The sequence below is a fragment of the Taudactylus pleione genome, unplaced genomic scaffold (assembly GCF_031769625.1).
Source record: "Taudactylus pleione unplaced genomic scaffold, aTauple2 ptg000619l, whole genome shotgun sequence".
Classification (NCBI taxonomy): Eukaryota; Metazoa; Chordata; class Amphibia; order Anura; family Myobatrachidae; genus Taudactylus; species Taudactylus pleione.
Window position 1 is genome coordinate 1,394,968 of NW_028285021.1, and position 144,179 is coordinate 1,539,146.

Below are 144,179 nucleotides of genomic sequence, written 5' to 3' on the forward strand. Positions count from 1 at the left end.
TAATAAAACTACCAAAAAAGCAGCTAGAGAAGTTGAAGGTGGAGATGAAACTAAAATTCCACTAAGTATGTTGAACTTGTAGATCAAGTTCTTTAATTGCTTCACCAGCATTGAAGGGTTTACAACATCTTGAAATTAGATTAATACATTTGGCAACTGTACATTATCCTAAGTGTAAGTCCTATGTAATGTCTTTCTTTCCAACTGACACAGATTTTAAGAGAAGCAATGAGTTCCTTTCTAAGCTCAAGTGGCACATGACACATCTCCTGCTTCAGTGTCTCCTGAAAATGCTACTGCCACTGGTGATGATGATGAGTAAACTATCACACCAGAGTGAAACATTATGACATCTGGTCAGGCTAAAATGAAATTACAACAATTATTGCAACCTCTACTGTAACTCAATCTGATACAATTTGATAAGCATCAACAGAATGGATGAGGACATCTTCAACTTCAACTAAGGATGATTAACACTGTTAGCCCATTGGTAGCTTGGTATAACTAAACCGCCAAAGTGTTTTCTTTGTGAGTGCCCAATCAAACCAAGCACTTCAGCCACAAATGTTGCAGTCCCTGTAGCTGAAGTGATTGATCTGTTAAATTGTCCATGTCCTTTTTAATACACAACATAAGGATAAGTGGTAGGGGCCTACTATTAACCTGTTACTCCATCTCCACTTACCTGTACTGGCATGTGGCCAGTGATTTGCTCTTTGGAGAAGTTTATTATTATTTTTTCTACTAGGTTGTTACTCTGGCTTGATCAGCTGTATCGGCATTAGGCCTGTGATTTGCTGTTTGGATTCAGTTTTTATATGAAAATTCACATTTGTAATCTTGGTTTTTAATAATTTGTTCTATGTTTCAGATTTACTTTTTCTTATAGTAACAAATGCTTCATCGTCCTCTAAATAATTCACCTCCAATCAAATGTACTGGCCTATGGCTTGCTGTTTAGAGTAAGTTTGATTGTGATCTAGTTTTCTACTAAGACCTCTGATTTGCTGTTTGGATTTAGTCATAATTGCACTGCCTTCAACTGAATACTCCACCTCCAATCACCTGTACTGGCCTTGCGCCTGTGATTTGCAATTTGGAGAAGTGTATTGGTAATATATTATATTTTCTACTAGGCTTTTACTTTTAGGCTATTAGTTCTTGATTAATTAAAACATTTTATAGGGTTATCTAGTTTATTAAACTGTCATCATGTCTGCTACTGCTGTGCCACTATGTTTCATAGATGTGCTGTATTCTTTTAAACTCTTGCTGCAGCCAGGAGCCAATATTGGTGAAAACAATATTGTGATCTGTGAGGGGGTCAGAATTGACTGGAAATTAATGCTATTGATGTTAATACTGTAGGAACGAAAACATTCAAATGACATTATTTTAGCTGTTTTTATCAATTTTTAAAGAAATGCAAAACCAAAACAATTGAGGGTGATTTTGCCAAAACCAGAACACAACAAAGACCTCGAACCAAAACCAAAACACAGAGGACTGCACTTATCTCTATTAATTTGTGATGTTTCTCCCAATTTAAGAGGAGACAATCAATATATAATGAAATGTCAACCTCAAAGCATAAAAGATTTGCAATTAACATACTGTATAACTACTGCTTGGTACTTTATCTCTCTCCACGTTATCACTCTTCAAGGCTTAGTACATCTCCCCCACAATGAGCTATATTATAAAGTAGAAATTACCAAAAGAGAGTACTTTTTTAATTAATTAATAGCATCACAAAAATATACAACTACTGTCCTGGATTGAAAAAATTACATAATGTTTTTCTCTAGTGCAGACAATAATTGAAAAATGTACAAAGAATTATTTAAAATAAAATCGAAAAGCAAATAAATGTAAAACAGTATTGCATGATAAAATAGGACAAAATAATTAATATACCTACAAATAAAGCATACAATAAAAGTAAAAAAATATCACTTAAGTTGTGATGCGTTTCATGGCATCCAACTGCTTCCTCGGGCACATGAACTGTGAATGAACGTTAAATACAGGCAAGCCTTCATAGTCTGTAAAATAAATGGTCCAGTATAGCAATCACTGATTCTCCTGTTGAAGGTGCAAGGGAGGCATAGCACTGATAGAAGAGTACAGGCCATTTTCACAGTAGGTGTGGTAGAACGGAGATCAAACAGCAGTTCAAGGCATGCACTTATGACACATGCGAAAAGTGGAGCCAGGGGAGATGAAAACAGCATGATATGAAGTTACCAATGGAGAAATTACAAACCCTATATATGCTGTTTAAATGGAGAAATCTACGACTATTTCAGGACCTCATTCAGCAGTGCACGCAAGTGATTGACAGTCTGCTGCTGCTTGTGGATGGAGAGGGGGCAGCGACGGCCTCCGTTTCCCAAAACTGAGGCGTTTTGCTGCTATTGGGGGGAGGGTAGAGGCCAGGATCTCCTGGCCTCTTTCCCTCATCTGTGACGGCTGGCTTGCCTGACCCTATGGTCACTCAGCCGGTCAAGGATTACGCTGATGATCTGATGCTGCATCCAAGGATGCAGCTCGGATCATTAATGCATGCAGGAGGCATGATGCCTCCTCCGGCATTAACATAATAGCAATGACAGAATTGCAAAGCTGCTTGTGTGGGGGTTTGCAATTCCATCCTTTGCTGAATCAGGCCCACAGTGAAGTCTGTTTTTCTCATGCATTCATTACACTGCGGATGTGTGTGTGTACTTGGTACTTTATATCTCTCCTCAGTACATCTCCCCTACACTGTGAACAAATTCATTTATTGTGTTATTCAGAACATGCACACACATAATTAGTTCTATTTCCTAACTGGAACAAAATGTACAAGATAGACTGTGACACAGTAACCAACTAAAGAGTGTAACAAATAAAATTACTCATTGTATCAGTGTAATTCAAATTTAATATCTTTGGCCCTCATTCAGAGCCGTACGCTCTGAGCAGAGCGCACGCTCTGAATGAGGGCCGGGCTCCATTTTCATGGAGCGTCCTCCTGGACGCTCGTATAGCTGTGGGTCACCACCCACAGGCTATACGAGCGTGCATTTTGATTGCCGCGATGGTCGTGACCATCGCGACCATCGAAATTGCGAGCCGGAGCCTGCGGTTGAGGTTTTCAACCGCAAACTCCGGAGTGATTTTGGCTCTATCAGAGCCAAAATCACTCCCACTGACATCACTAGTGATGTCAGTGGGCCGGCTTCTGACGGGAGGCGTTCCCGTGGGAACGCCCCCGTCAGGGAGGCACGCCCCCGGCACGCCCACCAAAGGGGGCGAGCTGTCAATCAACATTGACAGCACGCCCCCTTTGATCGGACACAACGAGCGAAGGAAAGTCCTTCGCTCGTCGTGTCTGGCGCATGCGCACGACGGAGCTCCCTCCGTCGTGCGCATGCTCAGTGCAGACCACAGCCGCTCGCGAGTGGGTCTGAATCAGGCCCTTTGTTTCATAATAAAGAGGGAGACACAGACTGATGTTCCTAGGAGATTAAATGCCAAGACCTTAGGCATCTTAATTACATGAAGACATGCATTGTCTTGCTGCTGTAGAGGTAGGAGAGAACGATCTACTGCTAAGGGCTATATTCAATTTGAGGTGAAAAATCTGTTATCGGCGATAATTTATCACCGATGACATCATTTTCGCCCGTTTCACTTATCCCAATATTCAATTTCAAAGACTTTTCGAAGGTGCGAAAAGTCTTTGTTAAAAAACGGGGATAAGTGTTCACCATGTAATACATGCGAAAAAAAGCACAGAATTGGGGTTTTGGGGTGCAGACTTAAAAAAAATAGCCTGCACCCCTGGGAGTGTCCCCTAAAAGTATTCTGTGTCAAAAATGTTTTAAAAAAGTCCTCAGGACACCCCAAAAAATTTACTTTTATTTGGGGGGTAAAAAAATTATTGGGGAACAAAGTTTTAAACTAGCGAAATTGATTCAGGGGGGGTCCCCATGTATGTGCAGGTGTTTTCTAGAATACGGCTGGTAGCGGCAGGTGCATTTTTGAAGAATTTAAGAAAATTACTTTAGGGACTTAAAAATATTCTTGCACCCATTTTCATGTACCCCAAATTTGATGGAAATAGTTATTTTTCCCCCCCAAAAAATGCTATTCTTCACTACTTCTTCACAGGCGCATTTATGCACCTGCCGCGGCTATTTGAAAACCCGACTTACCTTCTGCGGGCCAAATCGGGGGTACCCATAGTGATCCTCCATGTCAGACCATCTTTAGGGGGGTGGCAGGATGATTTCCCAAAAATTTACAGGACTTTTCCATACTTACCTTTCCGCCGGGACCCGTTTTCATCGGATCCAAATTAAATACGGGGATAAGTGGGCACGCGCCCGATACTTTATCCCTGCAGAAACCTCCGATGATGGCGAAAAGTCAGAGCTCTAATTGAATATGGCCCTAAATGTGTGTTATGACATACAGAGCAAGAAAGCAGCATACTATATATGTATGTAAGCCTGTAAAAATACTTTGCAGTATAATCCACTGATGCAGTGGTATTTCCTAAAGGAACAGCAGTAATAATAAAAGTAATAATATATCTAGGTAATAATACCAGATAATCTGTGTGAATATTGATACACCCTGTTCAATGTTAAATGAAATAATTATGGTGATATAGGATGACGGGGTCAATACATTAATACAAGCACTGGAAGTCACTCATAAGGGAATATTGGATTTAAATAAGGTCAGTAAAACCCATCTTTAAACTGATACTAGCAGATTTTTGTTACTTATCAATTACTTCACATTTGGTTTTATAATTTGCTTTTTAACATGAATTGAATAAAGGTTATGGTTTATATATCATCACTACAGAATGGATGTGCCTTGCAATAGAACACTTATCTCCTTTCTTCTAATGATCTGTTTATTTGTTTGTAAAGAGCACCTCTAAGGGATCATTGGGCCTGATTCAGACCCACTCGCGAGCGGCTGTCCGCTCGCAAGTGGGTCGATGTTATGGACTGAGCATGCGCACGACGGAGGGAGCTCCGTCGTGCGCATGCGCCAGACGCGACGAGCGAAGGAAAGTCCTTCGCTCGTTGTGTCCGATCAAAGGGGGTGTGTTGTCAATGTTGATTGACAGCACGCCCCCTTTGGTGGGCGTGCCAGGGACGTGCCTCCCTGACGGGGGCGTTCCCACGGGAACGCCTCCCGTCAGAAGCCGGCCCACTGACATCACTAGTGATGTCAGTGGGAGTGATTTTGGCTCTGATAGAGCCAAAATCACTCCGGAGCTTGCGGTTGAAAACCTCAACCGCAGGCTCCGGCTCGCAGTTTCGATGGTCGCGATGATCATGACCATCGCGGCCATCAAAATGCACGCTCGTATAACCTGTGGGTGGTGACCCACAGCTATACGAGCGTCCAGGAGGACGCTCCATTTTCATGGAGACCGGCCCTCATTCAGAGCGTGCGCTCTGCTCAGAGCGTACGGCTCTGAATGAGGGCCATTGTTACAATGCATGTTGCTAGATTGTTTTGGATGTGGAATAGCAGTGACTCATTTATAAAAATAAATGTGTACTCTTGTGCGGCTTCTTTCTTTTTGTTCCTATAGAATATGCAAGTGGCAAGACACAAGCCATTCTGAAAAGGAATGGAATCATGGGCCCGATTCAGGTTGGATCACAATGCTGCGTTCGCACGCGGCCAGCCGATGCTTGCATTCTGTGCATGCGTATAAGATGCAGTGCGCGAGCGCGAACCCGGCACTGTGATCAGGAATGCGATCGCAGGCAGTATGCAGACCCAGTGCCGTTTGTGGGTGGTGATGGGGGGTGGTCATGCGAACGCAGGCGTGTCAATGCGTTTGAACGCCATTGCAGGGGCGTGCATAAATTATCCACAGCGAACTCATACGCAGCCTGAGTATTCACTGCATGCAGGAAGTTTAGCAATTCCTGCGGGAGGGTCAGGTCAACCACTATTATGCGTCTGGGTCCGATGGTTCTCGATTATACCGATGTTTTTGCAATCTTGCACATTATAGCAGATGTGAGTGAAGGTAAGGGGCTGTCTTTATGAAGCGCTGGGCGTCTTCACAATATGGTGCAGTGGCAGTGCGTATACATTCATTAGCATATTTTCGCAGCTTGCGGGTGCGTGCGAACGCCGCCTTGCGATCCAACCTGAATCAGGCCCTATGTGCTCTATGCACTAAGCATTGGAGAGAGATAAAGTGAACAGAGATAAAGTATCAACTAAGTTAGCTCCTAGCTGTCACTTTACAGGCTGTGTTTAAAAAATAGGAGCTGATTGGTAGGTATTTTATGTCTCTCCAAAGCTTAGTACATAGACCCTATTGTTCCAGAGAACAGAACCACCTAATCCAGAAGCAAAGTGGTGTCACTGAGAGGAAGAATCAGACACTCTGTGAAAGTGGGAAGGAGCATGCTCTTGGATGTAGATGTGCCAGCAATGTACTGGGGAGAAGCAATCACAACAGCCTGCTATCTTCAAACAATTGAAAAGACTCCATACACAGGATGTACTATTGCAGTTTTTGCGGTCAAATCTCTGAAAATTAAGTTTTTGGAGATTTGGCCACTTACCGCATATGCACCAAACTCCAGAAAGCGATACATTCTAGGGCTTGGATGTGGTGGGCAATGCCAATCCAATCAGATCCCTCCCAGCACTCCTATTGGCGTGTGCATCACTCGACGCATGCGCAGAAGGATTTCTGGGTCATAGACCTGGACATCCTTCTGTCACAAAGGACAGCTCTTACCGGGAGAGCTGTCCTTTGTGATTTTTTTTAATGCATACCGGTATTATTTACGCTGGTATGCATGTCATATGTGACGGAATGCAACACATGCAAATTGCGATGATTGATGCATCCCGTCCTATATGAGCTGTGAAATGGAAAGAAGCCTAACCTACAACATGTCAAATATTTGGAAGTAAAGCATTTGTACATGTTCCAAAGGAAAAATGCTCATTGGGATGCTCGTGCAAAGGAAGGAGCGTCTGTAGGCCACAGTTAATCACAAAAGGGTTAAAGAATTCTGCATAAAGAGACCAACCAGGTGACAATAAGCAGAAGAGTTGTTATTGATGAAAACTCAGTCCATCAATCCTTGCATGAAACTACACAAGCAAAACAGGTTCAGGTTAAAATTCAAAAACCACCAGAGGAAAAGGAAAATGAAATTGATGTTACTATGTATGACACAGTTATTGTTGAAGAGGGAAGATCACCTTTGCCTTCGGTCGGGAAATATACTAGGCAGAACAAGAGTATACCACCCTAGCGGTTAGTCTTATTTTTGTCGGACAGGAACCTGAGCCAGAATCCCAGGAAGAGATTCAGAAATTGCCTACCCATGAAAAGCAAAAATGTATTACAGCTGCTGATGAAGAGTTTGAATCTCACAAACAGCTCCAAGCATGAGATCTTACAGACTAATGCTGGGTACACACTGACAGATACATTGGCAGATCAATTGATTGGCCAATATATCTGCTGCCTGTCGGCCAGTGTGTACCCGCGATATGTCAGTGAACGTCAACCGACATATCGCATTGCCTGTGCTGCACAGCTAATGGACAGATATGTCTGCAGACATATCTGTCCATCGGCAAGTGTGTACAGGCGGTCTGCAGACCGCCCTTACACACACAGCGGCAGCCGCTACCCGCCCACCGGCCGCCACCCGAGGCCGCAAGCAGATGATGGCCATTCAGTGGGTATGAATGACCATCATCTGCAGATATATCTGCAGATCACTTGATCTTCAGATATATCTGTCAGGTGTGTACCCACCTTTAGCTCCAGGAAAACATGCTATTTGATGTAATTGGGTTTTTAAGACAAAATATGACTCTGAAGGTAACGTCTACTAATTTAAAGCAAGATTAGTGGCAGAGAGCTGTTCTTATAAAATATGGTGAACGATAGTGATGATGACACTTTTGTACCAGTTGTTAAACAGAGTATTTTCAGAACCTTGATCACCATAGCTGCCTTAGGAAAAATGCAAGTGAGACATTATGACATCAAAACTGCTTTTGTTAATGGTGATATAGAAGAAGAATTGTACATGATATAGCCTGAAGTTTATGTCAAAAAGGGCCAAGAACAGGGCCGTAGCTAGGGTAGTGCGGACGGTGCCATCGCACCCCAGCATCTCCTGGCCTCTGCTATCTCTTCCCTGGCCCTTCCCCATGAGGTCATTCCCCTTTTTTGAGTGCATTATGTCCCTTTGAAAAATGAGGGGGGCGCCAATGCTTTTTCTGGCACAGGGCACCAAAAAGTCTTGTTATGGCTCTGGCCAAGAACATCTTGTTTGAAAATTACTAAAAAACACTCTATGGTCTTAAGCAATCGGCAAGAGCATGGAAGAATAAACTTACGTTTTATTGGATCAATGGTTTATAAGAAGTAAATCTAATCCATATCTATACTCAAAGTTTGAAAAAGGGAAATTAATGTATCTGCTCCTATATGTGCATGATTTGATTATTGCCCATGAAGAAGAAGAAGAGATCACAAAACTTAAGTGAATTTCTAGACTCACATTTTGATAGTAAAGACCTGGGTAGAGGCAAAATACTTGGAAAGGGGGGCCCTAGACTGCACACCCTGAAAATATACGTAATGGGAGGTGCTACCTGTGGAGACTATTGTTGCAAACATACAAAAAAAGATTTACAGATGCACAACTCCAACATTACTCATTATGTATAATACATTTTGCAATAGCATTTTGCAAATAATAAGAGGTTTTGGCATAATCATGGCCATGGTTATGGGCCCACCCACCGCACCCAGGTAAACTCTGAGGGTGGGTCCCTAACCTACTGGGGTTGAAATCCAGAGCGCAGGACACCCCCCCCCCCCCCACAGATCCCTGCTTAAAACCAATTAGGGACAGGTGGTTTTAAGCAGGGATCTGGCATTTTGACTGCACTTTAACAAGAGGCACAATCTAGGTAAGTCCTAAAAATGTTTATACTGCAGTGCAGCTAAGGGTTGATTTTTGGGGCGTGGGTCCCCTGGATTGATTTGGTTGGGCTGCTTCAGGGCATCGCATTATATACACATTTCTCCTTTCTTTCACTTTTAGCACTTTCATTGTTTGTTTGATATATATGTATTATTTTCACATCTTTATTTCTCACCTCCCTACATGCAGCAGCTGCTGCTCTTATCTATCCTACTTTTTACACTTCACCTTTCCTTATTGGAGTGATGCCCTGGGGTGGCTCAGCTGGGCTGGTTTGGGGGTGTCCTGCACTCTGGATTTCAACCCCAGTAGGTTAGGGACCCACCCTCAGAGGTTACCTGGGCGCGGTGGGTGGGCCCATAACCATGGCCATGATTATGCCAAAACCTCTTATTATTTGCAAAATGCTATTGCAAAATGTATTATACATAATGAGTAATGTTGGAGTTGTGCATCTGTAAATCTTTTTTTGTATGTTTGCAACAATAGTCTCCACAGGTAGCACCTCCCAATACGTATATTTTCAGGGTGTGCAGTCTAGGGCCCCCCTTTCCACATATTCTATTTAGTGTGTTTTTATGCACACTTGAAGGTATGAGACGCCTTCAATCTAGGCTAGCACCCCTTCCCACCTGTCCCTAATTGGTTTTAAGCAGGGATCTGGCATTTTGACTGTACTTTAACAAGAGGCACAATCTAGGTAAGTCCTAAAAATGTTTATACTGCAGTGCAGCTAAGGGTTGATTTTTGGGGCGTGGGTCCCCTGGATTGATTTGGTTGGGCTGCTTCAGGGCATCGCATTATATACACATTTTTCCTTTCTTGCACTTTCATTGTTTGTTTGATATATATGTATTATTTTCACATCTTTATTTCTCACCTCCCTACATGCAGCAGCTGCTGCTCTTATCTATCCTACTTTTTTACACTTCACCTTTCCTTATTGGAGTGATGCCCTGGGGTGGCTCAGCTGGGGTGGTTTGGGGGTGTCCTGCGCTCTGGATTTCAACCCCAGTAGGTTAGGGACCCACCCTCAGAGGTTACCTGGGCGCGGTGGGTGGGCCCATAACCATGGCCATGATTATGCCAAAACCTCTTATTATTTGCAAAATGCTATTGCAAAATGTATTATACATAATGAGTAATGTTGGAGTTGTGCATCTGTAAATCTTTTTTTGTATGTTTGCAACAATACTCTCCACAGGTAGCACCTCCCAATACGTATATTTTCAGGGTGTGCAGTCTAGGGCCCCCTTTCCACATATTCTATTTAGTGTGTATTTATGCACACTTGAAGGTATGAGACGCCTTCCATCTAGGCTAGCACCCCTTCCCACCTGTCCCTAATTGGTTTTAAGCAGGGATCTGGCATTTTGACTGTACTTTAACAAGAGGCACAATCTAGGTAAGTCCTAAAAATGTTTATACTGCAGTGCAGCTAAGGGTTGATTTTTGAGGCATGGGTCCCCTGGATTGATTTGGTTGGGCTGCTTCAGGGCATCGCATTATATACACATTTTTCCTTTCTTTCACTTTTAGCACTTTCATTGTTTGTTTGATATATATGTATTTTCACATCTTTATTTCTCTCCTCCTTACATGCAGCAGCTGCTGCTCTTATCTATCCTACTTTTTTACACTTCACCTTTCCTTATTGGAGTGATGTCCTGGGGTGGCTCAGCTGGGCTGGTTTGGGGGTGTCCTGCGCTCTGGATTTCAACCCCAGTAGGTTAGGGACCCACCCTCAGAGGTTACCTGGGCGCGGTGGGTGGGCCCATAACCATGGCCATGATTATGCCAAAACCTCTTATTATTTGCAAAATGCTATTGCAAAATGTATTATACATAATGAGTAATGTTGGAGTTGTGCATCTGTAAATCTTTTTTTGTATGTTTGCAACAATAGTCTCCACAGGTAGCACCTCCCATTATGTATATTTTTAGGGTGTGCAGTCTAGGGCCCCCCTTTCCACATATTCTATTTAGTGTGTTTCTATTAGGGGTGTGCACCGGCCACTTTTCGTGTTTTGTGTTTTGGTTTTGGATCTGGATCTTTCTTCGTGTTTTGGATCTGGATTGGTTTTGCCAAAACCACCCTTCCGTGTTTTGGGTTCTGGGTTTTGTGTTTTGGATCTGTATTTTTTTTTAAAAAAGCATAAAAACAGCTAAAATCACAGAATTTGCAGGTTTTTCTGCTCCTATGCTATTATTAACCTCAATAACCTTAATTTCCACTCATTTCCAGTCTATTCTGAACACCTCACACCTCACAATAGTGTTTTTATGTCCAAAAGGTTGCACCGAGGTAGCTGGATGACTATGCTAAGCGACACGAGTGGGCGGCACAAACACGTGACCCATCTAGGCATGATACTGCAGTGGCAGACAGGATGGCAGTTTGAAAAACTAGGCCCCAAACTGTACATAATGCAAAGAAAAAAAAGAGGTGCAAGATGGAATTGTCCTTGGGCCCTCCCACCCACCCTTATGTTGTATAAACAGGACATGCACACTTTAACAAACCAATCATTTCAGCGCCAGGGTCTGCCACACAACTGTGGCTGAAATGATTGGTTCGTTTGGGCCCCCACAAAACAAGCTGGCAATTAATCTGTCCCTGCACAAACTGGCTCTACGGAGGCAAGATGTCATCCTCATCCTCCTCATCCACCGATTCCTCACCCTCTTCAGTGTGTACATCCTCATCCTCACAAAGTATTAACTCGTCCCCACTTGAATCCACCACCACAGGTCCCTCTGTACGTTCTGGAGGCTGGTCTCCCTGGAAGAGCTGATAATTAATTTTGATGAACATCATCTTCTCCACATTCTGAGGAAGCAACCTCCTACGCCTTTCGCTGACAAGGTTCCCGGCTGCACTAAACACTCTTTCGGAGTACACACTGGAGGGGGGGCAACTCAGGTAAAATAGAGCCAGTTTGTACAGTGGCCTCCAAATTGCCTCTTTTTCCTGCCAGTACAGGTATGGACTGTCTGACATGCCTACTTGGATGCTGTCACCGATGTAATCCTCCACCATTCTGTCAATGGTGACAGTATCATATGCAGTGACAGTAGACATGTCAGAAATTGTTGCCAGGTCCTTCAGTCCGGACCAGATGTCCAAACTTGGTCCTGCCTGCCCTGCATCACCACCAGCGGGTTGCTTAGGATACCTAAGTTTTTTCCTGGCAGCCCCAGTTGCGGGAGAAAATGAAGAAGGAGCTGTTGACGTGTCACGTTCCGCTTCAGCTGACAGTGTGTTCACCAGCAGGTCTTTGCACCTCTGCAGGCTTGTGTCAGCCGGAAAGAGAGACACCACATAGGCTTTAAACCTAGGATCGAGCACGGTGGCCAAAATTTAGTTGTCTGATTTCAACAGATTGACCACCCTGGAATCCTGGCAAAGCGAATGAAGGGCTTCATCCACAAGTCCCACATGCCGAGCGGAATCGCTCCGTCTTAGCTCCTCCTTCACTTTCTCCAGCTGCTTCTGCAAAAGCCTGATGAGGGGAATGACCTGACTCAAGCTGGCAGTGTCTGAACTGACTTCACGTGTGGCAAGTTCGAAGGGCTGGAGAACCTTGCACAACACGGAAATCATTCTCCACTGCGCTTGAGTTAGGTGCATACCCCCTCCTTTGCCTATGTCATAGGTTGATGTATAGGCTTGTATGGCCTTTTGCTGCTCCTCCATCCTCTGAAGCATATAGAGGGTTGAGTTCCACCGCGTCACAACCTCTTGCTTCAGGTGATGGCGGGGCAGGTTCAAGAGTGTTTGCTGGCGCTCCAGTCTTCGGCACGCAGTCGCTGAATGGCGAAAGTGGCCAGAAATTTTTTTGGGCCACCCAAAGCGTCTCCTGCACGCCCCTGTCGCTTTTCAGAAAATTCTGCACCACCAAGTTTATTGTGTGAGCAAAACATGGGACATGCTGGAATTTGCCCAGATGTAATGCCTGCACAATATTGGTGTCGTTGTCAGATATCACAAATCCCCAGGAGAGACTAAGTGGGGTAAGCCACTGGGCGATGATTTCCCTCAGTTTCTCTAAGAGGTTGTCGGCGGTGTGCCTCTTACTGAAACCGGTGATACACAGCGTAGCCTGCCTTGGAACGAGCTGGCGTTTCTGAGATGCTGCTACTGGTGATGCTGCTGCTGTTGCTGCGTAAGGTGATACATCTACCCAGTGGGCTGTCACAGTCATATAGTCCTTAGTCTGCCCTGTTCCACTTGTCCACATGTCAGTGGTTAAGTGGACATTGGGTACAACGGCATTTTTCAGGACACTGAGGACACTTTTTCTGACGTTTCTGTACAGTCTCGGTATCGCCTGCCTAGTGAAGTGGAATCTAGACGGGATTTGGAACCGGGGACACACTACCTCCATCAATTGTCTAAATCCCACTGCACTAATGGCGGATACCGGATGCACGTCTAACACCAACATAGCAGTCAAGGCCTCAGTTATACGTTTTGCTTCAGGATGACTGCTGTCGTACTTCATCCTCCTTGCTAAGGACTGTTGGAGGGTCAATTGTTTAGTAAAAGTAGTGGTGTTCCTACTTCCTCTCTGGGATGATGAACGACTCCCAGCAGCAGCAACAGCAGCAGCGGCAGCAGTAGGCGTAGCAATGCAGGATCCTCCGGAGGAATCCCGGATAGGAGAGTCAGTCATGCCAGTGACATGGCCTGCAGGACTACTTCCGATCCTGACTAAGGAGGAAATTGACGAGGAGGGAGTTGACGGTGTGGTTTGCAGGCACTTGGATACAACAGGACAACGGGATTTAGGTGTCCCTGGACTGCTTACGGTCTTAGCCAAAGTTTCTGAACTTGACAGTAACTTTTTATGAACACGCTGCAGGTGCCGTATGAGGATGTTCCTAGGTGGTTGACGTCCCTACCCCTACTTATTTCACCTTTACATATGGTACATATGGCAAGACAGTTGTTGTCCGGATTTGGATAGAAATATTGCCAGACCAAAGAGGTGGAATGTTTGGTCTTCTGCCCAGGCATGACCGTGATGGGCTTTTTCATCCCACGGACAACAACTGTCTCCCCCGGAGCCTGATTTAAACAAACCACATCACCATCAGAATCCTCCTCGCCAACTTCCTCCTCAGCGCCAGCTACACCAGTATCCTCATCCTGTTGTACTTCAACAGTGACATCTTCAATTTGCATATCAGCAAGTGGACTGTGGGTGCTCTTTTCAGCACTTGCAGGGGGCGTGCAAATGGTGGAAAGAGCCACCTCTTCCCGTCCAGTGCTGGGAAGGTCAGGCATCGCAACCACCACCACACTTGGACTCTCCTTGGGGATTTGTGATATCTTCTTAGAAAGCACAGTTCTTCGCTGTGCTTTTGCCAGCTTAACTCTTTTGATTTTTTTAGTGGGAGGAGGGCTTCCATCATCATGTGAAGCTGAACCACTAGTTATGAACATACTAGGGATCGACCATAGCCGTTCCTTGCCACTCCGTGTCGTAAATGGCATATTGGCAAGTTTACATTTCTCTTCAGCTGATTTAAATGTTTTTTTCAAGGTCATTTTCCTGAACTTTGTCATTTGGGATTGTATGTGCCCTCTATTATGACATTGGGCATCGGCCTTGGCAGACGACGTTGATGGCATGTTATCGTCTATGTCATGACTAGTGGCAGCAGCTTCAGCACTAGGAGGAAGTGGTTCTTGATCTTTCTCTATTTTATTTTTATCGGAGAAAGTTTGGTCCTCCATTTATGTTATATCGATTTGATATATACGTGCGCTAAACACAGAAAATATTTTTTTATTTTTGCTGGAGAGTAGTGCACTTTGTGGGTTACACCAGCCTTTAAGAAATGAGCCAGCCGGCTCTTTACTTATGGGACACAGGCGCACGCTTGGCGCTGCTCCTTTGTTGATGCACGTGCGGCTACTGCGCACACAATTCACAAACACAGAAAATATTTTTTTTTTTGGTTTGGACTGGAGTGTACTTTGGGGGTTACAGCACCCTTTAACGGTCAAGCCAGCCGGCCCTTTACTTATGACACAGGCGCACGCTTGGCACTACTTTGTTGATGCACGTGCGGCTACTGCGCACACAATTCACAAACACAGAAAATAATTTTTTTTTTGGTTTGGACTGGAGTGTACTTTGGGGGTTACAGCACCCTTTAACGGTCAAGCCAGCCGGCCCTTTACTTATGACACAGGCGCACGCTTGGCACTACTTTGTTGATGCACGTGCGGCTACTGCGCACACAATTCACAAACACAGAAAATATATATTTTTTTGGTTTGGACTGGAGTGTACTTTGGGGGTTACAGCACCCTTTAACGGTCAAGCCAGCCGGCCCTTTACTTATGACACAGGCGCACGCTTGGCACTACTTTGTTGATGCACGTGTGGCTACTGCGCACACAATTCACAAACACAGAAAATATTTTTTTTTTTGGTTTGGACTGGAGTGTACTTTGGGGGTTACAGCACCCTTTAACGGTCAAGCCAGCCGGCCCTTTACTTATGACACAGGCGCACGCTTGGCACTACTTTGTTGATGCACGTGCGGCTACTGCGCACACAATTCACAAACACAGAAAATAATTTTTTTTTGGGTTTGGACTGGAGTGTACTTTGGGGGTTACAGCACCCTTTAACGGTCAAGCCAGCCGGCCCTTTACTTATGACACAGGCGCACGCTTGGCACTACTTTGTTGATGCACGTGCGGCTACTGCGCACACAATTCACAAACACAGAAAATATATTATTTTTTTAGCACTTGGGGGGAGCACCCCTGATGGACAGAGCACCCCCTGGACAACACTACAGCACCCCTTTAGGACTGGGACACTGCACAGGACTTTGGAGTGGACACAGCCCCTATGGAGAACTGACTGCACAACACAGTCCAGCCAGCCCCTATGGACTTTGAAGTAGTGGACACAGCACCTATTAACAACAGCAGCACAGCACAACACAGCCAGCCCCTATGGACTTTGAAGTAGTGGACAACAGCAGCACAGCGCAGCACAGCACAGCACAGCACAACACTACTCTGCACTACACTACACTACACTACACAGCCCAGCCAGCCCTAACTCCCACCCTCCCTCTTCACTGTCCACAGCCGAGTGAGAAAATGGCGCCGACGCGGGTACCTTATATAGGATCCAAAACCCGCGAGACCCGGAAGGCGGGATGATTACGTTTTGCCTCGATTTCAGATCCGAGTCAGGCGGGAAAAGTCGAGCCTGACTCGGATCGGCCTCGGATCGGGGGGGCTCGGGGGGGTTCGGATTTCAGAAATCCGAACCCGCTCACCCCTAGTTTCTATGCACACTTGAAGGTATGAGACGCCTTCAATCTAGGCTAGCACCCCTTCTCACCTGTCCCTAATTGGTTTTAAGCAGGGATCTGGCATTTTGACTGCACTTTAACAAGAGGCACAATCTAGGTAAGTCCTAAAAATGTTTATACTGCAGTGCAGCTAAGGGTTGATTTTTGAGGCATGGGTCCCCTGGATTGATTTGGTTGGGCTGCTTCAGGGCATCGCATTATATACACATTTTTCCTTTCTTTCACTTTTAGCACTTTCATTGTTTGTTTGATATATATGTATTATTTTCACATCTTTATTTCTCACCTCCCTACATGCAGCAGCTGCTGCTCTTATCTATCCTACTTTTTTACACTTCACCTTTCCTTATTGGAGTGATGCCCTGGGGTGGCTCAGCTGGGGTGGTTTGGGGGTGTCCTGCGCTCTGGATTTCAACCCCAGTAGGTTAGGGACCCACCCTCAGAGGTTACCTGGGCGCGGTGGGTGGGCCCATAACCATGGCCATGATTATGCCAAAACCTCTTATTATTTGCAAAATGCTACTGCAAAATGTATTGCACAACTCCAACATTACTCATTATGTATATCTGTAAATCTTTTTTTGTATGTTTAGAGGCAAAATACTACCTGGGAATCCACATACAGAAAGAAGACGATGGAAGTTTTCTACCAGTCTGCTAAAATTGGTACAATTCTCACTCAGCTTGGAATGTCAGAAGGAAAAGGTGTGACAACACCAATGGACGCATTATATCTGAAACTAGAAGGAGAAGATTATTTTTTAGCAAATAATGAACAGTGCCAACAAGTAGTGGGGACACTACTACATGGCCTGATATTTCAGTATCTAGGTCTCATCTTTGTATGTAGATGTGTGAGTAAACCTGACCAAAGAGATTGGAATGCAGCGCCCCCTTGCTGCAGATGATACATGGAACTTATCATTTACATCTACACATAAACCGTGAATGATGAGTCACAATTGACATCCGCATGAAGGAGTCCCGCTGCCACAAAAACATTACCTTTCCCACAGGTTAGGATGACTGTCTCCTAGCTGGGGAGCAGGGTACCAGTATTGACGTCAGTATTGTTAAAAAAAAATAAAAAAGAGAATCAATGAATGTGTGGGGGGAGTGACTTTAAGTCCCTCTATCTCCCTAACCCTGGCACCTACAAAGATGGAAGACCCATTGTTTGAAAGGGAGGAGTCCCCTCTTTCAAAATAGGTTATCCCATAAAAGTCACTGTCCGGTTATCAGTGTAATCTCCAAGCACATTCACTAAATTGAAGGAAAATTATGGAGTTCATGGATGGAGGTCACCCCACACCAACTTGGCATCCAAAAAAATCAAGGGAATTCACATTTTTAAAATGGATATACTCCATAGTTACTGCAATGACATGGCTCTGTTGCTCCACCCCCCATACCCCCAGCTCCCATGCTGAAACTCTGCACTTGGACAATCCATCCTCTGCTTGTTGAGAGGTCAGTCTCACCATGTGAATATCTTACTTACAGTAAATCCATCTTTTTAATACCATTGATTTGAAGAAATGCAACTTTTGTATGAGATGAAACTGTTTTTCCCAAAGTTAATTTCAGCTATCTGGAATCAGAACTGATGTGTTTTTGGCTTTGGTTTTTCTACTGACAAGCACTGTAGTGACCTGTGCACCATTGGCAAAAAGTGTTACACCTATATTCCTAACTAGCTGGGATACCTGGCAGGGTTGAAGACTGGACCCTGAATTACACCTTAAGCCTTATGTCCTCCCTATAACCTGGATAATTATGCAAATTAGTAGTAAATGACCGTGCAGGTAGGCGTATTCTCATACTGTTTGGATTGGGGTATATCAGGAGTAGACTTGCTTACAGAAAATAAATCAGTATAGCTTCTAAAATCACTTGAGTTTCAGAAATCACTGCAGAACAGAGGGGGTGATTCAGCTGCGGACAGATATGTTATCGCAGCTGCTAGGTACAAAACAAGTCGCATCAGATCATCTGCAATCCCTTTGGCCGACTGAGTGACCATGGGGTCAGGCAAGCCAGCCATCACAAATGAGCAAAAAAGGCAAGGAAATCTCTGGCTTCTGCACTCCCCCACCCCCTCCAACGGAGACGACATGCATCCGTTTTGGCAAATGGAGGTCATCGCCGCCCCCTCCCAGAAATGACAGCAGACTGTCCATCACTAACAGTCTGCTGCCGGACTGCGTGCAGGATCGCAGACCTGTATTGCACTTGCACAGTATGGGTCAGGCACCTGCACAGATTCCCAGTAATCAGAAATCTGTATGATCCCTGTCACTGTGTCCACAGCTTAATCACAACCTGAAATCACTCTGCAGACCAACATTGAAGACCATATCTAGCAGGGCTGCCATCAGGATGGGAATGCCAGGACTGGAGTCCCATTCCCCGACAGGAAAGGGTCCACCCACATTGGTACTGTGTGGCTGTGATCACTCTCCCCTGCTGTTTGTAATCTCCATATACTAAGCTTTGCCAGGATCAAAGATTGTGGATTGATTATGCTGTCTGCCACAGTCTGAATGTATCCAGTGCCAGATTAAGGCCCTCTTGGGCCTGGAGCTGAAATTTATGAAGGGCCTATTGTGTGCTGCTGCAGGGGGTGTGATTACTGATATGGGGGTGTGGCCAGTGATGTGGGGGTGTGGTCTATGACATGGGGTGTGGCTAGCACCATGAAGCATAGCTACCCGCCTACATTCAACATCTCAATCTCCCTCCCCTCTTTGATTATATGAAGCATACACCACCTGTTCTTAAAAAAAAAAAATACAAACTATGGTTTATTAATAAAATGTAACAAATGTTATTAATAAAGTGCTGCAACAGAAACATACCTGAAAATTGCGTTTTTCAAGATTTACCATTGAACAAAGTAAAAGATGCAGAACATGAAAACATGAATAAACTAAATAAATATTAAATATAGCTAAAATATGTGATCTGAATATTAATATATATTAAATTAAATATGTTAACTGTGACTGCAACAAATGGCTCCATAAGACTGGGGCCAAACTGTAAAAAGGTACGCTCTTTGGAATTTGGTACATAGGGGTCAGACCGTAGTCCCCTTTGGGGACTGCAGTCTCATAGATAGATAGATACAGTTACAAGATCCAAGTTTTCAGTAGGATGCATACAGACATAATACTTAATACCCACACCGGACCTACCATGGTGCTACTTCATCGCGCATTGATGACGTCAAAGGTCTCACGAGATTCAGGCGACACAGAGCATCCACACTACAAATGAACTGTAAACAAAGAGTATGATTGGGATCCTGCTGCACAATTGTTGGCCCTGTGTCAGTGTTTCAACTGCCAAACCAGGGGCATTTCTATAGAGGAGGGGGCCCGTGTACAGTCTACGACACGGTGGCCGGCAGCGCACTGAGCTATGCGCGGCCAGCGCCGGAGTTATAGACTCTGGGCACTAGACTGTGCCCAGAGTCTATAGTGTATGCACAGGTCACCGGGAAAATGGCCGCGGCGGCCATTTTCACTGTACTGCGCATGCGCAAACAACGGCTGCCGCAGCCATTTTCCAGTCATTTTACAGCGCCGGACCCCCCCCCGCGCTGACGTGGGACTTCAGAGAGGTAAGTAATATTAAGGGTGCAGCTTGTGCGGTGTGGGGCCCCCTGGACCCAGGGGCCAGTGTTCTCCGCTCCCATTATAGATACCCCCCTGAGTCAAACCACTGCGATCACAATGCAAACTCAGCACTACATAAGGACGCCCACTTTACCATACGCACATCTGTAATACTTAGCAGAATAGCGAATCCAATCGGTACAACTGAGTACCATCACAGCCTCACACAGTTGCACAAGCCCTAACCTTACTCATAAATTGCTAACAGCCATGCACGCTATGAGACTTCACACTGTGGTGTGTGAACGCGTCGGCACGCAAGCGTTTCCCCGACCACCCCCCCGCGCCACCACCCACAAATGGCACTTCCTGTCAATCACTCTGCGATGGATCTGCAAAGCCTCTGAGATCGCAGTCCTGATCGCAGTGGCCACTTTGCGCACTGTGATGCGTACACATGCGCAGAACGCAACAATTGCCCTATTGCGTAGTTGTGATCGATAATGAATCAGGCCCTATGTTTGTATGCAACCTGACAAAATGTTAATCTTGCACCTACCCCTTTGTATCTCAGTCAAATATTGCAGTTTTATTTTCCATTGTTTCACACATGCAAAAATCAAACATGCTCTCTATATATTTATAATATATACACACATATATTATATATATTTATAAATACATAACACATTTTTATTATATATATATATATAGATATGTATGTATATATATACAGTATATATATACATACAAATATATATATACACATACATACACACACACAATATATTTATATATACATACACAGCCTATATATACATACATATATATGTGCACAATATTTATATACAGTGTTTATATATATATATATATATATATATATATAGACACACACATACAGCTTATATACATACATAAAATATAAATGTGTGTGTGTATATATTTTAAATATTTGGACTATACTCAAAATATGTATTTATATATAATTAAGCTTTATAACAAACTCTCACCCTGCATTATGTATAAATGTATACTACTATACACAGCAGTAGCCAGGCAGCAGGCCCGACATGCAGCTGCTGAGTCTGCTCGTGCTTGTGCCTGGTGGACATTGGACATACTCATAGACAGAGCCGGGCTGCTTCAGGCTGTCGGTGCGGTGGTGGCGGGTGGCGTCTATGTGACGTCACATGCAGTGCGTCACGTGGCGCGGAGGCGCCAAGTGACTGTGAGCTAGTGGCACTTGGAGGGCAACTGAAGCCCTCCATGCGCCGCAATCATGTTTTTACTTTCGGCTTTCGAGCCATCGGTGCCGCGGGTGGGGGAAAAGGGGGGTGTGGTGCGCGGCTGGGGGGCGGGGCCTCGGACAGCCACTGGCAGGCTGTGCAAGGGGAAAAAAGATCCTGGCTAGTGCACACAGCACAAATCTTTCTGTGTGGGCCTATTCTGATCGTGGGCCTGGAGCTGTAGCTCCATCAGCCCCAATTATTAATCCGGCCCTGAATGTATCGAGTGGAATGTATCGAGTGCTGAGCTGCTTATGAGTCTGCCAGAGTGTGACATTGTGTGGACTGTATGAAGCCAGCCCCTCAGACCCAGAACCTGTGTAATTTAAGAGTGTCACAGTTTTATGGGATTGTGTGACAATGTGTGGCCCTGACGAAGTTCAAACCTAGGCAAAAACCTAATCCTGGTCAAACTACACCACAATGCCAAATTTGGTGGAGCTAGGTCCAAAACTCTGTCCATGCATAAAGGACAAACAGACACACACCCACACTTTCCTACTTATTATATAGATAATTCCAAGTACATTTTAGCTAATAATCAGCATATATAAAAGTGACTTGCAGTGGGACCCGAAACACCATGTGGCTCATGTAGAGTTAGAAATGTGCACCTTCTTTCAACTACAAATATGCACTTTCTTTTCATGCATGCTCTCCAAACATTTTTATACATCCATGACCTTGCCATAGCACAGCGGCATTTTGTGCTTATGACCCCAGATGGGATGGGGATTGCAAACAATTTTAAGTACAATAAGATTACGCTCAAGTGAAATGCATCCCATGCTGACCAGACACATATGCACCTTATATGGCAGTGGATCACTTGCAAGTGCCTGACTCCTGGTGAAAAATACCAATTGATGGTGATGATTGGCAGACACTTGTGATTGCCTGAATGCAGTGGTGGAATTAGTGTATGGTGGGCCCAGGTGCAACAATATGCATCACCCCTCCCTGCAATTAAGGGACTATCTGCGCACAGTGAAGATGGGTCTCGTGGGGAAGTGTTGTGGCTTCATAACACATAGGTATCAGTAGCACCATATAATGCAGAGAGTGTTGCAGTGGATGCCATATAATGCAGAAAGTATCACAGTGACCACCATATAATACAGAGAGTGTCACAGTGACCACCATATAATGCAGAGAGTGTCACAGTGACCACCATATAATACAGCGAGTGTTACAGTGACCACCATATAATGCAGAGTGTCACAGTGACCACCATATAATGCAGAGTGTCACAGTGACCACTATATAATAGAGTGTCACAGTGACCACCATATAATGCAGAGTGTCACAGTGACCACTATATAATACAGAGAATATCATTGACCACCATATAATACAGATAGTGTCACAGTGACCACCATATAATACAGAGAGTGTTACAGTGACCACCATATAATGCAGAGTGTCACAGTGACCACCATATAATACAGAGAGTGTCACAGTGACCACCATATAATGCAGAGTGTCACAGTGACCACCATATAATAGAGAGTATCACAGTGACCACCATATAATACAGAGAGTGTCACAGTGACCACCATATAATGCAGAGAGTGTCACAGTGACCACCATATAATGCAGAGAACATCACATGGACTGCCTAGTAATTCAGATAGTGCCCTAGTGAGCATGATATAATGCATAGAGCATTGCAGTGAGTGTTATAAAATGCAGAGTGTGTCACAGTGACCACCATATAATACAGAGAACATCACAGGGACTGCCTAGTAATTCAGAGAGTGCCCTAGTGAGCGCCATATAATGCATAGAGCATTGCAGTGAGTGCTATAAAATGCAGAGAGTGTCACAGTGAGCACAACGCCATTTTTCGAATGGCAACGAGATGCCATTTTGTGAATGGCCACACAACACCATTTTAGCGAATCCCACAATATCAGTACATACGGCAATGCTATTATTTAGCGTTGTGCGATTCCCACGCAATAAAACAATGTTAAAAGTCCTCATTATATAAATACAGTTACTAAAACATATAATATGAACAACCCTGCAAAACACGTACCACAGTGTACTCCACAAACACGCAGATGCACAACGCTAACTAGTGTCTTTTCTTAATATCCTTATACTTACACATTGCACACTTACATAGAAAGGTTCCCCAGCATTAAGGTTAATATCCAAGGTTATATTCATTATAATCTAATAAAGCAACTGTATTTGTGATCTCAGGTTTAGTACATGATAAACAGACCGTGTTTGGTGCCATTCTGAACCACTGTTTATTTGCAGATTTCCGGTTCCATCGGCAAGGAAATTGTAACATGCGTCTGGGAATTATGGATCATAGAGAGATAGGCATTGAAATGTACTCTGTTCATGTAATGTAAATAGCCAGTTTAAACTTGTTCTTTGGCGGGAAAACGGACACAAAGAAGCTGTTGGAGGCTGAACTATTACAATATAAGCTAACCTATGAACTGCATCATAATAGGAGAACCAGGAAGAAGAACCAATGGGATTATGCCAACTTGTTCTATTGTATTGCCTATCTCTGCAAGGGTTTATATGCAAGCACCCTGAATCTGCTAGTCATTCATCTTTTCTTTGCTGTTGACGGAGGTTTCATAGTTGATGCCGGGAATCTGGATTCAGAGCGCATGCGTATGTTCGACTGTACCCAGTGATTGTATAATCTGTTTGCTCTAATTGTATTTAGATCACAGCGTGTAACTATCTGCTTTTTGGTGAATAATATCTTTTTGTGCTTTGGAACCACAATCAAAGTCTGGAAAGCAATTATTTCTTGTGTGACTTATAATGCTAAATAGCAACATTTAGGGTGTATAGATAGGTAGGAATTCATAAACCCCACCACAGACAGTATAATTACACACTCCAACCCCACCCACCCCAGTAAAAAAACAAATACATTCCTCCCCATTGCATATATATGGCACCTCCTAGATGAAACTGGCACTTAACTGTCCAGGAAGAGGATCTGCATGGTCCCTGCTAGGCTTCAAGGCACAGGAAAGGACTAAAGGAGAGACACAGAGCTAGACTGGAGTGGAAGGAGTGGGGACTCAGGGTTAGGGGGCAGGGTCTCTGACAGGGATAGAAGGTTTGCTGTAGAATAGACAGCTGCGTCTTGGGCAGTCTAGTGACAGGTAGTGCGAAGATAAGAATGGGAGAGGCCCCCTCCCCACCTCCGGCTGGACTGCCTTCTCCTTCATTACCGCCCACGGTCGGCCATAGAGTATCGTAATAATGAGCCAGTTTGACTCATTATTAGAGCTGCCCGGCTGTGGGCCCCCTCATTGTGGCGGGTCCTGGTGCAACATAACTGCTGCACCACAGATAGTTCCGCCCCTAGCTGAATGCATCTGAACCACTCCAACTTTAGCTAAAACTATAGTACCATTACTGCTGCAATCTATTCTCATTATTACAGAGATACCTGCAATTGGCCCACAGTAATAAAGCACATTTCCATTTCATATTTTAAAGGGGAAGGCAACGTATGTGTGCAATGATTTAAATGGAACAAAAACATTTAGATTGTATTTGCATGGTGAATTCAACTTTCTTAGTTACATTTTTCCTCTTCTCTCTGTTACACTCTGTTATGCCCATTCTCCCACCAATGAGTATAGAATAAAACGCTTGATGATGTGCCAGCCACATCAGCCTCCTGATATGGCCATGTCTGGTGGCCCCATTCTCTGCTAGGCTCTCCCTGGAAGACAACTCCCATTTCTAGGACTCTTATGTACTCCTTTTTGGGAACAAGAGAGCTGTTGCCTCCATGACCTTTCTTTGCAGTCTCCTCCTTGAGTAACCATAATGTCCCACCACACTGTTTCCATCATCCTGGTTTTGCTCCTCTTCATGTTCTCTTCTGGACAGCAGACAAGGGTGAAGGATTATTATGCTCAGTAGCTTTGAGCTTTGGAGGGATCCAGCCGGTGTTGACTGGATCTTGTCTGAATATCAAGCTTCAACTCTGTATAGCCTGTAATTTCATCTACACACCGTGACATGTAGTCTGAAATTAGACTACATGTGAAAGCCGCATTGCCACATACAGATGTGTTCTCATACACCTAACGTTAATACGCCATACTCTGCAAGACACCTGGCGCATCTGAGCCACTCTGAGGGTTGTAGTGGACTTGTCTTTTTCTTAAAATTTTACACATGCCTAGAAGCCGTGAATTTCTTGCATTTCTGCACACAGAGAGAACACATTTGCAAAGTGAGTGACAGGTATTCAGCGTTTGGTGGAGGTAACAGGAAGGTGGTAAAAAATGCAGGTGTTTCTGACTGTTTTAACGCTGTTCCATGGGCGTGCATAAATTAGCCACTGCGATTACATATGCAACACGCGAGCCCTCTGTTTGTCAGGAGAGCTGCAGTGTTTGCGGCTGGTCAGACCTGCCGCAAAAGCAAGATGGCTGTTCAATGTGCATCGATGCTCTGGTAAGCTTTGGAACTATTGGCATAATTTTGCAGTTGCGTTCCGTGTAAAGCTGCGATTGCATTAGCCTCCATCTCTGAATCAGGCCGGCTGTGCGGCCGAGTTACCCGGGACCTAGCTCCCCAAGAAAGGCTGTTTGGTACAACCGAAACCACAGTGTACGAGGACACGTGTGTAGTCACACGCAATCAGCCACACGTGGAGGGGCAACTGATATGCAAGAATCACTCATAGATGGGTAACCCAGGTTTTTGCAGGTGAGTGCGCAGCAACCCGGGTTATTGTGCTGCGTGAAAAGGCAGGGTCGAAAATTTAATAAACCGGGTCAAGTGACCCAGCATTTCAATCATGGTCACGAGAAAGGTTGAAAGCGTGTTCTACCCTGCTCGTGGTGCAGTGTGAACGGGTAACCCGGGTCGCTGTGACCTGGGTCCCATTCTTTACATAGGAAGAGTCGGCGCTTGGAGATGAAGTCATCTCCAAGTGCCGGCTCATCACATGACGCCAATGGAATCATCGACCCGGCATTAGTGCCGGGTCTGGCCGCTTGTCTGACAGGAGTCTCAGCCAGGTCGTGCCCGGGATGGGCGCGTGAACATAATCCCGGGTGCGACCCGGGATTATGTTCTGTCTTTACGCTATATGCTATGTTATGTTACTTTAAGACTTTTACCATAATAACACGTTTTCACTACTTTTCCACTACTTTCAAACTATTTTGAGATTCCTATTAAAATCTAAAAAATAATTCCAATACATTGTACAGTAATTTGTTTCTGAAGCAGGCTTGTTGAAATCTACAGTACTTGATGTAGTGAAATACAAAGATGATTATGTTCTTTTATTTTGAAATGAGCCATATGTTTTGGAGAGATTATTTTCACACAAATTACTAACAACAACTCTGTTACAAGATAGGTGCAGCCTATCCCCGCCCTAGGTAAACTCTAATAATGCTGTTCCAAAACTCTCTCAGTCTATCACCTGTACCATTTATGCACAAGGTGCACACTGCCGGAGCTCCCATTGGAGGTAAGATTGCTATTATTGTTGCCTTTAATTTACGTATTCCCTGCAACCTCTGTTCTCAGAAGTCAAATATTACTAGCATTATTTTTATATATCACTTTTTATATTTTATATAGATACTAAAATACTGTATCTTACTTCTTATCAATCATATTAAAATATCCAGTGTTACTAATCATTTAATATTTTTGGCTTATACAGTCTGCTGTTTTAGAAGTGTGTTCTGCTCAGGTGAAAATAAAAATGAAATATTGTTCCAGTCAATAGTGTCCTACTCATAGAGGGGTATTCAATATGAAACGTTAACTTCACTGTCGAAGTTAACGTTTCATATTAGAGTTTTTACCTGCGTTAAAGTATCGGGCGCGCTCCCGCTTATACCCGTATTCAATATAAAATTAACGAAAACGGAACACTCCGAAGTTGGATTAGCGTAAAGTTACGAATTTTTCCTTAAAAAAATTGTAAGACCCCCCCTAAAGTAGTAAAAACATGGGGGATCACTATGGGTACCCCCGTTTTAGCCTTTAATTGAAAGTCGGGGATTTAAATAGCCGCAGCAGGTGGTTTTTTTCCGACATTGAAGAAGTGATGCAGAAGAGCACTTAGGTTATTTTTTTGTTTTTTTTAAGTGGTCCCATCAAATTTGGGGTACATGAAAATGGGTACTAGCATATTTTTATGTCCCTAAAGTAAGTTTTTAAAAATTCTGCATTTGTGCACCTGCCGCTATAATTCTATTCTAGAAAACACCTGCCGCATACTTGCAGAATAGCCCTGAACCTATTTCCTACTGTAAAACAATTTTTTCCCATTTTTTTTTTCACCCCAATTTTTAAATAAATTTTTTGGGGTGTCCCTATTTTTTTTTTTTTTTTTGACACAGTTCTTTTTTAAATGTCAGTCCCAGGGGTGCAGGCTATTTTTTTTAAGCCTGCACCCCTAAACTCCAATTCTGCACTTTTTTTTGACACCTATTCAATGGTGAAAAGTTATCCCCGTTTTTTATCAAAGACTTTTCAAAACTGCGATGAGTCTTTGAAATTGAATACGGTGTAAAAGTAAAACCTGCGATAATGATGTCATACCTCCGATATTAACGCAAAAATGATGTTATCGCACCCATATTGAATACCCCTGATAGTCTTTTGCTATCTTGTGAAAAAAAAGCCATGTGTGCTGAGTGTACATGCCTTGGCAGTCAACAGACATTATGCAAATTAAGAGTGAGGTGGAAAAGTAAACAGAAGTGCACTGTGAAAAGAGTCAAAATCCTATTAAAATCTAATTTTTTTATTTTTTTAAATTTGCAGACTTTAAAGCTCTGTTTGAACAACTATATACAGACAACTTGTTCCCCTTTTTTGTGTTGTTTTTTTTTAAGCCATTTCCTTTTGATGTTTTTATACTGTATTATTTTATTCCCATTATATTTTTTACTATGTCAATTAATCGGATGTGGATTTAAACCGTTTTTTCGGACTGCATATAGTCTTCATCCTTTTTTTGGATTTGATACTCTATGGGAGAAATTTAAGATATAGAGACCTGGGGGCCCATTTATTAATGATCGCATTTTGCAATGCGATCAGGGCATCCAGTACCGCCCATGATCACATTGCAAAATGCGATCATACCGGCTGAATGTACTATCCGGCACATGCAGGGAGACGGGCTCCTGCGATGTGGCCGGAGTGCATGCGGGACTGCTGCGCATGCGCAGTCCCGCGGACTGCACATGAGCGGCGCCCATTGCCGGCGGAGGGATCTGGGGGATCCCTCCGCCGGCTGAAATGCGGTAAATCCCCATAGACTACAACGCTATCTTCAGATAGCGTTAGCTGCTGGGGCCAATATCGGGAATGCTTCGCATTCCCGATATTGATACATTTGGCAGCATCGCATCCCCCATAGAAACCTATGGGGGAGGCGGCTGCGGGCGGCAATGGAGGTATCGCAGCAGGTATAGGAGATACCTGCTGCGGTCCCTCTTTCATACATCCGGGGGATACTTAATATTTGAGGTAAACCCCTGAAAACAGGTGTTTTCGGGGAATTTACCTCAAATTAACTTTGATAAATGGGCTCTAAAGTATCATTTGGACACTTATAAAGAAACCTTTATACATTTGAAATCATCTACATCAGTGGTTCTCAAACTCTGGGCATGATTCAGACCCGCTCGCGAGCGCTGTGCGCTCGCAAGCAGGTCGATGGTGGCACAGTGCGCATGCGCACGATGGAGCCGGCTCTGTTGTGCGCATGCGCGAGACCCGGATAGCGACGGGCAAGCCGTTGCTCCGGGTCTCGTACCAAAGGGGGCATGCTGTCGATTATGAGTGACAGCACGCCCCCTTTGGTGGGCGGGCCGGGGGCGTGGCTGCCAGACGGAGGCGTTCCCATGGGAATGCCTGCCGTCTGGGGCCGGCCCCACTGACATCACGTGATGTCAGTGGGAGTGCTTTCGGCTCTGGTAGAGCCGAAAGCACTCTAGGGCTTGCGGCAATGAGACCCTACCACAAGGGTCTCGTCGCAAGCCCGATGGTCGTGATGGTCTTGACCATTGTGACCATCATCATGGCCGCTCGCTATAGCTGTGGGTGGTCACCCACAGCTATGCGAGCGGCCAGGAGGCCGCTCTAAAAAAACCAGACTGCCGGCCCTGATTCAGAGCGAGCGCTCTGTCAGAGCGTCCGGCTCTGAATCAGGGCCTCAGTCCTCAGGACCCCACATAGTTCACGTTTTCCAGGTCACCCAGCAGGTACACAGGTGTAGTCATTACTCACGGACACATTTTGAAATATCCACAGGTGGAGATAATTTTTTCACTTGTGATTATGGGGGATATGTATCAATAGTTTTTTGCGTTAAAAAAAGTCATAAAAATGGTTTTCAAGTATTTATCACTAGAGATATGTTTCGAGGAAATGTATCAATGTTTTTCACATATTTTTTAGATTTTTTTTCGGCAAAGTATGGTTTTCATTTTTTTATTATATCGCTATTTTTGTTGTAATTGAAATCAATGAGAGCCTTATGTATCATCATTTTATCGTTTTTTTTTTAAGTGAAAATTATCGTTTTTTTTGCAACATACTTTGGCTGGCGATAATTGTATTCCAGCACCACTGATGTTAAAATAAGCTATGTTAGTTATTGCTATTTAGATGAAACTTTTGAAATTTAAATAATCAGTATTACTTGTAATCTATATTTATATTTATATATATATATATATATATATATATATATATATATATTATTTATTTATTTATTTTTTTTCAATTTAAAAAAAAATATAAAGGATAACTCTTATAAATAAATAGTTCTATTTTTTTATTATTAAAATTACCATTTGCTATAAATGGGTCCACAAATAAGGTTCAAATAATCTAACAAGTACTACACATACCTGTCTTATAGAAGAATGGAGTTTATTTTATTATGGTGAGCTACAGTATGTGAGATATATATACACACAAACACACGAACACAATATATATATATATATATATATCTATATCACAGACACACATACACAGTATATGACCCATAGAAGAAAAGTAGAAGTTTTTGTAGGGAAAATCAGGAGAAACTAAAGGGGAGGGGAAATCTAGTATCAAGGGATTCCTTTATTTTGATGAACCACTAGAATTTCGCTTGTCACTCACGCAGAACGCCACCTACCGTTCACTGCGCATGTCCAAAATTGAAATAGAGCATGCGCAGTTGTTATTTTTTTGTATCGGAACATGAAAAAATCATTTATGCAGTTGTTTTCCCATTATCTAATTAGAAAACAAAAATGCGAAAATTATCACACTTCAGGGGATTTATCACTTTTCCATTTTTGGCGAAAAAACATGATAAATATGACGATAAAAAAGCGAAAAGATACACGATGTCTGGCGAAAAGAAACATGATCTTTTCACATTTTTTGATACATAGTATGTGAGGAGACTTGGAAAACATGCACTGTTTGGGGTCCTGAGGACCGAGTTTGAGAACCTGTGATCTACACTAACCGTGAGTGGGGTACGCCCTTTTCTATCCATGAAGCTTCTCTAAAGAAACCTTGATGTGCTTAGAAATTATAGTTTAATAGTGAGTGGGGTACGCCATCCTATTTCTCTTGGTGGAATATTCTCTCGTATGGGCTATATACGTTTCTAAACACAGTGGTGGAAAAAGAAACCTTGATATGTGTTAATCTGCACTATCCAGTGTGAGTCGGAGTATGCCTGCTGCTTTTGAATGAACTTGCCACACTTGAAAGATTTTATTATTTTTTTATTTTAAATTTTTATTTAGTTGTCCTTGCTGGGGTGATAAACTTTATTACACATATACTTTTTTCTATTTTATGGTATCACGTGTATATTGGAAGAATTAGACAAGAAAGATACTTCAGACCTCTCATCGTGGCCACCAATTTTCTTCTACACAGGAACGTAATATTGTTAATATAATTTTTATTTCTTTCAATCGCCTATTGTTTTGAGTCACACTATTATTATGTTTATTGAGATATAAGGTGCTATTGAGGGTGCTATTGAGAGTCCAACCACTATTACAGTCCACTGAAGCAGGTGATCTCTTTATTATAAAATGGCAAAGATTCCAATGGTTGTGGTAAACTGAGACCAAATGGAAAACCTCTTATAGGTGTAATTTGAGGCAAAACCAATTAGTGGCCAAAAGAAAAAGGGGATATATGTTAGCCCTTTTATCCTGAACCCTCTCTTTTTAATATATGCATTCAGTGCCTTCACATTTAGCTCTAGTTTGAATGACACATTTGACCTGTATGAGAAATGTATCATGCAGACTTTGGAGGCCATGACTGCCAAATCTATTTTCCCCTACTCCTAAGCCATAGATAAGACTTTGTCTAACAAGGGGCTGCAACTCTTGAGCATATTTTAGAAAGAAGAGTAAATGAGGATACTCTGACTGCTTGAAAGTATTTTTAGGAGCCATCTGACTGAGCATGACCTGTGGACCTTGAATGTGACCCCTGACCTCACCTAAGAAATCTGGCCAAAGAGGTCCGCATCTAACAGAATGGGCATGTCAAGTGGCCTCGGAACTAAAACCTGCTAGCCTATCACCAATAATGAGGGTGGCTCTACTAATTGCCTTTAGTAAGATATACTTAAAGGCTACAAGAGACTCTATTGTGCAGAAAAAGCCTACAACTCCTGGTTTTCCATCCAGAGCACTGCAGGGCTCACACTGCTTAGGTATGGCAGATTCAGTCTTTCTGAACAGAACGTAAAGGACCAGCAGCACCAATTATTTTAAAACTGAATTTGCCTTAACATTTGGTGCATTGGGTCGCTTTAAGACCTATCACCCCTATGTGAACATAAAGAGGAGTCAACTTCAGGGCAAATAGTGCTAGTGCATCTGGGAGCCCTGTATAACTCCTTAAACCCCATTTATAATTTTTGACTAAGGTTGCTCTGCAGCAGGGGTGGGAAATAACCGTCTCCTCAGCTGCTGCTGAACCACACCCACGCCACAGTCTTAGCATGCCCTGATTGCAAAACTTAGGCAGGGCATGCTGGTATGCACAATCCCACAGCAACTGGAGAGCAGCCTACAGCTCCTGTACCAGCCAGCTGGGCAAACTTGTATACCTCATACCAGTGTAAGGCAGTGGCGTCCCTCGCCGCAGTGACATCCAATGCAGGGAGGGATGCCACGCGCGTGATGCTGCAGTGCGCCGCCGAAAAGGGGGAGCTGCCTCAGGAAGGGATGTGACCTAGGGGAGGGGACGTGGACTTGCAGACCAAACCCCGGCCCATGGTGGTTATCAATGGGGTGGTGGGGGGTGGTGGGGGGTGCCGGAAATGCGGGCAGTGCCGGCTCCTTCACTGTGACAGGAGCTGAGTGCTGCACTTAATGCTACAGTGCAGCACCCCAGCTCCTGTCACCAGGGCTGCTGACAGCTGCGCTGGTCCCAGGTGACAGGGGGCGTGGCCTAATCGCGGCAGGCATTACCACGCCCCCTTACAAAAAATTTATTTTCAGCCCAGCGCACAGCCAATGGGGGGCACGATCAGCGTGATCGCTCCCCCCATAGGAATAGGAGACTGCTCCAGCTGCTGCTTTAGCAGCTGCAAGCAGTCTCCCAGTGCAGCCCAGCACACAGCAGCATATGCTGGGCTGCTGTAACATAAGAGCCCCGGGCACCTGCCGGGCCCTTCCAGCAAGCCTGGGTAATTAGTACCCGCTGCCCCCCCTCTCGATGCCCCTGCCTGTTGCTGAGGGGGAGCCTGCACCTTGGTGTCACACCTCAGCAGGTGACACCCAGGTGCGGCTCCCAGACAACCCCGCACCCCCCCTTGTAATGCCATGGGTGTGAGGTATATAATTTGGTGGGAGGTTTTACCTGCTAGTGTAATGCTGGCCATCTGTATATTGCTACACTTCCATCTTTGAAGAGGCTGAGGACCTAGTCATCTCTTCTGACCAGTGGCGGATCTAGACTTTACTTTTAGGGTGGGCGGCTTAAGAATTAATAACGATACCTCCACTCTCTATTCATTACAAAGGCTCGCCCCAGCCCATCATGTGCACCAGACACTCGCCCCCAATCCCACTGATATACTCCACAAACACAGACTGACAGTACTCTTCTGAAAAAGTGACAGGCAGGACTAGACCTCCCCCCCCCAATAACAAATTGTTGCACAAAGGCTCCCCCCAGCCCCACATATGCACCAGACCCCCCCAAACTCCACTGATATGCTCCACAAAGATATACTCACAGCACTCTTTTGAAAACGTGACAGGCAGAAGACTCAACCATATTGTCAGCCTACACAGCCCAGTATCATCAAAATGGCGCCCGCGTCGCCGGATTCCCAGTGTCCCCACTGCGCATGTCAAAAATCAAATCTCTGACCTTGCGCATGGAAGGAGGACAGGGGGGTCCAGCCGCGGAAGATGTTATTACCTCAGCCGGAAACACCCACCCTCGCCGCAATGTGTACGGGGGTCGATCACCCTGATTGCCCCCCCTCCCTGGACCTGCCAATGCTTCTGACTCACAGTCAACTGAAGGAGGGACATGGTGGACATACATACCCAGAAAAGTTTAATAGTGGAACATTGGGTAGGGACCACTTTTGTCTTAAATGGTAGTCCTAATGGTGCCAGCTTCAGGCAGAGGTACTGTGCCAGCTATAGGCAGGAGAAATGTGTCTGGTGCGGACACTGGTGCTTTGCCACCTCCTGGAAATTTTAGGGAAGGACCCATTTTTGCTTGAACAGGCATCTCTGTGTGAATTTATCTCCACATTCACTTTTGAACCTTATGTTTTGCCACCTTTGGGCAATTTCAGGGGTTGCTGCAATTCTGACTGAACAGGCATCTCTGAGTAGTCTCTGGAGGGAGAGGTGTCTTTTGGCAGTGATTTGTACCTCCGACTCTGAGGTAGAAAAAAAACAGCTAAATGAGAAAGAATCACTGCTGGCAGGAAGAGGCCACTTTTTTTCTATCTCTTAAACAAAGGAGAGGTTATGTTTGGCAGTGACTTTACCTCAGACTCTGAGGTAGAAAAACAAACAAACATTACACTCACCTGATTTTTTGAATAACAGTGTAAGATAAATAATCACTGCCAGCACTGTTAGTGGCTCTCCTATAACATTACGGCAAGACAAGGGAGGATAGCTGTATTCTGTCAGGTCTGCGCTAAAGGAAAATCTACCTGAGGGCGGGCTCAAGCAGTCACATGACCATTAGGTCAGAGAGCAGTCGCTCGGCCCCGCTCTCCTGTGTAGGAACAAGCTAGTAACTTTTTTCACTTTACCTTGTTCCAGTGGTATTCGGGAGGCTTGCTCATTCACCCACCAGCTGCTGCTAGGTGGCAATCCTCCCGATGAACAAAAAAACTTTTGAGCAGGGATGGACTGGGGCTGCTCAGCAGCCCTGGCAGTCCCCCTAATGTGCGTTCCCACAAAAGGGGAGTGGCCTTGCTCAAAGGGGATGTGGCCACGAGTCACAGGGGCATTTTGCAAGTCACAGGGGCATGGCCTCACTGCATGCCCCTGTCTTTCAGTGTCCCGGCTGAACAGAGCAGCGGGAAGCGGAGCTGCTCAGCTGGGGTTTGCTGCCAGACAGGCCCATCTGGCCATCGACACTTCTGGCATTTGCCAGAAGTGCCAGATGGGCATCCGGCCCTGCTTTTGAGCAAAGAAAACATAGAAAATTAAATCAGGCAATTCAGTGCTTAACTACAGTAACAAACAAAACTATTAAAATTAAAATTTGAAGTTGGGCTAAGTTTAAAGTTCTGAAATTAATAATATATCTAGTAATCCAGCTTTATTCCTTTGATAAAGTGTTGTCTGTTGTTTAGAGCAGTGGTGGCATTGTGGTCCATGACACTCAGTGCAGCCAATAAATCCCTGTGCTCGCCCAGAAAGGGGATGTGGTAAAGGGTAAAGGGTGTAACCTTGTGGAACACCCTTGTTTCATTACCCATGCAGTGTACCCAGCACTACTATAGATGCCGGGCTGCTCCCAGAGAGTGACAACTCAGGGATCTATGTACTAAGCCTTGGAGAGAGATAATATGGATGGAGATAAAGTACCAAACAATCAGCTCCTAACTGTCACTTTACAGGCTGTGCTTGAAAAATGACAATTAGGTGCAGACTGGTTGGTACTTTGGGGAGAAGCATTAAGCCTTGGAGAAAAATAAAGAGAGATAAAGTACCAACCAATCAGCTCCAAACTGACAATTTACCGTCTGTGTTTGAAAAGTGACAGTTAGAAGCTGATCGGTTGCTACTTTATCTCTGTCCACTTTATCTCTCTCCAAGGCTTAGCATATATCCGCCTATATCTCTTCCCAGTATATCTCTTCCAAGGCTTAGTACATAGACCCCACAGTCTCTGTCTGCACTGCCTACTCCTCCTCAGTGAAACGGAGCCGGGCGCTGCACTGTGTTGTTAGTATGCAGCGCTCGGCTACCTGTCACAATAGAAGCCAACATTTTGGTGTCACAACGGTGATACCCGGCGTGGTCTGCACCCCCCACATCCACCTAGTGACGCCACTGGTTTCGACTTTACTGCTTTTTGCTAGAGATGAGTGTTCCAGATTTCAAGGAATCCGAACCGCTCCGAATAGCGGGAATCTGAGCCGCGGCTTCGGTCTTCTCGTCAGACTCGGAGTCCCAGCCGAGGCTGAACGTCATCTTCCCGGAGTAGGATTCTCGCAGGACTTGGATTCGATATAACTTTTCACTGCATGCTGCTGTATGCTGCACGTACTCTGCTGTGTTTGCGGCTGTGTTCAGGCCTAACCCTAAGTCCCCCCCGGGAGCCCCTAACCTAACCCCCACGGCTGTCCGCGCCCGGCGCCCAGCTCAACCTTTGAACGGTAAGCCGGGTGTTCGGCTCCTGGCTTACTGTTTGTGGCACTGGCTCTGCATATTTAATAATATATATATATTAATTTAACAACTGCTGTGTCCAGAGTCTCACAAGGGGCTGTGCTGTAGCCAGTGTTTATAGGGGGCACGCTGCTGTTATATATATTAATATAATAACTGTGCTGTATCCCCCACTGTGTATACAAGAACTGTCTCCTTGGGTTGTAGCCCACTGTGTGTTCATAGCACATAAATACTGTGAAAAGTTAATGCAAGAAAAGTTAAAAAAAAAAATTAAAAAGTTTTTAAAAAAAACTGTTTTTGTGCTGTACTCCATTGTTTACTGTATACAAGTACTGTGACTCTGCTGGCCGTACCCCACTATGTATACAATTACTGTGACTCCTTGGGCCATAGCCCACTGTGTGTTAATAGCACACAAGTACTGTGACAAGATAATGCAAGAAAAGTTTAAAAAAATAAAAAAAATGTATTAGTTTTTTGTGCTATACCTCACTGTGTACTGTAAACAAGTACTGTGACTCTCCAGAACGTTGCCCACTGTATATTAAGGCACTGTGACTCCTTGGGTTGCAGCTCACTGTGTATACAATTACTGTGACTTTGCTGGCCATACTCCACTGTGTGTCTATAAGACACAAGTACTGTGACTCTGCAGTGAGTGGTGATTAGTAAATACATAATACTAGTAAGTAGTTTTTGTACAACTTGAGTGTTTTCATCAATATGGATCACGACAACCAAACGAGAGAAGAGCAGAAGCAGCAAGCAAATGCTAGCACTACAGCTGCTGCAACCAGTCATGAGGACAATACTAGTCCTTCACTATCATCTAAAGGTGATGCTCAAGGGAGTAGAGGCTTTCAAAAATCAGGGTATCTGAAATTAAAAAAAATAGATTTTACAGGGGTAAAGACAAAAACACCTCTAAAGGTTAGTGTAGAAAAACAGAAAATTTACAACATACCATTCACACTGGCAAGGAAAGGCACAGGATGTTGAGGATGAGGATGTTGTTTGTGTAAGTCAGACACTAGTGGAAGCAACTCTTGGCCATCATAAGAAGAAAGCCATTGTCATGCCTGGGCGTAGAACCAACATATCCACCTCTTATGTGTGGAATAATTTTTACCCAAATCCTGACAACATTTGTCAAGCCATCTATAACCTTTGTAGAACCACAGTAAGTAGAGGTAAGGATGTTAAGCATCTAGGAATCTCCATGCTATTACATCATCTGCAGCGAGCTCATGACAAGTATTTGATGACATCAGAAACTGGTGCTAAAAAAATAACAACAAGCAGTCCAGCATCAGCTAGCTCCCTTCTCTCTACTAGATCCCAGCACCTGCAATCTCCACCACCAACACCTTGACCCTCAATATCATCAGTAATGATCAGAGGTAGTCTGGCATTCAATTTGTTATTGCTAGGTGACTCCTCCCCTTTCCAGGACTCCTCAGAAGAATCCTGCTGCTACTGGGGGTGGATGTTCATCCCAGAAGTGGACCAAGAAGACTACTAATAGTAGAACAGTTGACTGTTAAACAATCCTTTGCAAGAGGAAGCATGTATGAAAGCTATCACCCAGTCGCACAGTGGATCACTGACGCCATGATAGCTATGCTAGTATTAGATATGTGTCCAATATCTGCAACTAATGCAGTGTGTTTTACACAGTTAATTGAGGTCCTGTGTCCCCAGTACCAAATTACATCTCTGTTTCATTTTAGCCAAAGAGCCATTCCTCGGCTGTACCAGGACGTTAAAAAAAAACTAATTATTGGCCTATAAAATGCCATTGTACCCACTGTCCACTTAACCACAGATATGTGGATAGTGGTAGTGGGCAAACTAAAGATTACATGACTGTGACCACTGGGTGAGTGAATCGCCTTCAGCAGCAGCGAAAGCAGTATCTAACAAACAACGCCAGCTCATTCAGAGGCAGGTTACTCAGTGTATCACCTGATTCAATAAGAGGCATACCACTGACAACCTCTTAGAAAAACTAAGATGTCATAGAAACATGGCTTACCCCATTTGGACTCTCCTCAGGATTTGTGATTTCTGATAATGCCACAAATATTGTGAAAGCATTACAACTGGGTGAATTTCAGCACATCCCCTGTTTTGCTCACACAATCGACTTAGTGGTGCAGGATTTTTTTTTTTAAATGACAGGGGCGTGCAGGAGATGCTGTCTGTGGCCCAAAAAATTTTGGGGCGGCATTCAGCAACAGAATGCAGGAGATTGCAGCACCTGCATGATCAGTTTAATTTGCCTGCCATCAACCGAAGCAAGAGGTGGTAACAAGGTGGAACTCCACCCTTTATATGCTTGAGTGGATGGAGGAACAGCAAAATGCCATCCATAGCTAAACAACAAGCCATGACATTGGGAGAGGAGGGGGAATGTACCTTAGCCCAGCACAGTGGAGAGTACTTTCTGTCTTGTGCAAGGTGCCCAAACCATTTGAAGTAGCCACATGTGAAGTGAGTGCTGACACTGCTAGCTTGAGGAAGGTGATTCCTCTGGAAAAATTGAAGAAGGAAATTAAAGCAAATCTGCAGAGTATGCTGGACTTGTAGATCAAGTCCTTTATTCACTTTGCCAGGATCCACGGTTGGCCAATTTCTTGAAATCTGATCACTACATTTTAGCAACCATGCTTGATCCTAGGATTAAGTCATATGCTGTGTCTTTCTTGATCCTAGGTTTAAGTCGTATGCTGTGTCTTTCTTTCCAACTGACCAAGATCTTAAAAGATGCAAAGAGCTCCTGGTGAGCAAGTTGGCAGCTCAAGTGACAGATGTCACTATGACATCTCCTCATTCAGTTTCTTCAGCAGCAGCCAGAAAAAAATTCAGCTTTCCCGAAAGACCCAGTGTTGATGCAGATAAGTCAACCCAACATTTTGACATCTGGTCGGGTCTAAAAGAATTACTCAACATTAGTGACACCTCTACCATAACTCCATCTGATACAAACACCATCCAAAGAATGGTGGAGGATTATGTTTTCATAACAACATACAAATAGACATGTCACAGAGTCCCTTCGAGTACTGGAAGGAAAAAAAGGCAATTTGGAGGCCCTTTTACAAACTGGCTTTGCATTACTGTACTTAAGCTGCCCACCCTCGAGTATGTACTCAGAGAGAGTTTTCAGCACAGCCGGGTACCTTGTGAGGGTAAGGTGTAGGAGGCTACTTCCTCAAAATGTGGAAAAGATTATGTTCATCAAAATGAACTGGAAATTCCATGAGGAAGACCTTTAACGGCAATTATGTCAGAGTACAGAGACCTCTGTAATGGTGGATGCCAGCGGGGATGAATTAATATTGTGTGAGGATGATGTACACACTGATGAGGGTGAGGATGGCAATGATGGTGACATCTTGCCACTGTAGAGCTGTTGACTTAACCTGATTAGTAGCTTGTTTTGTAAGGGCCCAAACAAACCAAGCACTTCAGCCACAAAACTGTCAGTCCCTGTTGCTGAAGTGCTTGGTTTGTTAAAGTGTGCATGTCCTTTTTAATATCCAACATGTGGGTGGGAGGGCCCAAAGACAATTCCATCTTGCACTACCTTTCATTTCTGGCACTGCTGTGTGGCAATGTTTCATAGATGTGCTTTAAACTACTGTGTCTGTGCTGCTGCTCTGTCACTTAGTAACCAGCCAGCTCACTGCAGCCTTTGGTCAATAATGGTGAAAACAATATTGTGAGCTTTGAGGTGGTCTAAATTGACTTTAAATGACTGGAAATTAATGTTAATAATACTCAATTAATACAAATTATGTGATTTTAGCTTTTTTGTAAATTTTTGTAAAAAATCCAAATCCAAAACAAGGCACGGCGGTTTGGTAAATCCAAATCCAAAGCCGGATGACGAATCAGAGCCAAATCCAAATCCAGCAAAAATGGTCTGGCGCACATCTCAACTTTTTACAGAATTGATCTGTGAATTAGGATAGAGGTTAGAATCATATCAATCAATAACATTAGGATCTTATACATTTACTTTACAGAGGAATATACTTATCCCATGGAATCACACTGCAACGTATTGATATTCAATCACATTAGTGATCAGTAAATGTATCCAATAACATAAACACAGAGGCTGATTCTCATTTGAATTGACACCTGGGTATATATACTGAAGTGCGAGTTTTTAGAAGTGGAGATGTTGCCCATAGCAACCAATCAGATTCTAGATATCTTCTAGAACAGGCATGTCACACTCAAAATATCAACTGGGCCGAATATTCAAAGTCTAAGAGCGTGTGGGCCACAACAAAAAAAAAAGTCTTATATGCAATTTTGAAAGGTTTATTATTAATAAACAACAAGGCAGTGTCCCTTATGCAATTCCCCCCTGAATTAGAGCCCCTTTTACAATACCCCGTGAATTTGGGCCCATTATGAAATGCCCCTTATACAGTGCTCTAGTAGTGCCCATTATGCAGTGCCCCAGTAATGCACCTTATGTTGTGCCCCCAGTAATGCCCCTTATGTTGTACCCCCACTAATTCCCCTTATGCAGAGCCCACAGTAATGCCCCTTTATGCAGAGCCCCCAGTAATGTACTTAGTAATGCCCCTTATGCAGAGCCCCCAGTAATGCCCCTTTCTGCAGAGCCCCCAGTAATGTCCCTTATGTTGTGACCCCAGTAATGCCTTATGTTGTGCTCCCAGTAATGCTCTTTATGCAGAGCCCCCAGTAATGCCCCTTTCTGCAGAGCCCCCAGTAATGTCCTTAGCAGTACCCCTTATGCAGAGCCCCCAGTAGTGGCCCTTATGCAGAGCCCCTGTAATGCCCCTTATGTGTGCTCCCAGTAATGCCCCTTATGTTGTGCCCCCAGTAATGCCCCTTATGTTGTGCTCCCAGTAATGCCCCTTATGCAGAGAACCCAGTAATGCCCATTTCTGCAGAGCCCCCAGTAATGTCCTTAGTAGTGCCGCTTATGCAGAGCCCCCAGTAGTGCCCCTTATGCAGAGCCCCCAGTAGTTCCCCTTATGCAGAGCCCCTATTAATGCCCCTTATGCAGAGCCCCCAGTAATGCCCCTTATGTTGTGCCCCCAGTAATGCCCCTTATGCAGAGCCCCCAGTAATGCCCCTTTATGCAGAGCCCCCAGTAGTCCTTAGTAGTGCCCCTTATGCAGAGCCCTCAGTAATGCTCCTTTATGCAAAGCCCCCAGTAATGTCCTTAGTAGTGACCCTTATGCAGAGTCCCCAGTAATGCCCATTTATGCAGAGCCCCCAGTAATGTACTTAGTAGTGTCCCTTATGCAGAGCCCCCAGTAATGCCCCTTTCTGCAGAGCCCCCAGTAATGTCTCTTATGTTGTGCCCCCGGTAATGACTTATGTTTTGCTCCCAGTAATGCCCCTTATGCAGAGCCCCCAGTAATGCCCCTTTCTGCAGAGCCCCTAGTAATGTCCTTAGTAGTGCCCCTTATGCAGAGCCCCTGTAATGCCCCTTATGTTGTGCCCCCAGTAATGCCCCTTATATTGTGACCCCAGTAATGCCCCTTATGTTGTGCCCAAAGTAATGCCCCTTTATGCAGAGCCCCCAGTAATACCCCTTATGCAGAGCCCCCAGTAATGCCCCTTATGGTGTGCCCCCAGTAGTGCCCCTTATGCAGAGCCCCAAGTAATGCGCCTTTATGCAGAGCCCCCAGTAATGCCTCTTATGCAGAGCCCCCAGTAATGTCCTTAGAAGTGTCCCTTATGCAGAGCCCCAAATAAGGCCCCTTATGCATAGCCCCCAGTAATGCCCCTTATGTTGTGCCCCCAGTAATGCCCCTTTATGCAGAGCCCCCAGTAATGTCCTTAGTAGTGCCCCTTATGCAGAGTCCCCAGTAATGCCACTTTATGCAGAGTCCCCAGTAATGTCCTTAGTAGTGTCCCTTATGCAGAGCCCCCAGTAGTGCCTCTTATGTTGTTCCCTCAGTAACGCCCCTTATGCAGAACCCCAGTAAAGCCCCTTATGCAGAGCCCCTTATGCCGTGCCCCCTCCCAGTATAGAAAAGGCCCCACTTACCTGTCTGTGTAGTACATACCTTTCTTCATGATGACTGCTGGGCTCGGCTCCAATCCACTCCGTCCAGTGAGGATGCTGCCACTGACTGGATCAAATTAGATCCAGAGCGGCAGCTGCAGGCTCTGCTCATTGTGGGGGGGACGCAAGCCCCCAGTAATGCCCCTTTATGCAGAGCCCTCAGTAATGCCCCTTTATGCAGAGCCCCCAGTAATATCCTTAGTAGTGCCCCTTATGCAGAGTCCCAGTAATGTCCCTTTATGGAGAGTCCCCAGTAATGCCCCTTTATGCAGAGCCCCCAGTAATGTCCTTAGTAGTGCCCATTAAGCAGAGCCCCCAGTAATTCCCCCTATGTTGTTCCCCAGTAAAGCCCCTCATGCAGAGCCCCCAGTAAAGCACCTTATGCAGAGCCCCCAGTAATGTCCTTAGTAGTGCCCCTTATGCAGAGCCTCTGTAATGCCCCTTATGCAGTGCCCCTGTAATGCCCTTTATGTTGTGCCCCCAGTAATGCCCCTTTATGCAGAGCCCCCAGTAATGCTCCTTATGCAGAGCCCCAGTAAAGCCCCTTTATGCAGAGCCCCAGTAATGCCCCTTATGCAGAGCCCCCAGTAATGTCCTTAGTAGTGTCCCTTATGCAGAGCCCCAAATAATGTCCCTTATGCAGAGCCCCCAGTAATGCCCCTTATGTTGTGCCCTCAAAAATGCCACTTTATGCAGAGCCCTCAGTAATGCCCCTTTATGCAGAACCCCCAGTAATGTCCTTAGATGTGCCCTTTATGCAGAGTCCCCAGTAATACCCCTTTATGCAGAGTCCCCAGTAATGTCCTTAGTAGTATCCCTTATGCAGAGCCCCCAGTAATGCTCCTTTCTGCAGAGCACCCAGTAATGTCCTTAGTAGTGCCCCTTATGCAGAGCCCCCAGTAGTGCCCCTTATGCAGAGCCCCCAGTAATGCCCCTTTATGCACAGCCCCCAGTAATGTCCTTGGTAGTGTCCCTTATGCAGAGCCCCCAATAGTGCCCCTTTCTGCAGAGACCCCAGTAATGTCCTTAGTAGTGCCCCTTATGCAGAGCTCCCAGTAGTGCCCCTTATGCAGAGCCCCAGTAATGTCCTTAGTAGTGCCCCTTATACAGAGCCCTCAGTAATGCCCCTTTATGCAGAGCCCCCAGTAATGTCCTTAGTACTGTCCCTTATGCAGAGCCCCCAGTAATGTCCCTTTCTGCAGAGCCCCCAGTAATGTTCCTTATGTTGTGCCCCCGGTAATGCCTTATGTTGTGCTCCCAGTAATGCCCCTTATGCAGAGCCCCCAGTAATGCCCTTTTCTGAAGAGCCCCCAGTAATGTCCTTAGTAGTGCCCCTTATGCAGAGCCCCCAGTAGTGACCCTTTTGCAGAGCCCCTGTAATGCCCCTTACGTTGTGCACCCAGTAATGCCCCTTATGTTGTGCCCCTGTAATGCCCCTTATGTTGTGCCCCCAGTAATGCCCCTTTATGCAGAGCCCCCAGTAATACCCCTTATGCAGAGACCCCAGTAATGCCCCTTTTGTTGTGCCCCCAGTAATGCCCCTTATGCACAGCCCCAATAATGCCCCTTTATGCAGAGCCCCCAGTAATGCCCCTTATGCAGATCCCCCAGTCATGTCCTTAGTAGTGTCCCTTATGCAGAGCCCCAAATAATGCCCCTTATGCAGAGCCCCCAGTAGTGACCCTTTTGCAGAGCCCCTGTAATGCCCCTTACGTTGTGCACCCAGTAATGCCCCTTATGTTGTGCCCCTGTAATGCCCCTTATGTTGTGCCCCCAGTAATGCCCCTTTATGCAGAGCCCCCAGTAATACCCCTTATGCAGAGCCCCCAGTAATGCCCCTTTTGTTGTGCCCCCAGTAATGCCCCTTATGCACAGCCCCAATAATGCCCCTTTATGCAGAGCCCCCAGTAATGCCCCTTATGCAGAGCCCCCAGTCATGTCCTTAGTAGTGTCCCTTATGCAGAGCCCCAAATAATGCCCCTTATGCAGAGCCCCCAGTAATGCCCCATATGTTGTGCCCCCAGTAATGCCCCTTTATGCAGAGCCCTCAGTAATGCCACTTTATGCAGAGCCCCCAGTAATGTCCTTAATAGTGCCCCTTATGCAGAACCCCCCGTAATGCCCCTTTCTGCAGAGCCCCTAGTAATGTCCTTAGTAGTGCCCCTTATGCAGAGCCCCCAGTAGTGCCCCTTATGTTGTTCCCCCAGTAAAGCCCCTTATGCAGAGCCCTCAGTAAAGCCCCTTATGCAGAGCCCCTTATGCCGTGCCCCCTCCCAGTATAGAAAAGGCCCCACTTACCTGTCTGTGCAGTATGTACCTTTCTTCATGATCACTGCTGGGCTCCGCTCCACTCCGTCCCGTGAGGATGCTGCCACTGACTGGATCGAATTAGATCCAGAGCGGCAGGCGCAGGCTCTGCTCATTGTGCCCCCTCCCAGTATAGAAAAGGCCCCACTTACCTGTCTGTGTAGTACATACCTTTCTTCATGATGACTGCTGGGCTCCGCTCCAATCCACGCCGTCCCGTGAGGATGCTGCCACTGACTGGATCAAATTAGATCAAGAGCGGCAGGCGCAGGCTCTGTTCATTGTGCCCCCTCCCAGTATAGAAAAGGCCCCACTTACCTCCGCTCCACTCCGTCCCGTGAGGATGCTGCCACTGACTGGATCGAATTAGATCCAGAGCGGCAGGCGCAGGCTCTGCTCATTGTGGGGGGGACGCAAGCCCCCAGTAATGCCCCTTTATGCAGAGCCCTCAGTAATGCCCCTTTATGCAGAGCCCCCAGTAATGTCCTTAGTAGTGCCCATTATGCAGAGCCCCCAGTAATGCCCCCTATGTTGTTCCCCAGTAAAGCCCCTTATGCAGAGCCCTCAGTAGTAATGCCCTTTATATAGTAATGCCCTTTATGTTGTGCCCCCAGTAATGCCCTTTATGTTGTGCCCCCAGTAATGCCCCTTTATGCAGAGCCCCCAGTAATGTCCTCAGTAGTGCCCCTTATGCAGAGCCCCCAGTAGTGCCCCTTATGTTGTGCCCCCAGTAATGCCCCTTATGTTGTTCCCCCAGTAATGCTCCTTTATGCAGAGCCCACAGTAATGCCCCGTATGCAGAGCCCCCAGTAATGCCACTTATGCAGAGCCCCCATTAATGCCTTTATGCAGAGCCCCCAGTAATGTCCTTAGTAGTGTCCCTTATGCAGAGCCCCAAATAATGCCCCTTATACAGAACCCCCAGTAATGCCCCTTATATTGTGCCCCCAAAAATGCCACTTTATGCAGAGCCCTCAGTAATGCCCCTGAATGCAGAGCCCCCAGTAATGTCCTTAGTAGTGCCCCTTATGCAGAGCCCCCAGTAATGCCCCTCATGCAGAGCACCCAGTAATGCCCCTTTCTGTAGAGCCCCCAGTAATGTCCTTAGTAGTGCCCCTTATGCAGAGCCCCCAGTAGTGCCCATTATGCAGAGACGGCAGTAATGCCCCTTTCTGTAGAGCCCCCAGTAATGTCCTTAGTAGTGTCCCTTATGCAGAGCCCCCTATAATGCCCCTTTCTGCAGAGCCCCAGTAATGTCCTTAGTAGTGCCCCTTATGCAGAGCTCCCAGTAGTGCCCCTTATGCAGAGCCCCCCGTAGTGCCCCTTAAGCAGAGCCCCCAGTAATGCTCCTTATGCAGAGCCCCCATTAATGCCCCTTATGTTGTACCCCCAGTAATTCCCCTTATGTTGTGCCCCAGTAATGCTCCTTATGCAGAGCCCCTGGTAATGCCCCTTTATGCAGAACCCCCAGTAATGTCCCTTTATGCAGAGCCCCCAGTAATGCCCCTTTATGCAGACCCCCCAGTAATGTCCCTTTATGCAGTGTCCCCCAGTAATGCCCCTTATGTTGTGCCCCCCAAAATGCCCCTTTATGCAGAGCCCTCAGTAATGCCCCTTTCTGCAGAGCCCCCAGTAATGTCCTTAGTAGTGCCCCTTATGCAGAGCCCCCAGTAATGCCCCTTAAGTTGTGCCCTCAGTAATGCCCCTTATGCAGTGCCCCAGTAATGCCCCTTTATATAGAACCCCCAGTAATGCCCCTTATGCAGAACCCCCAGTAATGCCCCTTTATATTATGCCCCCAGTAATGCCCCTCATGTTGTGCCCCCAGTAATGCCCCTTATGCAGAGCCCCCTGTGATGCCCCTTTATGCAGAGCGCCCAGTAATGCCCCTTATGCAGAGCCCCCAGTAATGTCCTTAGCAGTGTTCCTTATGCAGAGCCCCCAGTAATACCCCTTATGCAGAGCCCCCAGTAATGCCACCTATGTTGTGCCCCCAGTAATGCCCCTTTATGCAGAGACCCCAGTAATGTCCTTAGAAGTGTCCCTTATGCAGAGTTTCCCGTAATGCCACTTTATGCAGAGCCCCCAGTAATGTCCTTAGTAGTGCCCCTTATGTAGAGCCCCCAGTAATGCCCCTTAAGTTGTGCCCTCAGTAATGCCCCTTATGCAGTGCCCCCAGTAATGCCCCTTTATGTAGAACCCCCAGTAATGCCCCTTATGCAGAACCCCCAGTAATGCCCCTTTATATTGTGCCCCCAGTAATGCCCCTTTATGTTGTACCCCCAGTAATGCCCCTCATGTTGTGCCCCCAGTAATGCCCCTTATGCAGAGCCCCCTGTGATGCCCCTTTATGCAGAGCGCCCAATAATGCCCCTTATGCAGAGCCCCCAGTAATGTCCTTAGCAGTATTCCTTATGCAGAGCCCCCAGTAATACCCCTTATGCAGAGCCCCCAGTAATGCCCCTCATGTTGTGCTCCCAGTAATGCCCCTTATGCAGAGCCCCCTGTGATGCCCCTTTATGCAGAGCACCCAGTAATGCCCCTTATGCAGAGCCCCCAGTAATGCCCTTAGCAGTGTTCCTTATGCAGAGCCCCCAGTAATACCCCTTATGCAGAGCCCCCAGTAATGCCACCTATGTTGTGCCCCCAGTAATGCCCCTTTATGCAGAGACCCCAGTAATGTCCTTAGTAGTGTCCCTTATGCAGAGTCCCCCGTAATGCCCCTTTATGCAGAGCCCCCAGTAATGTTCTTAGTAGTGCCCCTTATGTAGAGCCCCCATTCATGCCCCTTATGTTGTTCCCCCAATAAAGCCCCTTATGCAGAGCCCCCAGTAAAGCCCCTTATGCAGAGCCCCTTATGCTGTGCCTCCTCCCAGTATAGAAAAGGCCCCACTCACCTGTCTGTGCAGTACGTACCTTTCTTCACGATGGCTGCTGGGCTCCGCTCCAGTCCACTCCGTCCCGCGAGGACGCTGCCACTGACTGGATCGAATTAGATCCAGAGTGGCAGGTGCAGGCTCCACTCATCACGGGGGGATGCAAGCCCCCAGTAATGCCCCTTATGCAGAGCCCTCAGTAGTGCCCCTTTATGCAGAGCCCCCAGTAATGTCCTTAGTAGTGCCCCTTATGCAGAGTCCCAGTAAAGCCCCTTTATGCAGAGTCCCAGTAATGTCCCTTTATGCAGAGTCCCCAGTAATGACCCTTTATGCAGAGCCCTCAGTAATGTCCTTAGTAGTGCCCATTATGCAGAGCCCCCAGTAATGCCCCTATGTTGTTAACAAGTAAGCCCCTTATGCAGAGTCCCCAGTAAAGCCCCTTATGCAGAGCCCCCAGTAATGTCCTTAGCAGTATTCCTTATGCAGAGCCCCCAGTAATACCGCTTATGCAGAGCCCCCAGTAATGCCCCTCATGTTGTGCTCCCAGTAATGCCCCTTATGCAGAGCCCCCTGTGATGCCCCTTTATGCAGAGCACCCAGTAATGCCCCTTATGCAGAGCCCCCAGTAATGCCCTTAGCAGTGTTCCTTATGCAGAGCCCCCAGTAATACCCCTTATGCAAAGCCCCCAGTAATGCCACCTATGTTGTGCCCCCAGTAATGCCCCTTTATGCAGAGACCCCAGTAATGTCCTTAGTAGTGTCCCTTATGCAGAGTCCCCCGTAATGCCCCTTTATGCAGAGCCCCCAGTAATGTTCTTAGTAGTGCCCCTTATGTAGAGCCCCCATTCATGCCCCTTATGTTGTTCCCCCAATAAAGCCCCTTATGCAGAGCCCCCAGTAAAGCCCCTTATGCAGAGCCCCTTATGCTGTGCCTCCTCCCAGTATAGAAAAGGCCCCACTCACCTGTCTGTGCAGTACGTACCTTTCTTCACGATGGCTGCTGGGCTCCGCTCCAGTCCACTCCGTCCCGCGAGGACGCTGCCACTGACTGGATCGAATTAGATCCAGAGTGGCAGGTGCAGGCTCCACTCATCACGGGGGGATGCAAGCCCCCAGTAATGCCCCTTTATGCAGAGCCCTCAGTAGTGCCCCTTTATGCAGAGCCCCCAGTAATGTCCTTAGTAGTGCCCCTTATGCAGAGTCCCAGTAAAGCCCCTTTATGCAGAGTCCCAGTAATGTCCCTTTATGCAGAGTCCCCAGTAATGACCCTTTATGCAGAGCCCTCAGTAATGTCCTTAGTAGTGCCCATTATGCAGAGCCCCCAGTAATGCCCCTATGTTGTTAACAAGTAAGCCCCTTATGCAGAGTCCCCAGTAAAGCCCCTTATGCAGAGCCCCCAGTAATGTCCTTAGTAGTGCCCCTTATGCAGAGCCCCCAGTAATGCCCCTTATGTTGTTCCCCCAGTAAAGCCCCTTATGCAGAGCCCCCAGTAAAGCCCCTTATGCAGAGCCCCCAGTAATGTCCTTAGTAGTGCCCCTTATGCAGAGCCCCCAGTAATGCCCCTTATGTTGTTCCCCCAGTAAAGCCATGTATGCAGAGCCCCCAGTTATGCTGTGCCCCCTCCCAGCAGGGCTGTAGCTAGGGTAGTGCGGCCGGTGCCATCGCACAGGGCACCACAGGTCAGGGGGCGCTGTTTGGGCCTGTACAATTTCTATTTATTATCATTCTTGCTTGTAGCTTCCTCTTATTTCATCCCCAGCATCTCCTGGCTCTCCTATCTCTTCCCTGGCCCTTCCTCATGAATCCATGGCCCTTTTTTGGGTGCATTATGTCCCTTTGAAAAATGAGAGGGGCGCCAATGCTCTTTCTGGCATAGGGCACCAAAAAGTCTAGTTACAGCCCTGCCTCCCAGTATAGAAAAGGCCCCACTCACCTGTCTGTGCAGTACTTACCTTTCTTCATGATGGCCGCTGGGCACTGCTCCAGTCAACGCCGTCCCGTGTAGACGTTACCACTGACTAGATCAATTAGATCCAGAGTGGCAGGCGCAGGCTCCACTCTTCGCAGGCAACGCAGGTGATGTCATGACGTCACCCGCGCACTGCATCACTGGGAACGCTTACCTCTGAAGCAATCAGAGGCTTCTGATCGCTTCAGAGACTACCGTTGCCAGCTTGTAAACTAAACACTGCCCGATCGGAACTGAGCTCCGATCGTGGCAGGGGTGTGGGTTGCATATTATATAAATGTAGGCCGCATACTCTTCGGCCGCATAAAATGCTTATTCGGGCTGCATGCGGCCCCGGGCTGCATGTTTGACATGCCTATTCTAGAAGGTGCTAGATAAATGTTAAGTAGAATCTGAATGGTTGCTATGGGTAAAATCTCCACTTCTAAAAACCTGCACTTTAGTATAAGTATATATGCCCTCAGTTTGCATAGCATATGCCTGAAGTGCTCTATTTTTCCATGCAAAAATGACTCTTAATTTCCATAGAATTTGCATGCATCCCGGCATCAGGCCCCAAAATGACACAGTATCTTAAGGTTTTAGGACTGACATAACTTTCTTGCTATGGAGCCTAAAATCTATAAATGTTTTAACCCTTGCAGGGTTCTTCAACTTCTTTGTCAGTAGTTGGTGTGAGAGACAATCTGCCTCACCTATTTCTTACAATTTTTATTTTTATTTTCCTCCATTCATACTTCATTCACTTCAGACATTGCTTATTTACATGATGTTACTTGTGCACATGAGCAGTAATTTTGCTATACCCCTAGCCATAGGCACTGGATCGGGGAAGGGGGGGCCAAGTGGTGGCTTACCCCACAAATATCAGAGGTGCCAGTCTGACATTGAACGGTGCCAATGGCGCATCGTCCACGGACGGTCAGTGCTGTGCATTATAGCAATAGGCTGCATGGAGAAGGAGGAGGTGTAATATGAGGCCTTTTAAGTTAAAATACTGCATATTACATCTCTTCCTCCGTGCAGTGCAGGGGCCGTGCAGCCTATTGTTATAATGCACAGCCCCCGCCTCCTGCTCCACTGTGAAGCAGCCTACTCCTCCCTGGTGGCCCTGCCCTCCTCTTCTTCCGTGGTGCCAACCTCCTCCTCCCCCATGGTGCCTCCACCAAGCAACAGGTAAGTTTGAAAAGGGGGGGTGCCAAATTTAAATTATATCTTGCACCCCTCCCCCCAAAAAAAACATAAAAATCCACCCTGGCAGTCCTAAACTTCATAAATATCCCAACCTTCATGATTGCTTCAGACCATGTACTGGCGGAGGCAGAAAATGGTCACTATCAAACTACCCTTTCTTGCAGCACCAGCTGATAATCAGCACTATAATGAATGAGGCCCCAAAATTCTATTTGTGCTGATTTGCTAGAACTCTGGTGTGAATCACATTTTGTACTGGCTGATAGTCTAGCTCCAATTTGTCTGTTAAATCTGCCTTGCCGAGATGTTTCCCAAGCACAATCCAAAACCAAAAAGTGTCAATGGTGCTGTAAGCACTTTTTATAAAAAATTATTATTATTATTATTATTATTATTATTATTATTAACTTTTATTTTTAATGTGCCACAAGGTGTCCTGAGTGGTACAATGAAACCAAAATTACGTACATATAGCAAAATACAAGGGATAACCAAAGTACAAATAAGCGAACAATAGTTGGGGAAGAGAGAAGGAGATGGAGACTCACTCAGGCTTGAAGCAAGCAGTAATATCGCACACAAAGGGCGGAATTCAATTGATTCCTGTCCCCCTCGCGCCCGATGGAGCTATTCAATTCTTGATCCTGTTGGGCACGATCAGCTGCAGCGCTACATTTCAGCTCGCAGCCCCAGGGGTGTGAGAGCTGAAATGTGCGAAAAGTGACATATTTGGGCGCCCAAACATCACTTTTCGCTATCGCGCCCAGCACATTGGTCGGGTTTAGCTGCTTTACGCGGCTAAACCAGACCACTTTGGGCGCGATCAGCACGAAAATCTGGAACAATTGCATAGCGGCCCATGATCTCTTGTCACTTTAGACGGGAGATGCGGGCCACGAAAACAATTGAATTCCGCCCAAAGGGGAGCAGGGACAAAACAGCAATCAATGAGCCTGTACCCACAAGCTGTCAGACTGAGGACAGACAGACAGGATCAGAAGTGATGGCAGGCATAGTGCAGAGTGGAGAACGAGGGAAGAGGGCCCTACCCAGAGGGCCCGGATGGTCAGGGGTACTGAGGAGACAGTTATGATTGCTGATAGGCTTCAGGGCCAGACTAAACAATGGGAAGGATGGAGCTACAGTTCCAAGCCTCCAAATAAAAGTAGGCCCATCATCAGCAGGACGTTTCTATAATGGGTGCAAGGTGTGCAGGGCACACGGGCCCCAGTGACCTGCTCATGTGCTGTAGGCTCTGGGCACACTCAGCTCAGTGCACTGCCATCGGCCATAGAGAGAGGAGGGGGCCCCGGACAGAGACTGCACACGGGCCCCCTCCTCTCTTGAAACGCCCCTGCATAGTCAGCCATAAATTCTAAGTATTAAAATTGATTTTCTTGCTTTTTCACAAACTAATAATTTTTTTTCTATTGTTGCAATATTGCATTTAGGTAGAGAGAGGGGCTAATAGTGTAGGGGGTGTACACATGCACTTGGCACCGGTCACACCTACACAGCACTGGTTATAGCTTCTTCCCTTCTCAGTATAGGCCCTTGAACATTTTCAGGCCCGGGCCCATGTGGCCCTTAATTCAGCCCTGATAGGCTTGTATGAAGTAGTGAGTCTTGAGGGCTCATTTACTGGTGTGGAGGCTGTCAAAAGTCTGATTGAGGGAGGAAAGGAGTTCCAGAGCAGTGGGGCAGCACAGGAGAAATCTTTAATATGGCAGTGAGAGGGGGATATCAGAATGGAGGTAAAGTGGCGAAGCAGAGAGGACAGGAGGGAGGAAAATACGGCATTTGTTGATGATTACTGTATTGCTCCTTTATGTTCCAACTATGGCAAGTGGCTGGATTTTCTAGCAGATGTAAATTAATTTGATAAATTCTAATTACCATAATCAGTAACTGCAAGTTACAATTGTTGGATGAGGGGCACTCTGGTGCTGCCTCCATCCATGCTGCAGGCAGGTAACTGAGCCAGCAGTCTCTAGGGCCTGCCGGAGCTTAGCAAGAGGTACATCCTCTGACATACGCATGTGCTGGGTCTCCATGCTTCTTTCTCCCTGGCATTCCTCATGGATAAACACAACCCTGAGACTCTTCATCTGTTTGCTTTGTGCAGAGCCTGTAAAGTTTTTGCAAGTATACTACACCATCACGCTATAGTGATGGGGAATATTGCCAGCCTGCCAGCCCCCCAGTGAGTATCCCCAGTGGCTACAGAGGAGCATCCACCAGTAAAATCCAGCCAGCCAGCCCCCCACTGTGTTTACCTAGCGGCTACAGAGGATCAGCCACCGGGGAAAGCCAGCCTGCCTGCAATGTGCAATGGGTTTGGTAGAAAAGACAGGAATTAGATAGACAACATCTAGATAGACAACAGATGTTAGACAGGCAATAGATTGACAGGGACAAAAGGTGAACAGTGATAAAGGTTCAGCACAGTAAAGGTTGACATGGGTGAAGGTCGAAAGGTACAAAAGGTCAACACAAAAATGGTCAATGCATTTTTTTTTGTTTTCTAACCCGAATCTACACCCTAACCTTCCCCTTGGTGCCTAATCCTAACCCTCCCTCCTGGTGCCTAACCCTAACCATTTGGGTAAGTGCCTAACCCTAACAGTCCCTTCTAGTGTCTAACCCTAACCCTCGGGTAAGTGCCTAACCCTAACAGTCCCTTCTAGTGCCTAACCTTAACCCTCCGGTAAGTACCTAACCCTAACAGTCCCTTCTAGTGCCTAACCCTAACCCTCTGGTAAGTGCCTAACCCTAACAGTCCCTTCTAGTGCCTAACCCTAACCCTCCGGTAAGTGCCTAACCCTAACAGTCCCTTCTAGTGCCTAACCCTCCGGTAAGTGCCTAAGCCTAACAGTCCCTTACACTAAAAAAATAAATCCAACCATTTTTGTGTTGACCTTTTGTACCCATTGACCTTCAAATTATCGCTACTTTTCAACACCAGCAGAGCCTTGTAGACGTCATCTGATTCTTTGACCATCTCTTCCGTAAAACCTTCAAAGCCATCTGAATCATCATTGCCATCATCTTAACTATCTCCACCAGGAAAGGTGACTTGTTTGAATGCTGCTTTCGGGCCATGTTCCCAGAACTTTTCAATATTGGATGTCATTATATTGTTCCAAGTGGTTTCCTTCCATTTGAACACATCATGGAGACTAAACTTCTTGACCATTTTGGACACAGTAGCTTTGTCTTCCACAACCTTATTCACCAGGGCCTTTTGGTAATTCATCTTGAAAGTGGAAATGATTTCTTGGTCCTCTGGTTGTATTTTGGAGGTGGTGTCCTTGGGTAGATAACTTTCATTTTTCTATTTATACTGGTAAGCGTTTCAATGAGAGGATGCACAGTGCAGTAGTCAAGAAGGAGGGCTGCCTTTGGCTCAATAAAAAGCTGCTTCATATAAGCCCAAAAAGATGGCACACAATACTTATGTTATCATTCTTGAAATCTGTCTGATGTCATCCAAGCATTTTTCTTGTTGTTGTACACGAAGGCTAGAGTATTCATATTTTTGTGGTGAAAGCAGGGACTGTCACCTCCAAATTCAGAGTGGTTTCAGTTTGTGCAAACTTGTGTCACATGGTGTCATGTGATCATTCATCTGCCTGAATCCCTCGGCCTTTGGCTCCTCATTTTTGCAGGTAATTGTTTTGTCTGGGAGTATTCCGTAACAGAGACCCATTGATCGCCATTATAGATTTTCTCTGGAGAATATCCGCTTTCCTCTTTTAAGAGGCATAGTTTATCTGGATAGCCATGAGGAGCAGTTGTGTCCGCTGAATTAATTTCTCCTCAAATGGCAACTTGCTAAATCATGTGGTAACGTTTGAACACAATAGACATCCATAGCTTCTTTTGAGTTCTCTTGAATATCTTGTCAAGGTTTTGTCACTCTGCCTTATGCCATATAATACCCTAAATTAGGCGTAACGACTTCCCTTTGCTGTGTGAACTATTTGAACACGAATCCATATCGTCTTCCATTGCAGGTCTTTCACTCTTGTCGAAATCCAAGTTATACTGTATTCCATCAACTTTGAGTTATCCTTTATCCACCCACAGATAACCAACTCCCCTACACCAAGGGCTTGATTCAGACCCGCTCACAAGCGCATAGCGCTCGCAACCGGTTCACTCGCTCCAGGGCTCTCTACAAACGGGGCGGCTGTCGATGTTCATCGACAGCTCGCCCTGTTCTGTGGGGGGGAGGGTGGCTGGACAAACGGAGGCGTTCCAGAAGGAACGCCTGCCGTTTGTGGGCGGCCCTACTGACATCACCACTGATGTCAGTAGGGAGCTTCCGGCTCTATTAGAGCCGGAAGCTCACTAGGGCTTGTGGCAGACGAGACCCTACCACAAGGGTCTCGTCGCAAGCCAGACGGTCGCGATGGTCACGACCATCGCGACCATCACCTGGCCGCTCGCAAAGGCTGTGGGTGGTCACCCACAGCTTTAAAAAAAAAGCGGACGCCCTGATTCAGAGCGAGCGCTCGCTTTTTGCGAGCAGCTCTGAATCAGGACCCAAGTTCCCAAGACTTTTGCTTGGCGAAGGCATGACTTTAGTAATTTCATTGCATTTATTATTTTCTTTTATCTTCCATTTCTTTTGTTTAACTTTAGGAGACATGTGTTAGTGCTATGCACAATGGTTTAGCAAATTGTACAATGCTCCTAATGAGTACCTGAATGGGGTCTTAAAGCTGTCTGAGTTGCATGTGGTTCCATGGCCTATGGAAGCACGTTGTATCGAGTCACCAGTGTTTGTACTTAATAATTTCCGTAATGATGTACTGTTATTTTTTTTATAAGCTATGTAGATTATAGAGCACATATTCTTTTTATGAATTAAGTCACATGAGAGCTATAACAAAATGTAAACTGGCATCTAATTAAACAGCACCTATTTTATTGTATTTATCTACCAAATTGGGGTGTGCAGTCATTATATCTCCATTCTGTATGTGGACATTCGCAATGTCCCCAGCAGCAGGCTGACATACAGTAGTTGAAATGTTCACATTATTAATGCAAAATGACGACAATGATAGAATGTTGACCTCGGAAATGCGACACTGTCTTGATGTAGACATTTCCAGTAGGGTTAGCTGTAGGGTTAGAGTTGCCGTTATTGTTGCTGTTAGGGTTACCATTACGATTAGGGGTGCTGCAAGGGTTAGGGTAACCATTAGGGTTAGAGACAGAGGGCCTGATTCAGCAAGAAACCCAGTTGCTTATATGCACGCAATCAGTCAATTGTTGCGTACTGCTCATGCATATGCATTGCAGCGTTCAAACTAGCAATTGTGTTCAGAACTGCAATTGAAGAGGATACGCAGACCCATGGCAGAGTGATGGACAGGAAGTGCCATTTGTGGGTGGTGACGGGGGTAGTCGGACAAATGCTGGCGTGCCCGTGCTTTGCAACGCCGTTGCAGGGGCGTGCATAAATAATCCACTGCATGGCCATAAGCGGCCATAGCACTGATAGCATGCGTGGCTATTAGCAATTTCTGTGTAAGGTCAGGGCTTGTGCAAGTGTGTTTATGGGTCCGATGTTACCGATTGTTTCGATATGTTGCCCTAGTATACAGATGTGAGTAAGGGGAAGTGGGCGTCCTTATGTCTGGTCTGCCTGTGATCGCAATGTGAATGCAAACATTTAAATAGCACCGCTGAACAGTGGCGGAACTCCTGGAGACAATGGAGTCATCTGCCGCCGGGTGCCAGCCCTGAAGGGGGCACATGGCTCCATTGTCACCCGGGCAATTCCGGGGCCACCTCCGGAGCATCTGAGAGCCGATCAGCAGCGGCGTTCCTTCTTCATGACATGCTGCAGTGCTGCTGCTCCCAGAGTGGTGCTCTATGGTCGCGGACGTCACATAGCAAGTGACCGCAGCGACCCGCCTAAGCCTACCCGACTGAGGAGCCGGCCCGGGACTCGGAGACACCCTAGCACTTACCCTGCAGAGGGGCGGCTCAAAGATTTCCTCTCACCAGCTGATAGTAGGCACTTCCAGGCAGATGCTGCCTCCATCGTGCAGTGCTGATGCTGTTAGCTACTGCGGTTACATTGGTGAGGGAATAAACACTGACCTGGTGTCACCCACTGCATGGCTCTGTATCTGTTGCCCCCGCTCCCAGGGTACAGGCTCAGGACACCCGCAGTCCCTGGTCACCTGCCTCCTCTCAGACTGTGCTGCCCATCAGTGACCATTAGCTCGCACTCTGCCATGGCATCTCTCGGGATATATGGGACCAGCTCCAGGCGGGCAGCTCCGAGGTGGACTGGTGCGAGGACAACTACAAAATTGTCCCCTCTATAACATAGTCCTACAATACGGTCAGTAGCAGTCGTGCTGCACTCCTTGCCCTAACCTTTCCCTTACTATTATCACAGATACTGCAGTGCCAGCCCATGGCACAACTGTCGTGGGTATTAAGGTATTTTTAGTACTAAAAGTTTTGAGTTTTTTTGTATTAAGAGTATTTTAGTACAGACCTACATTTAGCCAACAGCTGTCTCTGCTCTTCTGTATATAAGAATTGCTTTTAGTGCCACAAAAAGTCACATCTCTGTTGTGGTATGTGCTGGATATAGGATTACAGCATACATGCCTACCCTCCCGGTTTTCGCGGGAGGCTCCCGATTTTTCGGGTAACCCCCCGCACCCCCGGAAGGGTAGGCATTTCTCCCGCATTCTGCCCACTTCCTAGTGAAGTGGGCAGAATTAGGAGAATACCCGCGGCAATCGCGGGTCTCCGTGAAGGGGGCGGGGCTTAAGCTGTGATTCTGCATGAATCACAGCATTTGGCCCCGCCCCCTAAGTAAATTGTGCCCAATCGCGGCAATTTTACCGCGAGGGGGCGGGGCTTAATGACGCGATTCGTCAAGCCCCGCCCCCGTCGGCCCCCTGCTGCTTCTCCTACCCGGGCTTCTCCCTGGAAGAGAATATTAAAGGTAGGCAACCCTGTATTACAGCAATACCTTACCTGGAGAGTACTTAGGCACACACCACACGATGTGTGTACCCAGCCACGGTACAATACATTGCGCCTTCCCCGTAATTGTTAGCCGATGCAGTGGATGACGGCACGATGTGTAGTTCAATGCTGCATTTTGCAGTGTGGTGTTGTTCATCGCATCTTCCCTAATGCTGTGCTGCCCCACAGAAGATGGGACGATGCGATGAACGATCCCTGGGCATGCACGATTGGGTGTACACAATATGCCATCCGCACGATATATCGTTCTGATCTATGTCACAACGATATATCGTGCAATGGATTGCATAGTGTTTACTTAAGGGGCAGAACTATGGTAGATATTTATATACCCTTTATTTAGGGTGGGGGGGGCACCAAATTAGAACTTGCCTCCGGGCGTCTGGGATGAACTTACGCCACTGCCGCTGATATTAGCAACTGCAGTGCGTGCGTATAAGCAGAATTGCGATCCATAGTGAATCAGGCCCAGAATCACCAGGTGCACAATGTTAATATCGACATTATGACCATGTTTTGTGTATTTATTTCATCATGCACAGGTGAGTCAACCTGTTGTGCTGGGTAATTATCCCACCTGCTTCCACAGACAGAAATCCTGAAAACATGACCTGTTGGGAAAACCTGAGAGTTGACATTGAGAACTGCTGTTCTATTCTATACATGTGGGTGATTTTATACTGTATGTCAGTCAATTTATCATTATTTTTTTGTGTTTCCTTTTTCTTTTTCTATTCCATAATATAGTATAGCTCCTTTATTCAGGGTTTGAATTAAAAAATATATATATTAATTATACAACCCTTTTCTATATTATTTATTTAAAATATAAGATGGACCCTTACTCAAGAGGTTTAAAATCTACATTGATTTCTCTGTAATACCTTAATAGAATAAATACTATAAAAGCATCCAAAATATATCTACTAGATCAGTGTTTCTCAAACTCGGTCCTCATGGAATCCTAATGCTGCATACACACGGTCAGATTTCTTATCAGATATGAACGCTAACAATTGTAAAAATCGTTCAATCGTTCATATCTTTGACATGTAGGGCATGCATCAACCAACGATGAGCGTGCCCGCATGTCAGATAACGATATCTGACATCGACTGTGTTTGCAGTCAGATATGGATGATTTCATACATGTAAATGCTGTCAGAAATCGTTCATCGTTCATGAAATCGTTGGTAAAATCATTAGTTCATCGTTCAAATCGTTCATCGTTCATCTAGCAAGTCTGACCGTGTGTATGCACCATAACAATCCATGTTTTCAAGGTATTATCAAAAATTATTAGTAACATCTGTAGATCTATTTTCTTACTCAATTAACATGTCTATGCTCCTGCTAGATGATCTAGAAAACATGCGCTGTTAGGGTTCCATGAGGTCTGGGATTGAGGAATACTGTGCTAGTTACAAAAAAAAACAACTTTATTTTCTATTGAAAAAAAGACAAAAAACTAGGGGTGAGCGGGTTCGGATTTCTGAAATCCGAACCCCCCCGAACCCTCCCGATCCGAGTCCGATCCGAATCAGGCTCGACTTTTCCCGCCTGACTCGGATCTGAAATCGAGGCAAAACGTCATCATCCCGCCTTCCGAGTCTCGCGGGTTTTGGATCCTATATAAGGTACCCTCGTCGGCGCCATTTTCTCACTCGGCTGTGGACAGTGAAGAGGGAGGGTGGGAGTTAGGGCTGTGTAGTGTAGTGTAGTGTAGTGCTGCTGTTGTCCACTACTTCAAAGTAGGGGTGTGCACCGGCCACTTTTCGTGTTTTGTGTTTTGGTTTTGGATCTGGATCTTTCTTCGTGTTTTGGATCTGGATTGGTTTTGCCAAAACCACCCTTCCGTGTTTTGGGTTCTGGGTTTTGTGTTTTGGATCTGTATTTTTTTGAAAAAAAGCATAAAAACAGCTAAAATCACAGAATTTGTAGGTTTTTCTGCTCCTATGCTATTATTAACCTCAATAACCTTAATTTCCACTCATTTCCAGTCTATTCTGAATACCTCACACCTCACAATAGTGTTTTTATGTCCAAAAGGTTGCACCGAGGTAGCTGGATGACTATGCTAAGCGACACGAGTGGGCGGCACAAACACGTGACCCATCTAGGCGTGAAACTGCAGTGGCAGACAGGATGGCAGTTTGAAAAACTAGGCCCCAAACTGTACATAATGCAAAGAAAAAAAAGAGGTGCAAGATGGAATTGTCCTTGGGCCCTCCCACCCACCCTTATGTTGTATAAACAGGACATGCATACTTTAACAAACCAATCATTTCAGCGCCAGGGTCTGCCACACAACTGTGGCTGAAATGATTGGTTCGTTTGGGCCCCCACAAAACAAGCTGGCAATTAATCTGTCCCTGCACAAACTGGCTCTACGGAGGCAAGAAGTCGTCCTCATCCTCCTCATCCACAGATTCCTCACCCTCTTCAGTGTTATGTACATCCTCATCCTCACAGAGTATTAATTCGTCCCTGCTGGAACCACAGGTCCCTCTGTACGTTCTGGAGGCTGGTCTCCCTGGAAGAGTTGATCATTCATTTTATGAACATCATCTTCTCCACATTTTGTGGAAGCAGCCTCCTACGCCTTTCGCTAACAAGGTTCCCGGCTGCACTAAACACTCTTTCGGAGTACACACTGGAGGGGGGGCAACTCAGGTAAAATAGAGCCAGTTTGTACAGGGACCTCCAAATTGCTTCTTTTTCCTGCCAGTACAGGTACGGACTGTCTGACATGCCTACTTGGATGCTGTCACCGATGTAATCCTTTAACAGACAGATGCACGCTTGTCGCTGCTGCTTTGAGGATTCAAGTGCGGCTACAGCCCACACAATTCACAAAGACAGAAAAAAAAAAAGAATATTTTTATTGTTTGTGGAGCACACTTTGAGGGTTACACCACCCTCTAACAGACAGACGCACGCTTGTCGCTGCTGCTTTGAGGATGCAAGTGCGGCTACAGCCCACACAATTCACAAAGACAGAAAAAAAAAGAACAATATTTTAATTGTTTGTGTAGCACACTTTGAGGGTGTCACCACCCTTTAACAGACAGACGCACGCTTGTCGCTGCTGCTTTGAGGATGCAGGTGGAATCTAGACGGGATTTGGAACCGAGGACACACTACCTCCATCCATTGTCTAAATCCCACTGCACTAATGTCGGATACCGGACGCACGTCTAACACCAACATAGCAGTCAAGGCCTCAGTTATACGTTTTGCTTCAGGATGACTGCTGTCGTACTTCATCCTCATCGCTAGGGACTGTTGGAGGGTCAATTGTTTAGTAAAAGTAGTGATGTTCCTACTTCCTCTCTGGGATGATGAACAACTCCCAGCAGCAGCAACAGCACTAGTAGGAAGTGGTTCTTGATCTTTCCCTATTTTATTTTTATCAGAGAAAGTTTGGTCCTCCATTTATGTTATATTGATATATATACGTGCGGCTAAAGCGCACACAAACACAGAAAATATTTTTTTATTTTTGCTGGAGAGTAGTGCACTTTGTGGGTTACACCACCCTTTAAGAAATGAGCCAGCCGGCTCTTTACTTATGGGACACAGGCGCACGCTTGGCGCTGCTCCTTTGTTGATGCACGTGCAGCCACAGTGCACACAAGTCACAAACACAGAAAATATATATTTTTTTGGATTGGAGTGTACTTTGGGGGTTACAGAACCCTTTAACGGTCAAGCCAGCCGGCCCTTTACTTATGACACAGGCGCACGCTTGGCACTACTTTGTTGATGCACGTGCGGCTACTGCGCACACAATTCACAAACACAGAAAATAATTTTTTTTTTGGTTTGGACTGGAGTGTACTTTCGGGGGTTACAGCACCCTTTAACGGTCAAGCCAGCCGGCCCTTTACTTATGACACAGGCGCACGCTTGGCACTACTTTGTTGATGCACGTGCGGCTACTGCGCACACAATTCACAAACACAGAAAATAATTTTTTTTCGGTTTGGACTGGAGTGTACTTTGGGGGTTACAGCACCCTTTAACGGTCAAGCCAGCCGGCCCTTTACTTATGACACAGGCGCACGCTTGGCACTACTTTGTTGATGCACGTGCGGCTACTGCGCACACAATTCACAAACACAGAAAATAATTTTTTTTTTGGTTTGGACTGGAGTGTACTTTCGGGGGTTACAGCACCCTTTAACGGTCAAGCCAGCCGGCCCTTTACTTATGACACAGGCGCACGCTTGGCACTACTTTGTTGATGCACGTGCGGCTACTGCGCACACAATTCACAAACACAGAAAATAAATTTTTTTTTGGTTTGGACTGGAGTGTACTTTGGGGGTTACAGCACCCTTTAACGGTCAAGCCAGCTGGCCCTTTACTTATGACACAGGCGCACGCTTGGCACTACTTTGTTGATGCACATGCGGCTACTGTGCACACAATTCACAAACACAGAAAATAATTTTTTTTTTGGTTTGGACTGGAGTGTACTTTGGGGGTTACAGCACCCTTTAACGGTCAAGCCAGCCGGCCCTTTACTTATGACACAGGCGCACGCTTGGCACTACTTTGTTGATGCACGTGCGGCTACTGCGCACACAATTCACAAACACAGAAAATAATTTTTTTTTTGGTTTGGACTGGAGTGTACTTTCGGGGGTTACAGCACCCTTAACGGTCAAGCCAGCCAGCCCTTTACTTATGACACAGGCGCACGCTTGGCACTACTTTGTTGATGCACGTGCGGCTACTGCGCACACAATTCACAAACACAGAAAATAAAAATTTTTTTGGTTTGGACTGGAGTGTACTTTGGGGGTTACAGCACCCTTTAACGGTCAAGCCAGCTGGACCTTTACTTATGAAACAGGCGCACGCTTGGCACTACTTTGTTGATGCACATGCGGCTACTGCACACACAATTCACAAACACAGAAAAAAATTTTATTTTTGGTTTGGACTGGAGTGTACTTTGGGGGTTACAGCACCCTTTAACGGTCAAGCCAGCCGGCCCTTTACTTATGACACAGGCGCATGCTTGGCACTACTTTGTTGATGCACGTGCGGCTACTGCGCACACAATTCACAAACACAGAAAATATTTTTTTTTTTGGTTTGGACTGGAGTGTACTTTCGGGGGTTACAGCACCCTTAACGGTCAAGCCAGCCGGCCCTTTACTTATGACACAGGCGCACGCTTGGCACTACTTTGTTGATGCACGTGCGGCTACTGCGCACACAATTCACAAACACAGAAAATAATTTTTTTTTTGGTTTGGACTGGAGTGTACTTTCGGGGGTTACAGCACCCTTAACGGTCAAGCCAGCCGGCCCTTTACTTATGACACAGGCGCACGCTTGGCACTACTTTGTTGATGCACGTGCGGCTACTGCGCACACAATTCACAAACACAGAAAATAATTTTTTTTTTGGTTTGGACTGGAGTGTACTTTCGGGGGTTACAGCACCCTTAACGGTCAAGCCAGCCGGCCCTTTACTTATGACACAGGCGCACGCTTGGCACTACTTTGTTGATGCACGTGCGGCTACTGCGCACACAATTCACAAACACAGAAAATAATTTTTTTTTGGTTTGGACTGGAGTGTACTTTCGGGGGTTACAGCACCCTTTAACGGTCAAGCCAGCCGGCCCTTTACTTATGACACAGGCGCACGCTTGGCACTACTTTGTTGATGCACGTGCGGCTACTGCGCACACAATTCACAAACACAGAAAATATATTATTTTTTTAGCACTTGGGGGGAGCACCCCTGATGGACAGAGCACCCCCTGGACAACACTACAGCACCTCTTTAGGACTGGGACACTGCACAGGACTTTGGAGTGGACACAGCCCCTATGGAGAACTGACTGCACAACACAGTCCAGCCAGGCCCTATGGACTTTGAAGTAGTGGACACAGCCCCTATTAACAACAGCAGCACAGCACAACACAGCCAGGGGTGCTCCCCCCAGGTGCTAAAAAAATAATATATTTTCTGTGTTTGTGAATTGTGTGCGCAGTAGCCGCACGTGCATCAACAAAGTAGTGCCAAGCGTGCGCCTGTGTCATAAGTAAAGGGCCGGCTGGCTTGACCGTTAAAGGGTGCTGTAACCCCCGAAAGTACACTCCAGTCCAAACCAAAAAAAAATTATTTTCTGTGTTTGTGAATTGTGTGCGCAGTAGCCGCACGTGCATCAACAAAGTAGTGCCAAGCGTGCGCCTGTGTCATAAGTAAAGGGCCGGCTGGCTTGACCGTTAAGGGTGCTGTAACCCCCGAAAGTACACTCCAGTCCAAACCAAAAAAAAAATTATTTTCTGTGTTTGTGAATTGTGTGCGCAGTAGCCGCACGTGCATCAACAAAGTAGTGCCAAGCGTGCGCCTGTGTCATAAGTAAAGGGCAAGCTGGCTTGACCGTTAAGGGTTCTGTAACCCCCGAAAGTACACTCCAGTCCAAACCAAAAAAAAAATTATTTTCTGTGTTTGTGAATTGTGTGCGCAGTAGCCGCACGTGCATCAACAAAGTAGTGCCAAGCGTGCGCCTGTGTCATAAGTAAAGGGCCGGCTGGCTTTACCGTTAAAGGGTGCTGTAACCCCCAAAGTACACTCCAGTCCAAACCAAAAAAAAAATTATTTTCTGTGTTTGTGAATTGTGTGCGCAGTAGCCGCACGTGCATCAACAAAGTAGTGCCAAGCGTGCGCCTGTGTCATAAGTAAAGGGCCGGCTGGCTTGACCGTTAAAGGGTGCTGTAACCCCCGAAAGTACACTCCAGTCCAAACCAAAAAAAAATTATTTTCTGTGTTTGTGAATTGTGTGCGCAGTAGCCGCACGTGCATCAACAAAGTAGTGCCAAGCGTGCGCCTGTGTCATAAGTAAAGGGCCGGCTGGCTTGACCGTTAAGGGTGCTGTAACCCCCGAAAGTACACTCCAGTCCAAACCAAAAAAAAAATTATTTTCTGTGTTTGTGAATTGTGTGCGCAGTAGCCGCACGTGCATCAACAAAGTAGTGCCAAGCGTGCGCCTGTGTCATAAGTAAAGGGCCGGCTGGCTTGACCATTAAGGGTGCTGTAACCCCCGAATGTACACTCCAGTCCAAACCAAAAAAAAAATTATTTTCTGTGTTTGTGAATTGTGTGCGCAGTAGCCGCACGTGCATCAACAAAGTAGTGCCAAGCGTGCGCCTGTGTCATAAGTAAAGGGCCGGCTGGCTTCACCGTTAAAGGGTGCTGTAACCCCCAAAGTACACTCCAGTCCAAACCAAAAAAAAAATTATTTTCTGTGTTTGTGAATTGTGTGCGCAGTAGCCGCACGTGCATCAACAAAGTAGTGCCAAGCGTGCGCCTGTGTCATAAGTAAAGGGCCGGCTGGCTTGACCGTTAAGGGTGCTGTAACCCCCGAAAGTACACTCCAGTCCAAACCAAAAAAAAAATTATTTTCTGTGTTTGTGAATTGTGTGCGCAGTAGCCGCACGTGCATCAACAAAGTAGTGCCAAGCGTGCGCCTGTGTCATAAGTAAAGGGCCGGCTGGCTTGACCGTTAAGGGTGCTGTAACCCCCGAAAGTACACTCCAGTCCAAACCAAAAAAAAATTTATTTTCTGTGTTTGTGAATTATTTGCGCAGTAGCCGCACGTGCATCAACAAATTAGTGCCAAGCGTGCGCCTGTGTCATAAGTAAAGGGCCGGCTGGCTTGACCGTTAAGGGTGCTGTAACCCCCGAAAGTACACTCCAGTCCAAACCAAAAAAAAATTATTTTCTGTGTTTGTGAATTGTGTGCGCAGTAGCCGCACGTGCATCAACAAAGTAGTGCCAAGCGTGCGCCTGTATCATAAGTAAAGGGCCAGCTGGCTTGACCGTTAAGGGTGCTGTAACCCCCGAAAGTACACTCCAGTCCAAACCAAAAAAAAAATTATTTTCTGTGTTTGTGAATTGTGTGCGCAGTAGCCGCACGTGCATCAACAAAGTAGTGCCAAGCGTGCGCCTGTATCATAAGTAAAGGGCCAGCTGGCTTGACCGTTAAGGGTGCTGTAACCCCCGAAAGTACACTCCAGTCCAAACCAAAAAAAAAATTATTTTCTGTGTTTGTGAATTGTGTGCGCAGTAGCCGCACGTGCATCAACAAAGTAGTGCCAAGCGTGCGCCTGTGTCATAAGTAAAGGGCCGGCTGGCTTGACCGTTAAGGGTGCTGTAACCCCCGAAAGTACACTCCAGTCCAAACCAAAAAAAAAATTATTTTCTGTGTTTGTGAATTGTGTGCGCAGTAGCCGCACGTGCATCAACAAAGTAGTGCCAAGCGTGCGCCTGTGTCATAAGTAAAGGGCCGGCTGGCTTGACCGTTAAAGGGTGCTGTAACCCCCAAAGTACACTCCAGTCCAAAACAAAAAAAAAAATTTTTTCTGTGTTTGTGAATTGTGTGCGCAGTAGCCGCACGTGCATCAACAAAGTAGTGCCAAGCGTGCGCCTGTGTCATAAGTAAAGGGCCGGCTGGCTTGACCGTTAAAGGGTGCTGTAACCCCCAAAGTACACTCCAGTCCAAACCAAAAAAAAAATGATTTTCTGTGTTTGTGAATTGTGTGCGCAGTAGCCGCACGTGCATCAACAAAGTAGTGCCAAGCGTGCGCCTGTGTCATAAGTAAAGGGCCGGCTGGCTTGACCGTTAAAGGGTGCTGTAACCCCCGAAAGTACACTCCAGTCCAAACCAAAAAAAAATTATTTTCTGTGTTTGTGAATTGTGTGCGCAGTAGCCGCACGTGCATCAACAAAGTAGTGCCAAGCGTGCGCCTGTGTCATAAGTAAAGGGCCGGCTGGCTTGACCGTTAAGGGTGCTGTAACCCCCGAAAGTACACTCCAGTCCAAACCAAAAAAAAAATTATTTTCTGTGTTTGTGAATTGTGTGCGCAGTAGCCGCACGTGCATCAACAAAGTAGTGCCAAGCGTGCGCCTGTGTCATAAGTAAAGGGCCGGCTGGCTTGACCGTTAAGGGTGCTGTAACCCCCGAAAGTACACTCCAGTCCAAACCAAAAAAAAAATTATTTTCTGTGTTTGTGAATTGTGTGCGCAGTAGCCGCACGTGCATCAACAAAGTAGTGCCAAGCGTGCGCCTGTATCATAAGTAAAGGGCCAGCTGGCTTGACCGTTAAGGGTGCTGTAACCCCCGAAAGTACACTCCAGTCCAAACCAAAAAAAAAATTATTTTCTGTGTTTGTGAATTGTGTGCGCAGTAGCCGCACGTGCATCAACAAAGTAGTGCCAAGCGTGCGCCTGTGTCATAAGTAAAGGGCCGGCTGGCTTGACCGTTAAGGGTGCTGTAACCCCCGAAAGTACACTCCAGTCCAAACCAAAAAAAAAATTATTTTCTGTGTTTGTGAATTGTGTGCGCAGTAGCCGCACGTGCATCAACAAAGTAGTGCCAAGCGTGCGCCTGTGTCATAAGTAAAGGGCCGGCTGGCTTGACCGTTAAAGGGTGCTGTAACCCCCAAAGTACACTCCAGTCCAAACCAAAAAAAAAATTATTTTCTGTGTTTGTGAATTGTGTGCGCAGTAGCCGCACGTGCATCAACAAAGTAGTGCCAAGCGTGCGCCTGTGTCATAAGTAAAGGGCCGGCTGGCTTGACCGTTAAAGGGTGCTGTAACCCCCAAAGTACACTCCAGTCCAAACCAAAAAAAAAATTATTTTCTCTGTTTGTGAATTGTGTGCGCAGTAGCCGCACGTGCATCAACAAAGTAGTGCCAAGCGTGCGCCTGTGTCATAAGTAAAGGGCCGGCTGGCTTGACCGTTAAGGGTGCTGTAACCCCCGAAAGTACACTCCAGTCCAAACCAAAAAAAAAATTATTTTCTGTGTTTGTGAATTGTGTGCGCAGTAGCCGCACGTGCATCAACAAAGTAGTGCCAAGCGTGCGCCTGTGTCATAAGTAAAGGGCCAGCTGGCTTGACCGTTAAGGGTTCTGTAACCCCCGAAAGTACACTCCAGTCCAAACCAAAAAAAAATTATTTTTTGTGTTTGTGAATTGTGTGCGCAGTAGCCGCACGTGCATCAACAAAGTAGTGCCAAGCGTGCGCCTGTGTCATAAGTAAAGGGCCGGCTGGCTTGACCGTTAAGGGTGCTGTAACCCCCGAAAGTACACTCCAGTCCAAACCAAACAAAAAAAATATTTTCTGTGTTTGTGAATTGTGTGCGCAGTAGCCGCACGTGCATCAACAAAGTAGTGCCAAGCGTGCGCCTGTGTCATAAGTAAAGGGCCGGCTGGCTTGACCGTTAAAGGGTGCTGTAACCCCCGAAAGTACACTCCAGTCCAAACCAAAAAAAAAATTATTTTCTATGTTTGTGAATTGTGTGCGCAGTAGCCGCACGTGCATCAACAAAGTAGTGCCAAGCGTGCGCCTGTGTCATAAGTAAAGGGCCGGCTGACTTGACCGTTAAAGGGTGCTGTAACCCCTGAAAGTACACTCCAGTCCAAACCAAAAAAAAAATTATTTTCTGTGTTTAGCCGCACGTATATATCAAATCGATATAACATAAATGGAGGACCAAACTTTCTCCGATAAAAATAAAATAGAGAAAGATCAAGAACCACTTCCTCCTAGTGCTGAAGCTGCTGCCACTAGTCATGACATAGACGATAACATGCCATCAACGTCGTCTGCCAAGGCCGATGCCCAATGTCATAGTAGAGGGCACATACATTCCCAAATGGCAAAGTTCAGGAAAATGACCTTGAAAAAGACATTTAAATCAGCTGAAGAGAAACGTAAACTTGCCAATATGCCATTTACGACACGGAGTGGCATGGAACGGCTAAGGTCGATCCCTAGTATGTTCATGACTAGTGGTTCAGCTTCACATGACGATGGAAGCCCTCCTCCCACTAAAAAAATCAAAAGAGTTAAGCTGGCAAAAGCACAGCGAAGAACTGTGCTTTCTAAGAAGATATCACAAATCCCCAAGGAGAGTCCAAGTGTGGTGGTGGTTGCGATGCCTGACCTTCCCAGCACTGGACGGGAAGAGGTGGCTCTTTCCACCATTTGCACGCCCCCTGCAAGTGCTGAAAGGAGCACCCACAGTCCACTTGCTGATATGCAAATTGAAGATGTCACTGTTGAAGTACAACAGTGCTGCCACTAGTCATGACATAGACGATAACATGCCATCAACGTCGTCTGCCAAGGCCGATGCCCAATGTCATAGTAGAGGGCACATACAATCCCAAATGGCAAAGTTCAGGAAAATGACCTTGAAAATGACCTTGAAAGAGGTGGCTCTTTCCACCATTTGCACGCCCCCTGCAAGTGCTGAAAGGAGCACCCACAGTCCACTTGCTGATATGCAAATTGAAGATGTCACTGTTGAAGTACAACAGGATGAGGATACTGGTGTAGCTGGCGCTGAGGAGGAAGTTGGCGAGGAGGATTCTGATGGTGATGTGGTTTGTTTAAATCAGGCTCCGGGGGAGACAGTTGTTGTCCGTGGGATGAAAAAGCCCATCACGGTCATGCCTGGGCAGAAGACCAAACATTCCACCTCTTTGGTCTGGCAATATTTCTATCCAAATCCGGACAACAACTGTCTTGCCATATGTACCATATGTAAAGGTGAAATAAGTAGGGGTAGGGACGTCAACCACCTAGGAACATCCTCCCTTATACGGCACCTGCAGCGCGTTCATAAAAAGTTACTGTCAAGTTCAGAAACTTTGTCTAAGACCGTAAGCAGTCCAGGGACACCTAAATCCCGTTGTCCTGTTGTATCCAAGCGCCTGCAAACCACACCGTCAACTCCCTCCTCGTCAATTTCCTCCTTAGTCAGGATCGGAAGTAGTCCTGCAGGCCATGTCACTGGCATGACTGACTCTCCTATCCGGGATTCCTCTGGAGGATCCTGCATTGCTACGCCTACTGCTGCCGCTGCTGCTGTTGCTGCTGCTGGGAGTCGTTCATCATCCCAGAGAGGAAGTAGGAACACCACTACTTTTACTAAACAATTGACCCTCCAACAGTCCTTAGCGAGGAGGATGAAGTACGACAGCAGTCATCCTGAAGCAAAACGTATAACTGAGGCCTTGACTGCTATGTTGGTGTTAGACGTGCGTCCGGTATCCGCCATTAGTGCAGTGGGATTTAGACAATTGATGGAGGTAGTGTGTCCCCGGTTCCAAATCCCGTCTAGATTCCACTTCACTAGGCAGGCGATACCGAGACTGTACAGAAACGTCAGAAAAAGTGTCCTCAGTGTCCTGAAAAATGCCGTTGTACACAATGTCCACTTAACCACGAACATGTGGACAAGTGGAACAGGGCAGACTAAGGACTATATGACTGTGACAGCCCACTGGGTAGATGTATCACCTTACGCAGCAACAGCAGCAGCGTCACCAGTAGCAGCATCTCAGAAACGCCAGCTCGTTACAAGGCAGGCTACGCTGTGTATCACCGGTTTCAGTAAGAGGCACACCGCCGACAACCTCTTAGAGAAACTGAGGGAAATCATCGCCCAGTGGCTTACCCCACTTAGACTCTCCTGGGGATTTGTGATATCTGACAACGCCACCAATATTGTGCGGGCATTACATCTGGGCAAATTCCAGCACGTCCCATGTTTTGCTCACACAATAAACTTGGTGGTGCAGAATTTTCTGAAAAGCGACAGGGGCGTGCAGGAGACGCTTTGGGTGGCCCGAAAAATTTCTGGCCACTTTCGCCATTCAGCGACTGCGTGCCGAAGACTGGAGCGCCAGCAAACACTCTTGAACCTGCCCCGCCATCACCTGAAGCAAGAGGTTGTGACGCGGTGGAACTCAACCCTCTATATGCTTCAGAGGATGGAGGAGCAGCAAAAGGCCATACAAGCCTATACCTCCACCTATGACATAGGCAAAGGAGGGGGTATGCACCTAACTCAAGCGCAGTGGAGAATGATTTCCGTGTTGTGCAAGGTTCTCCAGCCCTTCGAACTTGCCACACGTGAAGTCAGTTCAGACACAGCCAGCTTGAGTCAGGTCATTCCCCTCATCAGGCTTTTGCAGAAGCAGCTGGAGAAATTGAAGGAGGAGCTAAGACGGAGCGATTCCGCTCGGCATGTGGGACTTGTGGATGAAGCCCTTCATTCACTTTGCCAGGATTCCAGGGTGGTCAATCTGTTGAAATCAGACCACTACATTTTGGCCACCGTGCTTGATCCTAGGTTTAAAGCCTATGTGGTGTCTCTCTTTCCGGCCGACACAAGCCTGCAGAGGTGCAAAGACCTGCTGGTGAACACACTGTCAGCTGAAGCGGAACGTGACACGTCAACGGCTCCTTCTTCATTTTCTCCCGCAACTGGGGCTGCCAGGAAAAAACTTAGGTATCCTAAGCAACCCGCTGGCGGTGATGCAGGGCAGGCAGGACCAAGTTTGGACATCTGGTCCGGACTGAAGGACCTGGCAACAATTTCTGACATGTCTACTGTCACTGCATATGATACTGTCACCATTGACAGAATGGTGGAGGATTACATCGGTGACAGCATCCAAGTAGGCATGTCAGACAGTCCATACCTGTACTGGCAGGAAAAAGAGGTAATTTGGAGGCCCCTGTACAAGCTGGCTCTATTTTACCTGAGTTGCCCCCCCTCCAGTGTGTACTCCGAAAGAGTGTTTAGTGCAGCCGGGAACCTTGTCAGCGAAAGGCGTAGGAGGTTGCTTCCACAGAATGTGGAGAAGATGATGTTCATCAAAATGAATTATCAGCTCTTCCAGGGAGACCAGCCTCCAGAAGGTACAGAGGGACCTGTGGTGGTGGATTCAAGTGGGGACGAGTTAATACTTTGTGAAGAGGGTGAGGAATCGGTGGATGAGGAGGATGAGGATGACATCTTGCCTCCGTAGAGCCAGTTTGTGCAGGGACACATTAATTGCCAGCTTGTTTTGTGGGGGCCCAAACGAACCAATCATTTCAGCCACAGTTGTGTGGCAGACCCTGGCGCTGAAATGATTGATTTCTTAAAGTGTGCATGTCCTGTTTATACAACATAAGGGTGGGTGGGAGGGCCCAAGGACAATTCCATCTTGCACTTCTTTTTTTTCTTTGCATTATGTACAGTTTGGGGCCTAGTTTTTCTAACTGCCATCCTGTCTGCCACTGCAGTGTCACTCCTAGATGGGTCACGTGTTTGTGCCGCCCACTCGTGTCGCTTAGCATAGTCATCCAGCTACCTCGGTGCAACCTTTTGGACATGAAAACACTATTGTGAGGTGTGAGGTGTTCAGAATAGACTGGAAATGAGTGGAAATTAAGGTTATTGAGGTTAATAATAGCATAGGAGCAGAGAAACCAACAAATTCTGTGATTTTAGCTGTTTTTATGCTTTTTTTAAAAAAAATACAGATCCAAAACACAAAACCCAGAACCCAAAACACGGAAGGGTGGTTTTGGCAAAACCAATCCAGATCCAAAACACGAAGAAAGATCCAGATCCAAAACCAAAACACAAAACACGAAAAGTGGCCGGTGCACACCCCTACAAAAAACACAGATAAAACTTTGCTTGGGAATTGATCTCATTACCTCAGTGCTATCAGGATGTAATACTAACCACTATGCCACCATAATAGTGTTACATTCTATAATGCTTTTAGTTGGAATACTTGAATTAAAATCTAAGCAAGGTGGGTACAAACATTAAGAGAATCTGACAACAGAAGCAGGAAATAGGCTAACCAGTAATAGAACACCCAAGTGATATATTAGACAAGCACTTGGAGAAGAACAAGTGCCCAATTACAAGGCCCTAATGATCTCACTTGCATTTGTGTGGGAAATGAGCGGACACGCTGAGAATACATAATAACTATCAACTAGGTATACAGTAATAGGTTTAACAAGCCTGCTATACACCCAGCTATCATATTAGTGACTATCACAGATGTAAAACTAGAGCCCTGTACACACACTGGTCAATGTGTGTATGGAGTGACCTTGTCAGCGACGGACCCAGCGGGGTTATGGGCATCGGCAAGTGCATACACACTTGCCGATGCCGGCAACGATGAACGGGGGGGGGGGGGAGCCGGGCCATGCTGAATTCGACAGCATGGCAACGTTAACGATATCCCCAGATTAAGCTGCATGTACATACAACTGGGGATATCATTTATCACGCATCGTTCAACGTTAATTTCATACACACTGGACGATTTGGACGATATATTGATCAACGTTATCGTTCATATCGTTCATAAAAATCGTCCAGTGTGTATGAGCCTTTAGACACATCATAAATTATAGAAAGTGGGCACTGCAAGAATCAAAAAACCAACAAGTAACAGAGCGCTGTCAATTAGTGCATGTTCAATTGGCTAATTCACATAAAATCATATATAAAATGATAAAAAGCAAATATAGACATATTACACAAGAACAATGGCCCTGATTCAGACCCACTCGCGAGCGGCTGTCCGCTCGCAAGTGGGTCGATGTTCTGCACTGAGCATGCGCACGACGGAGGGAGTTCCGTCGTGCGCATGCGCCAGACGCGACGAGCGAAGGAAAGTCCTTCGCTCGTTGTGTCTGATCAAAGGGGGCGTGCTGTCGATGTTGATTGACAGCACGCCCCCTTTGGTGGGCGTGCCGGGGGCGTGCCTCCCTGACGGGGGCGTTCCCACGGGAACGCCTCCCGTCAGAAGCCGGCCCACTGACATCACTAGTGATGTCAGTGGGAGTGATTTTGGCTCTGATAGAGCCAAAATCACTCCGGGGCTTGCGGTTGAAAACCTCAACCGCAGGCTTCGGCTCGCAGTTTCGATGGTCGCGATGGTCACGACCATCGCGGCCATCAAACTGCACGGTCGTATAGGCTGTGGGTGGTGACCCACAGCTATACGAGCGTCCAGGAGGACGCTCCATTTTTATGGAGGGCGGCCCTCATTCAGAGCGTGCGCTCTGCTCAGAGCGTACGGCTCTGAATGAGGGCCAACGTTCCTATCAAAAGATTATATATATTATTTAAATGCAAAGAGAGAGTTCTTTACTCCAAAGTCATATATTCAATCTGTACAACCTAATTTAATCAGTTCTATAGCAATTTCAACAAAAAAATGGCAATTGAGTTGTTTAATATCCAATCTCCGAACCTATATATAACTTTAGTTTCCAAACATAACTTGTTTCATAACATGATTTGTTAAATCAAAAAACGGAATTCAATCCTTTCAATAAGGTGCACTGTGTATCAAAATAAAAGGAATGGGATTGTATTGCCGGCGGCTGTTTAGCTGCCGGTTCAAATCCCGACAGCGCGAGGCTGGCAGGTGTAAATCCCGACAGCGGAGGTAAGTAAATCTAACCTTTCCCTTTCCCCCCCTAACCCTAACCCTCCCTTAGGGGTGCCTAACCCTAACCTCCCAGCCTAGTGCCTAACCCTAACCTCGCCTTGTTAGTGCCTAAACCTAACCCCCCCTCCCCGCTCCCTAAACCTAAGACTCCCTTCCCTTAGCCTAACTGTAACCCTCCCGGGGGGGTGCCTGACTCTAATGGTGTGTACACACTGGGCGATTAAAGTGGATGACTGAACGATAACAATATCGTTATCGTTCAGTCGTCCACTTTATCGTCCATTTTTAACACAAAAACGATGAACGATAACGATGACGTGCGTTAACATGCAGGCCAACCTGCTGCATGTTAGGGAATGGGGGAAGAGAGCCCGGCACTGAACGATATCGTTAATGATATCGTTCAGCGGGTGTGCTCAATGTCATGAGCGACATTGAGCACACCCTGCCCCCGACACGCTAGACGATATCGCTCAGGGAGCATATCGTCTAGTGTGTACGCTCCTTTGGTCCCACCAGGTGCCCCGAAACCTAACACCTCCCCACCACCCCACGGCTAAGAGGACGGGTGGGCCGGACTTACCTCATTTGGTCCGGCGTCGTCCTGGATTCCGGCATCGGCATTATGATAGGAGCCGGTGTCTCGACGCCTATCATACATCCCCCGCCGGCATTCTGCCATCGGGATTGTGACTGGCGGTCTTGCGGCTGCCGGTCGCATAACTACATCCCCAAATAAAAAACTCGAATGTCAGCTGTCTTGTAACAGTCTCTAATTATCCACAATGTATCATTCTTTGTGCAACCACAATGATCCTTTGCAGGAAAAAATACTTTAAAGGATTAACGATAACGGAATTTAGTCCTTCCAATAAAACACACTGTGTATCAAAAATAGGACATATAACAGCTGCTTGATATGTAGAGTAGAAGTAACAGTCTCCGGTCCCCTGCAATTAGGTACCTTTAGTATGTAGCCACTTATGAACTTTTTCTCAGGAGGGGGGAAGCTTTTAACATAGGTAAGAAGATGTCCGCTATATCCCAGAGCAGCATGTGCAATTCAGCGCCTTTTCCCCTGTGTTTGGGTCCGGGCACTTTTACACTGCTGCCGGATCAAGTGTGTCTCTCATCACCACTCCTTGTGGTTCTCGTGGCTTCAGCGCTGAACTTCTACTGTGACCGGTCTGTTGTCCTCACTACAAGATACAAAGTAACTTCTACGCGTTTCTCCGCCTACTCGCTCAGCGGCTTCCTCAGGAAATAATAGCCATCATTCTTAGTGGGCTTTTTTATATTGTGCACAGATGCCAGCTGTATTAGATTTAGTCAATTAACATTAATCTCTTCTCTTTGTACTACACATTATGCGGCCTCTGCGTACTTTACCAATTGCCATTGCGAATATACATTTTTTTGCCATTACTTAATAAGATGACCTCTAGACTTCTATATGTGCAAACAAATACAGTTATATAATATCAACACCAAGAAATATATGTGAATAAACCTGCGCTCGAAATCCAACTTGGTGAATCAGGATGAATAAAGTATGTTCCCAACACGACCTCTGGATCGTAAAATATAGACATTTATTACACACAAGGAACAGGAACAGGAACAAAAAAATCTTCCAAACACTGGATAAAATAGGATAGGATCCAGACAATCAGGGTCTTCTGCGAGCCACATCTTCCTATGCTGCAGTCATCAGGAGCCTAAAAGCAAGTCCGCAAGACCTTTCTGTGTGGAATAGGGGCAGAACTATGGGAGACAACGGAGGCACCTGCCGCCGGGCTTCAGCTCTGAAGGGGGCACCTCCTCCATTGTCCACAACATATTCACCCCACTTAGGGCTGTAACTATGTACCCGGAGTGTACCGTCACAGCCGCCCAATACATGGCACCTCTTCCCGGTACCTGAGAATACACCATACACTAGTAGAGAGCTCCATGTCAGACCATCAGCTGCTGCTTTCGCTTATCTATAGCCTGTCTGCATGTGAATTGCTACATTACAGTGTCAGTGGCTGTGACGAGGGCACCAAATTATAACTTGCCTCCCAGCGTCTGGGATGAACTTACGCCACTGGTGTGGATCCGTCTGTAGACTATAATGATGGCTTCAATGCGTTTCGAGGGGCCTTCCCCTCTTTGTAGTAAATGTCTATATTTTACGATCCGGACAAGTAGGAATCTATATTTCCGTTGGGAGATTGGACAGAAAAGACACCTTTATGTGAATATGAGAAAGAACATAGATGTAAGTGTAACCCATCATTTGTATGCAAGCTGTTATTCTGTTACCAACGGGATAAAGATACCTTGATGTACACACGAGTAAAGATAGTTATGAAAGTTTTTGCAACTGTCCTGTCTCACAGAGGTCGTGTTGGGAACATATTTTATTCATCCTGATTCACCAAGTTGGATTTCAAGCACTGGTTTATTCGCATATATTTATTGGTGTTGAATTGTTTTGTGTGGTTATCTTTTGGTGTGTCCACTATTTTAAATTTACCAGCTGCCATTCATTATAGCGCAGGTCCATTATGCTATACTTTTTACAGTTATATAATATATTTATTAAAAACAACATATAAGCTAAAATGACTATCACCAAAAAATTATTTTACCATTTAAAAAGAAGAAAAATACTTTCTTAATATAACTTAAACTTTAAACCATATTATTAATTTTTATCATAAATTCCCGATTTTTTTAACGCCGATCCAAGTATCGCCGGGTCCCGTTTTCACTACTTTCAAATTGAATACGGAGATACGCGGGCATGCGCGCAATACTTTAACGCCTACAAAACAGGCGAAGCCAGCGTTAAGTCCCGGCCGCGTTAACTTATCGCGGCTCGGCTCAAACTGAATATTAGTCATATTGGCTAATAAGGTGCCTGTTTTGTTACCCCAGCGGAATTTTTTTTTGTCTAGTGTAGTCCATCATCAACTGGGCCTGTGCTAAAAGAAAGCTATCCACTAGTTTACGGGATTGGATGTATTTAGTATGGGTTGTATCATTGGGATTTGCTATATAATCCCTTAGGCAAGTCTGCATATTTTGGTGCAGTACATTATGTTGGGCATTTATTTCCTTATTACATTTTGCAATGTACAACAAAATGGGTCCCCGCATGACCACCTTAGATGTTTTCCAAAACAAGACAGGGTTGTCCCAATGCTCAAGGTTATCATCTGAAAATTCTGCCCATTTTAAGTTCAGGAACTTTTGAAATTGCTCAGAGTGATAAAGGTATGAGGGGAAGCGCCAAAGGAGGGACTTAAATAAGCAGAAGGAATAATAAGTGTTACAGAGACTGCGGCGTGGTCAGATACTGCTATGTCACCTAAAGAAGCATCTGTAGTATATGAAAGAAGTGTTATAGAGAGTAAAACATAGTTAATATGAGAGTGGGACCCGTGAACCTGAGAGTGAAATGTGTAGGATTTATCGGTGAGATTGAACAATCTCCAAAGATCCACCAGAGAGTGATTTGCCAATAATTGAGAGATATGGTACTACTGGGGTGCCGTGTGGTTCGACAGTATTGGGAACTTATCATTAGAGGGGGTCTGTAACAGTGTTACAATCCCCACCAATTATTAAATGATAGTTCACTCTGCTATGTAAAAGTTGTGATATATTCTGATAGAAGGTCTGTAAGTCGCTGGTAGGCACTTATATGTTAAGCAAAGTGAATTTGGCATCATAAATTTGAACGTCCATTAAAATATATCGACCCTCTGGGTCTGAAATGTTATGTAAAATACTATAAGGGAGGCGCCTGGCAAAAGTAATTGCTACGCCATGAGATCTGGAATGATAAGAGGCAGAGAGGGATTCGCCAATCCAGCCATCATGCAGGGTGGAGTCCTCATTTGCCTTCCAATGAGTCTCCTGTAGATAAACTATATCCGGCCTAAGATTTTTAAGGGATGAGGAGATCCTTTTATGTTTGATCGGGGTGTTCAAACCCCCCCACATTCCAAAATGCGACTTTCATAGAATATGGTGTCTGTGTAAGGGGATGATGTGATATAGGTATTGATGTCATCATCCTATCCCAGTTAACGGCAGTGTAATGTATCTCAAATATAAGGTCGCCCTGTCCCAGCAAGCAGCAGGAGCCCAAAGTATTGCTAACCAACATGGACCCGGGTTCACCCAATTTACCAGCAATGTTATAAAACAAAACCATAACAAATAAGCATGCTCCAATACATTTTTTCCAAACAATTTTCCATCCAAATAAATCCTGAGCCGAGTCCTGGCATGAGGCCCAGGAATCGTCAGAGTCCATACAAAATGTAATAAAATAAAAATATACAAACAAAGCAGTAGTTTGTCGCTTTGTATACATTTATCAATAAACTATAACTGTCAAAATAAATAGAACCAGGAGAGCAGTTATTTTTTTAACTAATTGAGCCATAGAGGCTCATTACTATTTCTAAAAAAATGAGTGTGGGCCTCATTAGGGTTATCAAAAATTTGAGTTTTTCCGTTGTCAGTAACTTTCAATTTAGCTGGATACAGTAAAGCAAACCGCTCATTGTTATCAACCAAATATTTGCAGATTGAGGGAAATTCTTTGCACTTTTAAGCCACTGCCACCGAAAAATCCTGAAAAATAAGAATCCGATGGTCATCTACCATCAATTCCCTTTGACGCTTACAGGCTGTCAGGAGTTTTTCTTTAGCTCGATAGTCCAAAAACTTGGCTATCACTGGGCAGATATTCTATTTTTAAATACTCTTTGGTCAAATTAACCTACGTTATGAAAGAGGATGGGGAAACATTTCATGCCACAGCAGTATCTGTTAGACAACTGTGTAGAGGTTTGTGCACAGCCCAGTTTCACTTTTATGGAGCGTACACACGGTCAGATTTGTCAGACTTGTCAGATTTGTCAGATGAACGACTGAACGATTAAACGATTTGAACGATTTGGACGATTTGACCAAAGTTTTGAACGATTTGAACGATTGAACGATTTTTGACTGCATTAAAATGAATGGAATCGTCCAAGTCTGACTGCAAACCCATCAGATGTCAGATATCGTTATCTGACAAACGGGAACGCGCATCGTTGATCGTCCATCGTTCAGGCATGTCAGATATGAACGATTTTCCTTCAGATATGAACGACTGAACGATTTTTAAATCGTTATCGTCCATATCTGAAGAAAAAATCTGATCGTGTGTATGCACCATAACTCATCTTCATAGTTAATACCCATACATTATATACAGACAGCCTAATGCGGGCTCAACTATTTCTAGTTCAGTGAAACATGGATTTATATAGCAATCAGAGAAGAATCTGCTGCTGAAAGTAGGGATCGGATTCTCATTTACCAAAATACTCACACAAAAAAAAAGAAATCATTTGCAGAGCAATTAGATCTTATGAAAAATATCCTTATAATACGGGTGAGTAAAGATAAGGCACAGAATTATCCCTAAAATGTCTTAGATGGGACAACATTTTACATCTCTATTAAATCATTATGCCATTTTCCTAAGAAAATTATAGTTATTCTCAATTCTCTTTAGATGGTACAGTTTACCAGCTTTTAATGTGGAGTGCTGACACAGTCAGAAAAATATATATAAAACACAATTGAATATACTATAATATTATTTATGCAAATTGATATGTTATTTATTTTTTATCCAAGTTGATGATTTTGAATTCAAGAAAGGCTTCAAAGAGAAATGTAATGCAGTAAACAATCTATAATTATATAATAATAATTATAGTTATTCTCAATTCTCTTTAGACGGTACAGTTTACCAGCTTTTAATGTGGAGTGCTGACACAGTCAGAAGAATATACTTAAAACACAATTACATATACATTAATATTATATATGTAAATTGATATCTGTTATTTATTTATTTATTTTTATCCAAGTTGGTGATTTTGGATACAGGAAAGGCTTCAAAAGAAAAATTTAATGCAGTAAATGATCTATAATTATTTAGGAATGACTTATAATTATATTCCCCCTGTAAACAGAGGAGTGGAAAAAGTTGAGATGAGACTACAACATTATAAAAAACATTTTATTTGTTTTACATAGTTCTGCTTGAAAGTAAGCTCATTATCAGACTATAGAATAGTGTTAAAAATTATAGAGCAACTTTTTTTTTCTTTAATGATTGCAGGGTTGAATTACTGATTTGTACAGAAAATGTGTGAAATACACAACTAAACTAAAGGCAGCTGCGTGCCCCAGCAAGCAAACTGAAGTATACATAAAACAACAGTTTAATAGCTGTTGCAGCTATTATTACTGGTGCCAGCAATCCATGTAACTGGATCAGATTAGCTGAATCACCACTAAACACAAAATAGAAATGGATCTTGTATGACCAAGCATAATGTAACATCATAGTTGTTGGCTTTTCAGAGCTTCAGAGGGAAGCTCAGTGAATTTGGGGCAGGTGTGACTTGTGATATGTCTCTTGGGTAATCAATATCAGGTACTGCTCCTTGGCCCGGGCCCATCTGGATGCGCGTTTCGCCATGTGGTGGCTTGATCATTGTGCTTATGAGCAGTACCTGGTATTGATTACCCAATAAAGTTTATACCATAATGTTCATATTAGAGATGAGTGGTTTGCTTTTGCTGAAAACTGAACACACCCGAACTCTGAGGTTCCAAGTTGAACAAAGTCCTGGCTCGGGTCTACCCATAAGTTAGGATCTCAGATCTAAAAAATGGATGTCAGGTTTTGGATTGCATGTAAATAGGTTCAAATTACATAATTTTAGCAGTTTTTATCAATTTGAAAGAAATCCAATACAAAACCAAAACACTTGAGGGTGAATATACTAAACCAAAACCATAACATTTGAGAATAGTTTTTCCAAAACCAAAATACGGGCGTCAATGCACATTTCTAGTTCATATATACATACTAGTATAGTTACAGGGCAATTTTTCTGGACAAATAGACTCAAGAACTGAGGGTGGAGCTACTGGGGGTGGAGCTATAGAAAAACAATTATATATATGTATATTATTTAGAAAAGAAGGACCTCAAAAGGGACTTTAATATAAAACTTATCTTATGAAAAATACATTTTGGCCCAGGTTAATGAGAGGTTCAGGAACTGAGGGCCTGATTCAGACCCATTGGCAAGGCTGTGTTCGCACGTAGCCTGCCAATGTTTGCAATCGATGCATGCATACAAGACACAGTGCACGTGCGCGAACTAGTCCATGTGACTGGGAAGCGTTTGCAGCCTGTACACAGAAGCACCGCAAACATGAGTGACAGGACGTGCCGTTTGCGGGTGGTGACAGGGGGTGGTCAATGGTAACTGGGGTGTGGTGGTGTGAACCCAGGTGTGTGTCTGTGCATTGGAACTCCATTTTCAGGGGCATGCATAGTTAAGATGCATCATCAGCGTACACGTCACTTTGCTTAACTACACACAGCAGCGCTCGCAGTGCTTGCGGTAGGGTATGGTCAGCCACAAGTGGTGCATATGGGTCTGATGTTACTTGATGTTACCGATTGTTTAATACACTTCCTGGAGATAACGTATGTTACAAAGGGAAAGTGGGCGTCTTGTGACAGGCTGGTGGGTGACTAAATACATACCGCGATCGCACGGCAAGACATAGTGGGCGTGCTAATGTCTTGCTAGCGATCGCAGGATTTACATACTTTGTACAAACGCAGCCTAGCGAACGGGTCTGCATCAGGCCCTGAGTTCCTGCTTGTTCCTGCTGAAAAATAGCACTGCTAATATTTATGCTTTAATATGAGAATACTTCTGGGAGCAATTGTTACTTATTTGCTTTTTTGTCGATACTAATGATAATAATTCTAACCAGGTAATCTTGGATGTTTTTGTGGATTATTAGTCCTAACCATATAAAACCGGAGTGTGTGAATATCATAATTGCCAACTCTCCCTGATTGTAATGGAGACTCCCTGAAATTGTAGCAATCTTCCTAACTCCCTGAAGAGTCTAATAATCTCCCTGATTGCACCTTACTCCCATTATGTAGCTGTTATATAAAAAAACAGAGCTACATACATTCAAATGGGATCATTAGTACAATTTCCCTGCATTGGGTATAAGACACAATGATCCCTATGGCTACATGTATTTTATAGAAAAGTATCAGTGTATTTTCATTAACAAATAGATCTTACTAACTGGTTTGGGGCTCATTTACATTTGGATGTAAGTCAGTATTATGACACGCCTCTTAGATGTAACAGTACACGCCCACTTCACTGCCACGCTTATAGGTGCTGCTTTTACAGTCTCCCTGAAATGTTTTTTTTAAAGTAGGCAAGTATATGACATATGCATAATAACATTGAATACTTCAAACCATTCTATACTAATCCTTTTCGATGCAGGCTGGACTCTCATTGAGGACCTCAGTCAGAGTCGGTCGTTGCGGCTGCACGGTCGTAAGGGAAAAGGGGCCGGATATGCAAATGATGCACTCGCAAGTTGCGTCGCTAAGATGAGATCGTTAGCTGAACGACCGAGGGAAAGAAGCGGTCGTAAGACTAAAACACACCCCCTTCTCGATCACAACACACGTCATGTCTTGGGATATAAGGATTAATCGCGACCATCGGGACCCATCGGAGCTGATCGCAGTGCTTAAGACTGACCATACCCTCTCTTAAGCACTATGATCTAGTCAGTGTAATAACCACCCATGTCACATGTGCCATGACACTACTTTGTTAATTATGCACTCCCATTAAACGCCGTTCGCATAGTCAGGCACGCCTGCGTTCGGATCTCCACGCCCCCATTTTCAAGCACCTTCCCCTGTAACCACCCACAAACAGTTCATTCTGTCACTCAAACTAACAACCTGGCTGTGTTCAAGGGGAGAGAAATTTCTGATCGTAACAGCTAGCTTGCGCACGCGCATTGCGAATTTTACACATGCGCAGTTTAGCGAACATCGGCTGCGTACGACCGAGCGGCCGCAACCACCGACTCTGAATGAGGTCCTGAGATCCTTGATTTGCTTCTCCTATGACTCGTTGATCCCATCAGGGGCTGCAGTCAAGTACTCTCAAATGCATCCATCTCATCTTGTTTTCTGTCAAGGTCGGAAGCCCCACACTCTCTCATTCTGGGCCTGATTCAGCAAGGATAGCAAGTGTTTAGACGCACACAGTCGGATGATTTCCGCGATCTGCGCATTCGTATACATCGCAGTGCGCAGTGTGTACGCAGACCCATCACAGAGTGATTGACAGGAAGTACCATTTGTGGGTGGTGACAGGGGGTGGTCGGGCGAACGCAGGTGTGCCAGTGCGTTAAGACGGGATTGCAGGGGCGTGCATAAATTATCCACTGCGATACCATACGCAGCCAGAGGCCTCATAGCGTGCGCTGAAGTAAGCAGTTCCTGAGTGAGGTATGACCTGCCTTAACTGTGCATATGGGTCCGATGTTACTCGATGTTACAGATTGTTTTGCTATGTTACCAAAGTATTCGGATGTGAGTAAGGGGAAGTGGGTGTCCTCATGATAGGCTGAGATCGCATTGCGAATGCAAACATTTGCATATAGCCGCTGATATTAGCAACTGCATTGCGTGCGTATAAGCCATTTCCCGATCCGTAGACTGCAGTGAACTCGGGCCGCCCACATCTGTGTAGCTCCAAAACCTTCTACTGCTACCCAGCTACTGCTGCCCTTGGGTACCTGTGGCCTATGGAAGAGAGACACCTCTGCCCCAGTATCTAGCAATGCTGTGCTCTGTGTGTAAGTTCCAGTGGTGGCTCCAGAGGTGAGGCTGCAGCGCAGTTCAAAATTCAAATAGGGGAGTCACACTAACTGTCATTTCACAAGCTGCCAAACATCTCTGGCCGGGACCCACTGGCAATTGGTGTGACTCCCCTATTTGAATTTTGGACTGTGCTGCAGTCCCACCTCTGAAGCCGCCACTGGTAAGTTCCCTCCCCAGCGGCAGTGGTGTGTTTGTTATAGCGGTCAATGAGAGTCAGACAGATTCTCATTGGCGCTGAGTCCACGGAGGGAGGCGGCTGGAGCTCACTCATGAGCTCCGCCTTCCGGCTTCCCCAACAGCGGGTGATGGGAGAGACGTCATGTCTCTTGCATTGCGGGCCGGTAGGTAAGTTGTGTGTTTTGTGTGTGTGCGTGTGTGTGTGTGTGTAAGGGGCATGGACACTGGCACTGCATGGGGGGGTGCTACTGGGGGCACAGTATAGGGGGGTGGCCGCTACTAGGGGCACTGTACAGGAGGAGCGCTACTGGGGGCACTCTATAGAGGGGGTGGCTGCTTCTGGGGCACTGTATAGGGGGGACTACTACTGTGGGGACTGCATAGGGGGACTACTACTGGGGCAATGCATAAGAGCACTACTACTGGGGGCACTTCATAGGGGGGACTACTACTGGGGGCAATGCATAGGGGGGCTACTACTGGGAGCACTGCATTGGGGGGAGCACTTCTGGGAGCACTGTATAAGGGGCATTACTGAGGGCACTGCATAGGGGGACCACTACTGGGGTCACTGCATAGGGGGGGCCCAATGCATATTCTTGCACCTGGGCCCACCACTCTCTAGTTCCGCCACTCTGCATGACTGTACTTGTGTGTGCATGTGTGTGATTTCCTCTTTATACTTAGACAGACACCCAAACAAACTCAAAGATTCTATTTGGAAATACTCTGGTCAAGTTAACCTTCGTGTTATGAAAGAGGATGGTGGAACATTTCTTGCCACAGCAGTATCTGTTAGACAACTGTGTAGAGGTTTGTGCACAGCCCAGTTTCACTTTAACTCATCTTCATAGTTAATACCCATACATTATATACAGACAGCCTAATGCGGGCTCAACTATTTCTAGTTCAGTGAAACATGGATTTATATAGCAATCAGAGAAGAATCTGCTGCAGAAACTAGGGATCGGATTCTCATTTACCAAAATACTCACAAAAAAAGAAATCATTTGCAAAGCAATTAGATATCTTATGAAAAATATCCTTATAATACGGGTGAGTAAAGATTTGGTTTGGGACCTGGGGGTTGTGGGTGAGAGGAGAGGGAGGGCTCCACCCACGGCAACTCCAGGTTTTGGTTCTCGCAGCCTGGTAACAGGCTTGTTAGGGTTTCCACCTGAGAGTGGCCAATATAAGCCTAGTGTGTTGAGGGCTGATTGTCTCACCTGGGAGAGCAGACAGGGAGTTTGCTCAGAGACACTGAAAACCTATCTGTGAGTGTTGTGCTGTGCCTTGGTTGCTGGTGAGGGCATTAGGCCCTGCCAGGTTCTGGTAGTGAGGGAACTACCTGTGAAGTGAGTGCCCCGACAGGGCTAGGATTTATGTTTTCTTTATGTTGTTTCTGACATTGTACAATAAAGACTGGCGCCGACCAGCTTGTACTTGCATCCAGACTGGTGTGCTGCTTCCCTGCTGCTGTGTGTGTGTGTAAGGAAGGAGTCCCCTACCCAGGAGAGGGACCTCCTAATCGGACTGTGTCACAATATATATATATATATATATACACATATTCATGTATATTTATACAGTGGTATTTAGCAGCAGCTCCTACCCTCTTGCATGAGGGGGGCTGGGGCCCGCTCCTGCGCAATGGATGTGGCAGGTGCCAGGACCAGCGCATGCACATAACACCAGGTTCTAGGGACTGCATTGGCTGCAGCTCCTATAAGCCGTGTAGGGCTGCCCAAAAGGCAGAGCACAGCTCCCACTGGAAGCCACTCTCTGCTAATCGTAACCTGGGCTCGCAGTCCCAGGAAGGAAAACACCTTACCCTGGGACTGCCTGTCCTGTGGGTGACTGGCAGGCAGCACTTCCAATGGGAAGTCACTGTCAGTAGCAAAGTAGCCAGTGTAATCACGGACTGCAACTAACACATTGAATTAGCCGATTTAACTGGGGATAAAATCCGCCACTGGTGGCATTACTGGGGTCAGTAAGACGAGCTCAGGGAGGACAGAAACCTCCCGTGGAGCAGAAGGGTGTGGTCTCACAGCATGCCCCCAGTTTTATCATAATGGGGGATGCTGGGTTGCGCCAGAGACTTTACCTGTATGTCAGGCCAGAGGCGTCACCAGGTCACGCCGGCCATGGAGCAGATGTGGCCTAAATAAAGGGGTGTGTTCTCATGGGAAATCCCGATAACATCACTCCAGGGGCAGCCCAGCTTCACCGGAGATGCTGGACTGTCCTTGGAGCCTGGGCACTGTCATATCCTCCTCTGACAGGAGCTGGGTGCTGCTGGAGAATGTCACGGTGCAGCACTCCTGGCTGCAAGCCAGTAAGGAGGAGTCGGCATTTGATGTCACCCCCTCGAAGGGTGACACCCGTTGCGCAACCCCAACACCCCCTGGTGATGCTACTGTATATATTTTCCATATGTAAGTCATATTTTGTCAGCTTATTCCCCAGGTGCTCATTAACTGATATGCTTGGATGTGGTTCTGTCTCTTGAAGTTAGTGAGCCAGTACCTGAACTCATGGAAGAATCATAATATGCACTTAAAATCTGTGTGATAGTTGGAGCCAAATGAGGCAGATCACTCCTCCTGACCAACGGGGAGACCGTGACGTGGTTGGTCAGCTTGGCAAATTATTGCAATATTTTGGAACGAACACTCCCTAAATTTAAATGAATGACAGTTTGGAATGTATATATATAAAAGCTAGCTGTGCTCCATCAATCTCCCCCCCCCCCCCCCACCGTTCCATTCTCACTTTTTCGCCCACCCACCCTCTCTGTCTCTCTCTCCTTTCTCACTGTTTTTCTTCTCACTCCCCATCTTTTTTTTTTCTTTCTCTCCCTTCCCCACCTCTCTTTCCCCTCTTCACTGAATAAAAGAACACCAGCTGCACTTTTATTTTGTTTTTGAGAACCTATTTATTTTTTATGGGATATGATATTAGTGAGTTGCTTCTGTTTTACTCTAATTCTGTGTCTATGTATCCTGCTTCTAGGAAATGAAGCCTGTGCTGCAATCAAAGTCATATCATCAATATATCCTCATATTCTTCATACAACTTGCCTTTGCATTCACAATCATTACTTACAGTAACTTCAATAAAGATGGCACCATAACACCAGACTGCTCACCATCACTCCTCAACTCTCAGATAGACGCGGACTTGGTTGTCCTGTTATGGACATGGCCTTTTGGTGTTCAGTTCCCTTTAACTCAATGTGAAAAACGCTTCAATACACCTAGGTGCTACATGACAGCCAACCGTAGCTGGTATCCCAGAGCAAATGCTGTCATTTTCCATCACAGAGATGTTTGTGAATCCAAAAATCAGATGCCTCTGATTCCACGGCCAGAAGGACAACATTGGCTGTGGTTTAACTTGGAGTCACCAAGCCATAGCCCAAACCTAAATTTAATGGACAATCTCATGAACCTCACCATGTCTTACCGTAGTGACTCTGACATCTTTTCTCCCTACGGATGGCTGCAGAAAAAGGACTTCAGCCATAACTTCACCATTCCAAAAAAGTCTAAGTTGGTGGCTTGGGCTATCAGCAGCTGGAACCCTCTTTCCAAACGGGTCCAGTTTTATGAGGAACTGAAGAAGCATATAACCATAGATGTCTATGGTCGACAGCATCTGCCTTTAGATACTGAAAGCATAAATACCGTCTCATCTCAATACAAGTTCTACTTAGCGTTTGAAAATTCTCTACATAAGGATTATATTACTGAAAAACTCTGGAGGAACGCTCTCCTATCGGGGACTGTCCCCATAGTACTTGGCCCACCTAGAGAAAATTATGAGAGGTTCATTCCTTCAGATTCATTCATTCATGTTGATGACTTTCCTAGTGCAAAAGAACTGGCTGACTATCTGCTTGAATTGGACAAAAACAATCAGAAATATGAGCAATACTTCAGCTGGAGATCACAGCTGAGTCCAGTAGGAAATGTTCATTATACTACACATTACTGCAGAGCATGTGTAGCACTACATAAGGCCCCTTCATATAGAACCCTACCACATCTCTCCAAATGGTACACATGACAAAACTATAGCATTAGCTTTGCACAACATTTGTCGTGTTTAAGGAAGAATCCAATAGGGGTTTGTCAGTGGACGGAATTAGAGTGGATCCAAGGGTTTACAGATGTAACGGCAAATATTTAGGCCGTATATTTTCTGTGAAAATGTTTAGTCAGAGACTGGAACTGACTATAGTGGGCTTAAAAAAACACATATAAAGTGAACTTGAACCACCCACATACTGTTATATAGATTCTTTATAAATAGGTATTTTCTCGACAAACTACCAGAAAACTAAAAATAAAAATGATGGTGATAGCGACAGGTTTTAAATGGTTTTGCTTTTGGAATGATTTGAACCTTCCCTGTAGAAAATAATATATTATACTGGGTATTTTTACTTATTATTAACCATCCCTCACACTTAACTATACTGTACTTTGCTATCCTGTCTCACTCAGCTGAGTGCTCTTTTAAAACTCACCTGTCGGACACAGACCGGATTATCATCTCATGGGTCCCTAGGCAATTTATACATTCGGGGCCCCTCCATCTTTGATCCGCCCCTGCACTGTCAGTATAACCCTGCCTGTGTACTTTTATTGACATTAACTCTATTGATGCCAGCCTGTCAGTGCATCCAATCTCATTCTCTGAAACCAGGCTCACCTGCCTCTTTTATTACAAATGACCTGTCTCCAACTTTGAAGTAACATATTGTGTAAACTAAACCAAACAACTGTACATTTGTTTTTATCTGTACCCCATTCTTTCTGTGCGTTTATCTTTAACTCATACGGCCTCTCTATGGGCTCGATTCAATTGAACGCAAATTAAATAGCACCGGGAGGGACCTCCCGAAGCTATTCAATCCAGCGCACTGTTTAGGATTCTTCTCGCACCCCTCCAAGGCTGCGAGCAGAAATCCGACAAAAGTACAGACGTGATGCTGTTTTCTGCCCTTAGCGCCATGGAAACAGCATCTCGCCAGGCAGTTTAGTCGGAGAATGCCCGTTCTCGCGACTAAACACCATGTTAAGGCGCGAAGGGCGGGAGAATGGGCATTCTCTGGCCTAACAGCATGCTGAATTGAATAGCTCCGGGAGCTCCCTCCCGGCGCTATTTAATTTGCGTTCAATTGAATCGAGCCCTATGTGTCTACCTGTACCCACTTCTGCCTCTGTGTGCATCTACTTGTAACCACTTCTGCCTTTGTGTGCCTCTATCTGTACCCCCTAGTGCCTTTCTCTGCATCTAACTCATGATTGCCTACACTCCCGCTTCCAGTCTCCCGATGGCCCAGAAAATTCATTAAAACTCCTGCATTCCTCTGCTGTCAGAAATAACCTGCTGTTGAGCACCCTCTCTAGCTGCAGTTGCTGCCGGTGGCCACCAGGGGGAGAGCATATGAGAGGTATCCAGAATTATGGAGCTTCTGCAACATGGCCGCCACCCTTCTGCAGTGAGGGCAGTAATTACCCTCTTCTTTAGTTTTCCCTGCTCTCTGTTGCTCAACACAGGGCTTTGACAGATGCTGTGTGGCTGTGCTACAGGTATAGAATAGTATAGTAAAACTGTTACTTGTGTAAACACTGTTATGTGTGTGTCTGGCACTATTGGTGTGGGGGGTGCATGGTGGAACTGTATGGGGGCTGTATGCTGGGCACTGTGAGTTTGTGGGTATAGGTGGTGTATGGTGATCACTGTATGGGTATTGGGGGGTGTATGCTGGGCACTGTGTCAGTGTGTGGGTATGGGGTGTGCACAGGGCCGGCAACAGAAATCATGGGACCCGGTACACCAATTTTTTTAGAGGCCCCCCCATCCCTGGGTCCCTGGCAGGTACAGGCCAGTCTTCACACAGTAATAATGGCCCATAACTGCCCTTCTCCTCACATAATAATGACCCATAACCGCCCCTCTCCTCACATACTAATGACCCATAACTGCCCCTCTCCTCACATAATAATGACCCATAACTGCCCCTCTCCTCACATAATAATGACCCATAACCGCCCCTCTCCTCACATACTAATGACCCATAACTGCCCCTCTCCTCACATAATAATGACCCATAACTGCCCCTCTCCTCACATACTAATGACCCATAACTGCCCCTCTTCTCACATAATAATGACCCATAACTACCCCTCTCACGTAATAATGACCCATAACTGCCCCCTCACACAATTATGTCCCATAACTGTCCCCCTCACCACAATTATAGTCATGTCCCATAACTGCTCCTCCTCCTCCCACAATTATAATTATTTCCCACAATTTCCCCCCTCCTGACACAATTATGTACAATAACTGACCCCTCCAACCATTCTATTTATGTCCCATATCTGCCCCACTCCTCCATCAATTATGTCTAATAATTGCCCCCCTTCTCAAACAATGTCCCATAATTGCTCCCCCTCCTCATATAACTATAACTGTGATGTCCCATACCTCTCCCCCACCCTCCCCCCCTGCAGAAAGGATCCGTTTAAATTCTGACCTCAGATCTATGGTGACGGCCATCACCTCCTGCTGTGCTGTCCCCTCCGGTTCTTCCTCTCCCTGTGCATTTGCAGTAGTCTCCAATTGGTGAATAGCTCTAACCATCTACCAATCAGTGCTTAGATACTCCCACAACAGTGATTGGTGGATGGCCAGTGTCATCCACCAATCAGTAATCTAGCATCCAAAACAGTGGAGGGGCGTCACAAGTCACGTGACTGACGGCCGCTGCTCTGATCTGATTGTGGCCTGGCAGTATCTACAGTAACTACAAGTTGTGGTTCTGCTGCTCCCCAATGGACGAACCCCAGACCGCTACCTGCATTGCTGTTACATTGATCAGCAGGGGTTCCATACATGCCTGCACCCTGCTGATCACTGCAGCAGCACAGGAAGCATTTACACTCTGGGTCCCCCTAGTATCTCGGGGCCCGGTACAGTTGTACCCCTGGGCCCACCCTGTCGCTGGGCCTGGGCGTGCATGCTGGGCACTGTATGGTATATGTGGGGGTATATACTTGGCACTGTGTTGGTATGGGGTGTGTGTATGCTGAGCACTGTGTGAGTGTGTGGGTATGGAGGGGGTGTATGCTGGACACTGTGTTAGTATGGGAGGATGCATGGTCATTACTGTATCATACCTCCCAACATTTAAGTCCGGCCAGGAGAAACAGTTGCGCGTGCCCCCGAAAATAGGGGCATGGCCTATCGGCAAGGGGCTTGGCTTTGTGGGAAATGCCGAGCCACGCCCCTGTTTTTGTCATGCTGGGGGCGTGCCCAGTGCTCCGGGAGCTGCTGAACAGACCCCCAGCCTCTTCAAGAGCCGGCACTGGTTAAATGGATGACGCGTGCAGGCGCGCATCATCCATTCATTGCTGCTCAGCTATGCAGAGCAGTGAGTGTCCTCCCCAACTTTCCCCCGCCCACGGGACACTGCGGCCTGCGGGTGGAACAGCGGGACCGTGCCTCTAAAATGTGACTGTCCCACTGAAATCGACTGTTGGGAGGTATGTTGGGTATGGGGGTGTATGCTGGTTGGTGTGTAAGTTTGGTGGTTGTGTGTATTCTGGGCACTGTGCGGTATGAGGGAGTGAATGCTGGACACTATATGGGTAATGGGCATACTTGTCTATCCTCCCGCAACCTACGGGAGTCTCCAGGTTCAATGCAAGACACACCCTGAGTGGAATAGATACACCCACAGGTGCCTCATTGTCTATATGTACCCCCTACTCCCTCTCTGTCTGCCTATCTGTACCCACTTCTCCCTCTCTGTGCATCTATCTGTACCCACTTCTGCCTCTCTGTGTGTCCATCTGTACCCGCTTCTGCCTCTCTGTGCATCTATCTGTACCCGCTTCTGCCTCTCTGTGCATCTATCTGTACCCACTTCTGCCTCTCTATGTATCTAGCTGTACCCACTTCTGCCTCTCTGTGCCCCCCTCTGCCTCAATCTGTGCCTCAATCTGTACCCCGGTCTGAAAATGAGTCAGCTAGCACACCTACGTCTGTGGTCACCATCTCCCACTGCCGATCTCCCGTTGTTTAGTGAGCCTCGACCCTCCCTTTCTATTCTGGTAAGCCTGCCTCTCAAACACAGACACTGCAGAGTGCTGCGCTTCCATGAGCCACTGTTTCCTGCAAAAAAACTTCCCTTATGCCACCTGACACCAAGAGGGGTGCAGCACACTACTTGTATTGTGCAATCATCCCATCACCGATGCACACCCGAGCCCCTGGGAAAACCTCACTTCACTTCCACTCAGCAATCGGGTAACTTCTCTTAAAATGACCGCAGCACAGCCGGGCATAGGAGCACACAGAGAAGTAGGTTTGTGCAAGGTGTAGGCAGGAGCTGGGCCCCCTAGGATCACAGGACCTTAGGCGCCCGTCTGTACTGCCTTGTTGGTAATCTGCCTCAGGTCGGACAAAAAAGACAGGTGTCATGTGCTTCTCCTTTCCCCTACTTACACGATCTTATACTTCCTACAATGACACCTAACCTTTGGTTACTGCTGCCCTGTTGTTTATTTGAGTGTTATGATCGCGGCTACAGCAATGTTTGTAAACCATGTACTTGTCCTGCATTGTTTTGTATTGTAAGTCACTGTTTTCTTGTCTTGCTCATTTGTAAAGCACTGCGGAACCCTTGTGATGCCATAAAAATACAGGTTAATAATAGCATCACTGATGCAGCGAAACACCAAAGGGGTAGATGAATCAAGCAGCAAAAAGAGTTGAGAAGTGAACCAGCGGAGAAGTTTTGAAGTAGCATTTATTAAGTACAGTCTATAAAATAATAGGTAGGAGCTGATTGGTTGCTATGGACGGAATCGGTATGTAATGCCGACGGCTGTTTAGCCGCTGGATCAAATACTGACAGTGGCAGCCTGACAGGTCGGAATCCCAACAGCATCAGGTAAGTACTCTAACCCTCCCCTCTCCCTACCCTAACCCTTCCCTTAGTGGTGCCTAACCCTAACCTTCTTTCCTAGTGCCTAACCCTAACCTCCCCTGTTAGTGCCTAAACCAAACCCCCCCCCACCCCGCACCCTAAACCTTACCCCCCCCTGGGGGGCTGCCTAACCCAACCCACAGGTAGATGCTAAGACACCCGGCTTACCTTCCTTCGGTATGCCGGGTGTCGGGATTTAGTAGTGGGGCTAATGATAGGCATCAGGATTTTGATGCCTATCTTTAGTCCCATTTCGGGATGTGGCTGTCGGGATATCGGCGGGTGGCATAGCGCTTGCCGGTATCCTAACTACTTCCAGCTATGGGCAACTTCTCCACGCTTTTCATTGCTTGAAACATAAACCCCAAGGTGTACTACTTTAACCGACAGGAATTAATTTTTATACATACAAAGTGGCAGATGAAGCACAATGGAACTGTGCCTAAGAAAAATCTATTTGCGCAAATAAGATGCACATTTGATATAGTCGCCTGGGACCTGGCGTGCTGAGAAGGTTTGGTGCTCCTGAAGCCACAGAGTGAGAGGGCACATCTTTACCTCCATCACCTCCACACTATGGAAATACCTTCGCTCCACCACACACCAATAACTCCAACACCCATACATTATAGCAATACCTCCACCACCCCCATGCCATTCCCACACTACAGCTATACTACTAACACCCCCACATTACAGTATAATAATAATAAATAATAATAATAATAATAATCTAAACCTACTGAAAATGTGGCAGACTGGGATCTATTATAGGCAACAAAATGTAACATTGCAGTTTTATGTGTTCAATGTTTCATCCAACTGTACTGGGATTGGATGTATTCTGCTTCCCGTTGGTAGGGACCCTGGCTCCAGAACCCCGACTGCTGACATCCTGACAGTAAGTATTAGGGTTAGGAGGGAAGGGTTGGGGTTAGGGTAAAGCACTAGGGAGAGGGTTAGGGTTAGGCTGCAGGGGGGGAGGGTTAGGGTTAGGCTACAGGTGGGGTTTAGGGATAGGCTGCAGGGGGGGGAGAGTTAGGGTTAGGCTGCCGGTGGGGGTTAGGGTTAGGCTGCAGGGGGGGAGAGTTAGGGTTAGGCTGCCGGTGGGGGTTAGGGTTAGGCTGTAGGGGGGGGAGTTAGGGTTAGGCTGCAGGAGGGGAGTTAGGGTTAGGCTGCAGATAAGGTGGGTTAAGCTTAGGGGGAGGGTTAGAATTTGAGGTACGGCACCTGTTCCCGGGAGGAGGGCACTCTGCAACTGCGGCTATTCTGCTGCATGCAGCAGCACAGTCAGTGCTGCTGCATCAACTTGGGGCAGGGCGGTGCCGTCCACACTACACAGCACAAACACACAGCCGCCATCGCCAGCAGCTGTGTGTATGCTTTAGCAGCCGATGAGAGTCAGACAGACTCTCATCGGCTACTGTGCCCACTGCCGGAGCCTTCGTCTTCCGGCTCCTGCAGTGGCTGATGGAAGAGACGTCATGACGTCTCTCCCATCATGCAGAGCGGGCCGGCCCAGGAGGACGCCAGACGGAGGAGCAATGACAGATAGCGGATTAAGGCAAATGGAGGTTTGTTTTCTTTCCTGTGTATGTCTGGCTGGGGGGACTACTATTAGGGGCACTGCTGGGGGTACTACTAGGGGAACTACTAGGGGCACTGCTGGGGGGCACTACTACTGGGGGCACTGCACACTGGTGGGACCACTACTGGGGGACACAGCATAGAGGGGGATTACTACTGGGGGCACTGCTGGAGATACTACTGGGGGCATTGCACACTGGTGGGGGACAGTGCAAAGAGGGGGGTTACTACTAGGGGGACACTGCATAGAGGGGGGTTACTACTAGGGGCACCGCACACTGGTGGGACCACTACTGGGGACACAGCATAGAGGGGGATTACTACTAGGGGGACACTGCATAGAGGGGGGTTACTACTAGGGGCACTGCTGTAGATACTACTGGGGGCACTGCACACTACTGGGGGACACTGCATAGAGGGGGGTTACTACTAGGGGGACACTGCATAGAGGGGGGTTACTACTAGGGGCACCGCACACTGGTGGGACCACTACTGGGGGACACAGCATAGAGGAGGATTACTACTAGGGGTACTCCTGGGAGGACTACTGTTGAGGGGGGACTGCTACTGGGGGCACTACTGGGGCAGACTGCTACTGGGGGCACTGCTGGGGCAGACTGATACTGGGGGCACGGCTGGGCTGAGCTCGGCTCTGTGTGGCTTGAAGGGGGCCCCTGCAATTTAGTTGCCCTGGGGCCCCCACAAGCCTTAATCCGGCCCTGCCCAACCCTCTGGTATTTCCCTCAAAAACGGCATCATATTGGGCGGCTATCCGGCTGTCACATGTTTTGGATAGCCAGTAAGATAAATCCAAACTAATCCGAACTTGCAATAATTTGGCGATAAGAACCAAATAAAACTGAACCCGCACATCTCTAATGATTATTGGGAATATTGCTATACTATTTACAATTGACTGTGCATCCTGTGGACGTGTCATACTAGGAAGTGTATTAACTAAGAACCAGAGGTGGAATCTTTTTCTTCTGGAGATTTTCTCCTGGATATTCCAGCAGTATAGTACTCTGGCTGGTTCAAGGTAGGGAATTACATTAAAATGACCAAGAACTCCCAACTGGAGTAGAGGAACTATCATGGCAGAAATGTAATAATTCAATATTAGCCACAATAATCCCTACCTCCCACCTGGGTTGCAAATTATTTTGGCATTTTTGTAAGACCCAATTGATGTGTATATACTGCACTGCAAAAATCACCAATGTCAATGATGCACATGTGCCCAGACACCAAGGGCAACATTTACTAATCAACGGTTTTGCCACTGGTTTGAAACTTTTGAATATCATTGGTGGTTTGGAGCTCAAATCAATAAATAGAACTATTCGGAGATTTTGATGTTGTTTTTATGATATGTCCATCATTTAAATAGCCACAAAATAATAAATGTTTCCCCATCATGAAAAAAACTATTTTTAACACAGTAACAATTAATCGGTATTGCCCCTTTCATCTAATTAGTAAAGAATATTGCTCTCTAAAATAATTAAAACATTTATTTTGCCCCTTAATATATTAATAAAATAATATTGGCCCGATAAAGAGAATTTTTTATTTCTCTACCTCCTTATTTAGTACACAAAAGTGAACAGTGTCATCTACTGTGAAATAAAATAGCTAGAATAAAATGGCATAGAAACATAAACAAACCACACAAAGAACTTGAACAGGAAGTGATTTAAGATAAATAAAGTAGGTTTCATTACAGGCATACAGATAAATAAAAATTGTTAGACTATTCATTGCATTGTATAAGTTTACACAGAGCACAAATATAGGTGATCGGTAGGGGTGAGCGGGTTCGGATTTCTGAAATCCGAACCCCCCCGAGCCCCCCCGATCCGAGTCCGATCCGAGTCAGGCTCGACTTTTCCCGCCTGACTCGGATCTGAAATCGAGGCAAAACGTCATCATCCCGCCTTCCGAGTCTCGCGGGTTTTGGATCCTATATAAGGTACCCGCGTCGGCGCCATTTTCTCACTCGGCTGTGGACAGTGAAGAGGGAGGGTGGGAGTTAGGGCTGTGTAGTGTAGTGTAGTGTAGTGCTGCTGTTGTCCACTACTTCAAAGTCCATAGGGGCTGGCTGTGTTGTGCTGTGCTGCTGTTGTTAATAGGGGCTGTGTCCACTACTTCAAAGTCCATAGGGGCTGGCTGGATTGTGTTGTGCAGTCAGTTCTCCAAAGGGGCTGTGTCCACTCCAAAGTCCTGTGCAGTGTCCCAGTCCTAAAGGGGTGCTGTAGTGTTGTCCAGGGGGTGCTCTGTCTATCAGGGGTGCTCCCCCCAAGTGCTAAAAAATAATATATTTTCTGTGTTAGTGAAATGTGTGCGCAGGAGCCGCACGTGCATCAACAAAGTAGTGCCAAGCTTGCGCCTGTGTCATAAGTAAAGGGCCAGCTGGCTTGACCGTTAAGGGTGCTGTAACCCCCGAAAGTACACTCTAGTCCAAACCAAAAAAAAAATTATTTTCTGTGTTTGTGAATTGTGTGCGAAGTAGCCACACGTGCATCAACAAAGTAGTGCCAAGCGTGCGCCTGTGTCATAAGTAAAGGGCCGGCTGGCTTGACCGTTAAAGGGTGCTGTAACCCCAAAAGAACACTCCAGTCCAAACCAAAAAAAAAATTATTTTCTGTGTTTGTGAATTGTGTGCGCAGTAGCCGCACGTGCATCAACAAAGTAGTGCCAAGTGTGCGCCTGTGTCATAAGTAAAGGGCCGGCTGGCTTGACCGTTAAGGGTGCTGTAACCCCCGAAAGTACACTCCAGTCCAAACCAAAAAAAAAATTATTTTCTGTGTTTGTGAATTGTGTGCGAAGTAGCCGCACGTGCATCAACAAAGTAGTGCCAAGCTTGCGCCTGTGTCATAAGTAAAGGGCCGGCTGGCTTGACCGTTAAGGGTGCTGTAACCCCCGAAAGTACACTCCAGTCCAAACCAAAAAAAATATTATTTTCTGTGTTTGTGAATTGTGTGCGCAGTAGCCGCACGTGCATCAACAAAGTAGTGCCAAGCGTGCGCCTGTGTCATAAGTAAATGGCCGGCTGGCTTGACCGTTAAGGGTGCTGTAACCCCCGAAAGTACACTCCAGTCCAAACCAAAAAAAAGATTATTTTCTGTGTTTGTGAATTGTGTGCGCAGTAGCCGCACGTGCATCAACAAAGTAGTGCCAAGCGTGCGCCTGTGTCATAAGTAAAGGGCCGGCTGGCTTGACCGTTAAAGGGTGCTGTAACCCCCAAAGTACACTCCAGTCCAAACCAAAAAATAAAATATTTTCTGTGTTTGTGAATTGTGTGCGCAGTAGCCGCACGTGCATCAACAAAGTAGTGCCAAGCGAGTGCCTGTGTCATAAGTAAAGGGCCAGCTGGCTTGACCGTTAAAGGGTGCTGTAACCCCCAAAGTACACTCCAGTTCAAACCAAAAAAAAAATTAGTTTCTGTGTTTGTGAATTGTGTGCGCAGTAGCCGCATGTGCATCAACAAAGTAGTGCCAAGCGTGCGCCTGTGTCATAAGTAAAGGGCCGGCTGGCTTGACCGTTAAGGGTGCTGTAACCCCCGAAAGTACACTCCAGTCCAAACCAAAAAAAAAATTATTTTCTGTGTTTGTGAATTGTGTGCGCAGTAGCCGCACGTGCATCAACAAAGTAGTGCCAAGCGTGCGCCTGTGTCATAAGTAAAGGGCCGGCTGGCTTGACCGTTAAGGGTGCTGTAACCCCCGAAAGTACACTCCAGTCCAAACCAAAAAAAAAATTATTTTCTGTGTTTGTGAATTGTGTGCGCAGTAGCCGCACGTGCATCAACAAAGTAGTGCCAAGCGTGCGCCTGTGTCATAAGTAAAGGGCCGGCTGGCTTGACCGTTAAGGGTGCTGTAACCCCCGAAAGTACACTCCAGTCCAAACCAAAAAAAAAATTATTTTCTGTGTTTGTGAATTGTGTGCGCAGTAGCCGCACGTGCATCAACAAAGTAGTGCCAAGCGTGCGCCTGTGTCATAAGTAAATGGCCGGCTGGCTTGACCGTTAAGGGTGCTGTAACCCCCGAAAGTACACTCCAGTCCAAACCAAAAAAAAAAAATTTTTCTGTGTTTGTGAATTGTGTGCGCAGTAGCCGCACGTGCATCAACAAAGTAGTGCCAAGCGTGCGCCTGTGTCATAAGTAAAGGGATGGCTGGCTTGACCGTTAAAGGGTGCTGTAACCCCCAAAGTACACTCCAGTCCAAACCAAAAAATAAAATATTTTCTGTGTTTGTGAATTGTGTGCGCAGTAGCCGCACGTGCATCAACAAAGTAGTGCCAAGCGTGTGCCTGTGTCATAAGTAAAGGGCCGGCTGGCTTGACCGTTAAAGGGTGCTGTAACCCCCAAAGTACACTCCAGTTCAAACCAAAAAAAAAATTATTTTCTGTGTTTGTGAATTGTGTGCGCAGTAGCCGCACGTGCATCAACAAAGTAGTGCCAAGCGTGCGCCTGTGTCATAAGTAAAGGGCCGGCTGGCTTGACCGTTAAGGGTGCTGTAACCCCCGAAAGTGCACTCCAGTCCAAACCAAAAAAAAAATTATTTTCTGTGTTTGTGAATTGTGTGCGCAGTAGCCGCACGTGCATCAACAAAGTAGTGCCAAGCGTGCGCCTGTGTCATAAGTAAAGGGCCGGCTGGCTTGACCGTTAAGGGTGCTGTAACCCCCGAAAGTACACTCCAGTCCAAACCAAAAAAAAAATTATTTTCTGTGTTTGTGAATTGTGTGCGCAGTAGCCGCACGTGCATCAACAAAGTAGTGCCAAGCGTGCACCTGTGTCATAAGTAAAGGGCCGGCTGGCTTGACCGTTAAGGGTGCTGTAACCCCCGAAAGTACACTCCAGTCCAAACCAAAAAAAAAATTATTTTCTGTGTTTGTGAATTGTGTGCGCAGTAGCCGCACGTGCATCAACAAAGTAGTGCCAAGCGTGCGCCTGTGTCATAAGTAAAGGGCCGGCTGGCTTGACCATTAAAGGGTGCTGTAACCCCCAAAGTACACTCCAGTCCAAACCAAAAAAAAAATTATTTTCTGTGTTTGTGAATTGTGTGCGCAGTTGCCGCACGTGCATCAACAAAGTAGTGCCAAGCGTGCGCCTGTGTCATAAGTAAAGGGCCGGCTGGCTTGACCGTTAAGGGTGCTGTAACCCCCGAAAGTACACTCCAGTCCAAACCAAAAAAAAAATTATTTTCTGTGTTTGTGAATTGTGTGCGCTGTAGCCGCACGTGCATCAACAAAGTAGTGCCAAGCGTGCGCCTGTGTCATAAGTAAAGGGCCGGCTGGCTTGACCGTTAAGGGTGCTGTAACCCCCGAAAGTACACTACAGTCCAAACCAAAAAAAAAATTATTTTCTGTGTTTGTGAATTGTGTGCGCAGTAGCCGCATGTGCATCAATAAAGTAGTGCCAAGCGTGCGCCTGTGTCATAAGTAAAGGGCCGGCTGGCTTGACCGTTAAGGGTGCTGTAACCCCCGAAAGTACACTCCAGTCCAAACCAAAAAAAAAAATATTTTCTGTGTTTGTGAATTGTGTGCGCAGTAGCCGCACGTGCATCAACAAAGTAGTGCTAAGCGTGCGCCTGTGTCTTAAGTAAAGGGCCAGCTGGCTTGACCGTTAAGGGTGCTGTAACCCCCGAAAGTACACTCCAGTCCAAACCAAAAAAAAAATTATTTTCTGTGTTTGTGAATTGTGTGCGCAGTAGCCGCACGTGCATCAACAAAGTAGTGCCAAGCGTGCGCCTGTGTCATAAGTAAAGGGCCGGCTGGCTTGACCGTTAAGGGTGCTGTAACCCCCGAAAGAACACTCCAGTCCAAACCAAAAAATATTTTTTTTCTGTATTTGTGAATTGTGTGCGCAGTAGCCGCACGTGCATCAACAAAGTAGTGCCAAGCGTGCGCCTGTGTCATAAGTAAAGGGCTGGCTGGCTTGAACGTTAAGGTTGCTGTAACCCCCGAAAGTACACTCCAGTCCAAACCAAAAAAATAATAATTTTCTGTGTTTGTGAATTGTGTGCGCTGTAGCCGCACGTGCATCAACAAAGTAGTGCCAAGCGTGCGCCTGTGTCATAAGTAAAGGGCTGGCTGGCTTGAACGTTAAGGTTGCTGTAACCCCCGAAAGTACACTCCAGTCCAAACCAAAAAAAAAATAATTTTCTGTGTTTGTGAATTGTGTGCGCTGTAGCCGCACGTGCATCAACAAAGTAGTGCCAAGCGTGCGCCTGTGTCATAAGTAAAGGGCCGGCTGGCTTGACCGTTAAGGGTGCTGTAACCCCCGAAAGTACACTCCAGTCCAAACCATAAAAAAAATTATTTTCTGTGTTTGTGAATTGTGTGCGCAGTAGCCGCACGTGCATCAACAAAGTAGTGCCAAACGTGCGCCTGTGTCATAAGTAAAGGGCCGGCTGGCTTGACCGTTAAAGGGTGCTGTAACCCCCAAAGTACTCTCCTGTCCAAACCAAAAAAAAAATTATTTTCTGTGTTTGTGAATTGTGTGCGCAGTAGCCGCACGTGCATCAACAAAGTAGTGCCAAGCGTGCGCCTGTGTCATAAGTAAAGGGCCGGCTGGCTTGACCGTTAAGGGTGCTGTAACCCCCGAAAGTACACTCCAGTCCAAACCAAAAAAAAAATTATTTTCTGTGTTTGTGAATTGTGTGCGCAGTAGCCGCACGTGCATCAACAAAGTAGTGCCAAGCGTGCGCCTGTGTCATAAGTAAAGGGCCGGCTGGCTTGACCGTTAAGGGTGCTGTAACCCCCGAAAGTACACTCCAGTCCAAACCAAAAAAAAAAATATTTTCTGTGTTTGTGAATTGTGTGCGCAGTAGCCGCACGTGCATCAACAAAGTAGTGCCAAGCGTGCGCCTGTGTCATAAGTAAAGGGCCGGCTGGCTTGAACGTTAAGGGTGCTGTAACCACCGAAAGTACACTCCAGTCCAAACCAAAAAAAAAATATTTTCTGTGTTTGTGAATTGTGTGCGCAGTAGCCGCACGTGCATCAACAAAGTAGTGCCAAGCGTGCGCCTGTGTCATAAGTAAAGGGCCGGCTGGCTTGACCATTAAGGGTGCTGTAACCCCCGAAAGTACACTCCAGTCCAAACCAAAAAAAAAATTATTTTCTGTGTTTGTGAATTGTGTGCGCAGTATCCGCACGTGCATCAACAAAGTAGTGCCAAGCGTGCGCCTGTGTCATAAGCAAAGGGCCGGCTGGCTTGACCATTAAGGGTGCTGTAACCCCCGAAAGTACACTCCAGTCCAAACCAAAAAAAAATTATTTTCTGTGTTTGTGAATTGTGTGCGCAGTAGCCGCACGTGCATCAACAAAGTAGTGCCAAGCGTGCGCCTGTGTCATAAGTAAAGGGCCGGCTGGCTTGAACGTTAAGGGTGCTGTAACCCCCGAAAGTACACTCCAGTCCAAACCAAAAAAAAAATTATTTTCTGTGTTTGTGAATTGTGTGCGCAGTAGCCGCACGTGCATCAACAAAGTAGTGCCAAGTGTGCGCCTGTGTCATAAGTAAAGGGCCGGCTGGCTTGACCGTTAAGGGTGCTGTAACCCCCGAAAGAACACTCCAGTCCAAACCAAAAAAAAATTATTTTCTGTGTTTGTGAATTGTGTGTGCAGTAGCCGCACGTGCATCAACAAAGTAGTGCCAAGCGTGCGCCTGTGTCATAAGTAAAGGGCCGGCTGGCTTGACCGTTAAGGGTGCTGTAACCCCGAAAGTACACTCCAGTCCAAACCAAAAAAAAAATTATTTTCTGTGTTTGTGAATTGTGTGCGCAGTAGCCGCACGTGCTTCAACAAAGTAGTTCCAAGCTTGCGCCTGTGTCATAAGTAAAGGGCCGGCTGGCTTGACCATTAAGGGTGCTGTAACCCCCGAAAGTACACTCCAGTCCAAACCAAAAAAAAAATTATTTTCTGTGTTTGTGAATTGTGTGCGCAGTAGCCGCACGTGCATCAACAAAGTAGTGCCAAGCGTGCGCCTGTGTCATAAGTAAAGGGCCGGCTGGCTTGACCGTTAAAGGGTGCTGTAACCCCCAAAGTACACTCCAGTCCAAACCAAAAAAAAAATTATTTTCTGTGTTTGTGAATTGTGTGCGCAGTAGCCGCACGTGCATCAACAAAGTAGTGCCAAGCGTGCGCCTGTGTCATAAGTAAAGGGCCGGCTGGCTTGACCATTAAAGGGTGCTGTAACCCCCAAAGTACACTCCAGTCCAAACCAAAAAAAAAATTATTTTCTGTGTTTAGCCGCACGTATATATCAAATCGATATAACATAAATGGAGGACCAAACTTTCTCCGATAAAAATAAAATAGAGAAAGATCAAGAACCACTTCCTCCTAGTGCTGAAGCTGCTGCCACTAGTCATGACATAGACGATAACATGCCATCAACGTCGTCTGCCAAGGCCGATGCCCAATGTCATAGTAGAGGGCACATACAATCCCAAATGGCAAAGTTCAGGAAAATGACCTTGAAAAAGACATTTAAATCAGCTGAAGAGAAACTTAAACTTGCCAATATGCCATTTACGACACGGAGTGGCAAGGAACGGCTAAGGTCGATCCCTAGTATGTTCATGACTAGTGGTTCAGCTTCACATGACGATGGAAGCCCTCCTCCCACTAAAAAAATCAAAAGAGTTAAGCTGGCAAAAGCACAGCAAAGAACTGTGCTTTCTAAGAAGATATCCCAAATCCCCAAGGAGAGTCCAAGTGTGGTGGTGGTTGCGATGCCTGACCTTCCCAGCACTGGACGGGAAGAGGTGGCTCTTTCCACCATTTGCACGCCCCCTGCAAGTGCTGAAAGGAGCACCCACAGTCCACTTGCTGATATGCAAATTGAAGATGTCACTGTTGAAGTACAACAGGATGAGGATACTGGTGTAGCTGGCGTTGAGGAGGAAGTTGGCGAGGAGGATTCTGATGTCGTTTGTTTAAATCAGGCTCCGGGGGAGACAGTTGTTGTCTGTGGGATGAAAAAGCCCATCACGGTCATGCCTGGGCAGAAGACCAAACATTCCACCTCTTTGGTCTGGCAATATTTCTATCCAAATCCGGACAACAACTGTCTTGCCATATGTACCATATGTAAAGGTGAAATAAGTAGGGGTAGGGACGTCAACCATCTCGGAACATCCTCCCTTATACGGCACCTGCAGCGCGTTCATAAAAAGTTACTGTCAAGTTCAGAAACTTTGGCTAAGACCGTAAGCAGTCCAGGGACACCTAAATCCCGTTGTCCTGTTGTATCCAAGCACCTGCAAACCACACCGTCAACTCCCTCCTCGTCATTTTCCTCCTTAGTCAGGATCGGAAGTAGTCCTGCAGGCCATGTCACTGGCATGACTGACTCTCCTATCCGGGATTCCTCCGGAGGATCCTGCATTGCTACGCCTCCTGCTGCCGCTGCTTCTGTTGCTGCTGCTGGGAGTTGTTCATCATCCCAGAGAGGAAGTAGGAACACCACTACTTTTACTAAACAATTGACCCTCCAACAGTCCTTAGCGAGGAGGATGAAGTACGACAGCAGTCATCCTGAAGCAAAATGTGTAACTGAGGCCTTGACTGCTATGTTGGTGTTAGACGTGCGTCCGGTATCCGCCATTAGTGCAGTGGGATTTAGACAATTGATGGAGGTAGTGTGTCCCCGGTTCCAAATCCCGTCTAGATTCCACTTCACTAGGCAGGCGATACCGAGACTGTACAGAAACATCAGAAAAAGTGTCCTCAGTGTCCTGAAAAATGCCGTTGTACACAATGTCCACTTAACCACGGACATGTGGACAAGTGGAACAGGGCAGACTAAGGACTATATGACTGTGACAGCCCACTGGGTAGATGTATCACCTTACGCAGCAACAGCAGCAGCGTCACCAGTAGCAGCATCTCATAAACGCCAGCTCGTTACAAGGCAGGCTACACTGTGTATCACCAGTTTCAGTAAGAGGCACACCGCCGACAACCTCTTAGAGAAACTGAGGGAAATCATCGCCCAGTGGCTTACCCCACTTAGACTCTCCTGGGGATTTGTGATATCTGACAATGCCACCAATATTGTGCGGGCATTACATCTGGGCAAATTCCAGCACGTCCCATGTTTTGCTCACACAATAAACTTGGTGGTGCAGAATTTTCTGAAAAGCGACAGGGGCGTGCAGGAGACGCTTTGGTTGGCCCGAAAAATTTCTGCCCACTTTCGCCATTCAGCAACTGCGTGCCGAAGACTGGAGCGCCAGCAAACACTCTTGAACCTGCCCCGCCATCACCTGAAGCAAGAGGTTGTGACGCGGTGGAACTCAACCCTCTATATGCTTCAGAGGATGGAGGAGCAGCAAAAGGCCATACAAGCCTATACATCCACCTATGACATAGGCAAGGAGGGGGTATGCACCTGACTCAAGCGCAGTGGAGAATGATTTCCGTGTTGTGCAAGGTTCTCCAGCCCTTCGAACTTGCCACACGTGAAGTTAGTTCAGACACTGCCAGCTTGAGTCAGGTCATTCCCCTCATCAGGCTTTTGCAGAAGCAGCTGGAGAAAGTGAAGGAGGAGCTAAGACGGAGCGATTCCGCTCGGCATGTGGGACTTGTGGATGAATCCCTTCATTCGCTTTGCCAGGATTCCAGGGTGGTCAATCTGTTGAAATCAGACCACTACATTTTGGCCACCGTGCTCGATCCTAGGTTTAAAGCCTATGTGGTGTCTCTCTTTCCGGCCGACACAAGGCTGCAGAGGTGCAAAGACCTGCTGGTGAACACACTGTCAGCTGAAGCAGAACGTGACACGTCAACGGCTCCTTCTTCATTTTCTCCCGCAACTGGGGCTGCCAGGAAAAAACTTAGGTATCCTAAGCAACCCGCTGGCGGTGATGCAGGGCAGGCAAAACCAAGTTTGGACATCTGGTCCGGACTGAAGGACCTGGCAACAATTTCTGACATGTCTACTGTCACTGCATATGATACTGTCACCATTGACAGAATGGTGGAGGATTACATCGGTGACAGCATCCAAGTAGGCATGTCAGACAGTCCATACCTGTACTGGCAGGAAAAAGAGGCAATTTGGAGGCCCCTGTACAAACTGGCTCTATTTTACCTGAGTTGCCCCCCCTCCAGTGTGTACTCCGAAAGAGTGTTTAGTGCAGCCGGGAACCTTGTCAGCGAAAGGCGTAGGAGGTTGCTTCCAAAGAATGTGGAGAAGATGATGTTCATCAAAATGAATTATCAGCTCTTCCAGGGAGACCAGCCTCCAGAAGGTACAGAGGGACCTGTGGTGGTGGATTCAAGTGGGGACGAGTTAATACTTTGTGAGGATGAGGATGTACACACTGAAGAGGGTGAGGAATCGGTGGATGAGGAGGATGAGGATGACATCTTGCCTCCGTAGAGCCAGTTTGTGCAGGGACACATTAATTGCCAGCTTGTTTTGTGGGGGCCCAAACGAACCAATCATTTCAGCCACAGTTGTGTGGCAGACCCTGGCGCTGAAATGATTGATTTGTTAAAGTGTGCATGTCCTGTTTATACAACATAAGGGTGGGTGGGAGGGCCCAAGGACAATTCCATCTTGCACTTCTTTTTTTTCTTTGCATTATGTACAGTTTGGGGCCTAGTTTTTCTAACTGCCATCCTGTCTGCCACTGCAGTGTCACTCCTAGATGGGTCACGTGTTTGTGCCGCCCACTCGTGTCGCTTAGCATAGTCATCCAGCTACCTCGGTGCAACCTTTTGGACATAAAAACACTATTGTGAGGTGTGAGGTGTTCTGAATAGACTGGAAATGAGTGGAAATTAAGGTTATTGAGGTTAATAATAGCATAGGAGCAGAAAAACCTACAAATTCTGTGATTTTAGCTGTTTTTATGCTTTTTTTTAAAAAAAATACAGATCCAAAACACAAAACCCAGAACCCAAAACACGGAAGGGTGGTTTTGGCAAAACCAATCCAGATCCAAAACACGAAGAAAGATCCAGATCCAAAACCAAAACACAAAACACGAAAAGTGGCCGGTGCACACCCCTAGTGATCGGGAAGCTTGATGTGCCACACCTGCACTAAACTGACCCAGTGTTATAATAAGTCACATTACTGCTTAATTAGAAGGGTGCGGTAATGGCATTCTTATATCTCTTGCCACAACTTCAAACAAATCCCAGGACAAGCCAGGATAAACTATGCACCTAATAACCTCCTTCTCCAGAGCTGTGATAATAATATGCAACCATTACATATACAGGTTTTTTAATTATTATTATTATCCTTTATTTATATGGCACCCCAAGTGTTCCGCAGCAAAAGTCCATAAATAAGTGAACAAGAAACCAGTGATTTACAGTCCAATACAATGCAGGACAAGGGCATAGTTTATATACATTTCTGCATTAGCGATCATAACACTCAAATAAGCAACAGGACGTCAGCAACCAAGTGTTAGGTGCCCTAGTAGGGAGTAGAAGAAAGTATAAGTAAGGAGAAGCACATGAGGGAAGAGGGCCCTGTTCATTAGAGCTTACATTCTAATGGGGAGGGGCAGACAAACAAGCGTGACATAGATGGGTTAGACAGGGAGGAAGGACCTATGTGCCTTCTGATGAAACTGGGAACACTACAAGCCTGGAGAAACGCAGCACGGAGTCTACCATATTGGCGTGGCTGCCCAGACGGAGGCGTTCCCATGGGAACACGTACCGTCTGGGTCCAGGCCCACTGACATCACTAGTGATGTCAGTGGGAGTGCTTTTGGCTCTGATAGAGCCAAAAGCACTCCTGGGCTTGCAGCAGCGAGACACTACCGCAGGGTCTCATCGCAAGCCCGCTGGTCGCGATGGTCTTGACCATCGCGACCATCATTTTGGCCGCTCGCTATAGCTGTGGGTAGTCACCCACAGCTATGCGAGTGGCCAGGAGGCCGCTTCAAAAAGGAGCAGGGACGGCCCTGATTCAGAGCGAGCGCTCTGTCAGAGCGTCCGGCTCTGAATCAGGGCCACAGCTTTACCGGAAAGGACCCAAGCACACATGGGCCCTCATTCAGAGGCGGTCGCAAGAAGCAATCGCTCTCTCTGAATGGAGGCGGCCGCTTGTATGTTTAAGTGCGGCCTCCTGGTCACTCGCTAAGCTGTGGGTTACCACCCACAGCTTAGCGACCGACCTGGGCGATGGTCGCGATGGTCAAGGCCATCGCGACCATCGGGGCTTGCAACGAGACCCTAAGGTTCATTGAGCAGGAAGCTCCCCACTGACATCACTGCTGATGTCAGTGCGGCCGCCCACACAACGGCAGGCGTTCGCTTGGGAACTCCTCCGTTTGTGTAGCCACCCCCCCCCTCCGCCTACAAAACGGGACGAGCTGTCGATCACCATCGACAGCTGCCCCTTTTGTAGTGAGCTTCGGAGCAAGAGAGTTTCTCTCTCGCTCCAGGGCTTGCGCACGTGCAGTGCTGCTGCTGCACGTGTGCAGGGCCTTAACATCGATCCGTTTGCGAGTGCTGAGCGCTTGCAACCGGGTCAGAATGAGACCCATGGAGCTCTCAGCTTGTTAGCCAGACAGAGTACATCTTCAGCCACATGGATGTTTAAAAGCGGCTTCCGTTGCTTTGTAAGGAATCAGCTACACCAGCGTGGTACGCCTGGTCCCCATCTGGAAAGGATCCCGGTATGCAACCAGGTACCAGTCTAACCTAATACACACAGCGTAACAACTGGCAACTATAGCACAGGTGACTATTATACTCCGATGTATATGGACTTTCTTTGCATGCTACTACTGCTGCTCCAATAACTATTATACTGACAGAGGAATATTTGAATACAAATTGGATTTTTGCAGAGTTTATTTGTGGATATCAACAGGAGAAGGACCGACTTAGTGGTCCTGCAATTTATCCAAACATATCCTTAATCTGCTCCTAAATGTGGTATTATCCGTTTTCATATATAGATGTGCGATTTGTATATTTTACTGTTTGTTACTTTTCTGCAATAAATTGCATATTATTAATCAGTGTGGTCACTTGACTGAACTAGCGCTCCACTATTTTCTCTTGTTGGTCTGATTTTTAGCAGGTGCAGAACCTGCTCGTGTGAGCTGCTTTGTTTTTTCAAGGGGGTATCCAGGGCCACTGACAGGTGACAGGGGGCGTGGCCTAATTGTGGGAGGTGTGGCCACGCCCCCTTAGAAAAAATATATAATTTTTGCAGGGGAGGGGGGCGCTGTGTGCCCCTCAGCCCAGGGCACCACCAATGGGGGGCATGATCAGTGTGATCGCTCCCCCCACAGACATAGGAGACAGCCGTGGCTGCTTCTTAGCAGACGCGAGCAGTCTCCCAGTGCAGCCCAGCACACAACAGCGTGTGCTGGGCTGCTGTGATGTAAGAGGGAGGGAGAGTGGTGCCGGATACCGGGCCCCTGCCAGGCCCCTCCAGCAAGCCCGGGTAATTAGTACCCGTTTCCCCCCCTCTCGGCGCCCCTGGGGGTATCTTCTGTTTTGTCAGTGCACCTGTGTTTTAGTATATTGAAAATTAATGTTATTGAGGTTAATAAAACTCTAATACACAGGTTCTCAAACTTGGTCCTCGGGACCCCAAACAGTGCATGTTTTCCAGGTCTCCTCACATAATCACAAGTGAAATAATTAGCTTCACCTGTGGATCTTTTAAAATGTGTCAGTGAGTAATGAATACACCTGTGCTCAGCTAGGTGACCTGGAAAATGTGACCTGTGTGGGGTCCTGAGGACTGAGTTTGAAAACCACTGCTCTAGGAACAAAAGAGGCCCAAATTATGTGACATTAGCTTTTTTGTAAATTTTTGAAAGAAATGCAAATCCAAGACCAGTCATGGCGGTTTGGCAGATCCAAATCCGGATGACGAATCAGAGCCACATCCAAATCTAGCAAAAATGGCGCATATCTTTAGTAAGAACCTTGAATTGGGTTCTGAAGGGGAAGGGGAGCCAGTGGAGGGCTTGTAGGAGAGGGGAGGCAGATGTAGAACGTTATAACAGTACTACATGTACAAATATAGGTAACCCCTATTCACACTATAATCAGTTCTCAATATAATCAGTGAATTACAGTGAGCTAAGTGCCTGATTCAGGGATGGACACTAATGCGACTGCATCTGCGATTTAACATGGAAATCAGCTGTGAAAATATGGTAATAGTTCCAAAGCTTCCGAGAGTATAAGGATGCCCACCACTGCCTTCTCATCTGTGTACCATGTCATGTACCAGCGTAAATATTGGTAACATTGACGCACATTGACCAGCAATGCGGCAGGTCTGAACTGTCTCAAATACAGCAGCTCTCCTGACACGTAGAAAGCTCTGTTGCTGCGTATGTTATCGCAATGGCTAATTTATGCACGCCAAAGTAACGCTGTTTAAACAGTAAGACAATCCTGTGTTTTTCTGGCAACCCTCCCCCCCTGTTACCTCCTGCAAACTCTGACTAACTGTCACTCTTTTTGCGAATGGGGTCTCTGTGCATGCAGAATCGCAAGACAATTGCAGTGCCGCTTATATGTATGCGCAACATGCAAAATGGCAAATAATCGCTCAATCTGCATAAAAATCGCCATTGCGTACGAAGCTGAATCAGGCCCTCAGATCAGCAAAGCCATGCTAGTGTCCACCAAACTCCCATACATGTGTTGCTGTACTACACACTCTAGTCGGCCCTCGACCCCCACTAGAGTGTAAGCTCTCCTGAGCAGGTCCCTCCCTACAGTATCTTCTGTATTTTTATGTCCTTGTGTTATGTTTTATGAACAGCACACTCTGTGATCCTATTGGTCTGTACTATTGTGTTATGTTTATGAACAGCACACTCTGTGGTCCTATTGGTCTGTACTATTGTGTTATGTTTATGAACAGCACACTCTGTGGTCCTATTGGTCTGTACTATTGTGTTATGTTTTATGTACAGCACACTCTGTGGTCCTATTGGTCTGTACTATTGTGTTATGTTTATGAACAGCACACTCTGTGGTCCTATTGGTCTGTACTATTGTGTTATGTTTTATGTACAGCACACTCTGTGGTCCTATTGGTCTGTACTATTGTGTTATGTTTATGAACAGCACACTCTGTGGTCCTATTGGTCTGTACTATTGTGTTATGTTTTATGTACAGCCAGGGGCGGATTGGCTATAGACCTCACAGGGAGTTTTCCCGGTGGGCCGGACAGTTTTGGGGCCACTGTAAACAATTTATTTTTCTGGGGTTTTTTCTGTTTTAAATATGTGACCAGCATACCCATTCAGCCCTGGCATATTAATGGCAGAAACCGACATGATTTGTTCATGGTGGTTAATCCCTCCCCAGGGACCAGCCACTTATGGCTGTACTTCGCAGATCAAACCACCCCTTACTTATCCACTACTCACACTCCCTTGATTACCTGCTAGTGGCATCAGATGCTGGAAAGTAGGGATATGAGGTGAGCAGCACAGGCAGCGTCTCAAAGCCGGGGTTACACACATATACTGACTGCCTGTTGATCTATTCTGTGGATGCTAGGATTTGTGGCTGCTTCCCCTCCCAGTCGCTGCGGCAGAGGACATCAATCGCTCCCCCTCCCCTGCCTGCAGACCGCCGGAGATCATCTTCTCTTTCATCACCGGGCATGAGTTAGCCCGGTGATGAAGGGTATATAGCCAGGCAGACTGGAAGTATGGTAGGGTATAGGCTGGCGGTTTATGTGTTACCCTCTTTGCCCTTACAGGACTTGGTAAAATTTTGAAGCTTTAGAGCTGGGTGCCCTCTACTCCTGGTAATCCAACTCCAGTAGTGTCTGCAAACATGTGTGAACAAGTTGCGACTCTTGTTGTTAGTGTAGCTGGGGACAGCCACATGGGTACTCAATGGTGCAGGGATACCTATACTGCCTTCATCCCCCTGAGCACTCACTGCTTAAGGTGGTACCTATACTGGGGCCAGCACACTGGACTAACTGCTGAGAGGCTCCCTACATTGCGGTTAGCACTCTGTGCAATCACTGCTGCGGGGGCACCTATACTGGGGGCAGCCATGAGCAATCACTGCTGAGGGGGTAACTACACTATGGTTATGCCCCTGTACACTCACTGTTGAGGGCATGGGCGGATTGGACATAGCTTCACCTGTAATTCCCAGTGCATTGCTTTGTGTTTTTATATTGTATATACTGTAAATAATATTTTTATGTTGCCCAGTGGTGTAACTTCCCTATGTGCAGCCATTCAAATAGGCTACATAACACAGAAATTTCACCACTTGTCCTGCCCCCTTTGAGGAATAAGTAGCCTTGCTTCTCCTAACCATGCCTGACAGGCAGGGCTGCATTAAGGGCTACATGGGCCTAGGGCTGCAAATATTCAATGATCCATATTGAGAAGGGAAGAATCTGTGACCAGTGCTGTATGGGTGTGCCCACCCCCTACACTCTCAGCCCCACTGTCTCCCTGCATACATAAAAAAAAGAAAGTTGCAACATTTTGTGAAAAATAAATAGAAATACCATTTAATAGTTAAGATATATGGCCAAATATTTGATGCAGCTGGTCATCATGCTGCCATGATGAGAGACCTTTTTATGTGGAGGCCTTAAACTCTAGCTCCATTGACCCCATTGTTAATCTGGCCCTGTTGACAGGAGTAGAACAAACATCCAGCAGCTGGGAAACTCCCTCACAGAGAGGAAAGTCCTGTCTACTTGGTCACCAACTAGCTAGAGGATTCACCTCTGGGGATTAGCAGAGTTGGTTCCAGCCAACAAGACCTCCCCTCCTCAACATTTAATTGACTCCTCCTCTCTCATAAATGGGGTGAGGGAAATATTACATAAACATCCAAACACACATTGCACATATGAAGATCCCTTTATCAAACTAATAGAAACATACATTATTTATGCCAGCAATCAAAATACAATTGTGATTAAATCAACTCAGGGATACTTAATTTGGCATTCTCGTACACTAGTCTGCAATATACTAAGTTTAACTAGTGGCAAGTTGTGAGAAAACATACCTCTATATAATAACTTAAACCAAAATACTAGCTAATTTTACTAAACTATAGGAAACAATTACTTAAAATACTGATGTAGACTAGAATAACTAGCAGGGTAGATTGGTCGTAGGCTTCACTGGTAGATGTATTAAATTTGTTTTGTCCAACATGTAACAGGAATTGGGCAACAAGGGTCACTCAAGTATGGTGAACTCCCATGCTGGTCTCCACACAGTATGTTGGACTCGGGCTATGGCAAGGGTGCTGTTCCAGGAGTTTGTCATCCAGAAGTGATCACGTTACAAGTCTGGGGTGCTATGTACATTATGATGTTCTGTATGGTATCACATTGATGCACAATTTACTGTATGACATTCAATGGAATGCTATCTGTACATTACGGCAGTCACTGGGATGCTGTATGGTGATCATGGGATATAGTCTTAGCTGTATGGTGGTAACTAGGGTTCTGTTTGTGCTGTATTGTCACTAGGATGCATGATTTAATGTGTGGCAGTCACTAGAATGATCTATGCACTTTATTGTGGTAACCAAACTGGTCTCTATTCTTGTGGTGGTGATTGAGATGCTCTTTGTACTGTATGATGTTTACTGGGAACAGGGTCGTAGCAAGACCTATGGGTGCCCAATAGCAACATTTCCAAAGGCCTTCCCCTCCCTCATTTTGATTGTAAATTATCTAATATGTATCTACTTAGCTGATATGCAGGGTTAAATAAATGGTAATTAGCATATAGTAAGCGTTATAAACAAAATAATATATAAAAAAAATTATATAGTCTCTCTAATCCTAAATGTTTCTTATACAACATGGTATATAAGAAGGCTATGATTCATTAATAAATCAGTTAATGAAGAGAGATGGAGGCAGAGACAGCTGGGCCAATGACAGCACATGCCCCAATCTCTGTACCTACTGTCTGAGATTTGCTGAAAAATTGGACAGCTACGTAGGCATATATTGGGTGTTGAATCTGCATCCAGGTCTCCAGTAGGATTGTGTTAACAGACTGACCTGGAGTTAAAACCCTCAGAGGATTGAACAAGTATATATCCATCTTAAGTCATGCAGTGTCATATCAGATTAATATGTTTTATCCATTGTTTCTAAATTAAAAACCATAGATAAAATGGAGGGAGGTGTCTGAAGGGGTAAGGGTGACAGGCCAAAATTTGTTATAAAGTCCTTACCTGAATATGTTGATCAGATTCTTTTTCTGAAAATGTTTCTGTTCAGAACCTTATTGGGATTTAATCCAATGTTCATATCAGTAGTAGCTATCCAAAGTCACCTAAATAAAGCAGGAACTAAGACAGTATCAATGTAGCAAAATGTCACCACAAAATGGCTGCCAGTAGCTGGGCATCCTTTATATAGGGCTGTGACCTGCATTGTGACATCACAATGCATACAGGCAGCAGCTAGAGATGGCTATAGCTTAGATCAGCTCTGGGCCCAGATACCCTGCTGCAGCATTCTGGTGAAAATAGAAAAGCCTGGGCTCAGGGAGAGTGCCCATAGCAGCCACACTCTCCTACTATAGCTACACCCTTGACAAGGATGCTGTTTGTGTGGATGGCAGGCGCAAAGATGATCTCTGTATTGTATGGTTGTCAAGTTGGCTGTTTGCTAGCACAACTTATGATTGTTTTGGGGCACCTGCAGTTTAAATTTGAATGAGGCCACTCTCAAATTTTTTTCCAGGGCCACTTTAAGTTCCCAATCCGCCCCTGTGTACAGCACACTCTGTGGTCCTGGTGGTCTGTACTATTGTGTTATGTTTTATGTACAGCACACTCTGTGGTCCGATTGGTCTGTACTATTATGTTATGTTTTATGTACAGCACATTCTGTGGTCCTATTGGTCTGTACTATTGTGTTATGTTTTATGTACAGCACACTCTATGGTCCTATTGGTCTGTACTATTGTGTTATGTTTTATGTACAGCACACTCTATGGTCCTATTGGTCTGTACTATTGTGTTATGTTTTATGTACAGCACACTCTGTGGTCCTGTTGGTCTGTACTATTGTGTTATGTTTTATGTACAGCACACTCTGTGGTCCTATTGGTCTGTACTATTGTGTTATGTTTTATGTACAGCACACTCTGTGGTCCTATTGGTCTGTACAATTGTGTTATGTTTTATGTACAGCTCACTCTGTGGTCCCATTGGTCTGTACTATTGTGTTATGTTTTATGTACAGCACAGCCTGTGTTCCCATTGGTCTGTACTATTGTGTTATGTTTTATGTACAGCACACTCTGTGGTCCGATTGGTCTGTACTATTGTGTTATATCTTATGTACAGCACACTCTGTGGTCCTCTTGGTCTGTACTATTGTGTTATGTTTTATGTACAGCACAGCCTGTGGTCCCATTGGTCTGTACTATTGTGTTATATTTTATGTACAGCTCACTCTGTGGTCCCATTGGTCTGTACTATTAAGTTATGTTTTATGTACAGCACACTCTGTGGTCCCATTGGTCTGTACTATTGTGTTATGTTTTATGTACAGCACAGCCTGTGGTCCTATTGAACTGTACTATTGTGTTATGTCTTATGTACAGCACACTCTGTGGTCCCATTGTTCTGTACTATTGTGTTATGTTTTATGTACAGCACACTCTGTGGTCCTCTTGGTCTGTACTATTGTGTTATGTTTTATGTACAGCACACTCTGTTGTCCCATTGGTCTGTACTATTGTGTTGTTTTATGTACAGCACACTCTGATGTCCCATTGGTCTGTACTATTGTGTTGTTTTATGTACAGCACAGCCTGTGGTCCCATTGGTCTGTACTATTATGTTGTGTTTTATGTACAGCACACTCTGTGGTCCGATTGGTCTGTACTATTGTGTTATGTTTTATGTACAGCACACTCTGTGGTCCTCTTGGTCTGTACTATTGTGTTATGTTTTATGTACAGCACACTCTGTTGTCCCATTGGTCTGTACTATTGTGTTATGTTTTATGTACAGCACAGCCTGTGGTCCCATTAGTCTGTACTATTGTGTTATGTTTTATGTACAGCACACTCTGTGGTCCGATTGGTCTGTACTATTGTGTTATGTTTTATGTACAGCACACTCTGTGGTCCTCTTGGTCTGTACTATTGTGTTATGTTTTATGTACAGCTCACTCTGTGGTCCCATTGGTCTGTACTATTAAGTTATGTTTTATGTACAGCACACTCTGTGGTCCCATTAGTCTGTACTATTGTGTTATGTTTTATGTACAGCACAGCCTGTGGTCCTATTGGTCAGTACTATTGTGTTATGTTTTATGTACAGCACACTCTGTGGTCCCATTGTTCTGTACTATTGTGTTATGTTTTATGTACAGCACACTCTGTGGTCCTCTTGGTCTGTACTATTGTGTTATGTTTTATGTACAGCACACTCTGTTGTCCCATTGGTCTGTACTATTGTGTTGTTTTATGTACAGCACACTCTGTTGTCCCATTGGTCTGTACTATTGTGTTGTTTTATGTACAGCACAGCCTGTGGTCCCATTGGTCTGTACTATTATGTTATGTTTTATGTACAGCACACTCTGTGGTCCGATTGGTCTGTACTATTGTGTTATGTTTTATGTACAGCACACTCTGTGGTCCTCTTGGTCTGTACTATTGTGTTATGATTTATGTACAGCACACTCTGTGGTCCTGGTGGTCTGTACTATTGTGTTATGTTTTATGTACAGCACACTCTGTGGTCCTATTGGTCTGTACTATTATGTTATGTTTTATGTACAGCACATTCTGTGGTCCTATTGGTCTGTACTATTGTGTTATGTTTTATTTACAGCACACTCTATGGTCCTATTGGTCTGTACTATTGTGTTATGTTTTATGTACAGCACACTCTATGGTCCTATTGGTTTGTACTATTGTGTTATGTTTTATGTACAGCACACTCTGTGGTCCTATTGGTCTGTACTATTGTGTTATGTTTTATGTACAGCACACTCTGTGGTCCTATTGGTCTGTACTATTGTGTTATGTTTTATGTACAGCACACTCTGTGGTCCTATTGGTCTGTACTATTGTGTTATGTTTTATGTACAGCTCACTCTGTGGTCCCATTGGTCTTTACTATTGTGTTATGTTTTATGTACAGCACACTCTGTGGTCCGATTGGTCTGTACTATTGTGTTATATTTTATGTACAGCACACTCTGTGGTCCTCTTGGTCTGTACTATTGTGTTATGTTTTATGTACAGCACACTCTGTGGTCCCATTGGTCTGTACTATTGTGTTATGTTTTATGTACAGCACAGCCTGTGGTCCTATTGGTCTGTACTATTGTGTTATGTTTTATGTACAGCACACTCTGTGGTCCCATTGTTCTGTACTATTGTGTTATGTTTTATGTACAGCACACTCTGTGGTCCTCTTGGTCTGTACTATTGTGTTATGTTTTATGTACAGCACACTCTGTTGTCCCATTGGTCTGTACTATTGTGTTGTTTTATGTACAGCACACTCTGATGTCCCATTGGTCTGTACTATTGTGTTGTTTTATGTACAGCACAGCCTGTGGTCCCATTGGTCTGTACTATTATGTTATGTTTTATGTACAGCACACTCTGTGGTCCGATTGGTCTGTACTATTGTGTTATGTTTTATGTACAGCACACTCTGTGGTCCTCTTGGTCTGTACTATTGTGTTATGATTTATGTACAGCACACTCTGTGGTCGTGGTGGTCTGTACTATTGTGTTATGTTTTATGTACAGCACACTCTGTGGTCCTATTGGTCTGTACTATTATGTTATGTTTTATGTACAGCACATTCTGTGGTCCTATTGGTCTGTACTATTGTGTTATGTTTTATGTACAGCACACTCTATGGTCCTATTGGTCTGTACTATTGTGTTATGTTTTATGTACAGCACACTCTATGGTCTTATTGGTCTGTACTATTGTGTTATGTTTTATGTACAGCACACTCTGTGGTCCTATTGGTCTGTACTATTGTGTTATGTTTTATGTACAGCACACTCTGTGGTCCTATTGGTCTGTACTATTGTGTTATGTTTTATGTACAGCACACTCTGTGGTCCTATTGGTCTGTACTATTGTGTTATGTTTTATGTACAGCTCACTCTGTGGTCCCATTGGTCTGTACTATTGTGTTATGTTTTATGTACAGCACAGCCTGTGTTCCCATTGGTCTGTACTATTGTGTTATGTTTTATGTACAGCACACTCTGTGGTCCGATTGGTCTGTACTATTGTGTTATATTTTTTGTACAGCACACTCTGTGGTCCTCTTGGTCTGTACTATTGTGTTATGTTTTATGTACAGCACACTCTGTTGTCCCATTGGTCTGTACTATTGTGTTGTTTTATGTACAGCACACTCTGTTGTCCCATTGGTCTGTAGTATTGTGTTGTTTTATGTACAGCACAGCCTGTGGTCCCATTGGTCTGTACTATTATGTTATGTTTTATGTACAGCACACTCTGTGGTCCGATTGGTCTGTACTATTGTGTTATGTTTTATGTACAGCACACTCTGTGGTCCTCTTGGTCTGTACTATTGTGTTATGTTTTATGTACAGCACACTCTGTTGTCCCATTGGTCTGTACTATTGTGTTATGTTTTATGTACAGCACAGCCTGTGGTCCCATTAGTCTGTACTATTGTGTTATGTTTTATGTACAGCACACTCTGTGGTCCGATTGGTCTGTACTATTGTGTTATGTTTTATGTACAGCACACTCTGTGGTCCTCTTGGTCTGTACTATTGTGTTATGTTTTATGTACAGCTCACTCTGTGGTCCCATTGGTCTGTACTATTAAGTTATGTTTTATGTACAGCACACTCTGTGGTCCCATTGGTCTGTACTATTGTGTTATGTTTTATGTACAGCACAGCCTGTGGTCCTATTGGTCTGTACTATTGTGTTATGTTTTATGTACAGCACACTCTGTGGTCCCATTGTTCTGTACTATTGTGTTATGTTTTATGTACAGCACACTCTGTGGTCCTCTTGGTCTGTACTATTGTGTTATGTTTTATGTACAGCACACTCTGTTGTCCCATTGGTCTGTACTATTGTGTTGTTTTATGTACAGCACACTCTGTTGTCCCATTGGTCTGTACTATTGTGTTGTTTTATGTACAGCACAGCCTGTGGTCCCATTGGTCTGTACTATTATGTTATGTTTTATGTACAGCACACTCTGTGGTCCGATTGGTCTGTACTATTGTGTTATGTTTTATGTACAGCACACTCTGTGGTCCTCTTGGTCTGTACTATTGTGTTATGATTTATGTACAGCACACTCTGTGGTCCTGGTGGTCTGTACTATTGTGTTATGTTTTATGTACAGCACACTCTGTGGTCCTATTGGTCTGTACTATTATGTTATGTTTTATGTACAGCACATTCTGTGGTCCTATTGGTCTGTACTATTGTGTTATGTTTTATGTACAGCACACTCTATGGTCCTATTGGTCTGTACTATTGTGTTATGTTTTATGTACAGCACACTCTATGGTCCTATTGGTCTGTACTATTGTGTTATGTTTTATGTACAGCACACTCTATGGTCCTATTGGTCTGTACTATTGTGTTATGTTTTATGTACAGCACACTCTGTGGTCCTATTGGTCTGTACTATTGTGTTATGTTTTATGTACAGCACACTCTGTGGTCCTATTGGTCTGTACTATTGTGTTATGTTTTATGTACAGCTCACTCTGTGGTCCCATTGGTCTGTACTATTGTGTTATGTTTTATGTACAGCACAGCCTGTGTTCCCATTGGTCTGTACTATTGTGTTATGTTTTATGTACAGCACACTCTGTGGTCCCATTGGTCTGTACTATTGTGTTGTTTTATGTACAGCACACTCTGTTGTCCCATTGGTTTGTACTATTGTGTTGTTTTATGTACAGCACAGCCTGTGGTCCCATTGGTCTGTACTATTATGTTATGTTTTATGTACAGCACACTCTGTGGTCCGATTGGTCTGTACTATTGTGTTATGTTTTATGTACAGCACACTCTGTGGTCCTCTTGGTCTGTACTATTGTGTTATGTTTTATGTACAGCACACTCTGTTGTCCCATTGGTCTGTACTATTGTGTTATGTTTTATGTACAGCACAGCCTGTGGTCCCATTAGTCTGTACTATTGTGTTATGTTTTATGTACAGCACACTCTGTGGTCCGATTGGTCTGTACTATTGTGTTATGTTTTATGTACAGCACACTCTGTGGTCCTCTTGGTTTGTACTATTGTGTTATGTTTTATGTACAGCTCACTCTGTGGTCCCATTGGTCTGTACTATTAAGTTATGTTTTATGTACAGCTCACTCTGTGGTCCCATTGGTCTGTACTATTGTGTTGTTTTATGTACAGCACACTCTGTGGTCCCATTGGTCTGTACTATTGTGTTATGTTTTATGTACAGCACACTCTGTGGTCCCATTGGTCTGTACTATTGTGTTATGTTTTATGTACAGCACACTCTGTGGTCCTCTTGGTCTGTACTATTGTGTTATGTTTTATGTACAGCACACTCTGTGGTCCCATTGGTCTGTACTATTGTGTTATGTTTTATGTACAGCACACTCTGTGGTCCTCTTGGTCTGTACTATTGTGTTATGTTTTATGTACAGCACACTCTGTGGTCCCATTGGTCTGTACTATTGTGTTGTTTTATGTACAGCACAGCCTGTGGTCCCATTGGTCTGTACTATTATGTTATGTTTTATGTACAGCACACTCTGTGGTCCGATTGGTCTGTACTATTGCGTTATGTTTTATGTACAGCACAGCCTGTGTTCCCATTGGTCTGTACTATTGTGTTATGTTTTATGTACAGCACACTCTGTGGTCCGATTGGTCTGTACTATTGTGTTATATTTTATGTACAGCACACTCTGTGGTCCTCTTGGTCTGTACTATTGTGTTATGTTTTATGTACAGCAAAGCCTGTGGTCCCATTGGTCTGTACTATTGTGTTATGTTTTATGTACAGCACACTCTGTGGTCCGATTGGTCTGTACTATTGTGTTATGTTTTATGTACAGCACAGCCTGTGGTCCCATTGGTCTGTACTATTGTGTTATGTTTTATGTACAGCACACTCTGTGTTCCGATTGGTCTGTACTATTGTGTTATGTTTTATGTACAGCACACTCTGTGGTCCGATTGGTCTGTACTATTGTGTTATGTTTTATGTACAGCACACTCTGTGGTCCGATTGGTCTGTACTATTGTGTTATGTTTTATGTACAGCACACTCTGTGGTCCCATTGGTCTGTACTATTGTGTTATGTTTTATGTACAGCACACTCTGTGGTCCCTTTGGTCTGTACTATTGTGTTATGTTTTATGCACAGCACACTCTGTGGTCCTCTTGGTCTGTACTATTGTGTTATGTTTTATGTACAGCACACTCTGTGGTCCCATTGGTCTGTACTATTGTGTTATGTTTTATGTACAGCACACTCTGTGGTCCTCTTGGTCTGTACTATTGTGTTATGTTTTATGTACAGCACACTCTGTTGTCCCATTGGTCTGTACTATTGTGTTGTTTTATGTACAGCACAGCCTGTGGTCCCATTGTTCTGTACTATTGTGTTATGTTTTATGTACAGCACACTCTGTGGTCCGATTGGTCTGTACTATTGTGTTATGTTTTATGTACAGCACAGCCTGTGGTCCTATTGGTCTGTACTATTGTGTTATGTTTTATGTACAGCACACTCTGTGGTCCGATTGGTCTGTACTATTGTGTTATGTTTTATGTACAGCACACTCTGTGGTCCTCTTGGTCTGTACTATTGTGTTATGTTTTATGTACAGCACACTCTGTGGTCCGATTGGTCTGTACTATTGTGTTATGTTTTTTGTACAGCACACTCTGTGGTCCGATTGGTCTGTACTATTGTGTTATGTTTTATGTACAGCACACTCTGTGGTCCGATTGGTCTGTACTATTGTGTTATGTTTTATGTACAGCACACTCTGTTGTCCCATTGGTCTGTACTATTGTGTTATGTTTTATGTACAGCACAGCCTGTGGTCCCATTGGTCTGTACTATTGTGTTATGTTTTATGTACAGCACACTCTGTGGTCCCATTGGTCTGTACTATTGTGTTATGTTTTATGTACAGCACACTCTGTGGTCCGATTGGTCTGTACTATTGTGTTATGTTTTATGAACAGCACACTCTGTGGTCCGATTGGTCTGTACTATTGTGTTATGTTTTATGTACAGCACACTCTGTGGTCCCATTGGTCTGTACTATTGTGTTATGTTTTATGTACAGCACACTCTGTGGTCCGATTGGTCTGTACTATTTTGTTATGTTTTATGAACAGCACACTCTGTGGTCTGATTCTGCAACCCTACCAATAGGTGAGGGACATATGAATAATGTTGTGTGTAAACCAATGGGATATTTTTGGTTGAAACATATGAATCTATAACTGTTTATTAAATCTGCTAAACATTGATATATTTATAAAGGTGCATACACACATAATGATTTTTTGAACGATTATCTGAGTCAAACGATGAACGATTTTCGTTCATGCGTATTTACGTTTATAGTTTGTAGTTCAGTCAGGCTTGTCAACTCAACGATTTTCATTAAGTTAATATGCAAAAATCGTTTGTAGTTCATAAAAATCGTTCATTACATTTAAATGAACATAGTAAATGAACAACTTTAGCAAACGATTTTAGTTCTTTTTTTCAAGGTAGAAAATCGTTTACTAAAATCGTTCATTAGCTAAATCGTGGTGTGTGTATGCACCTTTAGAATTCAATATACAGTAATTACTGTGCTTGGTGTTGAATGATATCAAGTATCCAATAAAATGAAATAAAAAACTCAAATCTGTCTGCTCTCTATAAATAATAAACAGGAGAGTTGGATAAATGTACTCATATAGTTTTAATATAAAAACATAGACCTATAATAAAAATACAATAAAAGAATCAATTACTAAACACAAATATACAGTATCAGCAGTTGACAATTACAAGTGTAATAATGTATCAGCCCTAAAAACTTCTAACTGAATACAAAATAGATAATAGCTCTCTTGTTGCTTAAATGTGATTCTAAGCCACACAAAAAGGTTACTTATACCCCTTTTACACCGAAGCTAAAACCCGGGTTTTTGAAGGGTTAACCCGGGCAGCTCCCTGGTGTAAAAGGGCAGAGGGTTGGATCGCCGGGTCGAGTGACCCGGCAATCCAACCCAGGTAACTAGCAGGGTTTAACACGTCATCTCCAAGCGTCCACTTTCACTCCGCAAAAGCCGGGTCTATGCAGACCCGACTGCGGTGTGAGCGGCGCTGACTCGGGAATATCCCGAGTCAGCGCCGGCATAATTCTGGGTCTGATCCGGATAGGAACTTTGGCCCTCATTCAGAGCCGTACGCTCTGAGCAGAGCGCACGCTCTGAATGAGGGCCGGGCTCCATTTTCATGGAGCGTCCTCCTGGACGCTCGTATAGCTGTGGGTCACCACCCACAGGCTATACGAGCGTGCATTGTGATGGTCGCGATGGTCGAGACCATCGCGACCATCGAATTTGCGAGCCGGAGCCTGCGGTTGAGTTTCTCAACCGCAAGCTCCGGAGTGATTTTGGCTCTATCAGAGCCAAAATCACTCCCACTGACATCACTAGTGATGTCAGTGGGCCGGCTTCTGACGGGAGGCGTTCCCGTGGGAACGCCCCCGTCAGGGAGGCACGCCCCCGGCACGCCCACCAAAGGGGGCGTGCTGTCAATCAACATTGACAGCACGCCCCCTTTGATCGGACACAACGAGCGAAGGACTTTCCTTCGCTCGTCGCGTCTGGCGCATGCGCACGACGGAGGGAGCTCCGTCGTGCGCATGCTCAGTCCATAACATCGACCTACTTGCGAGCGGACAGCCGCTCGCGAGTGGGTCTGAATCAGGCCCTTTGTTCCAACTCCGGGTCAGACCCGGAATTTAGGTGGAAAAGGGGTATTAGTTGCACTGCAAAATTCCATAGGTGTATAGTGAGGTAGCTATTTATTATGCCATTAATCAGTTGCTAGTCATTCTCAAATCCTCACTTAGGGGGCAATTCGATTAGCCGCGAGGGGTGTGAATGGGATGCGTTTTGCCGCTGCCACGGCATTCAATCGCCACCATTGGCACCACATCTCGCACCCCTCGCGGCCCTCTTTTAGGCTGAATTCGCTCAATTTTGTACGCTGCCCCATGGGGCTGCGAACAGTTTTGAGCAAATTCAGGCTGCAATCAAGCGCGGCTGTTGTTGCGATGGCTCACACCCACGAGTGCATCGCGCATAATTGGATTGGGCCCTGCAGGTATGCCGTTTATTTAATATACAGCCGTTAATGGCAATTATTTAACACTGGCGCCCCAGTGTTACACAAAGTTATCTTCCGTTTTTAGCACATGAGAGAAAAAAAATGTTGCCTCAATCTTAAATGCCGGTGTCCTTGATTGAATCCAAGGGGATGAGCAATCCACGGATCATTGTAATGGTGCGACCCCGCCAAGGTCCGTTATGGCCGGTGCTCCAATCCCCACACAGGACTGTTGCTAAGGTATAGATAGAGCTCACGCTTGTAAGCAGCGGCTGCAAATGGTCTCTGGCCCTGATTCAGAGCCGGACGCTCGCTCTGAATCAGGGCCGTCCCTCTGAATTTTAGAGCGGTCTCCTGGCCGCTCGCATAGCTGTGGGTCACCACCCACAGCTATAGCGAGCGGCCAAAAAGATGGTCGCGATGGTCAAGACCATCACGACCATCGGGCTTGCGACGAGACCCTTGTGGTAGGGTCTCATTGTCGCAAGCCCTGGAGTGCTTTGTGATGTCAGTGGGGCCTTGTGATGTCAGTGGGGCCGGCCCCAGACGGTAGGCGTTCCCATGGGAACGCCTCCGTCTGGGCAGCCACGCCCCCGGCACTCCCACCAAAGGGGCGTGCTGTCACTCACCATCGACAGCACGCCCCCTTTGTAGCGAGACCCATAGCGACGGCATGGCCATTGCTATCCGGGTCTCGCGCATGCGCAAGACGGAGCCGGCTCCCTCCCGCGCATGCACACTTGGCCAACATCGACCCGCTTGCGAGCGCTCAGCGCTCGCGAGCGGGTCTGAATTAGGCCCTCTGTCCCGGGTGCTCGGCACAAAGTTCCACGAGTCCCACAGCATGCGCCGAAGCAGTAGCGTGGACTCCCACTGATGTGCAGCGGCTGTAAGAGATCTTTATTCCCGGCCGTTCAGCATAAAGTCTAGGTCTCTCGGAGCGGTGGCAGGGACCTCAATATTCTGGAGGGTGACGTCAACACGTTTCGTCCCGCGAATCACCAGGACTTTCTCAAGACTGGATACCTGAACCTCTGGACTAAGGCCTTGATTCAGAGGCGCTCGCTATTTGCAGCTTTAGTGGGCGCCCAGGTCTCGTCTACCGCAAGCCCCAGTGAACTTCCTGCTCTAATAGAGCAGGAAGTTCACAACTGATATCACTCGTGATGTCAGTAGGGCCGCCCACAAAAGGCAGGCGTTCCTTCAGGAACGCCTCCATTTGTCCAGCCTCCCCCCCTGCACGCCTACAAAACGGGTTGAGCTGTCAATCACAATCGACAGCCGCCCCATCTTGTAGTGAGTCCCACAGCAAGTGGAAATTTACTCGCTATGGCGCTCACGTGCGCACTGCCCAGCCATCGACCCGCTTGCGGGAACTATGCACTCGCGAGTAGGTATGAATCAGGCACTAACGTCCATCACACACCGCTGACACCAGTATCAACATAGGTTCTGCCAATACACATAAGCACTTAATCGCCCTAATTAATATTGAGGCACCCTAGGTAACCGTCATCAAATTTTGCAAACTGATTGAAAGAAAGCTAAAAACTCAAATAGTAATTTAATAGCTTGAAAGAACAAATTATATGTGTCACCTGTACAGCTCCCACACCAAGTTCAATTTTCCCCTGCACTTATGCACTTATGTTACAGTATAATTATACAGTACCAGCTATTGCACAACTCCAGATAACAGGCTGATTTATAAACTGTGTTCCTAACCCCATAAACCTGCTATGATGCAACCCAATCCGGTATAAGGAACTTTATTTCAATGTCAATTCTTTGTTTTGTATGTTGACAAAGTTTTCATTCATGTGTTCAATATAATTTTCATTGATTATAACAATTTAATTGTAGGGAGTTGAGTTTTTTTCTATTATTATTGTTGATTTATAGGGTTCCGCAATGCTCCTACATATAACAGAAACAAACAATACGCAGGTGTGAAAAGAACTGGGAGAGAGAATCATTCTGGTGAGAGCTTACCACCTTGTGGATTAGTGCTGTGATGAATATTTAGAGAGACAATGAAATACTTATTCAAACTCACAATGAAAAGTAAAAAAAAAAAAAGGTTTCAACTGCTCATGAAATTTCCAATATGAATATATGTTTTATATTGGACATAGCAAAGGTCTTAGGGCCTGATTCACTACGGTTCGCAATTCTGCTTATACGCACGAACCGCAGTTGCTAATATCAGTGGTGCTATTTAAATGTTTTCATTCACATTGCGAACGCAGCCTGACATAAGGCCGCCCACTTCCCCTTACTCACATCCGTATACTAGGACTGCATAGTGAAACAATCGGTAACATTGAGTAACATCGGACCCATAAGCACACTTGCATACTTCCCAACATTTTGACATCAGAAGGGACTGGTCGCACACTGAAAAGGGGGTGTGGCTTATGGAAAAGGGGCAGGGCCTATCAAAACCGGGCGAAGCCTCTCGACTTCTCCCGTTTTTGTCACTTTGGGGGCGTGCCCAGCACTCTCCGAGATGCTGGGCAGCCCCCAGGCAGTCCGTACACATGAGAACAGATGCCGTGCGCATCTGTTCTCCTCCTGCACACCCGCTGCTCTGCTATGGTATGTGCTCTCCCCAACTTCCCCCCAACCACGGGACACTGCAGCCCGTGGGTGAGACAGCGGGACAGTCCCAGAAAAATGGGGCTGTCCCGCTGGATGCGGGACAGTTGGGAGGTATGCACTTGCACAAGCCCTGATCTTACTCAGAAATTGCTACCAGCCAGGCACGCTCTCAGTGCTATGGTTGCGTATGGCCACGCAGTGGATAATTTATGCACGTCCCTGCAACGGCGCTGAAATGCACTGGCACGCCTGTGTTTGCCTGACCACCCCCGTCACCACCCCGCAAACGGCACTTCCTATCAATCACTCTGTCATGGGTCTGCATATCCTCTGCAAAGGCAATTCTGATTGCAATTGCTAGGTCGCGTACGTGCACTGTGATTAATGCGCAGTACGCAACAATCGACTGATTGCGTGTGTCTTTGCAACTGCGATCCAAGCTAAATCAGGTACCCTGTTGTAAATTGGTGTCATAAAGTCTCTTTCCTATATTGTAGATTGCAATTACAACTATCACACTATAACATTTGTCTTCTAGTGCCACCTTGAGCCTCTAAGTAGTATTGCACACATGACATTAACCTAACCAGTAATCACTATGTACTGTACTATGAGCCTGATTCAGTGTTGTCAGGGCCGGATTAAGGTCTGTTTGGGCCCCTATTAAATGTGACGAACTGGGGGTATGCACAATGTGTCAGTAGTGTCAGTGCCCACAGTGGTAGTGCCCCATATGCAGAGCCCACAGTAGTGGTGTCCTTTATGCAGTGCACCCCGTAGTAGTGCCCCCAGGAGTGTTGCCCCTTATGCAGTGACCCTTTTGCAATGCTCCCATTAGTAGTGCCCCCAGTAGTTATGTCCCCAGTAGTAATGCCCCCAGTAGTAGTGCCCTATATATTAATGCCCCCTATATAAATACCCCCAGTAGTAATACCCCTGTAGTTGTGCCCCCAATAGTAATGCCCCCCAGAAGTCATGCCCCCTGTGTGCACCCAATAGTAATGCCCTAGTAGTACTGACCCCCTGTATAAATGCCCTCAGTAGTAATGCCCCTGTAGTTGTGCCACCAGTAGTCATGCCCCCTATGGTAGTGGCCCCAGTAGTAATGCCCACTGTAGTAGCACCCTGTGTATGAATGCCCCCAGTAGTAATGCCCCTGTATTAGTGCCCCTAATAGTAATGCTCCCTCTGTAGTAGTGTCTCAGTAGTAATGCCCTGCCTTCAAGTAGTAGAGCCCCCAATAGTAATTCTCCCAGAAATGGTGCCCCCAATAGTGATGTCCCTAGTAGTAATGCCCCATGTAGTAATGTCCCCCCCCTGAGTAATGCCCCCAGTAGTAATGTCCCCCCCGAGCAATGCCCCCAGCAGTAATGCCCCCCAGAGCAATGCCCTCAGTAGTAATGCCCCCCCCAAGCAATGCCCCAAGTAGAAATGTCCCCACCGAGCAATGCCCTCAGTAGAAAAGCCACTTGCGCTAAAAAGAAAAAAAAAGTCATACTTACCTTAAGCCCCGCTCCCGCTGCCTTCAGATCCTCTGCACCATGGGAGAGACGTCATGACGTCTCTCCCATAGTGCACTGCGTGAGCCACGTGTAAGCTCCAGCCTCCGGCTCTGGCTGCCACTGCGGGGAGGGAGCCGGGCACTCGCTGGTTACAATCTCAGCGGGTGCCTGGCAAGTGGTGTCTCCGTGCGGCCCCGGGGTTAGGTTGGTCGGAGGAGGCTGAACTGGTTCCGTCTCCTCCGGTTCACTTTCACTCCAATGGCTGGGTATGGGGACCCTTCATGTGTGGGGGTCCAGGGACGATCGCCCATGTCGTCCCCCCTTTAATCCGGCCCTGAGTGTTGTACACTATTGCACAGCAGCTGTGTCTTTGGATGCAGGTCCTGTGCAATAATATGCTAATGACACAGGAAGCATCTTGTGTAAGTAGACCCCCCTGCTGGCTTCTGTGATCCGCAGTCATCAGATCACTCTCCGTGACCATCGGTTATCTGAGTAACCTTCAGGTTCAGGATACTCAAGATGGGCGGTGGTTTCATGCAGCTGAAGCCAATAGAGCTGCATACAAGGACGCAGCCACTGGCCTCAGCTCACCCAGGAAACGGAGCCAACATGTGTTATACAGGGGATGCAGTTAAAATACAAACGGAGGGGATTCCAGCGGTCAGAATGCCGACGCCGGAAACCTGACATCTGTCAGAATCCCGGCACCGGCATTCCGACCACTGGAATCCTGAAGGTAAGTACCGGGGTTAGGCACTAGGACAGTGATTCCCAACCTCAGTCCTCAAGGCACACTAGCAGTCCTGGTTTTAGTGATATCCATGATTGTGCACAGATGGTTAAATCAAAATAACTGAGGTACTAATTAAGTCACTTGTGCTCAAGTATGCTTATCCCCAAAACCTGGACTGTTAGTGTTCCTTGAGGACCGTGGTTGGGAACCCCTGCACTAGGGGGAGGGTTAGGGATAGGCACTAAAGGAGGAGGGCTAGGTTTAGGGTGTGGGAAGGGGAAGTTTAGGTTTAGGCACCAGGGAGGGAGGGTTAGGGTAGGGAGAGGGGGATGATTAGCATACCGACTGACAAAGTGTCTGTATTCTAACCCTGTCGGAGTGCCGGCGTTGGGATTCTGATCGCCAGGATCCCAAACACCGGCATCCCATACCCTTCCCATTATACAGTACCTATAGCATAGATAATACTACCTATAGCATAGATAATACTACCTATAGCATAGATCTTGTCATGTGGAGGCTGGAATGTTCAATGTGCAGCACAAAGTTCAACACCTCTGCCGTCAGCCTCATCCCTCTTCTGCACATACTAGACCCACTTTCACAATAAGGTCTATATTTAATATTTATTAAAGTTATTTTGCGGCTGGCCGGCCACCGTAGCATTAGTAGACTCTGGGCACTAGAGTGTACCCTGAGCCTACTGCGCATGGGCAAAATGCCGGAAAAATTGCCACTGTGGCCATTTTTCCGGCTTTTTGTACAGCGCTGACATGACGCGGGACCTCGGGGAGGTAAGTTTTAAGTAATATGGGTGCAGGGTGTATGGTATGGGCCACCTGGACCCGGGGGCCCGTGTGCACCACACACCCTGCACCCAGTGGCGGGCTGGGCCCAGGGGCAGGGTGCCCTGTGCCCCCCGGGCCGCAGCACCATGCGGACCGCGGGCCACGGGCAGTCTGTGTCTGTGTGACACAGCTGCACTGCACGTGTAGCGCTGACCGGACGGAGTTCGGTCAGCGCTACACAGTTACAAACACACAGCCGCCGGCTCCAGGAGCTGTGTGTTTGTTTTGAGTGGCAGCCAATGAGAGTCTGTTAGACTCTCACTGACTGCTGCTGCGCCCACTGCAGGAGCTGCTCCATCTTCCGGCTCCTGCAGTGGGTAATGGGAGAGACGTCATGACGTCATATGATGTCTCTCCCATAATGCAGAGCGTCCTGGCCCGGGAGGACAGACGGAGGAGCGGATGGCGGCGGCGGGAGCGGGGATTCAGGTAAGTGTTTTTTTTATTATTTATTACGTGTGTGTGTGTACTGTGGGGGGTGGGGGGACCACTACTGGGGGCACTACAAGGGGGGGACTACTACTGGGGACACTACAAGCGGGAGAGCACTACTGGGGACACTACAAAGGGGATTACTAGTGGGGGCACAACAAGGGGAGGCTACTACTGGGGGCATTACAAGAGGATTACTACTGGGGGCATTACAAGAGGATTACTACTGGGGGCATTACAAGGGGGGCCACTACTGGGGGCATTACAAGAGGATTACTACTGGGGGCATTACAAGAGGATTACTACTGGGGGCATTACAAGGGGAGGCTACTACTGGGGGCATTACAAGAGGATTACTACTGGGGGCATTACAAGAGGATTACTACTGGGGGCATTACAATGGGGGGCCACTACTGGGGACACTACAAGGGGGAGAGCACTACTGGGGGCACTACAAGGGGGGGGGCTGCTACTGAGGGAACTACAAGGGGGGGAGACTACTACTGGGGGCACTACAAGTGGGAGAGCACTACTGGGGGCACTACAAGGGGGGGACTACTACTGGGGCACTACAAGGGGGGAGAGCACTATTGGGGGCACTACAAGTGGGTGGGGACTACTACTGGGGGCACTACAAGGGGGAGAGCACTACTGGGGGCACTACAAGGGGGATTACTACTGGGGGCACAAGGGGGGGCTACTACTGGGGGCATTACAAAGAGGGGACTACTACTGGGGGCACTACAAGGGGGAGACTACTACTGGGGGCACTACAAGGGGGGGACTACTACTGGGGGGCACTATATAAGGGGCTTACTACTGGGGGCACAAGGGGCACTGCACAGGGGGGACAATTACTGGGGGCACTGTATAAGGGGCACTGCATAGGAGGATCACTACTGGTGGCCTGTATAAGGGGGTCCTCTCCTGGGGCACAGGGGGCACTGCATATGGGCACCACTACAGGGGGCTGCCCCATATCTTTATTTTTACTTTACATTAATTCCATATGGACCCGCCTCCTCCCTGGAACACTTGAGGGGGGGGCGCCTAAGCACGCACATGCTTCGGACACCCTGGCTACACGCTACTCCTCTGCCAGCCAGCCCCTGCCTGCATTCATTATAGATACATCCCTGGCTACCGTGGGTCATACTTGCCCACTCTCCTGGAACAGCTGTGAGGCACCCGAAAATTGGGTGGCGCTCTCGGCCATCCAGAAGAGTAGGCAAGTCTCCTGGAGCCGGCGGCACCTTCCCAATTTCATTTAGTAAATCTGAAACGGTTGACATTTCCCAGCACAAATATGGGAAATACAATCTGCTTACTAAAACAAAGTGAATTTAGGGGCTTGGAGTCAGGGGCGTAGCAACACCCATGGGGGCCCCATAGCAACATTTCTACAGACTCCCCCCTCTGCAAATTGTTTTGCAGTTTATCCGTTTTGATTGTATATTATGTAATAGTTGCACTATCTGCCTACTTAGCTGACACGCAGGATTAAATGAATGGTGATTAGCATATAGTAAGTATTATAAATTTAAAAATATATTTTTAAAAAAATTATATAGTCTACCCATGAGCGTTGGAATGAGTGGGGGCAAGAAGGTGGCCCATCCTGCCCAAACATTTGAAAGGCACGACGGCCGCAGACGGTCAGGGGCTGTGCTTTATAGTAATAGGCTGCACAGCTCCTGCATTGCATGGAGGAGGAGGTGTAATGTGCGGTGTTTAAGTTAAAACATCACACATTACATCTCCTCCTCCGTGCGTTGCAGAGTCTGTGCATCCTATTACTGTAAAGCACATCACCTGACCGCACGTGGCCGCCACTACAGTCCCCTCGACAAAAATTATTTTGTTTCCCCCCAACATAAAATCATTCTGATGCCCCTGAGTCTCTCTAATCCTAAATATTTATGATATAACGTGGTTAATAAGAAGGCTATGATTCACTAATAAATCATTTAGTAATGAGAGACGGAGCCGGCTGGACCAGTGACAACGGAATGAGTATGATATACCGCCGGCCGCATGGCCGGCGGTTCGATTCCCGTCAGCGGCAGCCCGACAGGAGCAGAGTGCGAAGCAGCGGGAGCCCGACAGCGCTGGAAATCCCGATCGTGGATAGGTAAGTATAGACTAACCTAACCCCCCTAACCCTAACCCTCCTTAGGGGTGCCTAACCCTAACTACCCCCCCAAGTGCCTAACCCTAATCCCCCCTCTAAGTGCCTAACCCTAACCACCCCCTTCCCCGCTGCCTAAACCTAAGTCCCCCGGGGGGTGCCTAACCCTAAGTTCCCCCCGGGGGTGCCTAACCCTAAGTCCCCCCCGGGAGCCCTAAACCTAACCCTTCCCCCCCGCGGCTGTCCGCTCGCAGCGCCCGGCATCAATACGATCGTGATGCCGGGCGCCGGTCTCCTGGCGTCGGGAAATGTGGGCGTCTACATGTAGACGCCCGGCGTTTCACCCATGCTGGGATAAGACAGTCGGGAAGCCGGCTGCCGGTATTTAGGCAGTCGGCTTCCCGATTGCTTCCTGTGACAACAGATACCCTGCAGCAGTACTTAGAGGCGGCCTGGGCTTGGCCCCCATTGCAGCCCCATTCTCTGCACCTACTGTCTGAGATCTGCTGCAAAATTGTACAGGTGTGGAGGCATATATAGGGTGTTAAATCTGCGTCCAGGTCTCCAGTGGAATTGTTTCAATAGTATGGTCTGAGGTTAAATCCTCAGAGGATTGGACAAGTGTGTACCCATTTTAAGTCATTGTAGCATCATATCAGATGAATGATTTGCTTTATCCATTGTTTCTAAATTAACTGCAGATAAAATGGAGGGAGGTGCCTGAAGGGGTAAGGGTGACAGGCCAAAATTTGTATTATAGTCCTTACCTGAAGATGTTATTCAGATTCTTTTTCTAAAAATGTTGCTGTTCAGGACCTTATTGGAAGATGTAATCCAAAGTCTATATCAGTAGTCGTTATCCAAAGTCGCTTAAATGAAGCAGGGACCACTCAATGGTAGCTATCCAAAGTCACCTAAATAAAGCAGGAACTAAGACAGTATCAATGTAGCAAAATGTCACCACAAAATGGCTGCCAGTAGCTGGGCATCCTTTCTATAGGGCTGTGACCTGCATTGTGACATCACAATGCATGCAGGCAGCAGCTGGAGATGGCTGTAGCTTAGATCAGCTCTGGGCCCAGATGACCTACAGCAGCTCTCTGGTGAGAATAGAAAAGCCGGGGCTCATTAGATGGCAATCTAACTCTGTGCAGGAATAAGGCTGGGCCCCAGAGTAGGCCTGGGCTCCATAGCAGCCGCACTCTCTGCACCTGCTATAGCTACGCCCTTGCTTGGAGTAGTTTTTTATGAAAACTGCTCTAAAAGCCCTTTGATACATTTAAGTGATACAAAAATAATACGAAAAGGGTGTGAAAACACCTGTTTTCACATTATTTAAGTAAAAAAAAGATTGATAAATAGGCCCCTAAATGCGATAAATGCCCTAAAACCTATTGCGCCTAATTCACGGGAATTCCAGAACAGGCTTCAGGGTTATTTATTATTGCTTATTTATCAGCAGGGACAGCTGCTCCAAAAAGTAATAGTAGCGGCAGGAGCATAAATAAAGCAAAAGTTTGTAAAGGTCCCCTTTGTATCACCCAATGGTGAAAAATGTATATAGAAACTTCGACAGGAAAGATGGGCCCCCCTCAGCTATGGACCTTATAGCAGCCGCAGCCCCTGCCCTTTATAGTAGTATGAATGTTTACACTTCTGGGTTCTGTACTGGACTGTGAGAACTGGAGTAGCCAGTGGGATCTACATGGATTCCCCTGCACTGTGGGAGCACTGTCCATTGGAAAGAGCGAACCAATGCCATCAACCTTTCAAATATCTTGACACTAGTACAGAGGCGTCACTGGGTCTGGTGACACTCGCTGCACACTCTGAATACTCCCTGCACGCCAATGGTACACCCAACCAAAAATGGGGTGTGGCCTAATTAAAGGGGCGCCTCACCAGGGCTTGTGACATCATTATTTCGACCCTGGAGGACTGGCAACATGTGGTGTGGTCCAATGAGTCATGTTTCTAGTTGTTTTGGAATCTTTGCAGAGTATGGGATTGGTGCAGACCCTATGAGGTCATGGACCCAGTTGTCAACAATGCATCGTGTAGCCTGGTGGTGGTTCCACAATGGTGTGGGATGTGTTCACGTGGCATGGGTTGGGTCCACTGGTTCACCTGAACATGTCATTGACCGGTAACCACTACCTTGCATTGCTTGTTGACTATTAGCAGCCTTTCATGGACTTCATGTACCCCCACAACAATGGAATATTACAGCAGGATAATGATAATCGGTCCCAAGTTGTCCAGAATTGGTTCAAGGAGCATTCTGGAGAGTTCTGACAAATGGTGTGGCCACCACGTTTGCATGATATGAACCCAAGCAAGCATTTATGGGATGTGATGAAGAGGTCCATTCGCACCCAAGATCCTGCACCTACAAATATCAGGGAGCTGTGGGAAGCTATCCAGATGACATGAGTCTACATCTCTCCAGAGGTCCTCCGTCCACTTATGGAATCGATGCCACTTCAAGTTGCTGCATTTTGCCGGTTTAGAGGAGGTCCTACATAATACTAGACATCTATCCTATGACTTCTGGAACTTCAGTGTATACATATTTTTTTAATAAATTGATTGTTACTATAGCATATGGTTAATAATATTTTAGCACTCTTTAGGCCTTAATCAATTAGCGGCGAAATCGGTCAATTTTCACCAAAAAAACAGGCAAATCTATCGGTGGTGATAATATTGGCCGATTTTTGTCGATTTTTTCCCTTATATTATCGCGCCCGCAAGAATAACATAGACTGAAACAGGCGAAATATTTTCTCCATCTCAGACCAGGAGAAAAAAAAGCAAAATCCCTATTTTTGCCTAAAAATTTGTGGATTTCTTTCAGAACCTTTTGGACACTCCCCCTAATGATAAATTACCCAAAACATTTTTCGAAAGTTGGGTACTTTGGCAAAAAAACTACGGTTTTTAAAATTGTGTTTTTACACGAAAATATACTTGCACCCATTTTAACGTACCCCCAATTTATGTGGAACAGTAATTTCCTGGACAAAAAATAGCTTTCTATCATTTTCAATATTTTTTTTTTTTCACCCAAAATTTGCGGGGTCATTTTTCGCCAAAGTACGCAACTTACGAAAAATAAATTGGAGTCATTTATTATTATGGAGGTGTCGAAAGGGTTCTGAAAGAAATCCACACATTTTTATGCAAAAATAGGGATTTTGCTTTTTTCTTTCTCCTGGTCTGAGATGGAGAAAACTTTTTGCCTGTTTCAGTCTATCCTATTATCGCGGGTGCAATAACATCGGCGAACAAGTCGGCTAATTGAATCCGGCCCTAAGTTGCATATGATATCTCTGATAACTATGTATGTAGCAATTAATATTACTGGATAATTATTGGTTCAATATTAATATTTTTGTGGTATGTAACTGTTGGATGAGCAGCTATTTCTAAGGGGTCGATTCAGCCTGGATTCGCAGAATTTTGTTCACAGCCCCATAGGGATGTACTCAGCAGTTGTATTGACTTTACTACTATGGTAATATAAGAAAAACTTAAGGTTCTTTTTTCCACAGTCATAACTACCAACGTTTACAAATGCCAACTACATAGTATCAAATCTCTTGTTCAGTTTCCCTGACATTAGTGTATAAGGACTGTCCAGTACTGTACATGTGTCATCTTGTCCACTGTGTACTCTGTAAATGGTACCGTTATTACACGCACTTGGTAGGGAATAGCGATTGCATAGGGCTGCTCTGAAAAACTGGTTCTTAATACAGTTGGCCAGGATTGAGGCCTAATCAGATTCATCATTTAACATTTTCTCTCTGGAATTACTTGTTTTACAGGAAACACTGATCTTTTCCCTTCCTGGAATAATTTTACTAGTCCAAATGCTAACTCCATAATCACCCACCCCAACATCAGCATCAGGCAGATAAACTAAACATAAGCTAAACCTAGATGGACCAATTATTACAGGTTATATACAGGGTACATGTGCTGAATGGTATCATTACAATCATTGTATGTTAAATGTGTCAAGTTTGTATTATACATACATACATATAGCATGTAACTGACCTGAACTGACTATAATACAACCCCATGTGGACTGCATACCTGTGTAGCGCTAAATGGCTGACCAGGTGGGTATGATATGTCGACATTCATAATTTCAACATAAGAATGTCGACATGGTCATAATGTCAACATGATTAGCATGTTGTCATTTACCATGTAGACACTGATGAAATGTCGGTATCAAAATATGTCAACATATTGGACCTAATTCAGAGTCGGTCGTTGCAGCCGCACAGTCGTAAGGGAAAAGGGGTCGGATATGCAAATGATGCACTCGCAAGTTGAGTCCTTAAGATCAGATCGTTAGCTGGCCGACCAAGGGGAGGATGTGGCCGCAAGACAAAAAATACGCCCCCTTCTCGTACGCATTACACGTCATCTCCGGCCATATAAGGATTAATCGAGACCATCGGTAACCATCGGAACTGGTCGTAGAGCTTAAGGTTGACCATACCCTCTCATAAGCACTACGATCAGGTCAGTGTACAAACCACCCATGTCACGTGTGCCATGACACTACTTTGTTAATTATGTACTCCCATAAAACGCCGTTCGCATAATTAGGCACGCCTGCGTTCGGATCTCCACTCCCCCGTTTTCAAGCACCTTCCCCTGTTACCACCCACAAAAACCTCACCCTGTCACTCAAACTACCGACCTGGCTGTGTTCAAGGAGAGAGAAAATTCTGATCATAGCAGCTAGTTTGCGCACTTTACGCATGTGCAGTTTAGCGAACATCGGTGGCGTATGACCGTGCGGCCGCAACGACCGACTCTGAATGAGGTCCATTGTCCCCGGCAAGTAGCCTGCTCCCGATGGCTGCAGCGTTTTCAGGGTTCCAGCAGTCACATCACTGTCAGTTCTGGTGGAGGCATTACAGTGAGTATACTGCCCTTAACCCTAATTCCTACCCTTAACCCTCCATTCAGTGTCTAACCCTAACAACCCCCCTCCCCCTCCCCTTTCACCCATAATGACTGCATTCCAGCTGATGTTTTTTATAGTAAATTAAAGGGTCTATTTATTAAACCTTGAATGGAGATGGGTGCTGTCAATTATTTTGACAAAGCTGTTAGTCCTTTCCTTTGATCACACTACATAATACAATGCACTGTGTGAGAAGTATTCACCAATGTCAATGACGCACAGGTGCACCTGCCCAAACGCCAAGGACAAGTTAACCAAATGGCAGTTTTGCAAATGTGGTAATTTAGAAATTTGCGCAATTAATGGATAGCAGCCTGTGGAAACAAGTGAGGAGTCTTCACAACACCTCCCAATAAGCATAAAAATAAAACAAAATAAACCACAATGGCGCTTTCCACTTAGAATATCAATAGGTTCAACATTGATCTTACTTTCAAAAGAAACCAGGAAAAATAAGTAGTGCTTAGGATGGTGCAGGGAATGGGAAGTCCAAAGCTCCGGATCAAAGGTCCTCCGTATCCCCACTGATAGGTCCGGGTGAAAGGTTGCAAAGACATATAGGGAGCTACATTTGGAGTGTCACATAGGCTTCTCAGGAAGGATAACAAGATCCGAAACGCGTTAAGCCAGTAACACCATTTTGGGGACTGTTGTCTTTGCAACCTTTCACCCGGACCTATCAGTGGGGATACGGAGGACCTTTGATCCGGAGCTTTGGACTTCCCATTCCCTGCACCATCCTAAGGAGGGTAATCGTGTTGTATGGGACTACGTGGATACACCAGTGGGGTGTGTTATGCTTTTCTTTATCTGTTTACATGTGAGTGAGATGTTGTAATAAATACCTTTGTGATTTTTACTCAACAATATTGCACTACGTATTTTTCCTGGTTTCTTTTGCATGAGGGAAAATACAGTCTATCCCCATATGATGCTAAGGGCCGAGGAATAAGAGTGGACACCACTATCCATAAAAGGAAAAATCCCTGGTTGTGGTGTGCTTGAATTTGTTCATTCACATGTGAGTGAGATATATTGGTCTAATCCTTTCTTATTATTAGACAATATTATGCTATGTGCTTTTCTTCTACTTTGAGGACTCTACAAACAAAGCTTCCAAGGAGTGAATAGAAAGGTGTACCAAACTCTTAAGGAAAAACAAAGAGACTGATATATACACTATTTATTTATAAAAGTAAGAGCAATGTTGAACCTATTGATATTCTTAGTGGAAAGCGCCATTGTGGTTCATTTTGTTTTATTTGTATGCAAATGACAGTTTTGCCAGGGGCTTGAAACCACTGGAGATCGACAGCGGCATCCACTGGTGTGTACATAACCGCACCTGTACGCACATATTCCCCACAGTTTTATATATACCATGCGGTCCAATTGACCTGCACTATTGTCCCTCATTACAAACTAGCTGGGATACCCAGCGTTGCCCGGGTTGAAGACTGGACCCTAAGGTACACCTGCAGCCTTTATTTGTTTACATTGTCCTCGTCTATAACCCCATTCCATTGCTCCTGAAAAGGACCTCACTGTTTGCTTACATGCATGCAAACAGTGGTGGTGCGGCTGATTAATATATATGGTCACTTTAAAAAGGACTAACTCTGGATTTAATATGAACTAGCATGAGACATACATTTTGACACTTGCTCAGCCTATGAGGTTGAGATACTTTTGTAGCTTTCACACAAGTTTTTGGCAGACTGCCAATTTCCACTGGAGCCAGCCCTGGAACCTATCTAATGTAAGAGTGTACCCATTTTTAGGGATTGTGTGACAGTTTGTGGCCCTGACGAAGTTCACACCTAGGCAAAAACCTAATCCTGGTCAAACTACACCACCATGCCAAATTTGGTGGAGCTGGGTCCAAAACTGTGGCTATGCATAAAGGTCAAACAGACCAACTTTCTGCCAACCAATTAACTAGTTGATTGGTTGGAATGAAAATCCGGTAATGACCATCAGCCATTTGCTTCCAAACACTGGAAAACGTATGAAAGATGTTGTTCAGACAAGTTGTTTAAATCAAATGAATTTAATCAATTTGCCTGAACAACCTTTTTCGTGTTTTCTGGTGTTTGGGAGCAAATTGCTGATTGTCATTTGCTCCCATACATTACCGGATTTTCATTCCAACCAACCAACTAGTTGGCTGGTTGGAGGAAAGTTGGTCTGGTGTATGGTCAGCTTTTCTCGCTTATTATATACATAAACCACTACAAATAAAGAAATAACAATCTGAATAATATTGAAGTCAACAATGCTCAACTATTGTAAACCAATAGGATATTTTCGGGTGAAACATATGGACCTATTACTGTTTGTTAAAACTGCTAAATGTTGATAGAAAGATTAAAAGAATTGCCCACATACAATTAATAGCCCTGATTAACGTTGGTACACCCAAGGTAAATGTCATGACATTTGGAAACTGATTGGAAGAGAGCTAAAAATGCAAATAGTAGTTTAATAACTTGAAAGTACAAGTTATAAATGTCACCTGTGCAGATGAGATGGGGAACAGCTCCCAGGCCAGGTCCAATTTTCCCCTGCACTTATTCTTATGCACTTATTTTATGTATACCAGCAATTACACAATCGTTGATTTGGCATGTAGTCACTACCCCACCACCGACATCCTGACGGTAAGTAGTGGGGTTAGGGTTAGGCACTGAGGGTAAGGTTAGGTTTTTGGCTGCAGAGGAGGGAGGTTAGGTTTAGGCACTAGGGGGGAGGGGTTAGGGTTAGGCTGCCGGGGTAGGGTTAGGTTTAGGCTGCGGAGGGGGGAGGTTAGGTTTAGGCTGCAGAGGGGGGAGGTTAGGTTTAGGCACTAGGGGGGAGGGTTAGTTTTAGGCACTAGGGGGAGGGGTTAGGTTTACGCTGCACAGGGGGGAGGTTAGGTTTAGGCACTAGGGGGGAGGGTTAGTTTTAGGCACTAGGGGGAGGGGTTAGGTTTACGCTGCACAGGGGGGAGGTTAGGTTTAGGCACTAGGGGGGAGGGTTAGGTTCAGGCACTAGGGGGAGGGGTTAGGTTTAGGCTGCAGAGGGGGGAGGTTAGGTTTAGTCTGCAGATGGGGGAGGTTAGGACTAGGCACTAGGGGGGAGGGGTTAGGGTTAGGCTGCGGGGGTAGGGTTAGGTTTAGGCTGCGGAGGGGGGAGGTTAGGTTTAGGCTGCAGAGGGGGGAGGTTAGGTTTAGGCACTAGGGGGGAGGGTTAGTTTTAGGCACTAGGGGGAGGGGTTAGGTTTACGCTGCACAGGGGGGAGGGTTAGGTTCAGACACTAGGGGGAGGGGTTAGGTTTAGGCTGCAGAGGGGGGAGGTTAGGTTTAGGCACTGGGGTAAGGTTAGGTTTAGTCTGCAGATGGGGGAGTTTAGGGTTAGGCACTAGGGGGGAGGGGTTAGGCTGCAGGGGTAAGGTTAGGTTTAGGCTGTGGAGGGGGAGGTTAGGCTTAGGCACTTGGGGGGAGGGATTAGGGTTAGGCTGTGGGGGTAGGGTTAGGTTTAGGCTGTGGAGGGGGAGGTTAGGCTTAGGCACTAGGCGGGAGGGTTAGGTCTAGGCTGCGGTGAAGGAGGTTTGGGGGTAAATTTAGGATACCTACTGTACCGACTGGTGTCGGTATGCTAACCCTGTTCGGATGCCAGCGTCAGGATTCTGACCGCTGGGATCCCGACTGCCAGCATTCCATACCCGTATACCTCCGAAATGCTCTGGATGAGCATGTATATATATATATATATATATATATATATGGTATACAATCGGGAAACCGGCTGCCTTAATACCGACAGCCGGCTTCCCGACTGTCATATCCCGGCGAGGGTGAAATCCCGGGCGTCTAGATGTAGACGTCTGACATTTCCCCGATGCTGGGAGACTGGCGACCGGCATCCCGATCGAAGGGATGTTTGGCGTCACGAGCAGACAGCCGCAGGGGGGAGGGTTAGGTTTAGGGCACCCGGGGGGGACTTAGGGTTAGGCACCCCCCGGGAGGGTTAGGGATAAGCTAGGGAGAGGGAGGGTTAGGCACCCCCGGGGGGGGACTTAGGGCTAGGCACCCCCCCGGGGGACTTAGGTTTAGGCGGCGGGGAAGGGGGCATTAGGGTTAGGCACTTGAGGGGGGGTTAGGGTTAGGCACCCCTAAGGAGGGTTAGGGGGTTAGGTTAGACAATACATACCTTAGCAACGATCAGAATTTCTAGCGCTGTCGGGCTTCTGCTGCCGGGCTCTGCTCATCTGTCGGCCAGGCGCTGCCGGGAATCGAACCATCGGCCATGCGGCCTGCGGTATTTCATACCGATTCCATATATATATATATATATATATATATATATATATATACAGAGACAACCAATGCAGAAGAACTGGGATAGAGAATCATTATAGATTCTCCTATTATAGATCAGTATAGATAATCCTATAGATTGTAAACTTGCGAGCAGGGCCCTCTTACCCTTATGTATGTCTTTTATGTATGTCTTTTACAACCCAGTATAATGTTTATGTTGATTCAAATTGTAAAGCGCAACGGAATTTGCTGCGCTATATAAGAAACTATTACTAAATAAATAATAAATTACTGCGAGAGAGCTTACCATTTTGTGGATTAAGGGAGGGCTTGGACTACAAACTCTAATGTTAAACATAATAAGAGGTGCTACCATGCTGAGACTTATAGTACCATGCAGAAAAAAATAAATGAAGGTGCACACGCTAAGAAAAATGATAGTTAAGATAATTTTGATAAACTCTACAATTAACATGGAGTATAAGTGAGGTTTTTAGTACATGTTTGGCCACAAATGCATGCCCATCATCAGATAGGTCCCCTAACATACCTAATATTGACACATTATATAAATTTGTCTAGGACTTACCTATAGTAGAGCCTATTTAAATATGTAGACAGCAATGTAGGAATCTGTGCTGATTAAAATCACCTAGGGCAGACATGAGGGGTAATACCAAGCAGAAGGAGTTTCAGTCTTCAAGTGTACTTTATATACACAAATATAGAGGGGGGAGCTTGGATTAGTACTGATGTATATTTAGAGGTCTATGTACTAATAATCGCACACCAGCCACGAATATTAAGGATCCATATCCCCGTTATGTACAAAGGAGAACTTGCAGGGACAACATTTGCGGTAACCTCTGTCCCTACGAGTTATATCCCTGGCAAATTGTGGAAGTCTTTCACAGAAGTTTTTTTTTTACCTAAGGGAGCGTGGCCACGCCAGCATGATTAGGTCATGCCCCCCATTTTCCCTGGGCCCGGCGTGGCTCTTGGCGGGCCTGGGTGCGGGCCGGCGGCGGCTGGTCCCAGGAGACTTGCCTAGTCTTCTGTTTTTCAGAAGGCTCCTGACCATTTCGGGAGAGTAGGTAAGTATGATGGGGACTGCGATCTGAAGTGCTAATTAGCACTTTGCCGAAGATTTCTGTGAAATCTCCAGTATTGTGCTTTTAGTACAGAACTACAATATATACAATTATGCAGAAACAGCCCCATAAAGAGATTATGAAAGAGGGTTTCAAGCTCACAAGAAAACATAATAGAAAAAGTTTTCAAATACTTATAACATTTCTAATATGAACATACAGTACTGTGCAAAAGTTTTAGACAGGTGTGGAAAATATGCTGCAAAGTAATAATGCCTTCAAAAATAGAAGTTAATAGTTTATTTTTATCAATTAACATAATGCAAAATGAATGAACAGTATCAATTCTTCAATTCTTCTAAGTACACTTGCTCATAGTGTTTGAAGGAACTCGGCAGGGAGGTTGTTCCAAACATCTTGGAGAACTAACCACAGATCTTCTGTGGATGTAGACTTGCTCAAATCCTTCTGTCTCTTCATGTAATCCCAGACAGACAAGATGATGTTGAGATAAGGGCTCTATGGGGACCATATCATCACTTCCAGGACTCCTTGTTCTTCTTTACGCTGAAGAGAGTGCTTAATGACATTGGCTGTATGTTTGGGGTCGTTGTCCTTCTGCAGAATAAATTTGGAACCAATCAGACGCCTCCCTGATGGTTTTGCATGATAGATAAGTACCAGCCTGTATTTCTCAGCATTGAGGACACCATTAATCCTGACCAAATCCCCAACTCCATTTGCTGGAATGCAGCCCCAAATTTGCAAGGAACCTCCACCATGCTTCAATGTTGCCTGCAGACACTCATTATTGTATCGCTCTCCAGCATTTTCTTAATTGATAAAAATAAACTATTAACACTTCTATTTTTTTTAAAGCATTCTTACTTTGCAGCATTTTTTCCACACCTGCCTAAAACGTTTTGCACAGTACTGTATATATGTTTTATATTGGACACAGCAAAGGGTTGTCATTAGTTGGCATGCAGTACTGTATCTGTATATTTCAATTCTCACATATGTCTTCTAGTGCCACCTTGAGCCTATAAGTAGTACTGCACACATACATTAACCAGTAAACTGATTAGGACAAGTAACTTAAAAACAAATTTCAGATGATAACATTTGTATTTTATAGGAAAGCAAAATATCTACTGAAAAAAGAAGAAAACAGAACAAAATAAAACAAAATTATGTCTTTTCCTATAAAGAATGTTATATCTATTTGTCTGAAAATCCTTATACTGTTTTCCCCCTATTTTAAAATGTATACTTTAATACTTTCTATTGACATAGTGATGTGGAGGCTGGAAAGTCCAATGTACAGCACATAGCATAGCACGTCTGTCCAAAGCGTCAGCCCTCTTCTGCACATGCCAGAACCTTGTCTTTCTCAATAAATGCAAGTAACAAGTATGTAAATTGGAGAACAAGAAATCTCTGAGCTCCCTAAAGTCCCTTTCAGACTTAAGATCCGGGACATTGCTGGATCTATCAACCCGGCAAATTCCCGGGTCTCAGCCAGACCCTGGTAAAGAGCAGGATCGTGGATCCGAGACTTTGTCCCGGGTTGTTTGCAATCACACATAGCAAAACTTATGTCGATGCACGTTCACGTGCAAAAACCCAGTTTTTGCTCTATGTGTGAAAGGGATACTAGTCACATTTTCTTCTAATGCAAAAAGTGACTCAT

General features: G+C 45.9%; 1 protein-coding gene across 1 annotated transcript; it reads left to right on the forward strand.

Annotated features, from left to right (window-relative positions):
* Positions 1-30,738: 30,738 nt before the first annotated feature.
* LOC148479634 (4-galactosyl-N-acetylglucosaminide 3-alpha-L-fucosyltransferase FUT6-like) lies at positions 30,739-88,157 on the forward strand. The gene is made up of 2 exons (XM_088454478.1): positions 30,739-30,776; positions 86,907-88,157. Exon 2 carries the CDS (start codon positions 86,910-86,912, stop codon positions 87,960-87,962), a length of 1,053 nt encoding a protein of 350 aa, XP_088310604.1. The 5' UTR covers positions 30,739-30,776; positions 86,907-86,909; the 3' UTR covers positions 87,963-88,157.
* The last annotated feature ends 56,022 nt before the right edge of the window (positions 88,158-144,179 follow it).

Bases quoted from the DNA above. Each gene is read 5' to 3' on its own strand.
- LOC148479634 (XM_088454478.1), top strand. From the start codon at position 86,910: ATGAAGCCTGTGCTGCAATCAAAGTCATATCATCAATATATCCTCATA.